The sequence below is a fragment of the Tripterygium wilfordii genome, chromosome 14, assembly GCF_013401445.1.
Source record: "Tripterygium wilfordii isolate XIE 37 chromosome 14, ASM1340144v1, whole genome shotgun sequence".
In the NCBI taxonomy this organism is placed as follows: domain Eukaryota; kingdom Viridiplantae; phylum Streptophyta; class Magnoliopsida; order Celastrales; family Celastraceae; genus Tripterygium; species Tripterygium wilfordii.
In genome coordinates, this window is record NC_052245.1 from 1,087,123 (window position 1) to 1,212,500 (window position 125,378).

The 125,378-nt window shown below is 38.1% G+C and overlaps 24 protein-coding genes and 2 non-coding genes across 42 annotated transcripts in view; 11 read left to right on the forward strand and 15 right to left on the reverse strand.

The window, feature by feature from the left end:
- Positions 1-487: 487 nt before the first annotated feature.
- Positions 488-2,170, forward strand: LOC120014410 (cold-regulated 413 plasma membrane protein 2-like). 2 transcript variants are annotated; one of them, XM_038866357.1, is made up of 5 exons: positions 488-676; positions 716-751; positions 1,461-1,568; positions 1,653-1,723; positions 1,839-2,170. In XM_038866357.1, exons 1-5 carry the CDS (start codon positions 648-650, stop codon positions 2,072-2,074), a joined length of 480 nt encoding a protein of 159 aa, XP_038722285.1. In that variant the 5' UTR covers positions 488-647; the 3' UTR covers positions 2,075-2,170. The 2 variants fall into 2 exon arrangements, with proteins under 2 accessions (XP_038722285.1, XP_038722284.1); XM_038866356.1 differs by having other exon boundaries at positions 492-751.
- Positions 2,171-2,282: 112 nt separating this feature from the next.
- LOC120014404 (lysM domain receptor-like kinase 4) lies at positions 2,283-5,232 on the forward strand. Of its 2 annotated transcripts, XM_038866351.1 has the most exons (3): positions 2,283-2,416; positions 2,538-2,579; positions 2,740-5,232. In XM_038866351.1, the coding sequence occupies exon 3, from the start codon at positions 2,947-2,949 to the stop codon at positions 4,864-4,866; it is 1,920 nt and encodes a 639-aa protein (XP_038722279.1). In that variant the 5' UTR covers positions 2,283-2,416; positions 2,538-2,579; positions 2,740-2,946; the 3' UTR covers positions 4,867-5,232. The 2 variants fall into 2 exon arrangements, with proteins under 2 accessions (XP_038722279.1, XP_038722278.1); XM_038866350.1 differs by having other exon boundaries at positions 2,325-2,574.
- Positions 5,233-5,903: 671 nt separating this feature from the next.
- On the forward strand, positions 5,904-8,122 carry LOC120015347 (lysM domain receptor-like kinase 4). Its single transcript, XM_038867731.1, has one exon. The coding sequence runs from the start codon at positions 6,077-6,079 to the stop codon at positions 8,003-8,005; it is 1,929 nt and encodes a 642-aa protein (XP_038723659.1). The 5' UTR covers positions 5,904-6,076; the 3' UTR covers positions 8,006-8,122.
- Positions 8,123-8,424: 302 nt separating this feature from the next.
- On the reverse strand, positions 8,425-11,134 carry LOC120015348 (serine/threonine receptor-like kinase NFP). 2 transcript variants are annotated; one of them, XM_038867732.1, is made up of 2 exons: positions 11,023-11,134; positions 8,425-10,506 (listed from the first exon to the last, which is right to left on the reverse strand). In XM_038867732.1, exon 2 carries the CDS (start codon positions 10,502-10,504, stop codon positions 8,645-8,647), a length of 1,860 nt encoding a protein of 619 aa, XP_038723660.1. In that variant the 5' UTR covers positions 10,505-10,506; positions 11,023-11,134; the 3' UTR covers positions 8,425-8,644. The 2 variants fall into 2 exon arrangements, with proteins under 2 accessions (XP_038723660.1, XP_038723661.1); XM_038867733.1 differs by having other exon boundaries at positions 8,425-10,497; positions 11,023-11,131.
- Positions 11,135-15,100: 3,966 nt separating this feature from the next.
- On the reverse strand, positions 15,101-19,866 carry LOC120014928 (pumilio homolog 12-like). The gene is made up of 5 exons (XM_038867058.1): positions 18,942-19,866; positions 18,654-18,819; positions 16,390-16,553; positions 16,041-16,299; positions 15,101-15,596 (listed from the first exon to the last, which is right to left on the reverse strand). Exons 1-5 carry the CDS (start codon positions 19,691-19,693, stop codon positions 15,426-15,428), a joined length of 1,512 nt encoding a protein of 503 aa, XP_038722986.1. The 5' UTR covers positions 19,694-19,866; the 3' UTR covers positions 15,101-15,425.
- A 1,587-nt stretch (positions 19,867-21,453) lies between these two features.
- Positions 21,454-25,951, reverse strand: LOC120014926 (metal transporter Nramp2-like). 5 transcript variants are annotated; one of them, XR_005471652.1, is made up of 5 exons: positions 25,180-25,951; positions 24,469-24,605; positions 23,692-24,344; positions 23,038-23,146; positions 22,549-22,904 (listed from the first exon to the last, which is right to left on the reverse strand). XR_005471652.1 is itself a non-coding variant. In XM_038867055.1 (4 exons), the coding sequence occupies exons 1-4, from the start codon at positions 25,773-25,775 to the stop codon at positions 21,957-21,959; spliced, it is 1,608 nt and encodes a 535-aa protein (XP_038722983.1). In that variant the 5' UTR covers positions 25,776-25,951; the 3' UTR covers positions 21,454-21,956. The 5 variants fall into 5 exon arrangements, 4 of the variants coding, with proteins under 4 accessions (XP_038722983.1, XP_038722982.1, XP_038722984.1 ...); XM_038867055.1 differs by lacking the exons at positions 22,549-22,904; positions 23,038-23,146 and adding an exon at positions 21,454-22,178; XM_038867054.1 differs by lacking the exons at positions 22,549-22,904; positions 23,038-23,146 and adding an exon at positions 21,454-22,181 and having other exon boundaries at positions 25,180-25,950.
- A 168-nt stretch (positions 25,952-26,119) lies between these two features.
- Positions 26,120-28,259, reverse strand: LOC120014929 (E3 ubiquitin-protein ligase APD2-like). 2 transcript variants are annotated; one of them, XM_038867059.1, is made up of 8 exons: positions 28,101-28,259; positions 27,784-28,010; positions 27,609-27,705; positions 27,450-27,527; positions 27,135-27,355; positions 26,971-27,040; positions 26,582-26,879; positions 26,120-26,491 (listed from the first exon to the last, which is right to left on the reverse strand). In XM_038867059.1, the coding sequence occupies exons 1-8, from the start codon at positions 28,186-28,188 to the stop codon at positions 26,413-26,415; spliced, it is 1,158 nt and encodes a 385-aa protein (XP_038722987.1). In that variant the 5' UTR covers positions 28,189-28,259; the 3' UTR covers positions 26,120-26,412. The 2 variants fall into 2 exon arrangements, with proteins under 2 accessions (XP_038722987.1, XP_038722988.1); XM_038867060.1 differs by having other exon boundaries at positions 28,097-28,238.
- A 6,036-nt stretch (positions 28,260-34,295) lies between these two features.
- On the forward strand, positions 34,296-35,105 carry LOC120014580 (MFP1 attachment factor 1-like). Its single transcript, XM_038866568.1, has one exon. The coding sequence runs from the start codon at positions 34,311-34,313 to the stop codon at positions 34,872-34,874; it is 564 nt and encodes a 187-aa protein (XP_038722496.1). The 5' UTR covers positions 34,296-34,310; the 3' UTR covers positions 34,875-35,105.
- A 3,336-nt stretch (positions 35,106-38,441) lies between these two features.
- LOC120014540 (F-box protein GID2-like) lies at positions 38,442-39,342 on the forward strand. The gene has a single exon (XM_038866517.1). It carries the CDS (start codon positions 38,549-38,551, stop codon positions 39,101-39,103), a length of 555 nt encoding a protein of 184 aa, XP_038722445.1. The 5' UTR covers positions 38,442-38,548; the 3' UTR covers positions 39,104-39,342.
- A 3,424-nt stretch (positions 39,343-42,766) lies between these two features.
- Positions 42,767-49,716, forward strand: LOC120015070 (protein MRG2-like). Of its 5 annotated transcripts, none has more exons than XR_005471667.1 (11): positions 42,767-43,165; positions 43,453-43,539; positions 43,691-43,704; positions 44,095-44,237; positions 44,905-44,945; positions 45,148-45,252; positions 45,884-45,963; positions 46,842-47,011; positions 47,847-47,931; positions 48,757-48,928; positions 49,339-49,716. XR_005471667.1 is itself a non-coding variant. In XM_038867283.1 (11 exons), exons 1-10 carry the CDS (start codon positions 42,983-42,985, stop codon positions 48,921-48,923), a joined length of 999 nt encoding a protein of 332 aa, XP_038723211.1. In that variant the 5' UTR covers positions 42,767-42,982; the 3' UTR covers positions 48,924-48,928; positions 49,342-49,716. The 5 variants fall into 5 exon arrangements, 3 of the variants coding, with proteins under 3 accessions (XP_038723211.1, XP_038723210.1, XP_038723212.1); XR_005471668.1 differs by having other exon boundaries at positions 49,342-49,716; XM_038867283.1 differs by having other exon boundaries at positions 48,833-48,928; positions 49,342-49,716.
- Positions 49,717-51,731: 2,015 nt separating this feature from the next.
- Positions 51,732-54,517, forward strand: LOC120014509 (putative receptor protein kinase ZmPK1). The gene has a single exon (XM_038866481.1). The coding sequence runs from the start codon at positions 51,889-51,891 to the stop codon at positions 54,370-54,372; it is 2,484 nt and encodes an 827-aa protein (XP_038722409.1). The 5' UTR covers positions 51,732-51,888; the 3' UTR covers positions 54,373-54,517.
- Positions 54,518-56,306: 1,789 nt separating this feature from the next.
- LOC120015488 (transcription factor MYB44-like) lies at positions 56,307-57,745 on the reverse strand. The gene has a single exon (XM_038867942.1). The coding sequence runs from the start codon at positions 57,586-57,588 to the stop codon at positions 56,659-56,661; it is 930 nt and encodes a 309-aa protein (XP_038723870.1). The 5' UTR covers positions 57,589-57,745; the 3' UTR covers positions 56,307-56,658.
- A 12,485-nt stretch (positions 57,746-70,230) lies between these two features.
- LOC120015586 (BEL1-like homeodomain protein 4) lies at positions 70,231-75,669 on the forward strand. Its single transcript, XM_038868073.1, has 5 exons — positions 70,231-70,497; positions 70,719-71,975; positions 72,810-73,204; positions 73,657-73,717; positions 74,836-75,669. Exons 2-5 carry the CDS (start codon positions 70,782-70,784, stop codon positions 75,379-75,381), a joined length of 2,196 nt encoding a protein of 731 aa, XP_038724001.1. The 5' UTR covers positions 70,231-70,497; positions 70,719-70,781; the 3' UTR covers positions 75,382-75,669.
- Positions 75,670-77,547: 1,878 nt separating this feature from the next.
- On the reverse strand, positions 77,548-81,157 carry LOC120014790 (BTB/POZ domain-containing protein At3g50780-like). 2 transcript variants are annotated; one of them, XM_038866846.1, is made up of 3 exons: positions 80,878-81,157; positions 79,816-80,117; positions 77,548-78,919 (listed from the first exon to the last, which is right to left on the reverse strand). In XM_038866846.1, exons 1-3 carry the CDS (start codon positions 80,903-80,905, stop codon positions 77,954-77,956), a joined length of 1,296 nt encoding a protein of 431 aa, XP_038722774.1. In that variant the 5' UTR covers positions 80,906-81,157; the 3' UTR covers positions 77,548-77,953. The 2 variants fall into 2 exon arrangements, with proteins under 2 accessions (XP_038722774.1, XP_038722775.1); XM_038866847.1 differs by having other exon boundaries at positions 79,816-80,453.
- Positions 81,158-87,023: 5,866 nt separating this feature from the next.
- On the forward strand, positions 87,024-92,120 carry LOC120015526. 2 transcript variants are annotated; one of them, XM_038867986.1, is made up of 12 exons: positions 87,024-87,383; positions 87,494-87,567; positions 88,229-88,292; positions 88,670-88,753; positions 88,887-89,003; positions 89,283-89,711; positions 89,912-90,312; positions 90,442-90,541; positions 90,646-90,705; positions 90,785-90,871; positions 91,118-91,246; positions 91,525-92,120. In XM_038867986.1, the coding sequence occupies exons 2-12, from the start codon at positions 87,494-87,496 to the stop codon at positions 91,825-91,827; spliced, it is 1,848 nt and encodes a 615-aa protein (XP_038723914.1). In that variant the 5' UTR covers positions 87,024-87,383; the 3' UTR covers positions 91,828-92,120. The 2 variants fall into 2 exon arrangements, with proteins under 2 accessions (XP_038723914.1, XP_038723915.1); XM_038867987.1 differs by having other exon boundaries at positions 88,682-88,753.
- A 67-nt stretch (positions 92,121-92,187) lies between these two features.
- LOC120015528 (STS14 protein-like) lies at positions 92,188-93,002 on the reverse strand. Its single transcript, XM_038867988.1, has one exon. The coding sequence runs from the start codon at positions 92,823-92,825 to the stop codon at positions 92,277-92,279; it is 549 nt and encodes a 182-aa protein (XP_038723916.1). The 5' UTR covers positions 92,826-93,002; the 3' UTR covers positions 92,188-92,276.
- A 4,055-nt stretch (positions 93,003-97,057) lies between these two features.
- On the reverse strand, positions 97,058-97,822 carry LOC120014585. Its single transcript, XM_038866575.1, has one exon. It carries the CDS (start codon positions 97,757-97,759, stop codon positions 97,280-97,282), a length of 480 nt encoding a protein of 159 aa, XP_038722503.1. The 5' UTR covers positions 97,760-97,822; the 3' UTR covers positions 97,058-97,279.
- A 5,030-nt stretch (positions 97,823-102,852) lies between these two features.
- LOC120014764 (CASP-like protein ARALYDRAFT_485429) lies at positions 102,853-105,055 on the reverse strand. Its single transcript, XM_038866817.1, has 3 exons — positions 104,661-105,055; positions 103,308-103,440; positions 102,853-103,224 (listed from the first exon to the last, which is right to left on the reverse strand). Exons 1-3 carry the CDS (start codon positions 104,789-104,791, stop codon positions 103,033-103,035), a joined length of 456 nt encoding a protein of 151 aa, XP_038722745.1. The 5' UTR covers positions 104,792-105,055; the 3' UTR covers positions 102,853-103,032.
- Positions 105,056-106,382: 1,327 nt separating this feature from the next.
- Positions 106,383-108,803, reverse strand: LOC120014951 (oxygen-evolving enhancer protein 1, chloroplastic). The gene is made up of 2 exons (XM_038867091.1): positions 107,796-108,803; positions 106,383-107,256 (listed from the first exon to the last, which is right to left on the reverse strand). The coding sequence occupies exons 1-2, from the start codon at positions 108,036-108,038 to the stop codon at positions 106,495-106,497; spliced, it is 1,005 nt and encodes a 334-aa protein (XP_038723019.1). The 5' UTR covers positions 108,039-108,803; the 3' UTR covers positions 106,383-106,494.
- A 226-nt stretch (positions 108,804-109,029) lies between these two features.
- LOC120015839 lies at positions 109,030-109,113 on the reverse strand. Its single transcript, XR_005471849.1, has one exon. It is a non-coding gene; the product is annotated as a small nucleolar RNA SNOR75 (small nucleolar RNA).
- A 76-nt stretch (positions 109,114-109,189) lies between these two features.
- LOC120015837 lies at positions 109,190-109,273 on the reverse strand. Its single transcript, XR_005471847.1, has one exon. It is a non-coding gene; the product is annotated as a small nucleolar RNA SNOR75 (small nucleolar RNA).
- Positions 109,274-109,622: 349 nt separating this feature from the next.
- Positions 109,623-112,590, reverse strand: LOC120014952 (cold-regulated 413 plasma membrane protein 2). The gene is made up of 5 exons (XM_038867092.1): positions 112,432-112,590; positions 112,150-112,362; positions 111,045-111,152; positions 110,869-110,939; positions 109,623-110,070 (listed from the first exon to the last, which is right to left on the reverse strand). The coding sequence occupies exons 2-5, from the start codon at positions 112,323-112,325 to the stop codon at positions 109,817-109,819; spliced, it is 609 nt and encodes a 202-aa protein (XP_038723020.1). The 5' UTR covers positions 112,326-112,362; positions 112,432-112,590; the 3' UTR covers positions 109,623-109,816.
- A 684-nt stretch (positions 112,591-113,274) lies between these two features.
- LOC120015320 (BTB/POZ domain-containing protein At5g66560-like) lies at positions 113,275-116,723 on the reverse strand. 2 transcript variants are annotated; one of them, XM_038867693.1, is made up of 4 exons: positions 116,588-116,723; positions 115,426-115,495; positions 114,039-115,343; positions 113,275-113,959 (listed from the first exon to the last, which is right to left on the reverse strand). In XM_038867693.1, exons 2-4 carry the CDS (start codon positions 115,444-115,446, stop codon positions 113,387-113,389), a joined length of 1,899 nt encoding a protein of 632 aa, XP_038723621.1. In that variant the 5' UTR covers positions 115,447-115,495; positions 116,588-116,723; the 3' UTR covers positions 113,275-113,386. The 2 variants fall into 2 exon arrangements, with proteins under 2 accessions (XP_038723621.1, XP_038723619.1); XM_038867691.1 differs by lacking the exon at positions 116,588-116,723 and adding an exon at positions 115,589-115,852.
- Positions 116,724-119,668: 2,945 nt separating this feature from the next.
- On the forward strand, positions 119,669-123,416 carry LOC120015321 (thioredoxin-like protein HCF164, chloroplastic). 2 transcript variants are annotated; one of them, XM_038867695.1, is made up of 6 exons: positions 119,669-120,181; positions 120,453-120,720; positions 120,795-120,989; positions 121,170-121,273; positions 121,854-122,194; positions 123,191-123,416. In XM_038867695.1, the coding sequence occupies exons 2-5, from the start codon at positions 120,529-120,531 to the stop codon at positions 122,134-122,136; spliced, it is 774 nt and encodes a 257-aa protein (XP_038723623.1). In that variant the 5' UTR covers positions 119,669-120,181; positions 120,453-120,528; the 3' UTR covers positions 122,137-122,194; positions 123,191-123,416. The 2 variants fall into 2 exon arrangements, with proteins under 2 accessions (XP_038723623.1, XP_038723622.1); XM_038867694.1 differs by lacking the exon at positions 119,669-120,181 and adding an exon at positions 120,199-120,342.
- LOC120015110 lies at positions 119,675-120,315 on the forward strand. Its single transcript, XM_038867335.1, has 2 exons — positions 119,675-119,776; positions 119,874-120,315. The coding sequence occupies exons 1-2, from the start codon at positions 119,675-119,677 to the stop codon at positions 120,168-120,170; spliced, it is 399 nt and encodes a 132-aa protein (XP_038723263.1). The 3' UTR covers positions 120,171-120,315.
- Positions 123,286-125,378, reverse strand: part of LOC120015319 (wall-associated receptor kinase-like 14) — a 3,268-nt gene continuing 1,175 nt past the window's right edge. The window contains exons 3-4 of the mRNA XM_038867690.1: positions 124,851-124,925; positions 123,286-124,766 (exon numbers count right to left, since the gene is read on the reverse strand). Of these exons, the coding sequence (XP_038723618.1) occupies positions 123,505-124,766; positions 124,851-124,925 (1,337 nt within the window). The 3' untranslated portion in view covers positions 123,286-123,504. The remainder of the gene's footprint in view (positions 124,767-124,850; positions 124,926-125,378) is intronic.

Genomic DNA, 125,378 nt, shown 5'->3' on the forward strand with positions numbered 1-125,378 from the left:
GCATTATTTACTTATTTAATTTGTAATTAAGGGCAGTAGTTTTAGAAAGCAAGTGCCTAAGTAGGGTTTTGTCAGGCCCATGGGTCAATCAAATTCAAGCGGGCTGATAATGAAACGAACGAGGCCCGTGAAGATTTTCCCAGAATTGTCTTCGATTGGGCCAGAATAGCCTTTGATTGGGCTTCATGGCCCAGCTTTGTATGACTGGAGTGGACAGAGCCCCCACAAAAGGCCCGTCATTTTGTTCAGAATGATGTGATCGTCACTGATCGATCAACTAGATCAGATGTTGCCTCCTGCAAGGCCCATCGTTGTAATGGGGCCGAATCAGCCTGGCCCATATATGCTTCCGCACTTTCCGCTCGATAGTCATTCATCTTTTCTTTTCCATTTTTGCTTTTGAACCGTTAGATTTATTTTTCAAGATCCAACGGACCACATTATGTACAGGACATTAGTCCGGTACACCCTGTACCGGACGTCCCCTCAATCAGTCAATCCTTGGGTGAAGACTAAGCAAGCGCAGGCCCAGTCCAGTCGCTCGCCATCCACTCACTCGCTCGTATACTGATCTGGAATTGGAAACTATCAAGGAAACATCTGATCAAGCAAACATTAGAGGAAGTGGTTCTGGGTGTAGCTCCAAAATGGTTTCTTCGGCTGCATATGATGCAGCAGTAGCAGCTATGGTTATGGGATCAAGCGAAGCTCCTCGAGTCAGCTTTCAATGGGGTGGAACCATCTCTGCTTTGTGAGTCATCCCAATTTATCAATTAATCGCTGCAATTTTAATGCTGCATTGAAATCGATTGTTTTTTATCTTTTCCATCGATGTCAATTGTTCAGTACAGATCATGGGTGGGTCGTACTTTTTGCGTATATGATTGCTGGTGGGTATTTATTATATTGTCGATGCTGATAGTGAATAGTGTAGCGTCAGTGCAGAAATCGGTCTCACTGTATTACAAATGCCTCACCGAGTGACTAATGAATCATGTAGTATGAAATCCAATGATCCATTGTGGGATTGTTCAGATGCTTCGCGTAATATAATGTTTGACTTGATTTTTGGAATAAATGAATTTTAAATGTATATTCTTTTATGTTGAATAATATGAGGTTCTCTATCCTGCTTATGCTGTTAAATTTGTAAAGATAAATTCCCTGGATATAAAAATAACTGGGATAGAAGAAGCTCATTACATTTGATTTGATCAAATTTGTGGTATTAGTTTTAAGCCCCTAAATGGGTTCTTGGCGTCCATCTGACAAGTGAAATCTAACATGTTCGTTTACCCCATACCTTTCATGTTTTTGAGAAGAAAAAATACCAACATTGTTAGAGCAGTTCTACTAACTGGATGAAGCTTATTATAGTTTTCATTAGTTTTTTACTTTGCAGATGTTATTGACAATCTTCTTATTTTCATATATCTATTCTATTGCTTCGTGCCCTACAGATTTTTGTTGATCATGAACCGATTTGGGCGACAATCATCCAAGCAAATGACCCTTCTAGCAGTGTATCTCTTTATAAGTTGTCCAGATGTGCTTTTCAATATTCTAAGGTCATTGCCGGTTATCTCAATTGCCTATTGGTTGATTTGGATGTCTATATCTTTGCCTAAAAAAGTACCAATCTGATGATGTAGAGGACAAGTTGGTTCTTGGATTGCCTTTCTTGTGGTTGCAGCAAACCTCTTCTTTCCTCAGACCTTTCCAGGTTTGTATTCGTTATGCTTTGTAATTAATCAGTTCATTGTTAATCCCTAGTGCTTGATAACATCGACACTAACAATTCGTAATCTGATTGTTGCGGTCGCTTCTTATGTGTGCAGCATCTCGTTTTATCCTATTTGTCATCACTCCTGATTGGGTCACTGATGGACTGCGTGATAGCCTTCCTGGTGGAATCCTTAGTATCATAATTGGAGTGTCGATAATCTTCACAGAGATTAGAGGAATTGGAGGATTTAGGAATTGTCAGTGTAACTTATTTTGCTTTTGCTATTATCTTGGTATAGCTAGCTTGTTCGTGTTTACAATATTGTATTTATCCCTGGAAACATGGTAGAAGCTGGATTTCAGCAGGTGCATGCCCAGGAAAACTTGTGAATTATCCCCATCTTGCTTGGAGCCGTAATAGAAAATGAATTTACTTCAGCCTGTCATTTCTCTTGCATGTGGAAACATTTTTTTTGCTTACTCAACTAGTAAACTCAAGTCGCAATAGAACTACTGAATATCCAAGAACTTTGATTCAAGCCTTTTTAGCAAATTAGGGTTGCTCTTCTGTTATTGGATTGTGCAGCCATTTCCAGAGGTGTTACCTTGAATTGTTTTCAGTTATGGGAGGTTGTGATGACCACAGCAATTGCCTATTCTGTTGGGGAATTCATCAACAGAGAAATTCAGGGTATTGGTTAGCTCTGCGCATTAGAACAATGTTTTGTGTTTTCAGTTGCTATACACTTGAGTCTTCAGATGCTACACTAATTTACGACTGTTTCATTTGGTCATTGACCCTGCTGTTGCAGTCTAGGCAAAGGATGGAGACCTGCTAAACAGAAATATGTAAGGTTGTCATGACAATGACTACATGTCCTTTTTTCTTCTTTTTTTTCTATTGCATATTTTGAATATAAGGGGTGTCTACACCACTTTCTTGATTCCTTTTCCTTATTATACGTTCTTTATGTTTACCAATAAACGTTCTGATTTGATATTTCTGCTAAACAGGAGTGATCTTTGCATTATATCTAAGAGCATCCATCTGATCCTGTAAAATTCGAAATTTAATACGCAAGACTTCTGTGGAGACGAAGATAAATACATAAAAGGATTCTTCCAGGAAGGCGCGTACCGACCCTCTTTTCCTGCCTTTAAAAATGTTCTATGCACCATTTTTATATGTATATTTTGTAGTCAGTGCTGGCTATTTTGAGGATGAGTTCTCTGAATCTCATCTCTGTTTCTAGCTTCTTCATACTCTGTCACTCTTTCTTAATTCATGCCCAACAGCCTTATTATGTGGGGAAGACCACAGCATCTTCTAAGAACCCAGATGCTTCAAATTCAACTTCCATCCTTGGCTACTCCTGCAATGGCCTTAAAAGGTCTTGCCAAACTTACCTCATCTTCAGATCCCAACCACCTTATACCTCTGTTGCCTCCATTGCTGCTCTCTTGAGTGCTGACCCATCTCAGCTCTCTCAAATAAACTCAGTTTCAGAAACTGAAACCTTTGAGACCAACAAACAGGTTATTGTTCCAGTTAACTGCTCATGTTCAGGTCCATACTATCAGGCCAATACATCTTTTGTTGTTCGGCATGGAGATACCCGCTTCTTGATTGCTCATGACACTTTTCAAGGTCTCTCAACCTGGCAAGCTCTTAAGAGTCAGAACAGTAATCTCACGAAGTATATATATAGTGGTACTAGACTCCATATTCCTCTGAGATGTGCTTGTCCCACAAAGAATCAGACTGATGTGGGGATCAAGTATCTTTTGAGCTACTTAATCACTTGGGGTGATTATGTTTCAACGGTTAGTGCAAGATTTGGTGTAGATACTGGGAGAACTCTTGAAGCTAATAAGCTCACTGAACAATATTCCACCATTTATCCTTTCACTACACTTCTGGTTCCTCTGCAAGATCCGCCGTCAAGTTCTCAAACCATGGTGCCACCATCGCCTGCTCCTCTGACCTCAGGTAACTCATCCAAAAAAAGCAAAAAGAAAACATGGTTTTACATTCTTGTTGGGACTCTTGCAGGAGGGGCTATTTTATTGTTCATCAGTACCATCATTTTCTTTGCCTGCTTCCACAAGGGTAAGAATGATGCTGTTACAAATTTTGTCTCAGAAACTTTTGAGGCAAATAAGAAACCAGTGATTAAAGAATCTCCAGAGTTTTCGGAGATTTTATCGAGCATTACTCAATCCCTCAAAGTGTATAGCTTTAAGGAGCTGCAAGAAGCAACAGATAATTTCAGCCCCGGCAGCTGCATTAAAGGATCCGTCTATCGCGGCACAATTAATGGTGATCTTGTTGCCATCAAGAAAATGAATGGAGAAGTTTCAAAGGAGATAGAATTGTTGAGCAAGATCAACGATATTTTTGTTATCCGCCTCTTGGGCGTCTGCTTTATTGATGGAGATTGGTATCTGGTTTTTGAGTATGCTGTCAATGGACCCCTGAGTGACTGGATCTATAATACTGACAATGCAGGAAAGGTTTTGAATTGGACTCAGAGAATGCAGATAGCACTGGATGCGGCCGTTGGGATTGACTATCTTCATTGCTTCACCAGGCCTCCTCTTATTCATCAGGATATAAGGAGTGGCAATGTTCTTCTTGACAGCGATTTCAGGGCTAAAATCGCGAACCTTGGGATGGCAAGGATAGCAGGAGGGGAGGAAGGCCAATTTGCCTTGACAAGGCACATTGTTGGGACCAGAGGTCACATGGCACCAGAGTATTTAGAAAATGGTTTGGTCTCTGCAAAGCTTGATGTCTATGCATTTGGGGTTCTCATGCTGGAAATGATCACCGGAAAACAGGTTGCCGCTCTATACACAGAGCCAGAGGTAAACATGAACTTGTCAGATGTCCTATGTGCCCGGTTCAGTGGAGAAAATGTGGAGGAGAGTTTGATTCAATTCATGGACTCTTCAATGGAAGGAAAGTATCCTTCTGAAATAGCCATGTCTTTGATAAGATTGATTCATAGATGCGTGGATAGAAATCCAGCAGGTCGCCCACGCATGGATGAAATTGTGGGGTTTCTAGCAAGAATCTACAATGATTCACTGAGGTGGGAATTGCCTAATGATAACTTGGGGAATGAGACCATATTTTGATTGTGATATACCCAGAAAAATTACTCGTACCAAATATTCTAATCTCTGTTACTTTGCCTCTCCATGTACTCCTACTCTCTTGTGATGAATAATATGTAGTAACCAAAGTTGTATTAGTCTCTTTTTCGTAATTGGAGTGCTGATAATCTTCACAGAGATTAGAGGAATTGGAGGATTTAGGAATTGTCATTGTAACTTATTTTGCTTTTGCTATTATCTTGGTATAGCTAGCTTGTTCGCGTTTACAATATTGTATTTATGCATGGAAACATGGTAGAAGCTGGATTTCAGCGGGTGCGTGCCCAGGAAAACTTGTGAATTATCCCCATCTTGCTTCGAGCTGTAATGGAAAATTAATTTACTTCAGTCTGTCATTCTCTTGCATGTGGCTGAACTCGCAGAATAGCATTCATGTGAAATACTGAATATCCCAGAACTTTGATTTAAGCCTTTTTAGCAAATTAGGGTTGTTCTTCTGTTATTGGATTCTGCAGCCATTTCCAGAGGTGTTACCTTGAATTATTTTCACTTATGGGAGGTTGTGATGACCACAACATAACTACCTACTCTTCTGTTGGGGAATTCATCAACAGAGAAATTCAGGGTATTGGTTAGCTCTGCACGTTAGAACAATGTTTGTGTTTCAGTTGCTATACACTTAAGTCTTCAGATGCTTAGACTAATTTACTAAAGTCTCATTTGGCCATTGACCCCGCTGTTGCAGTCTAGGCAAAGGATGGAGAATTGGAGACCCACTGAACAGAAATATGTAATCAGACCCGGCTGTTTGCGAAAGCACAAAGTCAAGATCTACAGGTTGCTTTATGTGCCAACACTACTGACAATAAGAAAAGACTCAAGTTATCATGTCATGTCAACGATTACATGTCCTTTTTTTCATTTTTTTTTCTCTCTTTTTCATATTAGAATACAAGCGTGTCTGAACCACTTCCTTGATTCCTTGTCCTTATTATACATTTATACGTTCTTTCTGACTACCAATAAACGTTCTGATTTGATATTTCCATTATATCCAAGACTAAGAGCATCAGTCTGATCCTGTAAAATTCCAGGAAATTTAACACGGAAGAATTCTATGGAAATTGGAGACGCGGTAGCATACACCTGCCCCTTTTCCTGCCTTGAAAAAATGTTTTAAGCACAACCATTTTTATATGTATATTTTGTAGTGAGTGCAGTCCATTTCAGGATGAGTTCTCTGAATCTCATCTCTGTTTCTAGCTTCTTCATACTCTGTTCCTCTTTCTTAATTCATGCCCAACAGCCTTACGTGGGGAAGGCCACAACATCTTCTAACAAACCAGATACTTCAAATTCAAATTCCATCCTTGGCTACTCCTGCAATGGCCTCAAAAGGTCTTGCCAAGCTTACCTTATTTTCAGATCCCAACCACCTTATACTTCTGTTTCTTCCATTGCTGCTCTCTTGAGTGCTGACCCATCTCAGCTCTCTCAAATAAACTCAGTTTCAGAAACTGAAACCTTTGAGACCAACAAACAGGTGATTGTTCCAGTTAACTGCTCATGTTCAGGTCCATACTATCAGGCCAATACATCTTTTGTTGTTCAGCACGGAGATACTTACTTCTTGATTGCTAATAATACTTTTCAAGGTCTCTCAACAAAGCAAGCTCTTAAGAGTCAGAACAGTAATCTGACGAGGAATATATATACTGGTACGAGACTCCATATTCCTCTGAGATGTGCTTGTCCCACGAAGAATCAGACTGATGTGGGGATCAAGTATCTTTTGAGCTACTTAATTACTTGGGGTGATTATGTTTCAACAGTTAGTGCAAGATTTGGTGTAGATACTGGGAGAACTCTTGAAGCTAATAAGCTCACTGAGCAAGATTCCACCATTTATCCTTTCACTACACTTGTGGTTCCTCTGCAAGATCCGCCGTCAAGTTCTCAAACCATGGTGCCACCACCTGCGCCACCATCGCCTGCTCCTCCGACCTCGGGTAACTCATCCAAAAAAAGCAAAAAGAAAACATGGCTTTATATTCTTGTTGGGACTCTTGCAGGAGGGGCTATTTTATTGTTCATCAGTACCATCATTTTCTTTGCCTGCTTCCACAAGGGTAAGAATAATGCTGTTACAAATTTTGTCTCAGAAACTTCTGAGGCAAATAAGAAACCAGTGGTTAAAGATTCTCCGGAGTTTTCAGAGATTTTATCGAGCATTACTCAATCCCTCAAAGTGTATAGTTTTAAGGAGCTGCAAGAAGCAACAGATAATTTCAGCCCCGGCAGCTGCATTAAAGGATCTGTCTATCGCGGCACGATTAAGGGTGATCTTGCAGCCATTAAGAAAATGAATGGAGATGTTACAAAGGAGATAGAATTGTTGAGCAAGATCAACAATATTTTTGTTATCCGCCTCATGGGCGTCTGCTTTAACGATGGAGATTGGTATCTGGTTTATGAGTATGCTGTCAATGGACCCCTGAGTGACTGGATCTATAATACTGACAATGCAGGAAAGGTTTTGAATTGGACTCAGAGAATGCAGATAGCACTGGATGCGGCCGTTGGGATCAACTATCTTCATTGCTTCACCATGCCGCCTCTTATTCATCAGGATATAAGGAGTGGCAATGTTCTTCTTGACAGCGATTTCAGGGCTAAAATCGCCAACCTTGGGATGGCAAGGATAGCAAGAGGGGAGGAAGGCCAATTTGCCTTGACAAGGCACATTGTTGGGACCAGAGGTCACATGGCACCAGAGTATTTAGAAAATGGTCTGGTCTCTGCAAAGCTTGATGTCTATGCTTTTGGGGTTCTCATGCTGGAAATGATCACCGGAAAACAGGTTGCCGCTTTATACACAGAGCCAGAGGTAAACATGAACTTGTCAGATGTCCTATGTGCCCGGTTCAGTGGAGAAAACGTGGAGGATAGTTTGATTCAATTCATGGACTCTTCAATGGAAGGAAAGTATCCTTCTGAAATAGCCATGTCTTTGATAAGATTGATTCATAGATGCGTAGATAGAAATCCAGCAGGTCGCCCACGCATGGATGAAATTGTGGGGTTTCTAGCAAGAATCTACAATGATTCACTGAGGTGGGAATTGCCTAATGATAACTTGGGGAATGAGACCATATTTTGATTGTGATATACCCAGAAAAATTACTTGTACCAAATATTCTAATCTCTGTTACTTTGCCTCTCCATGTACTCCTACTCTCTTGTGATGAATAATATGTAGCAACCAAAGTTGTATTAATCTCTTTTTTTAATAACCGAGAATTTTTCAGCCCAACAGACAGCTGAGCTGCCCACCAAGCCCGCTCTACACTGGCGACAAAACAGACCTGGCCGAAGCCTATGCGAGAAATAACAACGCCAAACTAGGCGTGGGGAGTTGAATTTGCAACCTCCTGCATTTGCAAGGACATCCCAACCAAAGCTTCAATCTTCTCGTCCGTGGTGAAGACTACTTCTAAATTGGTACTAATATATATTTTGAGCTCATTTGTCATATAATCTCTCTACAAGCAAAGCACCAAATGGAAACTGAAACACAAATTGTGAAACTACGCCTATCCTGTTTGGCAGAAGAACCAGAAAGCAGATTCACAAACACTGTATAAAAAGATCATATTGTGATGCATGAATATAAAAGATCTGCTTTAGGTAAGTTTGCTCGTCTTATTTTTAGTTCAAAAACACCATAATTTGTACAGACATAAAGCAAGATATGCAAAAGTAAGCAACGCCAAACTTAACCATTACCATTTTTCTGAAATCATCGAGCTTTGACTGGGCTTATGATCCGAGCAAGTTCTTCTGCTTCTAGAGAAGTCCAAGACCTTTCTAATGTCACCGAAGACGACTGAGCAAGAACTGTGAGATTAAAGACGATTTCTTCCATGCCTGGTCGTGCTGAAGACCTCTCCATTGTGCACACTCTTGCCAAGTTCGCCAAGCTCATAGCACCATCAATAGGATAAATGCTCTCCAAGCATGGATCCATCCACATTCTTAACCTCTCCTGTCTCTTCTCCTCAACTTCCCAGATTTCCCTTATATCCTTCCACAACAAAATGATCTCACCATTTTCTTTGGTTCCCATGCCTTTCTTTCCTGAAAGCAACTCTAACAACACAACCCCGAAAGCAAATACATCAGCTTTTAGCATTGCAGGTTTTGAGGCAGACATGGCCATGGAGAAATTTGCAATCTTGGCCTTGAACCTGGAGTCTAGAAGAATATTGCTGGTCCTGATATCCCTGTGAACTATGCTTGGTTGAGTGTGCTCGTGCATGTATTGCAGGCCGTGAGCCACATCTAATGCTACATGTAACCTCTGACTCCAGGTGAGGAATGCTACTGAGCCTGAAGAAGAAGCAGGACTAGTGTGCAACCATTTGTCCAGTGAACCATTTTCAGCGTACTCATAAACCAAGAAGCAATTCCCATCAGAACCAGATGAGATGCCCATTAACTTCACCAGATTGGCATGATTTACTTTCTGTAGAATCTTCAGTTCCTCTCCAGCATCTTCTTTAGTTTTCCTTACTGCTAATACCTGTCCATTAATTGTGGCCCTGTATACGGATCCTCCAATCCTATAGTGTTCATGGAAGTCCATCGTTGCATCCATAATTACTCCAACATCGTAGATAATTGGTTTTCCTAGATAGCCAGAAACCCCCGGAAGTAGCTTGTCCTGTATAATCCTGTGCTCGAAGCTTTCGCTCGACTTAAGTTCCTTCCCCTGAATGAGATCAGTAGTCTCCAAACAGGAATCATTCCGACTCAAAAACTTCTTCTTATATGAATGGCAAGAATACACCAGCAGAGACACTAAAATGAAGATCAACAGAGCAGTTGATGTGCTTATTGCAACGATTAGGAGCCAGTGACTCTCAGATTTCTTTCTTCCAAGTGGAGGAGGATTCGGTTGAGAGAGAACTGGCAATTGAGGCACAGGAATAAGCACCGGAGAATTTGCAGCCTCACTAAAGTCCCGGTAGTTATTTACAGATAATATGTCGGCTGCTGAGGCATTCAGTTTAGCGCTCACAAGGGGGATATCATCTCTGGGCTGCCATACATAGGTGATTAGATAGTTAATTCCACTGTCTGACTGATTCTTGGAAGGGCACTTACAGAACAGAGGAAAGACCACTTTGACACCAATTTTTAGGAGGTTGGGTTGCAGGGTAGGATTCATGTCCTGCACCGCTTTCCAGTTAGTGAGATTCTCAAAAGAAGTGGTTGAAACCAAGTAATAGCTATCACCTTTCTTTATCTGATAAGTGATGTTGGCAAAATAGTTACCCTTAGTGCAACCACAGGATATAGGTACCAGTAAGAGTTGGTTGGGAACTAGTGGTGTAGTTTCAGAAACTAAGTTACTGGAACCAGCAATTAATAGACGACTGACCTCAAACAGATCAGATATGTTTCCGAGGTCCAAGTACTCCGGTGGCTGGGTGAGGTAAGCGACATACGTTTGGCATAGAGGTGAATCTGCAGAGCACGAAAAATTTGTGCCCGTGGAGGTTGGTTTTTGAGCTGCAACAAGGGAGGTCGAGAATAGAAGAAACAGCAGCATGCCAAAACCTTGGAAGGATGGGAGCGAAAGAAGAGAAACTGCCATTGCTGTTAGCTTGAGGCTTAGACTATGAAGAAGCTATTTAATATGTGCTAAACAAAACAGTTGTTTATGAAGTCTTACTCAGTAGATGGAAAGACTTCAAAAAAACTATTAGCATAGAGCTTTCAACGAAATAAAATAGGTATTAAAGAATATCTAAAGGACACTTTCTTTAGTTTTGACATCAATTAATACAAAATCAATCATTATAAGACTTTCTATCACTTCCATTTCTATAAGATTGCAATTCCCATCCAGTTAGGAATCTTGATAAAGCATATTCTAACACAAGTTGGGACGGCAAGATGATGTCCGTTGTGCGAGACATGTATGCAAAGTCAATGAGCCAAATGTTTTAAAACAACATAAAAAAATGTTTTTAAATAAGCTATTTGATAGCCACATCCAGATTGCATAATAAGCTAGAGAATTTTATGATGGTTCCCTGCACTGGAGCATCAGATCTCAAACAGATGATTACTAGAAAAAAGTATATGCAATGTAATAGTCCAGATTCTTACCAATGAATTTGAGCTCCCTCCAAAATGGCACAGTTGTCTTGATGGAAGCATCCAAATTAGTTGGCTAATCCTTCCGCAAGATAAATCGGAGAGGATGACTAGTCCAAAAAAGACTTTGTCATGTCTGATGACTGCAACTGCAACTGCAACCACAACCAAATTTTACGATTGCAGTAGTATTCACACCCTCTTTAAACGTCCAAGGGATGGAGACGAAAATAGGATCCATCCATCAGGATTTAAAGTTATTGCAGATAAATACAAGGGAGGAAAAATTGAATTTAAAATGAATCACGATTTTATTGGTATAATGATCATTTAATTGTAACCTCGCAACTATTCATGAAAATATAGAACAAGATATACCTCAGTATAATGGCGGAAATAAATCGTTAATCTTGTTTCCAGTAGATAGAATCAGTAACTGACCCTCTGAAATCGCCGTATCCTCGTCCAAGGGTGGTAATATCTCCTAGTGACATACTGAAATGATTCCACAATGGCTACAGGATTATTTGGAGGCGCTTCAGAAAACATGAGTTATTGTGTGCCCTTTCTGGGAGGTCTGTTCCAAGGCTTGCAAGCACCAAAGCAAAGCCCTAAAGTTTACTTTTAGTCTTTAACTGTTTCAAAGGAATAGACCAACAACTCCAGTGCAGCAATTTCAGCTTTGAAGATCATGACTAAATTTTCCATCTAAATTATTGTGCAGCTCACTTGATGTAAGACTATTGGAATAAATGTTGTAAACTCTACCAAGATCTGCAGAGCACAATGTCCATACATGTCCCTGCACTGTGAGTGGTAGGACCTTCTTTAGATCCTCATAAATTCTTCCAGAGCAGTAGCCTCTTTCCGCTTGCCTTCAACCAGCATTCAGTTAAGCAAAATTTTAACTTCATCAAACCTTTCAGCACCAACGAACCCTTCAACCAAAACCAAATACATCTTTGAAGTCCGCTTAATCCTCATCAAAGGAACTTCCAGTGCAGCATCTAGTTTTCCTAGTTTACAAGATGCTCAACCATGACAAAATACGCTCTGAAATTAGGGATCGCCCCTTCATCAATGATTTCAGAGGGAACTGGGACAGTCTCCGCCGCGTCTCTTCCCGTCTGCACATAAGAGTCGGATGACAACATTGTAGAACTCCGTGCACACACCCTTCTCATTACGTCTATATTCACTCCAGACGTTTAGAACCTCATTAACGTCTCCGGCAGTGGCGTGCCACGTCATTAGGTTCATGGAACTCATGCGAATGTTCCCTAACCTTCCAGTTTGAATCTCCCCAATCAAGGCCTTGAATTCAGCGCTCCGGCAGTGCTTGGCGAGTACCGTGGCGAGGAGAAAATATTCAGTGGGAAGCGCACACCACGTCATTCCGCTGACATGGTGTGCATGCTCCACTGAATAATCAACATCTGGCGTCTCTAGTCTTAGTCAGCAAAATTTCTCACTGAATCACCCTTTTGATCTCACGCGCTTAAAAATTAAAACACCGTTGTATCTCACTTCTCTGTTCTCAAATCTCAACGAATCTCCTCTCTCTCATCTTCTCGGTTCCCACACCATCGACGTCACCTACACGAACTCCTCCTCCAACCGCGACCACCATCAACACTCCTAAACTTCCGCTGGAATGCATCGCTGCCGCCATATTCGGTCTCCATCTCTTGACCGTGAGACTAGAGTCAAATCCCTCTTTGATTCTTCTGCCTTGTTCACCTATTGAATCAGATACCCATAATGCAACACCCACTTAAATAATCATGAAAATTGAAGAATGAAATGCAACAAAGAAAAGGGTTTAGGAAGTGGACGAGCAGAGGGATCTGATTTGTGATTTCAACTAGCGTGCCTATGCATTTGACATGGTTTTTGACTTGCTACCTTTACTTCACTAGTGTGGAAGAAGTGATTTGTTCCCAATTTCTTTTGAAGTCATTGTTGCTCATGAATGTTGGTCTGTGAGCGAAATACATGGGCTTTGATAGTTCCGATCTAGAACCCGACAGAGAAGGAGAACGACGACATAGGGTTCAGACGAGATATTTTGTCTCTATGTGTTTTCAAGAAAAAAGAAAATTGGGAGCTAAAATTAATAAAAAACAATATCATAAAAAATAAACTCAAAACTGAATTTTTGTGGGGACCAACTCGACACGTGTCACTCATTCAATGGGACATGCACACCACATCAGCGGAATGACGTGGTGTGTGCTTCCCACTAAATATTTTCTCCGTGGCGAGAGCGTCGAGGCTACCTTATCTGTGCGCCAAATGGGGAACTGTTTCTTTGAGGGACTCGATGAGGGAGAGTGCGGATTCCGCAGAGGGAGCGGAATGAATAGGTCGAGCGACAACAAAGAAGTCAAGAAGACGGGCATTACTTAGAAGAGAAGAGAACAAGGTGGCGAGCAAGAACGGAAAGAGAGACGGATTGAGTCGATGAGGTAGTGGGTGACTCTGTTGGGGAATGGGGGATGGACAAAGGTGCGAACTTGCTGGATTGACAGTGAAGTTGATTTGGGTTGCTTTACTGCCTTGAGAAACGGGTGTTTGAAGATGGCAAACTGCGAACTCCAAACAATACTGTAAGCAAACCTATTCGGCTATTCTAAGAGGGAAGACAGGATACCTTACCTGGGCAGGCCTTTAAAAAATGTAGTCTTAGGAGCTTAGCAGGCCCCCAAGTGTTTCGGCCCATTCCATGCTATGTCTGCCTCCGTGAAATTAAGCCCATTTCAGTAAAGCTCGGGCCTCAATTACGAGGCCTGCCACTGGCCCAATTTTTGTTGTCCATTATTGCTTATCAGGCTTCATGGCTAGGATTGGAAATCCAATTCCCTGAAGGAAAAGGGTTAGTCAACTCACTAACGGATATATAAATGCATGCACGCCTAAGTGCCAAACAGACAAAACCACTGTATAAGCTTATATTAGGAGTTGAAGAGATGGTGAAGTCGAGGTGCTGCGTTGAGAGTTGCTTAGATGCCCAAAACCCATTGAAACTGAATGATCAATGGGCAGAGTCTGATGCGAGGTTGTTGATGCCAAGGGTAAGCCAGCAGACGGAAAACGAGAAGAGAGATGATGATAATCATAATGATACCTTCATCTCCTTCGCTAATTCTTTCGGGCCGATGGAGAGAGGTTGGTCGTCGTCTTTTGTACATCGAAGGCAAAACTACTTGAGAAGCTACACATTCTGCAAGGAGAATAAGGAGAGTGTTGTGCAGAAAGCGAAGAAGAAGTACTGGGTCAATGGAAACAAGAAGAGCCACACTAAATCCAAACAAGATAAGAACCAGAAGAATAAGCACTCATGCTCTTTTCTTCAGTCTCCTTTCAGCCACTTGTTAAGGTGCGTGGCTAGTGTTGATGTTCATGAATGATTATCAGCATACACTATAGCTTTCTTTTATCACCATGATGATCAAAACTGGTTTAAGAAACAGAATTCTCTATGAATGTACAGGTTTAAACATTTATATCATCTCCCCTTAAAATCCAATGCTAAATTGTACATTCCCTCGCTCTTGGGATTTATGTATTACCTGTCACATTCCGTCCTAATCGCTACAACCTTGCTCTGCATTTTGTTCTCTCAGATTTAGCACCAATCCATATTAGTTTGAGCCAAGAAAAACGCTTGTTAATACTTTGAAAGTTGCATAACTTTTATATTGTACGTATATGATGATATTGGACTTCATTTTTCTTGTTGAAACATATTTTCGAATAAGTGATCGGATTATATACAAATTTATTATTTGTGATTTGTACTGCAAATTCCCCTATGTATTGTACGTATATGATGATATTGGACTTCATTTTTCTTGTTGAAAAATCCTTATTATTTGTGATTTGTACTGCAAATTCCCCTATGTATTGTACGTATATGATGATATTGGACTTCATTTTTCTTGTTGAAACATATTTTCGAATAAGTGATCGGATTATATACAAATTTATCATATTTTATGGCTATTATATTAAAATGAGATATCCAAGTTCCCTGCAAAAACTTTGAGATTTTTTGGAATGAAAAAAAGCATGGTAATAGGCATCAGGCATGCTAGCTAGGGTTTAAACAAAACCTAACCAGCCATAATAAAATTTTCATTAAGAAACAGAATTCTCTATGAATGTACAGGTTTAAACATTTATATCATCTCCCCTTAAAATCCAATGCTAAATTGTACATTCCCTCACTCTTGGGATTTATGTATTACCTGTCACATTCCGTCCTAATCGCTACAACCTTGCTCTGCATTTTTAAAGAGCTAGAATCAAAAGGGTTTACAGAGTACAAACAGACAATACCAAAATCTTACAGGGAACAACAGTTACAATCGTCAACCTGCCAACACCTAACTTAACATATTCCTGCGGACAACCTAAGAATGTAAGATGTTTTCGGTTACCTCCTCCCGAGTACTCATACATGCTACCATCTGTTGCGTCCTCTTTTTGTCTAAGGATTCAAGCACCTTTTTGCCATAGATATTACAGCGCATCATTGGAGAGTTTATACGGACAAGATTAAACAAAGCACTGCGAACAAGCCCCTGGAAAATCCAGAAATATCATGGCCAGTAGATAAGGTTCTCAACAGTTGCATAAATAGGAAAGTTAATGAAGGCATACAAGATGCATAATGAGCAAACCTACTGATTATATATATTATCAGGAAATTGCAACTCTAGGGTGGATTAAAGAAGTAGATTTGTGAGTAGGACAACAATTGAAGACAAAACAAATTTAAGCAATATGGATACATAGACAAAACAATGCATGAATTTATGTTGGACAGCAATTGATGGTCCGTCATTATCGTCATGAAAACAGTTAGTATGGTTCACCATAATCATTAGAAAGGTATATGAGCAAGTACAAACAATCAAACCCAGACAGCAGAGCAATTTATGACTGGATTCTCGCTATGCATCAAATCCTGTTTATCGGTGCACCTAACAATGTAAATATAAGAACAAAACAAAAAAAGATCTAACCTTAGCTACCCTTAATGCTGTTTGGATGACATAGTTCCCATAAGGATCAAGAAGAAGCATAGAAACATTTGGATTGGAAAGCAATTCCACAATAATCATTGTGCATTGTTCCTCCCTTGATTCTGAAAAGCACTTCTCCACCACATTGCTGCCATACTTGTTACATGAAAGAGCTGCATAACTACCTTTGAGCTGTCTCAGAAGATTTGCAGTGATTTGTGGTATCCGCAATTCCAACAAATGCTGCACCACATAATTTCTATAGAAAGGGGGAAAATAAAAACATATTAAGTTCCGGTTAATCCAGAGAGGAATCAGACCACAAATAAAGTTCGAGAAAAGCACACACCCATAACGGTCTTCAGCTAAAGGGAGTGCATGGGAAATAATCTGGGCCACCAAAAAATCTCTAGTTTCACCGCTAGAGGAGTCCACACATTGCTGCAGTATACAACACCCACTTTTATTTGTTGCAAGTCCAAAGCAGTCACGTGCCAATTCATGCAGGAGATACTGACAAACACAAAGCAGCAAATTCATGAAACCACAATTAGATTTTCTTTTGCAATAATTATTTTAGGAAACCATATCCTACAACTAGTTTAGGAAAAACAAAAGTGGGAAAGCAAATTGGTAGTTATTAGTAGAGGTTTAACAACACCAGAACACAGAAGTTCAACTATTGTAAAGCCTGTTGATTTTGACCTCATATAAGTTATGATAACTACATCATATGCAGAAATTAACTCTTTAAAAGTTCTGCTTCTAATAATTCTACCACAAGATTACGTTTCAGACAATATTATCAGTGGCAATCATGCCTTGTTGAAAAATAAGGGACAGAGGAAAGGAGACAGAAAACGAGAATAGGAAAAATTCCAAGCAATTGATGCTAAAATTAAAAAATACTGATGGCGTAATTGAAAAGTAACCAGTCTCTTTTCTTCTAAATCGGTTTTGTAGCCCAGGTTGTTTGCTTGTAAAGCAATTTTCAATGAATAAATGATATTGCATCTTGTTGCCAAAAGAAGTTTTTGAAGTCTAGTTCTGAATCCTGTTTTCCTACTAGAAAAGTATTTGTTCCATCAGCATGTCAGCACGTCAGCTCATATAAACAGAAAATCTATGGGAACACGAGATCACAAAAAAAAAACAATTTTGGTCTGTAAAACATCAACCAATATACAGAAATTTTAGCCCCCAAAAAAAAGCCAAAAGAAGTTTCCAGAACTAGAACCGAATTTTTTTTTCATGATCCAAACAGAAAAAATTCAAAATTCCTTATCCCTCGGTACCCAAGACCTCTAAAACCAAATACCAAGATCCTTCTATACTTCTAAACCCCATCCCCAAGGCCGAAACAAAATCCAGGCAGAGTAATTCTGTAATTCTATACTCATGACAGCTCCTAAACTCATGTATATTTGAACTAATGCAGCAACATTGACCCGACACCCAAAATATACTGCTAAGAATATTCGAATTTCAAGCAGCATGCTACTCTAGTGAACTATCTACAAGGCGACTCTCACTGAGATGATTATATGATAAGTCATATTCCATTTTTCATTCTTCATGAAAAGATATTTATGTCACTGTGGCATCAAGCATGCTAATTTTTCAATCCCCTAAAGCCCAGATAAGTCACATCAAGCTAGGTAACAACAATAAGTATTACGAAGAACTTTGTTACCTTTCATCTCAAGCACTAGATCATCCAAACACAGAATTTTCGATTGCAGCCTTAACAAGTGAAAAGGCAAACAAAGCAGAAGCCACGGAGAGATGTGATAAACTGATTACCAATTCTTGTCAAATGACTAAGGCAACTCAGTGGTTTGAAGAATGACAAAATATAGCAGCCTAGAACTCTCACCAAGAAACAATAATAAATTTGTTTATTATAAGTATTCACATGCATCTCTAACCACGCCAACATAAATAGTTTAGTATACATTTCAGTAAAATCTGCTAACAAAAAATAAAATGATCACCACATCCATATCTAAAGGGAAAACACTATCTAGTCGACAGAGAAAAGAGAGAGAAAAGGGGGGGGGGGGAGAGATTAGAATGTGCTAATCAGTACATGTATTAGAATGTGTTAATCAGTACATGTAGACTAGATATATAACTATTTTTGTGGACTCGAGCTGAGATACTTAGTTTGCTCTGATTTTGAGGGGACTAATGAACCTTCAGCACTCGTATGAAATTTCTCTTCACAAATATTAAATAAAATTGTTAATATGGCCCACATGATGCATGGGTTTCTAAAGCATTTTAGGGGCAGGGGAGAAGAACTTTTTCTTCTTTATGGTGTAACTATCATGCATATGATTTCAATGGCGTGGAACACATAATTAAGAATATTAGTATTATCTTTATAAATATTATTATTATTGTAACTATTCCAAAAGTAAATGAAACTATTCATAAGTTATTCTTTTAATTGCCTACCAAAGACAAGTATCCACCTTATTGCCAACATACATGAACAAAGGATTATGAAAAGTTTTATAAACAGTATCATGCAGAAGACAAAATCCATAACTTCGCAAGACCAAAATAATTGTTTTACCAACAAAAATGGAAGAACAAATTGAGCATTACCCTATTGTCTTCATCTGTGAAATATTTCAAGCAATGCTGGATAACATGATGGCCATTCATGTCCTTAGTCAATGCAACAGTATGACGGCTTATAGCAGACATGATCATAGCCACTTCTTGCCCAGTGGTTTCAAGATGCCTCAACAGTCTCTGTACAGTACGAGTTCTACCACAACGCACAAAAAAACAGAGGGACAAAATTAATAAAATAAAAACCCCAAAACAAAACCTTTATTCAATTCAATGTATATTAAAAACACACACAGTGGGAGATCCAAGCACACATACCCATGAGTGTCAAGGCATATGTTGACTAGTTGATGCTCAGTCTCAGTGATCTTGGACACAATCCTGTTCAATTGGTTCTTATTGCACACCTCCACAAGGTTTTGAACAACGTAATTCCCAAACTGGTGCACCATCAACTCACCTAAATGTTCAATAATCTCCTCTAACGCCATATCAATTTCATTTTCATCTCTTGCACCCTCTATAACCTTCCGCAATATTTTACACCCATTTTGATCCTTCGCCAAGGACAAAATTGTACCCCTCAAATTCTTTACAGACAAAAGATCCATATCCACAGGCTCCAACCACGTCTGCGGCCGCCTATTGTACAACCCACCAGTCAGACTATTCGGGTTATTTAAAACCAATCCGTCAGGAATCAAATAAGGAACCGACCCTCCTCCTCCCCTGATATCAAACCCATTCCCATTCCCATTCCGATTCCGATTCCGGTTCCGGTTCAAATACTGTTCAACCAATAAGTTGTCCAAGCCATTAACGACATCGTAACCAGGAGCCATCGCGGGACCAACAATGGTAGTATAATAGTTATCTCGTAAAAACGCATCGTCGAGAGACGGAATCGACGGCGCACGCATCCCGAGATCGTTGAACAAGTAATCGGAGTGGGGGTTAAGATTGAGACGAGCCATAGATGATGCTAGGGTTTCATCGAGATCAAAGAATGGGTAGGCGTAGGTGGGTGAGTTAGCGGTAGGAGTAGATCGGTCACTGAGTCTCCTCTCCATAACAAGAAAGAAAGCAGATGGGTTTTGGGGGTTCTTGCTGGTGTGGGGGTTGTTCAAGAGGGTTTTATCTCTAGAGAGAAATAGATTGAGGGATTGGAGGAGAGAAAATCGGGGACATTAATGGGTGATAAATTTTGGGAAAGAAATTCGCGAGTGAGAGAGAAAGAGACAGAGTGAATGACTACTACCACTACTACTATACTATATCTGTATGACCGGAATATGCAACGCTGCTCGCTTTGCTTGGTTCACTGACTCTGCTTTGCATGCAATTTATAGCAAAGTTTGCTTTACATGCGAGAGAGAGAGGGAGAGAGACGCGTGTATGGGCGGGGTATGTCTGTCTCTGTCTCACGCCAAAACCATTTTTCGCGCTGACCAATAGAAAGCGAGAGACTTTGGTCTTCTCCTTTTGTTTTTACTTTGTAGTTTCTTTGCTTCCTTAACAAGTAGAGCTGTTAAAAAAACCGTCAAAATCGATTAAACCGAACTGATTGATCGATTTTTTTTTCTTAACATCTCTCCATGAAAACCTAAACCGAACCGAAAAAGTGATAAAAATGAGAAAAAAAATATCGTTTGATCGATTTAATTTATGTTAAAAAACTCAAAGAAATCGATTGCAACCACTCCTATTAACGAGTTTAATATCTAAATAATATTATTATCTAATCTTAAAAATTGGCAAATGTATTTTCCATTTATTTCTTAATTGATGTTTGCCATATAGTATAATAATGCAAGTAGCTAAAATAGAGATTCAAAACATCAGAGTTTGTGGAATAAATCATAATCCATTATGGATGTGAAAAATAAGAGATTTTGTCAATAGAATCTCTATTGTAATTTTCAAATATCAAATATATTTTAATATTAGAATATATTTTCTCCTCTTTTCTCTCCAAAAAGTTTCGTGGGTAATTGATTTTAAGAATTATTAATGTAAATAAGTAATATTTTAATGTTATAGAGATTTATGATCGAGAGTTGCTATTGAACGGTAAGAAATGCGGTGAAATTTCAAAAAGTAATATGTAAATAATGGATAATCTTTTAAGAAAAAATACCAATCCAAACGCATGAGACCATTAAATACAATATAATTAATGTTATACTAGCCATAAATTTAATACCCAATTATAACTATATATATGTCAAAAATTAATATTCTTCTATAAATACAGATATATACTCAGTGTTATAGGGAAAATCAAATGCTAAATACAACTATTATCAAATCTTTGCAATGTACCACTTCGATTTTATTATATTGAAGAGAATCGACGATCCAAATATCTAGAATTTACATGCATCTTTGATTTTCTAGTCCCAAAAAAAAAAAAAATTTAGGTTTCTGTATCAATTGCTTGTTCATGGAAGCACGTCAAAAGCTATTAGATGATGGAGACTAGACGTGGCTGCTGAGTGGACTCTTGACATTACTCAAAAAGAAGAAGCACAAAAGTAATGCTGTGTAGAGATTAAATTAAAGAGTTTACTTCAAATGGAAATGGAGGGACTTGGCTGCTGCTAGGTCCAAACAAGGGAATTGGCTTAACAAATTTGCCATTCAGAGTTCAAAACATCCTTATCAGCAAAGAAAGAGGATGTTTCCTTTACCAACCAGAATAGATTCAGAATGGATACTTGGCTCCCAAGACCAATTTCCTTCAAGTCCTGGGAGCCCAATTTCCTTCAAAGTGCACAAATTATGAATGTCATCTGCTAAATGCTAACCAACAGTTATGGAATTCAGAAAGGGAAAAAGAATATGAATTTCCATTCTCCACATCAATAGTTCAAAAAAATTCTGCAACATAATATCGTAATGTATGTCGATTATTCTGTTCTGTAACCAAAATTGCTAATCCAACTATTGTTCTTGACGAGATTTTACAAAGAAATACAGAGCAGTCCATTCAAAATTCACATAAAAATTCAGCGAACTAACATATATTATAATGGTATTCATCTCATGCACAATAGATGCTCCCTCCATGGCTCCATTGTCCGAAACAGAAAGGAAGGAAGATCCTCATGTCAGCTGTCACTGATATGCAAAAATGTCCAGGTAAAACCCAAAAAATGCTTGAATTTGTGTATGCCCTTTTAATTTATGCACAGAAGAGAAAGAAAACTCTCGTTGTGAGAATGCATCTAATCATAGACTCAATAAGGCCGTGCCATCTGACAGGCTTTGAAGGAGGGTAACGACACTCTAGTATTTGTCTAAGTTTCTTGACAACCACACGAAGTTGTCGATTTAGTTTTCAGTATAAGCAAACCGTCTTGAGAGTTCTAAGCTGATCCAAGTGGAATCAAGTGATCCACTACGTGAAATAAGATAAATAATAAATGCGGCATAAGCTGATGTGCCAGTAAACACGACAAAGCCAAAAAACAGTCCCTTAACTTCAGATATAAAGAAGTCAAGTAAGAGATACCCATTAATCACCATAACCAGGGCAGCCACAGTCCACGCCAGCTTCTACAACATAAAACTATAGTATTAGGAAACAGAAGAACAGATTCACATTATAAATCTTATCGCTTCGAGATGATTATCAAAGATGTAGGAAGCAATCTCTCAATATTCACTAATGTCTGTTAATTAAAACTCAGAATAATATATGTACTACTGAGTAGAACAACAAAATGGAAGTATATAAAGGCATTATCTGCTTTTTAAGTTGTGCAACCAAATAAACAATTAGGCGAACCTTTTTTTAAACTTAAAATTGCAAAAAAGAAGTTCAGTGCAAGCTACCAAGAAGGGGAAGCCAAAAGAAAGTTATGGAGCTTAGAAATCAGGTAAGAGCTAGCCAAATTGTGTTTAAGAAATTGAATATTCAAAGTAAAAGAAAATTGGCAAGATTCCACTTAGATTTTCAAAGTTTCAACATTAACAACAGAGCCAATTACTTGTACAATTTATTGTCAAAATATACAAATAGCAACGAACCATGTGGAGACGATCTATGGTCTAAGCCATTAAATAAAATGAACTAGCTTTAAATCAAGTGTCTAAGGTCTTGCACTGCATTCCACAGAACAGTGGACAAAAAATTACAAATTTGTTGCTTAATTTCAAAGTTTGTTACTGAGACATATTCTAAGGACCAAGATATCTCCCTCCTTGCTATACCAGAGCAGGCAGCAACAAAGAACTCCTAATCCTCCTTCTTTGCCCAAAATGCCCTCCAATTGTTGCCTTTTATAAACAACAAAGAGATTTCAAATCATAACCCTGTGGCTATAAACAACAAAGAGATTTCAAAAGAGACTAGACCTATCTCCCTCATATTTTGAAAAACATTGCCTACAGTACTAAGAATGTTCTCAACCTACTACTTCCCCAAGGAGCGATTTCCCAAGACTAACGAACACAGCATGACTTTTTTCCCCATGACTTGAACAAACTCACACGCCTACAGACATGATGGTTTCAAGATCCTGTAACACGCCAGATAGACATTGTGGGGATTATATGAAAATGGTACTGCTCCATTCCCATTAGATTATATGAAAACAGTACTGCTCCATTCCCATTCTCAACTGGGACTTAGAGAGCAATCGTCAAATACAAGACAAGAACAAAGGATCAATGTACCATGAACAGGTGATGAGAACTTACTAAGCAGTTAGCATCTTCGAATGAAAACCAATCACAACAACTCCTAAATGAAATAGACAAAAATCTTAAAAAATGAAGAGTATTACCATAACAATAGTTTCCCATTCAAAAAAAAAAAAAAACAATGCAAAGTTTCAATTAACAGCCAACAATCATGTTGACGGAAAAAGTGATATATGTGCTTGTTGAGTATTTCTCTACAATACCAAATTAGTCACCCTATATTATTAGCCAGGACGAAACTCACCAATGTAAGCAAATAGTTAATTTTATGATAAAGAAGCTACCAATGGCTCAGCCTACAAAATGAAGATATAGTATGCCGATAAGGGTAGAAGTTAGAACAGTGAAGGAAATAACGTACCTCAGTAACAGGTCCAATTCGAAAGTCCCCCATGACCTGCTCCTTGGACACTAGGGTAAGAAGAGGAATCAGAGCAAATGGAATCTGCATTGACAGAAGCACATTAAGCCACTCATTCAAAACATCCAATGAAGCTTCTGACGTGTTGAATACAAGAGCAACAATCATAGTTGGGACAATAGCAAAACTGCGTGTGATCAGTGCTCTCAGCCATTTCTTCAAACGGAGATTTAGAAAACCTCCCATGATAAACTGACCAGCATATGTGCCAGTTATGGTACTACTTTGCCCAGCTGCTAACAACCCAATACCCCATATATAAAGAATTGGAAGGAGTCCTCCTCCATACTTTTCCTGAAGATACTGCCCTGCATTGACAAGTCCTATACTGTTTGCTTGCTGAGTACCATAAAATCCTTTTGCAAACACAGTCGTTACAAACAAGTTGATCATAAAGGTAACTGAAAGGGCAATAGATGATTCGATTGTGTAGTAATTAAGTGCTTCTTGAACCCGGCCTTTCTTCTGAGGATCGGTTTTCCTTGACTGTACCAAAGCAGAATGCAAGAATACATTGTGAGGCATTATGACACAACCCACAACTCCCACAGCTTGTCGGATTGTTTTTGAGCTAAGCCTTGGAATCAAAATACCTACAAGGTATATTGAAAAATGAATTATATGTCTAAGAGACATGAATGACGATATCTGATAGATGTAATTGTCAACATTTTGAGTAAAAACTTTGTTTTATACAACTAAATCAGAAAAGCTCACCCATTAACAACTCTTTTCCACTTGGCTTTGTGTCACCAAACATCCAGGCAAATGATAGAGCCATGGTTGCAATGAGAACTGCAAATGCCGCTTCTAGTTTCCTCACTCCATAATTCTCGAGAAACAAAAATATGAAACTGTTCACAGAAAGGAGGGCAGAAAAAACTAGTTACTATAAGCAATATATTTGATTTCCAAAGGGCAATAGCTGCATAGAATTTTACTTTCGTCTTTGGGCACCAAAAGCCAATTAACAGTTCTGATGCAGGACGCTATTAATTTTGTTTTTCTTTTTTAATACTTTTTTTAAGAATCAAGGAATCCTTTGTGGAGAAGGATTCTTGAATTGGGGCTGATTTGGGGGTTAGAGTTTCTGGTTTTGTTCAATCCTAATTAAAATCAACATCAGTGGTATCAGAGAGAGGTTATGAGCAGCCTACGACTTCTCTAACATGTTTTTATAAACAAGGAGCGACTTACTTAAGGTTTTGAGATTGGGACGATGACCAAACCCAATTCAGAAGTTACATTGTAGTCCATCAGGACAAAACTTAAAGAAATCTGGACGACACAAATTAAGGATCATGAGATCAATTTGTGCACATCTAATAGTTAAGAAATCCTTCGAGGAGAAGGAATCCTAATGTTTCCTTAAACCCGTAAATCCAACAAAACAATCCAAAATTATGGCAAATTACACATTCTACTTACCAATCTGACGCCGTAATCACGACTCCTGCCCAAAGCGGTAAAACTCCATTACTCAAAATCTGGATAGCAATAGCGCTGCCAATTACCTCCTGTATATCGGCACCAATCAAGGCTAGCTCCGCCATGAACCACAGCACCAACCTGGCCCAATTCGGATACTCCTCTCTGCAGAGCTCCGCCAAGTGTCTGCCCGTGGCAACTCCTACCCGCGCTGAGAGGAGCTGGATCAGCAAGCCCATAACGGTGGCCAACAACAGAAGCCACAGCAGCGAATAGCCGGCAATCGCCCCTGCCTGAAGATCGCCCTCAAGATTTCCCGGATCGAGGAAGGCTATGCTCATCAAGAACCCAGGCCCCGTGAACAACCACAATTTCTTCCACGAGAATGGCGGCACTGAATCGATCGAATCAAATGAATCCGGCGAGTCGACGTCCACTATCAAGATTTTCTCTCGGGCTTCAAATTCGGCTTCTTCGGAATCAGAATCTGAGGATGAATAGGTGGAAGGGGTTGATTGGGAGGCAAGCAGACGGTTCGCTTCCTCGTTCTTATCGTCTTCTTTTGAATCCTCTTCTGGTGAGCTCGAGCTCATCATCGTTACTGTCGCGTTTCTGTCTGTATCGCCGCTTCAATTGCCGGAATACTCTGCGTCGTCCAGAAAATTATCTGTCTCTCGGAAGGCCCCGGACGAGTGAATTGTCCGCTACTGTGCTATCCAGCTTTATTCCACTTTAGACCAAGATCGGATCACTGGTTTACTGATTCAACCAGTGAATGATCGGTCGGGTTGACATTCAATTAAAAAATAAAAAATATATTATGATTAAATTTAATGTAGGATAATTATCAACAGGTCCATAATTAAAAAGATTTATTTTAAAATACAGTTAAAAAAAAATTTTAATTATAAGAATACAGTTGATTAAATGACATAAATGCTCTTTCCCTTTTGTAATCCCACATAACTCAAAAATCTCTCACAATTACTTTAATCTCTGGAACTGCTTGATCCTAGTACAACATTCTTGGCAAAAAGGAATTGGCAAAATATGCAGGGATGAAGTTCTCGTCTTCATTCATATCATACATCGCTCAACATACCAATGTAATGATGAAATTTGGATTACATAATCTCATGACAAAGATCTCTGAACTAGCTATTACTCCCCTACCCCTGGAAGAAAAAGTTGCAACTGCCAACACTAACCAAACTCTAATCTTTCTCTAACATTCTAAGGGCTAAACAATCGCCTTGCTTTGTGGATTACCCTTCGACATATAGGACACATTCTGCTCTCCCCCTCCATAATCCTACAAAATCGCGATTTCGCAAATTTATCAATGGATTTACAGTTTGAGTAGTAGGTGATAGTGATACTCAGTTTGACACAAATACATTACCTTTGAGCACAGTCATAGCAGGTGGCGCAGTGGCCGCATGGAACGAAGAAGCAGTTGCGCTGTTCGTCATAACAAATTGCGCATAATTTTGCATCATATAGATCCTCTGAAGAACTATTAGATGAACTTGACTCTTCACCTTCTTCATTTGTTCCGTATCTGAAGGGAAAAGGCTTCTCAGCCGGCATTATGGGATCAGTCTCGGATATTGCACTTACTGGTGCGTCCATCGCAGTAGTCTCTCCATCACAGGCTCCTAGGTATTTCAATATCACGAAAATAGCAACAATGATAAATCCTGAAAAAAAAATGAAGAATGAAATTAATCCGATTTCTGGTTTGGTGAGAAATCGAAGAATCTAGCGATGATTATATGTCTCGTTTTGTACCTAGAATAGCAATGTACGTTACCAGACGAGCAATAAAAGCTAGCTCAATGTGCCAGCCTCCCAAATCACCCTGCAATTGATTCATTGACAAGTTCAATTTCGCGACGAAAGCAGATTGGCAGATGAACAAAATCATTAAAGAAACAAGGAGGCCAGCAGCTTACATTGTTTGGAGTTGTTAGTACAACATATTGAGTCTTTGGAAAGAGCAGTTTCAGCTGGCATGATCCATTCAATGTTGAACATACATGGCTTGCCCTTGTTATATCATATGTCTTTGAGGTCGCATTCACACTCATCCTCATCATTATGCTTCTGGGATTTGTGTTAATCATGCCAATGTAGTACTTATCGTCCTCCTCTGCCACGAATTCTGCTTCCTTGCCTGAGCAAATTGTTCATTTGGTTTATTCAGAATTCACAAGCAATCAACCAAAATAACCTAACCCAATAGAATTTCCATTGAAAACAAGAGTTACCGGTTAATGGTTCGTCAAGGCGAACAGCAACGGGGGAGCTTGCAGATTTGGGAATTACAGTTTCGTATTTTCGGTCGCCTGCAGAAGCAGGTAGGTTTACATGTTATTGTGCAGATTCTAAGCTCAACCAGCCTAAAAATTTGAAGGACTAAAAGGTACCTTTAATAATAACCATTTGCAGTTGACTTAAACTGCTTGCCTGAGCTTCCCATCTCATTCGAATCCTTGAACCCTTATTCAACCATAAATAAAAACCCTAACCAAGAAACAAAAAAAAAAAAAAATAGTTCTAGAGATTGTGTTTCATAGTAATTGAAAGACACAATCATAGTACCTTACGACTATACGATGTAACAATCAAGAAGCTTGATGCACTCCAATTAGTTTCACTGCTAAGCTGAGGTTTCTGAGAGAACCCATATAGAACAGCCCCTTTGTTTTCTTCCTCTCTCATTTGAACCTGCTCTACAAACAGAGAGCTTGCTTCCATTAACCTCGATGAGCTCGGTCCGAGCACCATTCGACAATCCCCATAATACCCATATCGGAGACTCGCAGCAACTGCAAATTAACCACAACTTTTGTTCAGGGTGAATGGTCAATTGAGCAAAAAAAAAAAATTGCAACAGAATATGTGGGAGAGTTACATGCCACATATCCATAGTGTGAATGGAGCTAACAATCGCGGACAAATGTGAGAAAAATCTCTTGGAGGAGGAGCTGAGAATGGCCTGTACATGGCGGATTTGGGCAGGAAAGGTCAGTGGGGTTTGTGGAGGGTGATTAATTTGTTTGTCTGTGTTGCATTTTTTGTTCTGTTGGATCTCAACTAACCGTTTTTAGGGTGATTGGCGGGTAATTGAATGGCAAGTGCTTTAAGAATGTTAGGTGGTCGTTGTGGTCTACCTACACATAGAAAGTATCGTTTCTTAAAACATTAAGTCAGTCAATTTCAATTTCAATTTCATCAGAGCTAAAAAGAGGGAGAAAACAAAAATAAAAAAAGGTGTTGGTAGATAGGAGCTAAATCAACATGAAAACTATCTACCGATCAGTCTTTCCTAAATCCCAGACTCCCAACCCACTCAATGACCCAAACCAAAAATATTGTCCGTTTTAAATTTTTCAGTTCCCACGGATACACTGAACCCGCACGACTTTGTTCTTCTTTAAGAAGTCTCACTTAATGATATTTAGGCTCAAGAAAAATACATTGTTAATTATAAGGGGTGGGTTTTACCTATATATACAAGATGTGAGATAATGGTTTTAATCCTCTTTCGCACTTGTGGGTTAGTTATGTCAGATTCAGCAAGTGAAGTAGAGGCTACGTCCAATAAAACCAAATCGCTCCAATACCATATTAAAAATCTACACTCTCGCAGTCCCTCTCTCATTACAAATCCTGAATATGTCCTTATGTCGAGCCAATCATTTTCAGGCCCACTGTCTCATCGACTAGATGGTCAGAACTGTTTTGCTCAGCACCACACCGTTGCCAAGAGTTTCCCGTTCATCATCTACTCTTCATTTTGCAAGATTTGACTTTTTTTCGATTGTGAAAACGAGCACCCACTACTATCGTTATGATATATCCCTGAATTCTTTTTTCCTCGTCTCTTATTACCAAGCACCAATGACCAAACACATGATAACTTTAATCCACCCTAATATTATCTTACCCGGTACGTTTCAATCCAATTCATTCTAGTCCAATCCGACATACCAAACAAAGCTGAAGTGATTGTAGCCGGTGATAGATTAAAATCGAGATATTTTTCCATGATTAATGAATGGAGGACAGCTGCAAAATGTGACTTCAATGGAGCTTGAAAGAATTAATGGTGTATGTACTCAAAACTGAATACGATTTCGACAGGGAACGAAATGATATTTAAATATTCAATCAGAATTTGACATCTATCTTCCTTCATTGAATGTCTAAATTGATTGTGAGGAACAAGCGATGGAGTGGCCCTCAGAACGCCCTACTGAGTTAAGATTGAGGCCCCATTTGGTAATGGCCATGGCCGATGAGTGATCGATCTTCTCTCTCGTTTGGACTAATTTGATTGGTTTTTTTTGAACTAATTTAGGCTTCTTGATATTAATTCATGATCAATCTTTGTGTAAGAATTTTGACAGCAAACACAGATCTCATAGTTGATTTTTCAATCGCAGAAAAAAAAAATAGCTATGATTAGCCAATATCACTCACCCTTTATCCATCATAAAAGACAAGTTGTAGTCATCGATTTAATTTTTTGTTTCCAAGAGAATCCACACGAACTTATTAAAAACGACAAGGACATGCAAAGGAAGTTGAAAAGGTCTACCAGAGATAGGTCACAAGTCTCTCGTTAAAGGTTTGGGGTGTGGTGTGATCAGTGGCAAAGACACATACAAGTGAAGTGTTCATTTGACCCTCTCAATTTTTTTTAAAAAAGACACACATCTGTATTAAATAACAAAAAAGACCCCTTTGAATTTTCAATTTTGACCCCTTTGTTATAAAAAATTATGCTCATGGTTGAAATAATAAGATATGTGACAATTATTACTTATCCTATTTTATAAATAGTTTATTTTTAATGTTATTTTTTGGATTTTTGAAAATATAATTAATAGATAATTCAAAAAAATTCCGAAACCATTACCCCAAGACCCCATTTAACCTTGTCCACAATGACATAAAAACATTTGTCCGCCCCTACGACTCCTCATATTTTATCCTGACTTCGCCCTGGGTGTGATAATACTATACCTACAAAAACAATGAGTCAAAAATAAGTTGATCAAAGTTGAGGCGTGGTTAAAAACATTAGAGTGCAAACAAAACTCACTATTTCTTTTTGATAAGTCTATCTGTCTATGGGCTTGGGCCTAAGACTGGTCCAACATTTCTGAAATTTGAAACAAATAAAATATTGTAATATTCTTGATTATTTCAAAAGGGAGAAAAATCTAATAATTTTGGGCAATAAATATAGGCATAAAAAGATGATATCAGATGACAACAATGTCTCTGGTCAGACGAACATGGAAGGCATCAATGATCAATGTACTCCTCCTCCTCCGCAAATGGTGTCTGAAATTGAAGAGAGGATAGATAGTTTTTTTTTTTAGAAAGAGAAAGTTGTAGAGAGAGAAAGCAAAAGGACGAAACACCCTGCACAATTTTTATCATCAAATGATGGAATATCATGCAAAAGAGAGAATCTATCAGACACGGAGAGAAAACTGGAAATCAAAATTCAAAGGTCATTGGGAAGGACCAGTACTCCACTTTTTCTTGGTCGCGCATGATGGTCTGACTACTCAAATATGATGTTCTAAGCCATATTATTGTGAGTTTTTGACCAACATAGTACCCGCTATAGATTGTATAACCCTGCATTTCAACTTTTTACAAATTTAGCACTTCACGTCAACAATGACATGATTAGTATTGCGTTTTTCAAACACATCACTATCAATGCGTGATTAATTTTTGCACAATCACATAATTGATAGTGGTGTGATTAGAAAATTTACACTAATCAAGCCACTTACAGTCTGTTCATTGAACCACTAGTGGATCTATAATATCGTCAAAAACAGTGGCGTGATTAGTCTACATTTCCTAATCACACCGATGACAAGGGCGTGATAGTTATTTTCCACTAATCGCACCGCTGACAGTGACGTGATAATTATTTTTTTCACTATCATGTCACCGTCGGTAGTGTGATTAGTGTAAAATTTCAAATCATACTATTGAAAGTAACGTGATTGTTAATTTCCCATCAATTACGCCTCTCCCAATAATGTAATTGAAAAAACACAACATTAATCATATCATTGGAAATTTGGAATGTCATTCCAAGTGGCTTGAAGTTTGAGATAGATATTGCACCCGGTGCTATGTTGGTTAAAAACTCTATTATTGTAACGACGAAACGCAGATACTTCATATCCCCTCGTATAGATATGTATACAGGTTTCTCTGACACTAAACGATGCAACTATAAAGAGAAACTAAAATTTGACTACTTTCCAAATCCGACAAAGAAAGGCAGAAAAAGAAAAGCACAAGAGCCAAGATTTGAATACTATATGCGCCTTTAAATTGGACTTCTTGCGTTTGTTTTCATTTCAGGGACTGAATGATGAGAGAACATAAAAGCAAATTAGCTTGAAAAGTTCTCGTGAAAGACAAAAGAGATAAAGAATATGTAAACAAAGGACAAAGGCAAAAAAAAGTTGCATTGTGAGTCGTGTCCCTTGTTTGCAGGGTATACTCGATAACACTTCACCAGCTTTTTTTCCTCTCAATCAAACAAAGCCAAATGGCTTTTTTTTTAAGCTGGACCCATCATTTGCATATTTTAGTTTCATTCCTTCCTTCTTAGAAGAAGCAAAGAAAGTTAAAAGTTCCCTCTCTCTCTCTAGCTTTTTCTTGCACAAACACAAGAGAGAAGAATCAAGAATGCACTCTCAAGGGTCTTTGCCAGTGAGATTGCTTGTGATTGTTCTGATTCTTGCCTCATCTTTGGTCTCAGGAGAGAAGCAGACCGTAATGGGTACTGTTGGCTCGCACAACCAGCTGCAGTCATCGAGTAATCATGAGAAGCAGAAACCGCAACAGTTGAGGCAATATTTTGATTTGTTTTCAAACAAGAGAAGAGTCCCAAATGCCTCAGATCCTCTCCACAATCGCTGAAACTTTTTGAAAGCTTTGAACTTGGAAACAGGGTTTTATGATAACTACAGAAGCTCCAATATTGTTATCAAATTTGTTACTGGTGTGCTGCGGATTGTGGTGTGGTCCTTGTACCATCTGGACTATGAATCCATGCTTTGAATTTTTTCTCTTTCGGATATTTGTAGTACACATGTAATATATGTTGTATACGCAATTTATAATATATATATATATATGTATATGTATATCCAAGTTCTAAATATATGGAATTATATATCCTTACATGCCTTCTATATATGGAATGGTAACTGAATTGATGGGTATAAGCTAACTCAGAATCTGACTTTGGACCTGTTAATTAAATCAGTTTTAGCCTCACTAACACATGTGCTTACCCAATAAGAGTGTTTATAATTCTTATATTAGCCTGACGGTTGCACTCGTCCCTCTCTAGTCATAGATGCGAAATATATATTGTCCGTTTTAACCTTTAGGTCAGCTCATGCTAACTCACATGGATTTGTCCTCCTAGACCCTTTTGTCCCAGAAAACGAGTCTCTTAGGTTTTAAAATTTTGTCTACTATATTTTACCCTTCACATCTTCTAGACGGTGTGGGATATATCACAAAATCATTTTTCGTCACTCGGTAACTCGTGTTGCACCACCAAACTTGACACTACATAAATTTTTGAGATGAACCCTACACTTGTTCTCCAAATGGGCCCATTAGCTTAAGACGAAGTATGTTATTCACTTATTCCTAAAGGGAACGACTTCATTTCAGTGGATGTTCATGCTAATGTTTCTGCCATGGCCCCAACTTTGCATATTGACCTCGTCAAACTTGGGTTCGATTTACGAGATGGAGACTTAAATAGGGTGATAGTGGACCGGGCTCTATATGATAGTAAAAAGGCAGAGGCCCGGTGCAGTGAATCAAGCTGGGTGTAAAGGCCCTGGCTCAGTATTATGACCCTTTGGATGATGTGAATGGTTGAGATTAAAAACATTTCAAGAATTCCAGCTTAAATTATTTCAGTCCCCATCCCAAAAGCTTGAGCCAAGCTGTTGGGGGTCTTTTGCTCGGGATGAGGGCTGAAATTTTCTTTGGTGAAATTGTGTGAAATGTTTTAAATTTTGACCATCCATTGTATCTAATGGATGAGATTTAATCACAATTCAACAAATTAACAAAAATTTAAGGCTCTCTTTGGTCTCTTATCCGTCTTTTATCTCTTCCTTCCCTTTCGTCTCACTCTGCTTCCCTTCCCTATTCCATTTTATAATATGATGTAACCTAAAACAGAACTAATAAAAAATTTTAAAAACTTCCACAACAAATAAATTGTCGTCACAATAACCTGGCATATCAAAAACCCATAAATAACCAATAAATTTGTTGTGATTCAACCAGTGGCCAATAAGTTTATTGATCGAATCAAAAGGACATGAGAGTGGGTCGTCTTCCATGAGGAGTGGTTGTCATCACCTTCGCCGGTGATTTTAGTCCTCGCTTTGTGTTGTGTACATCTGTTAGTTGAGAAGTGAAAAATCTCCTCTAGTAAACAAGAGGTTGATTTAGTTTATTAAATCTCAGCCATCAGATAAAATTGATAGTTGAGATTTAAAACATTTAACACAATCTCACCAAAGACAATTCCAATCCTCGTCCATAATTGCTCACGAAGTCGAAGTAGTATTCTCTAAACTTCCATTTTCAATAAACTTCCGTCCATCATATGTGATGAAAACTCTCTCACCTAATTTTTTTTACTTAAAATACTTATCTTTTTCAATTCCAATATACATCTTTCTTTATCATCTAGTGTTCTAAACGGACTCATTATAATTTTCCTTAAAAAAAAATTTCAACAAATGTCCATAAACAATGCATATATTATCTTTTGTGGGTCCACAAAACTTGGCTTGCACATCTAGACTCCGATATTCTAATCCCTCATCGACCATTCAAAAACAAACACATGTATATCAACGGTCATAAACAAGTATTCGACTTAAAGTAACTTACGATAAGGTGAACCGTCCCTTTAATTCACCCGTAACCGACCCAACAGTCCAACACCCGATTCGCTTTCTTTAATTCCCCATTTATTTATTTACCACCTCTCCCTCCTAATTCCCAAGTCCAACTAAACCAAAAGAACTCTCCCTAAAATGGCAGATCCAGAAACTTCGATTCCACCGGCACCGGCACAGGCACAGGCACAGGCACAAGACCAAGACTCCACCATACCACCAGCACCGACTACGGAGCCGGAGGAGGTACAGCCTAAAGATCCGCTATCAGAGAAACATGAGCCGAGGAAGTCGAGGGGCATCTCAATAAGCATTTGGCCACCATCGCAGCGCACTCGTGACGCCGTGATCGCTCGCCTAATTGACACTCTCTCCTCGCAATCCGTTCTCTCTAAGCGTTATGGAACTATTCCCAAAAGTGAGGCGGAGGAGGCCGCTCACCGGATCGAGGAAGAGGCATTTTCTGTGGCTGGTGGCTCCGGCTCAGGCTCCGGCTCCGGCTCCGCCGATGATGATGGATTTGACATCCTACAAGTTTACTCCAAGGAGATCAGCAAGCGCATGCTTGAGACGGTCAAGGCGAGGGCGGGTTCTGGCACTGGTTCCGTGGATGGCATTGCGTCGCAGACGCAGAGTCCCAGTGATGCTTCTACGACCACGACAGCTAGTGTTGAGAAATCATCCGCCGAGACTGAGTCTTGAGTTATTTTTAGGGTTTACGATATGGTATGTGATAATGTGAGGGCTTTTGTTGATACTATGTTGAGATCTATTTGTACTATTTATGCATTTCTATCATGATTTTAACAATTTTGTAGTATGATTTTAGCTATCTCTGATCTTGTGTTGCATCTCGTTATGTTGTTGATTTATTTGATCAACGGTGTATCTCCTTGATTTAGGACTGTATCACGCAGCTTTTCCTTTATAGTTCTTGTCTGCGTTACGATATGTTTATTTGCTTTGAAAACTCTTTTATCGTTTATCTTAAAAAGTTATAAACTAGCTATGTAATTTTACCTTTTTAGGTAGTTGAACGTTTTGGTTTGATCTTGGTTGGACAATTTGTATTTGGCATTTTTTTCTTTCCTCTTGAGAATGGGGATCCACCCCAAGATCTGCATTGACCACTATTCTCTGGATTTTGTGAAAGAAGTTGGTCTGGATGGTTACTTGATAGGGAGCTCCTACAGATGTTTACTTGTAAGGGCATATGGAAATAGAAATTTAATTACATTCCAGAAGTCGTTAAAAAATAGTAGATGGGGACAGAGGGATGAAGGGAACCTGGGCTGGGAGGAATTTTGATATCTTTATTGAACCCTTGAGTTAGTTGCATCGATGATTTTTCAGAACCGGAAAATTTTGTATAGTGTTTTTTAATGGAGAAAAATTGAGTATATAAATGGTGATGGATGCCAGTGGGACTCTTTTATGTGATCGACGTGCCTTTTTTGTGTGTAGAAAGTAGCCGCTTTTAAGTTTTAATATACATGGAACAGAATGTTAGACTTTAGTTCTTTATTAGTTATTATAAAGACCAATTTTTTGTAACTGTGGTGGTTTATGGAAACTTATGCATCTCGTCTTTGGATGGTGGATGAAGATCTTTATCAAGATCGTAAACCCCTAGTTCTAGGTATAGTATTGCATTTAATGAAACGTTCTCTGGTGCAGTTGGTGTTGCTCTTAAATATTTCTGCATGCTTTGTTTGTGTATAATTCTTGAAGAGGTTTGTTTATATGTCCATTTCTATTTGATGTCCGACCCTGCGTGTTATCATTCTTGTTGCTTGCTATGCCCTTTTTGTAGTCCAGAGAGAAGGTTTTTTTTGTTACATTTGTTATGATTGTCAGTTAGAAAATCCTGTGGAGTTAAGTGGAAGCAGCTACTTTGAATGTCTTGAATAATTCTGGAATCTGTATTTCTGGTGACTTGGTGCACCATTTATGATATGAATAGCCTCTTTTCTTCTTGGATGGACTTTCTCTTCTCTGGTTGATACTTAATGCTGGTATTGCATCTTTCTTCCTGGCCCTGCATGTGTTAATCAAACTATGGTCCTTACAGACTGACTGCTTCTTGCTCATTGGTTTTTTTATAATTACCTTCATACACTTGGGTGGCATTTATTAAGAATTTTCTACTATCCTTTGAATGATCTGATTAAGAAGTAGAGTTTATATCATGATCTGTTTTGTTTAGGACATTGTAATGAGCTACTGGTTGGACATGCATTATGTTGCGTCAGTGCTCCATTATCTGCACTCTCGTGCTAGGTACATGTGATTCAGCGTTTTGAAATTTGTGCATGTTTTAGTGAATTTGTTATAAGGTATATGCCACTGGTTTGGTAGTCTAATTTACTTAAGAGTTGCATTGATTGTTAAGATTGCGTGGTTCTTCATTAGCCTTGTGTTCTGGATCACATTAATCCCAAGTTGCTCTTCTTAACCAAATAGCTTGGATGTGTGCGTCACTGTTTGTTTAGAATTTAGATAGGGGTTGCAACTCATTTGTTGTGGCCAAACCTTATTGGTCATCATTCTTTTTGAATGTCTCTTCTCTAGCCTTCTAGGTGTCAAGTTCAATCATCTGAAATCCAGCAGTGTTGTAGTTGAAGGAAAACACAAGGATTCATGGCTTCATGCTCAACCTCTTTTATTACAGTTTGTAACAAGCTTTCTTGCCTTTTTCTTTTTTCCTTAAGTTTTATTTTCCTGTTTTCTTCTCTAGATTATAGGCTCGCCGGAAGCTAATCTCTGCTGATGCCATCCTCTTTTGGTTCCAACCTAGGCACTGACTCGGCAAAATCGTTGCCGAGTCCGAATCCCCTGCGCACTGAGTTTGCCCGCGCGTGTGACTCGCGAAAATGCGGCTCAAACGCGCGATGACCGCGTCTCCACAGTTGGACCAGCATCGACGCTCCTTCGACGCGGGGGAGACGCGCGACTGACTCGTTTGTTACCTTTAATTCAGAGTTTCAGACGAAAGAAGCCCTAACCTAAAAGTCGAACTCGAACCTCAGAATCGACTCGTCGCCTTCGTCTTCTCTGGTTTGCCCTCATCGTGTCTTCTCTGTTGTGCCTTCTCTGCTTTGACTTCGAATCCTTGTCTGCTACGACTGCTGCGACTTCGAGTCCTCTGGTTTGCCTTCTCTGCTTCGACTTGGATTTCTCTGGTTTGCCTTCTCTGCTTGCTCCTTCGACTTCTCTGGAAAGGAGCTTATCTGGGTCGACTACTCTAGATCGACAACTTCCTTTGTTCAAGGAAGAAGCCTTCGTGCTTTCTTCTCTTCTAGAGACTTCTCTGGCCCTAATGTGAGCTTGGGTCTTCTTCTTGAAGGATTGGGCTTTATTCTTTTATGTTATTGGACTTATATCTTGTAAATATCTGTTTGTTTCATTAAGCCCATTCTTTTATTGGTTAATCCACAACTACTACATGTCTAAAAATATATATATAAATATTTTTTATTTTCCGAGTCCCCCGCACTCAAATACAGGATTTTTTGAGGTTTTACGAATTCCCGCGTCCGCGCACCCGCTTCCTGTGTCCCCGCATCCGAGTCGGTGCTTCCTAGACTTCCAACACTCCTACTGTAATAGAACTGTAGGGATATTTTTTTGTGCGAGTACTTTATTTGTTGGGTGGTTTAGCCCTTTATAGCTAATCCTTTCTTTGTCTTCTCTCTGCTTGTTTCAGCTGCAGAAACCTTGATTTGCTGAAGTCACATCATAAGGACTTCTTTGCCTAATACTAAAACCAAGTGTATTACTGGGAAGGTTGGTCTGGAAAACATTTTAAAAGGCTACAAGCCTGCTACTGGGTTTTTATTTTCTTTAGGGAGTAGAATCATTTTGACCCTTAGAATTTGGATGAATAAGTCGATTGAGCTCCTAACTTCATTTGGAACTAAATACTCCCTGAGCTTAGATAAATACCCTTACCCTTCATGAGTCCTTTGGGCCCATGGAGGTGCTTTTACAAAATCCAATATTTTGAGGCCCATTGTTTCAACTTCAAGATCCATTATGGCCCAATTTTGCTGGATACGAATTTACCTTGGGTTTCAATAGAGCCTCCAGCCTAGCCCATATGTCTTTGAAAGTTTCACTAAAGCCCAGCCCAGCGACAGTAGAGATTAGAATCTAGAGTCTAGAAGTTCGTGTCCGCCCGTATAAACGAAAAAGAATAAGAAGAGGGGGTAAATTAGTAAATACGAGAAAGCATCGACACCGCATTCATGTCTCATTTTGTCCTCTTCGTAAACACCCAAAACCAGGCCTCCATTTCTTCCAACCCCTCACCCAACCCACTCTAGTAAACAAATCCACACAATCCGGTCATCTCAGTCTCGCTCTCTCCTTTCGTCATGAAACGTGGTCTCACCGACGGAGAATTTCCGGTGAATGGAGATGACGATACTAATAAGATGAAAAGGATAAAGCAAGAAGATGATGGTGATGATGAAGAAGAAGAGGGGGTCAATAAGGAGACCGGATTTGTGCATTTAGACGAGAACTTGTTGTTTGAGGTGTTGAAGCACGTTGACGCCAGGACGCTGGGTCGTGCAGCGTGTGTGAACAGCCAGTGGCATCGGACGGCCCTGGACGAGCGCCTCTGGGAGCTGATCTGTACTAGGCATTCGCCTAATATCGGCTGCGGCAACCAACAGCTTAGATCCGTGGTCCTAGCTCTCGGCGGCTTCCGCCGCCTACATTCCTCCTACCTCTGGCCCCTCTCTAAGCCCCAATCTTCGTCGATACCGGTGTCTGCTCCTTCAACGTCGTCGAGCTGGGCTCCTCTGGCCCCTATGATCGGTGCCAAACCGTCAGCTCGGTGGGGCAGAGACGAAGTCCATCTCTCTTTGTCCCTGCTTTCGATTCGATACTACGAGAAGATGAATTTCGGTGATAGAAACAGATGAACAAATAGTTCATCATCAATTTTATGAACTCCGTAGTAGTACGCACTGTATCCTATTAACCTAATTTGGCTTTCGTTTTTGATTGTTTGTCGAAATTCGGGTTTCCATCTCCTTTTTCCACTCTTGTATTTGATCTGGATTGTTGTTGTTGATCAGATCTGTATCATATATCATTGCGAGTTATTTGTTCTTTGGTTTGCCATAGATGGGCTTGATTATAGTATTGCGTTGGAACCTCATATTTCTAGAAAATATATATATATATATATTGGAAGGGGATGGTAAATATGCTTTTGTAGAGGATAAGCACACGCAGGAAGAAGAAGGGGGTGCAAGTTGTAATAAATGTTTCTGCAACTGAACTAATGGAGACACACTCTTTCTGTGGTCCTTTTACATGGCTTGATTGTAATGGACAGCGGAATAAGTTTGTTTGAGTTTTTAGATCTGTATAAGCCATTGGCCCCCATAGAGTAGCAGTTTGTCTTTTAGCAGAGAGTTCAATGTTCTGGCAGATGTGGACTGGCATTTGTTAAATAGGTGTGGCTAGACTTTTTAATCTCCAGCAAGCTCCAAATGTGAATATAGTTATTGTTAGTAAAGATTCAACGTTGTTGCCTTCCCTGATGAGGGGATAATCTATGCATGTATTGGTGAAATATGTATTTTCACCGATACTACTTGTACCTTAGTAGAGTTAGCACACCATGGCAACTTCCCTGATTAGTGATATAAAAACCGCTGTTGAGAGTATTGATACCTTGTAGAGTTCGCATGTCAACCACTCGGCGATAGTCTAACTTGTTATCTCTTAGTATTTGGGAGTTCAAATCTAAATTGGCATCACTATTTCAAAGTGGTTTGTTCTAAAATTTAAGATAAAGAATCTCGCTCGAGATTGACAGTTCGATTCTAAATTGATTATTTCAAAATGGTTTGCATGGAATCTGGGCTCAACTAACTTGCCATGTAAGTTTGTGTTTGCCTACCTCATAAGGAATTTGGGTTTAGGCCCTTTTCCCGGGGAGGGATAGCTTGGGCTGGGCCATCAGAGGCCCCATCTGACTCAACGCAGAAGACATGGGCCCAATCACCTGCCCGTGCAACTTTCATGACTTGATTCGGCCCGCGCGTCTTTAGAAGTTCTCTTTATTTGTAGGCCAAGAGTTAAATTATCTGACATGAAAAGAATCTGAAGAAATCTTTACAAGTTTTGTTTACTGGGTCTTCTTAAATTTTTTTTTATGACAAGTCACTATGGTAGGTAGAAACATTAAATTCAGATTATTTGGTGCACAAGAAACCAAATTTAGATAGAATAGGAATACCAAACCTTGAATTCAATTGGTTTGTCAAATATTCTCACTTATGTAAATGGGGAGCAATGAATCTAGACAAACAAAATGTTGTCAATCTGGTAGTTAGGGCACTTTTTTTCCATATTCACGAGTGCTGACCAGAAAGAAATTCACTAAAAGACATAATGCAAGATGAAGAATTACTGCTACAAGAACCTCTATTGTTGTTTAAGATTTGAAGAGAAGGAAATATATATACATATACATATACATACACATACATTGGTAAGTAAGTGGCGTTTTGGATATTACACATATTATTCTATGGACTATGATCACCATTCCATCTGCACCGACTCTCTCGTGTTCTTGGAACCATCCATGCATACTTCGTTTATGCTGAGATCATCTCACAGCTTTCGTTAATGGTATTATTGGCCCCCACCACTTCAATTCTTTGAAAATTCTTTCTTATTCTTATTATACGTAGCAGGTGGCGGCAATATTCATTCCAAGAAAGTCAAGAACCATAAAGGAATTAAAACTAAGTAGCAGACTATATTTTCTTTTCCTCACCTAAGTATGCACACACACATATATATATATTTGCAGCATCCTCTCCATTTCCGGTTCTCTTTGTGTTTTATGTTTATGCAAGGACTGACGTCTTTAGTCATTTGAAATTGAGACCAGATACCACCACGTGTTCAAATGGGGCAATTTTATGCCACTTTGTCCTCTATTGGGTCAAAGTATTTGCCCCCAGTCAAAGCACAAGTCTTACATATCTACCAAACATATTACTCCTATAAATATATAGATAAACAACAAGACGCCATACAACAAATAACACAAAGCACATCCATCATTCACTGATATATCATCTTCATCCTCCCCAGCTGATCCATTAATGGCCACAATTAGTCACGGGTCTCTCAGGTACTTCTTTCTCATCCTCCTTCTCCTGCTCGGCTCCTCCATTTTTGCTTCCGAAGCTCGCCCCCTCGGTCGTCATAACTCACTTGGCAATATAAACCGAGGGATCGAGATTATGTTCGACGAGTTGTACATTGAAGGGATTAAAACTGGAGGTCCCAGCCATGGAGGAGAGGGTCATGCATTCACCGATGCTGTCCGACGGACCGACAACTCTGGTCCAAGCGCTGGTGGTGAGGGACACTGAAATTCAAAGATCTTTCTTCCCATACACACACACACACACACACACATATATATCCCTATGCGTTATTCTTTCATTTTATTCTTAGTTTAAGAGTCGATCGATCGTCACGAAAGATTATTTGTGATAAGTCTGATCGATAATGCATTTGTTTGATTCTATGAATGTATTGAGGCTAATTTCGACTTGTATCTATCAGAACAATTATCAATGATTTGATCATTTGGAGCAAATGCCATGACCCTGCCAACTATATACTCTTTAACTATTCATGCAAAATTATAATCCGAGGAACCAAACCTCTTAATTGGCAGCTGTTAACCAATAATAATGTAAGATTCAATCAAATCTTCAAGGCTGTCCATGACTGGCTTCAAATTGTCGTGGTCGATAACTACTCCAGGTTTAGTATATTAGTTCATTTCATTATCTATCATACTGACTGCCTGACTTGGACTGTCTATGACTGCTTCAAACTTGGACTTGTTCTGATTATCTAGCATATATACTGACTTGGGTACTCACTTTACCATGAGACAAAGGTCTTGTAATTGCTTGATGTTTATGGGATGGAGAATTTTACTGTGTAGAGTGGGGAGGATTGAGGTACGCTGCTCCTATAAAAAAGGAGAGCATTCCCTCCTCTGATTTACCCTTTTGATATCAATAATTTTTAGGAGATAATTATCAATAAGGACACAATTGAAAACAAATGTTCCAAGGAAGACAATAAAAAAATAATAATAATAATAAGGATATTTCTCATGACATCATCAGTTTTGATTTTTTTTTGTTATTTAAATGAAATTTTAAAATATTCAAAATATATGTTGAATTTTGAAAAATTATATATTATAAATCAACGTTTTTTAAACAATGTCACTCATTGATATATCATGACATGAAAAAATCTAGTATGTAAATGTAGTGCAGATAAACTTATATGTAGTGCATATAATTTATCTGCACTAAACATTATCTATTTGCAGTACATAAGTTTTTTGGTGTCGATAATGAGTTATGGTATAATGGGCCGTATGGTTAGAAAACAATTATTTTTATTAAATTTCGGTCAGGTCAATTCCATTAATGTAATTTTTATTTTTAAAACGGAACCAAAAAAATAAATGTCGGACTGTGTCCACGAATTCACGTAGCTAATTCAAGTTGAAGATAAGATTAGGTTCGTTACCAAACAAGGTGTTTGAAAATTTACCGAAACTTGTCGCCTTACTGCACATCCCGCCACCTGATGATTTTCTGAACCCTAATTCCCCGAGAAAACGCAATTACAGTCATCTCCAGTCACCGGGATTTGCGGATCCGGAGCTAATAGCAATGAACTGCCGCCCATAACTCCGCCCCCTAGATTCTCGGACATTTTTCTTTTGTATAAGAACCATGGGAACCTCAACCACAGACGGTTCTGCTAACGAAACCGACAGTGTCCCCAACAACAATAATACCGAAATCGACTGTAAAAGTGAGCCTGACGACGACTGTCTCACTCCGCCTCGCTCTGACTCGTTTTCAGTAGGTGAGAAGGTTCTCGCTTTTCACAGTAATCAGCTCTATGAAGCCAAGGTACTCTCTTTCCTTGCTCTGCTTTTCGTTTCGTTTTCATGACCTAACTGTTCAGAAACCAAGGGAAGAGAATGATGGACGAATAGGTCAAGCATATGAAGCAATTATTTATTTGGTTTCGCATGATCGTTATCTCCACTAGCAAGAAATCGAAATCATGCTGCGTCTGTCATGCAAATTAGTCTATGTATTTCTACTAGAAGGCGTATAGAAGGGGCATGCTTGCTTCCAGTAACCTTGATGGATTGTCTGTGCTGTATCTGCAAATTTTACAAGTTTTTATTCAGCGAATCTTGCTTACCATGTGTTTTACTTTAAAGGTGAGAAAAATTGAATATCAGATGGAGGAATGGAAGTGTTTCGTTCATTATCTTGTAAGTATCAACATCACATATTTATATCCTCTACTCAATGACGCTTTTTAGATTTATTTCCTATACCTGAATGGTTACATTACTTCAGTTCTGCGGCAACATAGTTGAGGGGAAATGGAATGTAATTGTTATAATTTCTTCTCTTTTGCAGGGCTGGAAGAAAAGGTAGCACATTTTCTAATTTCCATGATGTGGTCAAGTTATTTAATCCTTATTTGTTACTAGGCTGGTGGTTGTTGAAAATATTAATCCTTTTTTATGTGAGCTTCAAATATAGCTTGTATGCATTTTACAAATTTTTAGTCCTTTTTTCAAAATTTAAATTTATAGTCTTTCTTTCTTTTTTTTTAAAAACCCTTTTGAACATGAATGGGTAATGACAGATGAAATCTAGAGCATCTGAATACTCTTTATTTTAATTATTTGGGAAGGATGTTCAAATGTTTAATTGGGAGGAAGAGTGTACATAAGCTTCATCCAAATTCTTTAGTGCTTCCTGTGCTAGTATTAATTCTTAAACTGTTATAATGTTTGAGCATTCAATTTTTCCAACAGTTGGGATGAATGGGTAGGTAAGGAGCGTTTGATGAAATTTACTGAAGAGAATGTCAAGAAACAGCAAGTCCTGAAAAAACAGGATCCAGACAAGAATTCAAGGCCAGGGCGGGCATCACAGACCAAACCAAAAAGTTCATGTGGTTGGGTTTACTCTCTTGCTGACTTATTGCATACTCTATGAATAGTTTATCACTTATGGATTTCCTTTTATTTGCCCTTTTGCTATATCTTGTCAATTCTAACATTGAGCAAAAGGTTACACCTATGGGTTCTCTATTGCAAGTCAACCCTCCTCCACTAGTACCATAGAAGTGCGCTTTTTTGGAACTGCCATTCACAAATTTTGAGGTTACTCATTGCTAGAATTGGATGTGAAAGACATTTTTTGGTTAAAAACCAATTGTTCTTATCATATATTCTAGAATATAATATTCTACTTAGAGTCCCCCATAATATGTAATTGTTGGAAATTGAAATAATAGTGTACGGATGGTATTTTTAGCTATTATCAATTTGGCGTGTATAATGGGGAAAGCATTGGACTAAACCTTGATTTAGTTGTGTTCCCTGATTTTAGTGAACTAAACGTTTGGGAATTGCTTATTTTAAGTAGTTTTTTTTTTATCTTCATTTTATACCTTCTTCAAAAGGACTATGAGTTCTTGACAATGTCCTTATCACTACATGTCTAGGAAACTTCTCCTCCTTTGAATCTCATTTTGCTGGTAATATTTTTGGGTTAGTTTTTACAGAAAGATATTTTGTTCAATCAACCGTTTTTTGCTATTTTTGTGAAAACTTGTGCAGTTACTCGTGGGAGGAAGCGGAAGAATGATTCTCCTGATAAGGTATGCCATCCTCATCTCCTCATGATGGACTTCCAATGAGCCTACGAATGCATCCCTGTCTTTTATTTTCTGGTAATTTTCTACGTCAGGACTCAGAAATATATCTAATGGAGGTGCATCAGGATTATCTGTCGTGTGAATGAGTTATGAATTTATGTATTGATGGTTGGCATTGTATTTATATGTTTCTGTCAACTGTTAGGAAAAGGGCACCACATCCTTGGAAAAAGTCGTGAATCTCCAGATTCCACTTGCACTAAAGAAGCAACTAGTTGATGACTGGGAATTCATCACGCATATGGGGAAGGTAATTATCTTTACAATAGACCTGCATGACTTTTGAAATTTGAATGACGCCTGAAATCATTCGTGTGGCAGCTGTATTTCTTAGTATTCTGTTGCTAATGCATGACTGGAATTATAAGTTCGCATTATTTTCAATTCATGGCTTAAGTTTTTGTCTTATAGATAAGATACATTAAAATTGACTGGTGCGGTTTTCTGCACAGGACCGTGATCCTCTGGACACCTTATAGTTTATCTCCTTTATGAACAAAGTATTGAAATGAGAAAGCCAACCCTGAAAGGGCCAGTTAAGTTTGTTTGGTTATAATGATGTAGATATTTAAGAAATTATTGCAAGTTATAAAGTTGAGCAGCACAACTGAATAGCTCTTAGATTACCTTTTCGACGCTGGTTGATTACTTGGTTACACTTAAGAAATGTGGCGAACATTTGAGTGAAGTTGCGAGTGTAACATATGCATGGTATGCTTGTTTTTTTAGTTGTACATGATATTTCGAGTTTTACAACCTCTATCCCTCTTTTAAATGACTAGAAAGCTGTGGGAACCTTAGTTGCGGTGTTACTTTATATTTTATTATATTGGAGAACTGCTTTCTAATTCTAAGGATTTGTTTTTTGTTCTATCTTGTAGCTTGTAAAGCTTCCGCGTACTCCGAATGTGGATGACATTTTGAAAAAGTATCTTGATTATAGATTAAAGAAGGATGGCTCGTAAGTTCATCATGCCTTACAGAATCACACTGCTAAAACCATTTCCACATTGAGTAGATTACTGAGTTGTATGTGATCGGACCAATATACTATAGGTTGCTGTGGATTCCAATGCTCCACCATTAGTAGTTGCCCCAGCATAATCTCATCAATTCTGAGGAAAGCATGTTCATACTAATTCCGAGATCAGCCTGATTCTATTTTATGGTCTTTTCCTTGTGATAGCTTTCGCATGGGATAAATTAAGGATAAAAGTTGGCCTGCCTCTATTTGGAAATGCTTTGATCCCCTGACCATTTGAATGTCTGCTGGTACCACAACTTGGAAGACCATTTTTAAAATTTTATTTTAAGCACCATATCCTTTTTCTTTTGTTCATAGGCAAAACCTTTTAATTTGGGAAGCAACTTTGTCACTGAAGTTTTGATATATGTTAACATGTGAATGTGATTGACTGGTCCCGATAATTTCTTAGTGGTGTTTTCAATGAAAGCTTGGCATTTCCATGTTATTCTATAATGTTGCTGTTTTTTTTTTTTTTGTCGTTGGGGTGGGGGGTTGGATGAGGTGAAGGGGAGAGATGGATTCCCATAGTACTTAAAACTGTAAGAAAAAGGGTGCTCTGGACTGCCTTTAATTTACACTATATTTTTTTTGTTTATTACCATTTACCACATCTAGATATTTATATATCTGGAGATTTCTGGTTTTTGACCTTTTTGTATGCATGCAACATTTTGTTGAGCGATGTTACTGCTGGCTCCTTTTGTAATTATCTGAAATACATTAATTTCTTGATGATCATTATTTCTTTAACTATTTGTTATTTGGTTCTATAATGTTCTCAAGCTTAGTTTTAACTTAATTTGCAAATGTAGGATAAGTGATTCAATCAGAGAAATTCAAAAAGGATTATGTTGTTACTTTGATAAAGCATTGCCTATGATACTCCTGTACAAAAGCGAGCATCAACAATATAAAGATTCTATTACTCTTGGTGTCTCACCCTCAACTGTATATGGTGCTGAGCATTTCTTACGCCTCTTTGGTAAGCTCATTCACGAATCACAAGTGAAGTTTATTATGTCCATGGACAAAAATATATGTTACTTGCTGCTTCTACATTTGAAAGTCTTTAAGCGCAATATTTCTACATGTTGAATTGGTAAAGGGCTGTTGCTTTTAGTTTTTTGTATTATCGATTCCATGAGTACACCTTCAATCTTTCAGTTTCGTTATACACATAAATGGACTCAGCTTCTAAAGATTTTTTAGGAATTTTGTATGTGGAGTTGCCTTTCGTTTCAACTATTTCCTTAATGTCAGTGGACAATATTCATGCCACTTTGCAGTACAAGAAACAGTGATGCGTGGTTTGTTTGTTGATTTTTTCCCATTAATATCGAAGAAATTGTTGCAATGACAAGGAACTCAAAAAAAAATGTGCTGATACTTGCAATCCTGCATGAATACATGATTATATATTTGAATTTTAAAATGGCATAAGGCTTTCTTGCACTTTGTTGTGGACCTTGTATTTGCTCACAGATGGCACGAACTAATTAAGGACTTCCATGAGTTGTATTTGTGTTAATATCACAAATCTTACAAGTTCAATGTTTGATTTTAAAGTTTGATGAAACAAGCTTATTGAAAGTGAAGATGGACCAGCTTCTAAACATTTAATTCACTATTAAACCAAAATTTTATGCATGGTTCAAAAGACCTGACAGTGCTGCTGCTGGGGTTAGGAATGAAGCTGATGGCTGTGGATTACTAATTTTTGCACGTCATTTTGCCAATAATTGCTGTCGTTTAATATGTCAATGATTTGTGATTAGCAAAGCGTTTGTACTGCTGATGCACTTCTCCCTCTTTGGCAGTTAAATTACCGGGGTTGCTTTTTTATGCGAACATTGAGATTGAGACACTGAAGGAGCTACAGCAAGTATTCGTTGACTTCCTGAAGTATGATTTCTTATCATTTTTCTGATTTTGTCACTTTCTTCAGGAATGTCTTTTAATTGCTTTTCACTTCAATATAAAATTTATATTTTGCGGCTAGTAATAATTTCGGTTGGTAGTAGTTCTGTAATCTTCGATTTGTGTGTTCTTTGGTACCAAGGAGCTTAATAACTATTGTAGTATATGTTATTCCTTGTTTGGCTACAACTTGGTTGCCTCCAAGAATGTTTCTTATTATTGTATAGACACACACACATTTCTATTTAGATTTAGTAGTAATCTACTTTGCCATGTAGAGTTTCATCATTCTGTCAGAGAATAAGCTAAAGTCCCCACAGAATTTTTCTTTATGGCTGCCACTACACATTTTCCAACTAGAATTATAATTTTTTTTCCATGTACTGCAGCACCACCTTTATATTGTACATGCCCATATAATCTCACATGATCTCTCTCGTCTCATCTTCAATTAGAAATACATTTGACTTAATTGAATCATTTGGTTTTTATCATGTCTTTCCCTGTCACCGCACCTCTAGTGTCACATTTGCAGCTATACTACATTTAGTTTTGAGCATGTTGTGTCTTAACAGCCCAAAGATTTGGGGTCATGGGAGGTATAGCATGCCTATTAAGACTACCCTTTATTTTCGAAGGTATCTTTTTTGTCAGACAAAGCACCAAATCCATTTTTCACTTCATCTATCATTTTTGAAGGATATCAAAAGGCTGCATCCATAGCATCCTTGGTCTATACATCATAGCCCAGATATTTTATAGTTCCACTTTTTGATCTCCTTTTCTCAGTCACCTTATTTTGATTGACAAGTAAATTACATCATGCAGAAGTCGTGGTATGGCATGGTCACATTCAGGCTTAATCTTGTGATACCTTTCCATGCAGGTTCCTCCAGAAGAATCAGAGCATATTTTTCCTTTCTACTTACCATGTTGCAGAAGAAATGGAAACATGCTCCAACGAACAAGATGGTTAATTCTGGTGCGTAGTCGTAACAGTTTGCATAGTAGCATAATTAGAATAGTCTGTATGCAGGTGCCTCAATTTTTCAGTCTTGATTTCTATGCTGTGCGCTTCTTGACTCACCAACCAATGAATTATGGTGCGCTATGATTTTGTTTTGTATCTGTATTTTTCATGTTTCATGAAAATATAGGGGAGAGATTTATATCTTCATTAAGAAAATGGTAGAGGAGAGTAATTGGGTATATATTAGAAGCATGTTTTGCAGAGGAAGTAGAAGAGTTTTGCTGGGCATTTGATTTAGGGTTTCTGTGTCTAAGGTTGCCCAGCTATGTATGCAACCAAGGCATTTGTGTATTCTTTTATTTCTTGGTTTTTTATTTTTATTTTTGGTTTCTCAACGACAATTGTTTATTTTCTTCTCTCAGAAGATGGCAGGCAGGAATGCAGAATGAAAGGAAGCATGCATCATGGTAGCCATGTAAGCTTCCAGCCGTTGTAGACTATATAGTCAAATCGTACATCAACATCTCTGCTCAGTCTGCTGTTTTCACATATACATATACATATATATATATATATATTCCTTTTTTGTTGGGGTGAAGAAACTATTGTCCTTAAGAATTTTATGAAGGTTAACAACTGTGGAATGTGGCGTGCGGTCTTGACGTTTTAATATTCTCTGGATGGGCTTTTTGTTGGATTTCACCAACGGCGTTGGTGAGATCTATACAAAACTTCCCTTCTCAACTCGTGTGAAGACCCGAAAAGGGGAGAAATGCATCCATGTAACAATTCCCTACAAATGAACTCTCATAATGTTAAGAAAACAATTTTCAGAAGAAAAACACATCTGGAAACTTAAGAGCACAAATCCATGTATGAGCACGGTAAACAAACTCCAATCGTATTGATTTCATAGCCCTACAAAGAAGAAGAAAGGCTGTCGCCGTTTTGGGTTTGTAGCATATTAAAACCAACTGCTGAGATTTCAGTCCATATTTTAAGTTTTGCACGAGAGAAATTCTGTCTGTCAGCATTTTTAAAAAACTTATAAAATGGGCTGAACGGTAAGTGAGGAGAAGAAAGGAAGACTGAACCTTGGAAAAGGAGAGCGGTCTTAGCTTAGGCCGCCTGTTCTTACGTCCGTGAGTTGGATTTTCCTCTCAGACTAAAAGCAAGTCTAAATATTCTAAAAATTAATATATATGTAGACTACAAATTGTTTTGCAAACCCAGTCAAACAATTACTGTCAAAACTATTGTGAAATGTTGATATTACTTTAATAGAAATTTTGAATATGTATGGGTGTTGTGAAACAGGTTCTTTACAAACATTAACATATTATAGAACAATATAGGGAAGCAATCAAAATAGAGAGGAGAAGAAACCCAAAAATATAATTATACCCCATACCAAAAAAAAAAAACTATCTCTCGCACAATTTCCTCTTTCCTCAACGGTTTTAGGTACTAAATAACACTTCTAATATAAGCCATTATTTAACCATGGGATCTACGTTATTCAAATTTTATAATTTGATTAATAAAACAAAAGTGGAAGAAAAATGTTCCCATATGACTTCTTCATTACGTATTACCTTTGTCAAACCTAATCCCACTAGGGTCATTCCAAATCGTAACTAATGACATTGTTCCGTGGTTGGAATAGATGAATATTTGGATAGCGTAAATAAAGGTTGGAAGAAAAATGACAATGCTACGTGCTTGTTTGGTAGGGCGGCTCCACTTTGCGGCTCCGCCATGTCAAACGGGTGAAAAGCGTCAACGGATCTACCGGTGTAAAAGAAGCTCCCACGCCAAAAAGCTGTTGCTTTTTTAAAAAAACATCATATGTGGGTCCCATACTTTTTAGATAAAAGTATTAATATTTTATTAATGGGACCCACTTAACTGTGTTTAAAGGTTTAAATATAACTATTTTTTAATAAATTAATTATATCTATGCATTTATAATTATTATAACAATAAATTTAATATTAAAATAAAATAAATTTAATTTAAGAAATACAAATAAAATATTTATATTTAAGACTTTTAATTTTATAGATGTTTAATTTTAATACATAATGATAAATTAAAAAATACAATAAATGTAAGAAAATTAATTGATTACTTAAATATAAATTAAAAAATACAATAAATGAAAGAAAATTAAGTTGATTAATTAAAAATTACTTCAAATTAATTTTAAATATAAATTATATTTGATTAATTAAATTAATACTTAAAATTAATTTGAATAAGAATTATATTTATTAGATTAATTTTAATATAAATATAAAAAACTAATATTATAATACTTTATTTCAACAGTTTTTCCGCTAGCGTTAGTTTTTATTTCACCAAACACCTCACAACATATTTCACAGCTTTAAGCTCAGCATATTTTTCACAGCATTTCCGCTAGCATTGAAAATCAATTTTTCCGCTGTGCCAAACGGAGCCGTACATCTTTCATTTTGTGACTCCAAAAGACCAGCAAATCTATAGGGCATTAAAATCGGGAAAATTAGATATCCCTAACAAATTCCGTCATAATCAGCATAACATAATTAGACAATGTAATAACAAAATTCAATGTAATTAAATAACGTAATACTGTTATGGCCGGTTATGAAAGAAATTGTTAGGGATATATAAAGTTTTCGCATTAAAATAGACATTGATTAAAAAAATATATGTATGACCCACTTCACATCTAATACTCTACGTTAAATTGAATTGAGAGTCACTTTTTTGGGTTCCCAAACATTATTCGAATAAAAATGTTCCCAAATAATTTCTCCATTACGTATTACCCTTGCTTCAATGACCAGTTTTTCCTTCCATCTAGTTGAAAATAACCCCATGAAGTGGTAGTGTTTGTCCGTTGGCTCAAATGGTGAACAGAAGTTTTTTGAGGGTCTTCTTCCCAGTCTTTCAAGTCTATCAGGCAATAAATAAAGTAATCGTGCATGCCAGGCCTCCAAACTAGTTCTGTGTTTCAAGTTTTCATGAAAACTGACATGGGTGCCTCTGCTTTCATGCTTTCTCCTTCTCTTCTAATATTATTACTCCCACTTTCATCTTCAACTTTGAACAAAGGTTCACATCTCTCAGTGGAGAATCCAGGGGACGTTTTGGTTTCCCCTCATAACGTTTTCACTGCTGGATTTTATGCCGTTGGCGACAACGCCTATTGTTTTGCAGTCTGGTTCAGCGATCCTTTCTGTAGTAGCAATAATTGCACCATAGTTTGGATGGCAAACCGGGATGAACCAGTTAATGGGAAACGATCAAGGCTGTCTTTACTTGACGGTGGTAATGTTGTCCTAGCTGATGCTGATCACTCCACTGTGTGGACTACGAACACTGCCTCGATTTCCTCGACCCAGTTAGACCTCTATGATAGTGGCAATCTTGTGCTTCACAATTTTAATGGTACAATTCTTTGGCAAAGCTTTGATTCACCAACAGATACTCTTCTTCCAGAACAGCCACTTACCAGAAAGGTTCAGCTCGTCTCTGCTAGGAGTCAAAGCAACTTCTCTTCTGGCTTTTTTAAGCTTTATTTCGATAACGACAATGTTCTTCGTCTTCTATTTGATGGCCCGGAGGTTTCGGACATTTACTGGCCGGATCCAGAGCTCATGACCTGGGAAAATGGGAGGTCCACCTACAACAATAGCAGAATTGCTGTACTTGATTCCAAGGGTAACTTTAGTTCCACAGATGATTTCACCTTCTTGTCAGCTGATTTTGGATTAAGCCGCCAGAGAAGATTGAAGATCGACTTCGATGGCAATTTGCGGCTGTACAGTCGTGTTGGGATCGGAGGGAAATGGGTTGTTACATGGCAGGCCATGTCTCAACCGTGCAGAATTCATGGAACTTGTGGACCTAACAGTATTTGTAGTTATGTTCCTAGTAGTGGAAGGAAGTGTTCTTGCATTCCAGGATATAAGGTGACCAATCCAGCAGACTGGTCTTCTGGTTGTGAGCCAGAATTCAATATTCCCTGCACTGCTGGTGAGGTAGGTTTCCTGCAACTTACTAATGTCGAATTTTTTGGCTATGATTTTGGATTTTATCCTAATTGCACCTTGGAGTGCTGCAAGCGTTTATGCTTGGAGACGTGTAATTGCAAAGGGTTTCAATTCAAATTCATCAAGCACGACCACCCCAGTGGCATCCCTTATTGTTACCCCAAGACTCTATTGCTAAATGGACACCATTCCCCTAATTTCCAAGGAGATCTCTACCTTAAAGTACCCAAAACTGGTCTTTTCAGACAAAACGATTCTGAAAAGAAAGCAAGCTTAGATTGTCCTGGGGAAAGTCTCAAGCAGCTGAATAGAACATATGCAAGGCAGAATAAAAACAGGACACTGGAGGCTTTGCTTTTGATAGCCATCATAGTAGGAGCAGTTGAGTTTATCATATTCTTGGTTCCAAACTTCTTGATCAGAACTCACAAGAACAGAAGGGCACAATTACAAGGTTATTTTCTAGCTGCAACTGGTTTGAAGAGATTCACATATACGGAGCTTAAAAAGGCAACAAAGGGTTTTAGCAAGGAGATTGGAAGAGGTGCAGGAGGAATTGTATACATGGGCATATTATCTGATAATCGAGTTGCAGCAATCAAGCGACTCTATGATGCTAATCAAGGAGAAGCCGAATTCCTAGCGGAGATGAACACCATTGGGAAGCTCAACCACATAAACTTGATAGAGATGTGGGGATATTGTGCAGAAGGGAAGCACAGAATTCTGGTTTACGAGTACATGGAGCATGGATCCTTGGCAGAAAATCTTAATTCTAAATCACTTGATTGGAAAAAGAGGTTCGACATTGCGGTGGGCACTGCCAAATGCCTGTCTTATCTGCATGAAGAATGCTTAGAGTGGGTTCTCCATTGTGATGTAAAGCCTCAAAATATACTCCTCGACTCCAATTACCAGCCAAAGGTGTCAGATTTCGGGCTGTCTCGGCTGCAGAATAGAAGTGGATTAAACAACGCAAGTTTTTCAAGGATTAGAGGGACCAGAGGTTACATGGCTCCTGAGTGGATTCTTAGCCTGCCCATAACCTCCAAAGTGGACGTCTATAGCTATGGAATTGTTGTAATGGAGCTGGTGACTGGAAAGAGTCCAGCAACAGGACTCAATTCAACGGACAACGGAGAGGAGACACAGCACAAAGGGATGGCTACATGGGTGAGAGAGAAAATGAACGACGTTGCCATTTCCGGGTCATCGTCAATTGAAGATATCATAGACCCTAAGCTGGAGGGAGAATATGACAAGAAAAATATGGAAATTCTGGTTGCTGTGGCTCTGAAATGTGTGGTGGAAGACAGAAATGCAAGACCCACAATGAGCCAAGTTGTTGAGATGCTTACAAGCCATGAAAATGATAAGCACCTACGAAAGGATGACGATCACCATATGGAGTGAGCATGGATGTATCATGTATGTAGACTATACTGTAGTAGTGAACAATGCTGTGTTGCAGCTATGTTTCTTAGCACTGTTGTTGTTTCAGTTAAACCCTCTTCACATGGTTGTTAATAAATAACTTAGTCTGTTGTTTTTCCTGATATTCATGAGATTCTCTTGTCGAAGGATACAAGTCCAGTTGGTCCAAAACCAACATTCAGTCCTTTATCTGATTTTTCCTCGCTTGAGCATGATAAAGACACTAATGAGATTCCTGAGGCATGTATTGTAATCCATCCTTGTTAGTCCACACGACCACGACTTTCATTGAAAAGGAGTCAACCATCACATGAATTCACTTGAAGCTGATAATAAGTAAACCAAAACAAATAACATCAGAAAACCCCCACTCCACTCTTACGTCTTACCTTCAAAGACGGGCAAACACTACCTCTCAAGACGGGCAAAGACTTGAATTCAATATAAACAGCCATTGATATCATCCTCCAACAAACGAACAAAATTCATATTTTTATTTCTTTCCTTTTACGTATTCACATGGCAACCTCTTCTTTCTTGGTTGCTCTTTTGTTGACGCTAAGGATCTGCCTGGTTAGATGGGTTTCATGTGTTGCATGGTTACCTTGCTGCTATGCCGTTATGTTACTGAAGTTGCTGTCTTTACATGTTATTTGTTTTATTGTGTTAAACTGGGTCAAGATTACTGTCATATGGATTTGTTTATGTTTGTGGCTACTGTTAGTCCTTGAGAGAGTGGTCTTATAGGCTTGTAAGCCCTAATGTCGATGGGAATGAAATTAGAGAGCTGTTAGCTCATTGTGAATTCTATTCTCTTGTTCATCTTGCTCTTTGTTCTCATCTGTGTATTGTCTAAGTGTTCTAAGCACATCTCCAAGTCAAGGTTATAAAATGGGATTGTAAAACTCAATTTTACAATAGTGAGGTGGTATAATTTGTTGGTTCCTGCTAAATGGAGGGCTACATTTTTTTTTGGGCCAAACCCATATAGTTAACTCATCAATTTTTGTCCCACTAAATTAAGCCCATCTATATTTTGTCAACTTTAATTAAAAATGGTGAAACTCGCTCTCGTAAAAACTTCGAATTTATTGAACACTTGTGGGAAGCATAGGACAATGAGTGGTTTATATAGAATACTGGTAAAAATACCAAATTAAGCATTATGTTCACCATTCTTTGCTCAGTTTGTCCAATTTGATTTAGTCTTTCAACCTAGCTTAAATATCTAGTAAATTTACCATAATGTTTATTGATTTCGCTCCAACGGCTTTTTACATAAGTTGCAGAAGGACCTCCCAATATTCCTCCATTATCCTCCATATATTTGCAAACCCAACCCCAAAAAGCACTAGATTGTTGAGTATTTCCTTTGATTGCATCTTTGGATGTGTTGAGATATGCAGAACAAAGGAGAATGGGCTGAACATAAGCCATAAGCCATAACCCAACCCATAAACAAAACTGTGGATCGGCAATGTGGAGCGTAGAGGAAAATGGGCTGGGAGATCGGCAGAGGAAGATCAGCTGTGTGGAGCGGCAGTTATGAGTTCTATAACCCGACATACCACCTGGGTTGGAAATGCTCTAATAGAAGCACCTGGAGTCAACATCTTTGTCTAATCATATATCACCTTTATTTTCGTCTTCAACTCTGCGCAGAGGTTCACACCTGTCTGTGGCTTGAACTACAGAGTTCAATCTCAAGTTTTACATGCCTTCGATCCTCAAGGTTATCGCCCATTGATCTCAAGAACAATAGTAGGCCAGCCAAACTACCTAACAAAACCAAACCAAACCAAACCAGAGGTCTGCTTCATTCTCAAACACCACCAGGACAGAAACAAACAAAAACGGTTGTCATGCCCTCTCCCAGATTAATACTATAATCCCAATCAGTTAATTTTCAGGAACCTAACATGATTATCATTCACTTCAACTGCTTGGTATCATTGTCCATGCCAAAAATCAGTCCATACAACAAAGTTTCTTCTTTTATTTTTTTTTTATTTTTTCATGTTTCACAACAAAAATTTGTTTACATCTCTCGAACAAAAACCCTCTTCTTCATTCCCCAGTTCATTCCTCTGTACACCCATTAAAATTATTACTCTATAACAAACGATTAACGAAATTTAAAAAATTACGAGAAAAAACAGAGCAAATTTTATCTTTTACTTCTCCTCCAGTCCTCCTCCTCCTCCTCCTCCTCCGATCCCATTTAAGTCCGACCCAGTTGCATTAACAAGATTCACTATTGACTACCTAATCGATCTTGCTAATTCCAATCCTCTTGAACACCTCATTCCCGATACTAATAGCATCATTTGGCATACAAAGACCGTTCTGATCAACCCCAGAAAAGAAGTTCCTTACTTCCTTCCTTATCATCTCTTGCATAACTGCCAAGAACTCATCATTGAAGAACTGCTTCTCGAACCCTGACTCATTGTTTTGCTTACTCTGTGCTTGTGCAGCACCCACCTCTTTATACGATGGTACAGGCGCTCCCGCTACGCTCGCACCATGAATGGATCCTGACCCGAGTGTGTGGTTGGTAACCTCGGTTACAAACGAATCAGATCCCGGTAGCGAGAGGCTCAGCGAGGTAGGCGGATCAGTTATAGAGGACGACGATTCCATGGGAACGAACGAGCCGGTTCTTGCCAGAGGTCTGTACACGGGTGACGATGAGATACCAGGCAAACTGGAATCACTCAACTCGGATCCGGATGGGCTACCCGGGTTCAAGTTCAGAGCCGATATTATTGTGCCCGCACCCACACTGGCGGATCTCTTGAGAGGTGGCTGGTTTGGATGCGAGTCGTCAGTTAGGTCCTCAGAGAGAGAGGAGCATTTGCGCTTCAAGGTGGAGTTCCAGTGGTTCTTGATAGCGTTATCTGTGCGGCCATTGAGGAGGCGGGCGATTGTAGCCCATTTGTTGCCGAAACGAGCATGGGCTCTGATGATGGTCTCGTCCTCTTCCGGAGTGAAAGGCCGGTGCTCTACCTCAGGCGAGAGCTGGTTGCACCACCGCAGCCGACATGACTTACCGGATCGACCAGGAATCGATTTGCTTATCAGTGACCAGCTTCTTGGTCCGTAGTTCTGAACCAGTCTCCGTAACAACTCGTCCTCTTCAGGACTCCATGGTCCCTTGATCCGATCGATCTCCTTCTTCGATGCAGAAGCCATCAATTGATTGACCCAGAATCCTAACACTAATCTTACAATTACAGAAGACCCTAAAAACGAAAAGCAAAAACAAAATTTGTACAAAGAACTTGAGGTGGTGGAGGCAGATGGCCGCCTCACCTTTTTTGATTTGAGAAGCAAGAGTGAATCAGCATGAACGGGTGTATATATATATATATATATATATATATATATGTAAAAGATAAGGATGACTGGCTAAGCCAGTTGGAGTGACCGGTCATTAGCCGTTGAGAGTGGGGATTCTTCCAGGTAAATCAGTTACTACTTACTAGCATACAGCTGTCTATTTGACACGCGTCGCCTTAACCGCCCTCCAACTTACACGTACTATAATCAGCTCCATTTTTTTTTTTAATTACGTGTACAAACAAAACAAACTCGTCCAGTTCACACCAGTGAAGGGATGAATAGCTATCAACTAAAGGTGGTTTGGTTCGATTAGTAATTGATTGATATGGTGAATATTTCTCGCTCTGGTCATTTGTGTATCGGTTAATTCAGTCCCTCAAGAGATAGGTCAGTCAAAAAACACATTAACCTCATAAATTTATTTTAAGAAAATATCATGCCTCCTCCCAATCAAATCCATGACCTCTTGATGATAAGAGAGTTTGTACCCAACTTACCATTGTGGTTGGTTGTCTTCATTACAGAGAGACACCCATAGAATCGATCGATTTTACTTGGCCGCTTGGGAGTCTCAGACGAAGGACTCGTTCCACAACCGCTTTAGTGCGCCTAGGACTAGATATGGTAAATTTGGTACTCACTCTCCTATCACCAAGAGGTCATCAATTCGAGTACGAGGAGGAGAGATATTTTTTTGAAATAAATCTGTGAGATTGATGTGTTTGTTGGCTAGCCTTACACATAGGGGACTGGACTAATCGGTGCATAGATGCTCATAGCGGATAATTCCTTAATAGGTGGAAAATATCCATTATAGTTGAATTAGGTATATTTGTGTCTAATATTTGATTTTAATGTGAAACGTATTACGCAACAGTATTTCAAAAAAAAACGGAAGAAGAGCTTTCCTATTACACAATAATTAAATAAATAAATAACGTTAGTAATAATTAGTATTATTCTTTTGAATTTTCCTAGACCGTTTATGGAAGTTATAAAAGCTTAAAATCGAAACGGACATGGTTTTAATATAGAGAGAGAGAGAAAGGAGATGACTTTGACCAAAGCCAGGCTGGAGAGCATTTGCTTTGAAAAACATATTTTCTTTTCATATCATAAATGAGGGCAGAAATGGACGATTCGGAAAGCTGAGCTGGCACAGAAACGACAAAGTTAGAGTAGCAGGATCAGGAAACGAACGGTATTTACTAATCTGTCTATCCAGGCTGTCAATGTCCAGCACCCATCTTTAACGGCCTACCTTCCCAACCAATCCCACGTGTCTGTCATATACGCTCCCATCACTCATATCTAAACCGCCAAAACCGACTCCACCGCCTTTACCTGCATTATTTCAAATTAAATAAACCAAACTAACATATATGTGCACATCAACGTAGAAATTGCTTTCGTTCAATGATTGACTTCACAAAAAATTTAATAAATGAAAATTGTGATTTAGGTCATGTTGTATTAAAAAATCTGTTTACATAGTGTGATAACGCTGTAGACTTATCCTATCATCAGGAGAAAATTTTATTTACACCCGAGTTTAGATACATATACGATGTTAACGTATGAAGACTAAATTCATTTATTGTATTTTTCAGTTATCAGAAAAAGAGTTGCCAATACCCCAATAGTGTCAAGAGTTAAAAATAATGAGTTATTTTTCTTGCAAGAAAATTAGGAAGGCGGTTTACCCCCCAATAGTGTTAAAGAGTTAAAAATAATGGGTTAATTTTATTGCAAGAAAATTAAGAAGGGGGTTTACGGATGCTAGTTGTCACCAATTTTACGCTGGAGACAACTGTCGATAACGACCCACTGTCATATACATCCCACCTACTCTACACGTGCCACGCGCACCCCTCAAAAGTCCAAACCTAACTGTCTTTTACAGCGTATTGTCATGTTAGTACGGAACCATCACGTGACTTAGCCCTCCGCACGAGTTCTTCTCACGTGACACCCCCACAAAAGAATATTGTATATAACCAACCGCATGCAAATGCAGTGCAGCGCAGCTACCTTCCAAATTAGTTAATGCGAATTGTTTATCATAATCAGTTATTTAATAATATTAATCAATTGGGGGCATTTCAGAACAAGCAGCTAAGTTTGAGGATAAGGTAAATTATGGTATACAGTACAGCATTTACCAAAAAGATTGGCATGCTTGTGGCCCGACTTTTCGCAACATCATTCTCTCCATTCCTACAATTATATATGCACTATTCGCAGTATCTGTCTTGCAAATTATATATATATACACATGAGTTAGGGTTTTGTTAGAAGGAGCTTGGTTGTTTCCTTACACTAAACCCTAAGTAATGCTAGCTAGCTCGCTTAATATAATAAGAAGGATTTGCTTTGCATGTAAACAAATTAAGAAATTGTATATACGCATATCATCCAACTGCCCAGTGACCATAAGCAGCGAATCCAAGGAGACAGAAATATAAACAAGTGCGTGTGAGTTGTATGCTTTCGTTGTCTCTGTCCACAGGATCATTGTATATATACGTACATATAATGCATCCGAATATAACAGGATAACTATACATGTTGTTTTTAATTGCATTTGGTAATTGAACCTACAAGCACCTATGGTGTAGTGACCATAAATCAGTGCTATATAAGCTACGCATTTATCATTTATCAGAGTTACCGAAGATATATGGTTGTGAAATGTACACATAGCTTCGTTTAAGGAAACTGACAACTAACTTTTTCTAGTGATTGAAAAAAAAAAACGCATGCACGCGCAATTAATGGGTCCAAGTGTTGATACATGCACATTGCAAATCCTTCTACTTAGGCTTTTGCAAGGTACTATATAATTGTGAGACATCATTCTACTACCACTTCTACTCCAATTACTTTATTCATTCTTTGACCGTAACTTAAATAAATACATCATTATGATTCCAAAAATTTATGATCGGACAATACGAGTTCATGAAAAAATTTCTATTCATTTCATACTACTTCAAATCATGTATTCATAGATCATATTATTGGCTTCCCTACTCTTTCTTATAGAAATTATCTCAATTATCCTCATCTCGCCACACTGCTGCTACACGTCAACGCAAGGATGAAGCCTAAACGACCGACCAGTTGTATCATGAATTACCAAAGTGGAGTTAAGTGGGCCTGCCAGTCCATTAATTTGTCCGTTATGGTTATGGAATGACGTGACAAAGATAACCGCAGGATTTGTTTGTTTTTAAATTTTTTGAAAAGAGAAAATTGTCATGCCAGCTATAACCCACTTTACTTGCACTGAGTTCCAAGAGCATTATGCTTTCGGGATTCGTAGAGTCTTCGAGTTGGTGGGTCCCCTTTCTTTTAAAAATGACTGTATTATATTTTTCCTCTTCTGCATGCATCGATCCATCCATCAATCAGTAGTCCCACTTTGACGTTTTGATTGATTCTTCCTTCCTTTTCCTGTTTTTAAAACTGTTGGAGTTTCCTTGGTGTATATTCATTGATCGGATGGGGTTCCACGTGGCTGTTCTTCATTGACCTAGTGACCCTTAATAGCCAATAGGGTAATAAGAAAATTTTATTTTTTTTCAAATGACCAAATATGCATATGGGTAGGTGAACAATAAAAAAACGAAACTCCAGTAAGGTAAAGTTGTAGTGAGGTGAAGGCTATTTGATGTACAGTTTTGAAGACAGACATGATGATTCAAGATGGATAATCAATATTGGGTTACAAACTGGCGTCCTTTTGGCATGCTGCGCTTTTATAGACCTACTTTTTTTATTTGGAAAAATGATTAAGATCTCCAATTTATGATCATTTAACCCCCTATTATACGTGGAGTGTTAGACGTTAGATGGGTATTACATGTGTATTTTTATTTGTGAGCTTGATTTGTTTGCCGACATCTAGGTTAAAGCTGCCCATGATTTATCCACGGACATCTGTCTGGGCTCGTTGATGCTTTCCTATGTGGGCCGTAATCCTGATGTCTCAATAACCTGGGTCCTGGATTGTTGCCAAGCAAAGCCTGATGCCTAGTCTTGGATTTATGGTTCTTTATTATGGTAGTGACTAGTAAGGTTTGAAAAGCAAGAAGTGGCAAGGTGAGAATCAAACTTTGGAATTTGGAGAACATCTCAGCCACGGATTCAACCAGGAGTAGCCACCGCATAGGCTACGTGTGATGCCTTGCTGCCTATTTGACAAACGATGGAGTAGTTTAATATATATATGGTTTGTTATCTTGTGTGTGTGTGTGTATATATATATATGTCTTTATACTTTTTGGTTGCTTCTTCCTTCCAAGTATCAAAATTAACAAAGCGACATGGAATCAAAGGTATGGATTGTCACTCCATTTTATTGTATGCTCCTTATTTCCAATTCCATGTCACTGTGTTATTTCATATGTAATTTGGCATGCAGGGCACTGAAAGGATCAATGAACAAGGTGCAGTAGAAACCAAGGTGGAGACGGTGGATTATCAATCACCGGCAGGGGAGGACAAAGATCCGAGGCTAGAGAAGGTGGGGGTGGTTCATCTCCGACGCGACGATGGAAGATCTGGTAACAAAGGTGGGGTCTTGGCTGGTGCTGCTGCTGCGGTAGCAAATACCTTTAAATCTGCCAAGAATGCCATCGTGGGGAGCGGCAAGGACGACGCCGCTAAATAAACATCCATGGCTGTTGTGCCATACCCATAAGAGTTATTATCAGTTTTCCATTAGAAAAAAAGTCTTATTCTGTAAGAAGTTAATGAAGGAATAGAATTATGAGGCTACTTTCTGATATATTTGTGGTCACTTCTTGTACCAAGACAGAGTATGTGAATAGTTTAATTTAGTTCCAAATCTTAGATATGAAATCAAGAACACACACGAACAGAACAACTCCTGATCATGCACAGCAGAGATGATGGATTCAATAGTGTCTTTCTTCTAGGGTTTCATGACAACAATATCTACTACCGAGGATATCCATGCACCTCGAGACACGAACTCTCTTACCTAACCAGCAATATCAGAATTTTAAATTTTTGTGACGGAAAAGCAAAAGGTCTAAAATTTCACAACGTGGAAATTTGTTTGATTTTCGTTGTAATTTGAGACGAATAAATTGTCAAAAATTCACACCCCCAACATGCCAAAAATATTATTCACTTTGGGTTGTTTGGTTCTTGAGGATACAGGCAGGACCCACACGATATATATATTTATGTGTGTGTAATGCAAAGTTCCCCTATATATATGTCATATTGCACTTAATTTTCTTCTTGAATCATATGTTTTTTTCCTCTCTTAAATTACAATTTTACTATTCAACGTGAAAGGAGATTTACGCGATGATATTGTATAGGCTCAACAAACCAAATAATTTGGGCTCCGCCACTGCGTGTGACGCAAGAAGTCCATTCAGTGAGGGTTCAGTTAGCCCGGCCCATTCCTTGGTATAAAGCCCAACCAGATTAAGTCTTTAGACATTTGGGCACAAGATAGTCTGCAATCTACAGTATAGTTGTTAAGGCCCAAGAAACTAAAAAAAGGCCCCCAATTATTACTCAGAACCTGCACTTGCTTGTGGACAAGTGACTTAGTGAGTCTGACCATATAGAGTGTGTCTGGAGTGGAGGATTTGGAAGGAATGGAAGAGAAGAGAAATGAAGTTTCCTTCCAATTATCTTGTTTGGATAGTTTATAAAAAAAAATTAAGGGGAGGGATTTGAAGGGAATTGAAAGAAATATTTCATTAAATTTTTATCAAAATTTTTCCTCCCAAAATGAAGTCATTTGGATGGAAGGGGTGACTAATTAAGTTATTTATATGTTAAAAACATATTTTACTCTTGTAACATAACACTTTAACATAAAAATAATGATAAATAAGTAAATTAAACTAATTTTCTTTTTTTCCTCTTTTTATCTATCCAAACATGGGGAGGGAAAAATATTATTCCTTCCAATCTCTTCCCTTCTCTCCCCTTCTCTTCTCTTCTCTTCCTTTCCCTTCCTTTCAAATCCTTCAATCTAAACACACTTTTAAGGTTTCATTTTTTTTAAGGCACATAGACGAACTCACACATATGTAAGTATGCAACAATACACACTCACAAATATGTTCTTCGTAGGATTCGAACCGACACCGTAAGTAGAAATGCAACAATACATACTCACAAATACATACTCACACATATGTAAGTATGCAACAATACACACTCACAAATATGTTCTTCGTAGGATTCAAACCGACACCGTAAGTAGAAATGCATTAATGATTAGCCACATGAGTTGAGTACGGGATAAAATTTAGCACTATGAGTTAGTAGTGGAGCCATTCCAAATAGCACTATCCTTAGTCCCACCTCACAAAGCCTGCACTTCCTCATCACTTCACTCACTCTTCCTCTTCTTCTTCTTCTTCTTCTCATAACGTACTCTTATCGCTGGGTCTTACCCATGATTCTTGCCTTCACAGCCTGTCGCCTATCTCTTACAAACACGTGTCATAATTCATCACCTAGTGATCCCCCATCTGGACCACATCTCCCACGTGGCCATGGGCACCCCTTGCCGGCTGTGCCACGTGGACCCTCCAATCATCTAGAGGACCACCTTTGATCATCAGGTAGCACAGCACTCTCCCCCCATTTTTGTTCATCACTAATGCAAGTGCTATGCCCATATGCCTCCAATTATTTCACGTCCCCTTCTAAGTGGGCCCAATTCCAAAGCCCAATACTCTCATCACACACCTGTGCTGTAATGTTAAATGCGACCCCCTTCCCTTCTCTCTTCTTCTTTTTTTTTACTGTATCGAGGTGAAAATAATAAAATAAAAAACATAATTATAAAAGTGTTAAAATTTAAGTGTGGAGGTGGAGCCATACCATGAGAATGTTGGTCCCTTTGTTAATGTTAAGGCCTGGAAAAAGTGAACTACTTTGAGAAGGACATGCATGCATGCTTTAGATGCTTTTGCCTCTCAACTCCCAAGAACACAACAACAACAAAACAACCCAACCCAGTCAAGATTCTCCCAATTGATTTATGCTCTCATTTATGGTTTTAATCTTAATTCTTGATTTACTATTGCCCTCTCAGATATCATTGTCTACAGCTATAGATACATACTTTTGGAACTTTCTGGGTGTTTTTTATTAGTGATGACGTTGATAATATAGAGAGAGGTATATTTAGGAATAAACTACTTCGGATAGTCTAATTAGTTATCTCTGCTAAATTTTACCGAAAAAATGCATATTTAGGAGTAGTAATTGGTTACTTCTATATTGAACCATTGATCAAACTTTTCTTCTCTGGATTCTAGTGACCAAGAAAGCTGAAAAAAAAGAGGGCCTCTAAACTTTGAAGGTGTCCTTATCGTCAGTGTTTTAATTATGGAACTATTTTTTTTTATTAAATCCGCATTTGAATAATTTAATCTATAATTTATATATTAGCCATAATCCAAATTGATATTATTCCGGAATTTTGGGTCCCATACAACGTTGATTACTTGTTTCTCCAAAATTTTAGTACTTTGTCTTCTTTCTGTAAAATAAACATATATAGTATGGTATTGTCCTGTGTGAGTCGCGTGTGACATGATTGGCACCTTTGGAAATAGACAGCATTTAATATTCATATTATAAGTAATGATATTCTCATAATTATATAAATGTCTCTTCGTCATGAGTAGATTTTCAACTTTTTAGACCAATGGGAAGAAGAAACTGAATCATTAAAAAAGCTAGGGTTTGGTGGAGCAAGAGGCTCACGAGGATTAATCTTTAAGCAAAAATTATATCAGGTGCTTTGGTTGCTTAACATCATATATATATATATATAGTATATAGAGATTATAATTACCTCTATATAATTTGAATTTTGGTTGGTGGCAATTTAGCATCATTAGGTGAGGGTCACCCTTTGTTAATAATTAATAATTGTGGTTGATTTCATATATGTATACAATCAATTAATTAAGATATGGTTGTAGGGTGATTAATTATTCATTAATATGGATAAGAACTTCATAAACATCAATTGCATTGAAATGTAACATTTATATGCTTGGTTCGTCCGTCTCCCTTAACCAAGATGGGCAAGGTAATTAAGGATCAGGCTCCGTGGCATTTAACATCATTGACATGATTCAGAGACCAAAGGAATTTATCATTGACCTTCGCAAAAATGATAAGTATCAGGCTATCAGCATTTGCTGCTCAATTCATAATTTTTATGGATAAAAAAGAAATAAAAAAAATAGAGAACTTGACTGCCTAGAAATCAGTTTTATAAGCACAGACTATTGACTTTTGTTTTTGATAAGCAACAACATATTCAAACAATGAAAACAGAAGCACAGACTATTAACTTATCAAAAAAAAAAAAGAAGATGGATATTCGTGTACGCGTTAGGATTTGGCTCAACTCATCATGTCGTCAGTTGAAAAAATTTTGTACGCACCGTCCTGGTGGCTCGAGCTTAGACCTATATCTGATGTCTAAAATTAAGACAAACTTGCAAGGTATCATCCTCGATTACCAACAAAAAAAAAATGAGCTCCAAAAGAACTTTCCTGAGTTTAAGCATAATATTTTAAAATTTAGATGTTGTATTTGTTTATCAAAATTAGAAGTGTATAATCTTTGGTTTTTTCAGAATAAACAAGTCAAATTAAAAATTACATAACTACTAAGTCATTGCTAAGCTGGACCGGCAGCCGAATAATCAAATCAATTAAGTATTTTCCTCGGAAATCAACAAAATGGAGTCATAGTTGACCAAATTATATGAACCAAAAACAAAGGGGGCCGAGGATCATCTAGATAAGGAAGAAGGGAATATAACATTGATTGATTTGGAAGAAGCAAAGCTAAAGCTATAAAGGGATGACTCCCATTTTCAATTCATAGTCTTTAATCTACTCTCATCTCTTACTATATCTAGCTTTCTCATCGTTTACTGCGTATATATATATATCTAATAAATCTAACACAAAACTGACAATTATGTAGTGAGTGCCCACATAGTTGACACTAGCTTCTGAATTGTTTGTCCTAATCTTTAAGGCTTTTTTGCTTTCCATCAATGTCTTGTTAGTGCAAAAAAGACACACTTACAATTTTCTTTACTAGTTACCATTAAAGTGTCGTGAAAAAAGGACCATTAAAGAAACGTAGGCCTTTCTCTCATTATTAAATTGTGATATGAATTAATTGCAGACATGCTTAATTCTTCGGATTTACACACTTTCCAGATATGGCAGTGAAGCTAAGTGGTGTACTGGGGATCGACACACAAACAATTCTTATAAAAATCTACACTTACATGAATGAAACCAAATCTCTGGGACGACTACGTTTTCATACACAACATGGACTCGCATAATATACATATTCCCACAATGTGTGGAGCCAACAAGAATTGAATGAAAGTTGACTTCTTCTTGTAAGCATGTTATCTCCATATATACACTGTTAACATCAATTAACATCACATATATATATATATATATATATACACACACATACTACACTTACATTATTCGTACATGCCACTGCCACCACGCATTTCTTGTAAAGAATAAGGTTATCCGCATTTAACATGCGATGAAAAGAAAAAACTTGGTCTCTTTCTTGAAAATTGATGTATGGAATTCATATATATTCGTTCTGACTTGGATTCTCCTTCACAAAGCTCAGCGATAATATTTTGGCTCTTTCATTAGCATCACAATCAGCTTAACTAAGCACAACTCACATCACACATCAAGTGTGGTCCCAATCCATGCATCAAGTTTTAAGTACCCGACCCGAGTTTGAGTTTAGTGGACTATTCAAAGAACATACATGCTGAGTTGTTCGCGATAAATCTAAGTCTAGTATTTAATCAGATACCTTAACCTTAGCTTGTTAAAATGCTATGATTCTATGAACAGGAAAAGAAGAGGACATGGTAGCGCCAACACACACGAATATAGCCAAAAAAAAAATACTAATAATTATATTATATGATTAGCTGGCAATAATAATAAATATGAAAAAGATAATACACGTGCGAAAAGTGGGAGTTTGGCACGTGGGAGGCAGATGAGATGAGATGAGATGAGATCAATGATGAGAGTAGTGGCGTGTGAGAATCACGTGACCATCACCCGAAAGACGACACAAATGGAAGGAGGAGAAGGTTGGGCTGTCAACCATCAATTCGGTTTGTAGTTGAAAAGGTTTTCCCATTGAGTGTTTTAGTATCTAAATTTTTTAATTATTCTTGCGTAGGAAGAAAAACTAATTCAATTTAATTAATGTCATTAAGTAGCCTATCTTATTCTAATACAGTAACAAACATATATTAGTGATGGTGACGAAACTTACAGTGTATAGGTAATTACCCTGCTTACAAGAAATTAAACATGTTACATATATATTTTCCACCAAAGTCAATAATTATTAAAAAATTTATCTTGCTTGTTTTGACTTCCAAAATTTGAGAACGTCATAAAATCCTGGTTAAGATTACTAGATTATTCACATTTTAATCCAATTATATGGTTTATTTCAATCGTGCTTGAAATCTTTCTACGTGCATTGATTTAAAATTTTGAACGATGGAATAATTCAGGAAAATTGTATATTATATATATATATATGTATGTATGTATGTATGGTGGCGGATTCAGTGTTATAGTCCCCAGTGAAATTATGTACAGTTCTCAATGTATTAGGCCCTCAATCTCAATATATCAGACAATGTGTGCCCCTAATGATTAGAATTTCTAAATCCGCCACTGTGTATGTAATCTTCACACACCATAAAAGTGTATCCTAAGCAAACAAATGTCGGCCAGGTCGAGTATTTCACATTAAATAGTCTTAAAACATCTAGCAGGACATGCAATTAAAGAAGAGACCATACATTTTTTCACACAAAAATCACAGAACGAATTTTTTTTTATCAAAAAAAACATAGCAACTGAGTGAAGAAAAAATAAAAGCAAAGGACTAGCAATTCGCAATCAAGAGCATTTGCAGAATTCAATAGCTCATCGAATCTCATCTACTAAAATAACACTGCTCCATGAGTGAGTGCACATAATTTATATCTACGCAATCAACTTAATGGCCTCGAAAGGAAAATGAAATGCAGGATTTACAGCAAGGTTAGAAAAATGAAGTAATAATACATCCCAGATTGATCAACAATGATTAATTACCAACCCTAAAGCTTTAAAAGAGAGATATATATAGATTGTATGTGTTAATCCAATCTTAATTATATAACCAATGATTATTACAAGTGATGTCTCGTCATGCATGTAATACAAACATTACTTTTTTTTTCTTATCGACAAAATCTCCACCTAATCGAGGTTTTAAATTTCCAACCTTATCAATTCCAAATGTTGTAATGGACTAAAATGGTCCCTTGGCTATTTTTTTGTCCAGAAAAAGAAAAGGTGACAATGGAGAAAAGTCACAAAACAGAGGAAAAAGAAAGCACGAGGAGAAATCAAGAGGGGAAAATGAAAAGGGTAATCAAACATGCCAATCTTGACATATCCAAACCGTAAAGCCGTTATATGTTGCTTTTCACACCAACCTAACCCCCGCTTGATCCTTACAGTGGTGCACATGAGTTTTCGGGGGTCTTGAGTGAATTCTAAAAATGAGTCCTCTTAAAAAAATAAATGTCGAATATTACTTAAATGGGTTTTGAGTTACTATTATACTAGTGTTTTTTAAAAAAAACATGGGGCCATGTGTATTTGAGGGCTCTGAGCGACTGCCCATGTCACCCACCCTAGGGACGCTCTTGACCCTTGTTATGATATGAGCCCAACCAGTAGCCCTTGCCACCCATTTTTAATCGTGTAGAATTTACCTTTATTAATTAATGATATATAGTATATATTTTTGGCCTTTTCGTGTATTTAATTGACGAAAACAGCCTTACCAACCAGAGTAGTTGGGCTAGCAAAATAATCATACGTTAGGGCATAATGGTCACTCGAAAAAAAATCCAAAGGATGGTGGTGGTTTGGATCGTTGAGATGACTTAGTACTGACCTTATCTTTATTTTTATTCCGTAGCTTGCGTTGGTATCCAAAGGATATTAGAAAATTACAATAATATCCAGCATCTCCAAATGGCAAGCCAGTAATTTCACATTAATAAAAGTTAGTGTTTTGTTTTTTTTTTAATTTATATTGCTTGGTTGGATACACTGATTTCTCAATTGTAAGGACCAAAATAACCTCATCGGGCGCGGCATCTAGAAGAGGTCGTTTGTGTAATTTAGCAATACGTTAAGTACTAAAATTAGTATAAAGACTTCCAAGTCTTTGTTTGTTTTTTGATTATTAATTTTCTTATTATATTTGATTATTTCCAACTATTTAGTATGTTGTCACATTGAATACTAAATGAAACAAATAAAATAACAAAATAATTTTTTTTTTATAAATAAAGTAAAAAAAGAAAGAGGAGGTGACGGAGAAGAAAGAAGAATAGCGACCTCTTCCTCTTTTCTTTTTCTCTCCTCTCTCTTTGATGCTTGCTGTTGGTTTCATGAGAGAGATATCAGTCGATCAGAGCCTCCATTTGCCCTCCTCTTTATTTTATTGTTAAAACACTTAGCAAGGTGGTCGCTGCTGCAAAGAAAAGGAGAGAAAGAGACGACAGAGAGAAGGGAATTCGAGAAACTACACAAAGAGAAAACGATGTCTGAGGGCTAGCTCCTGCAACTCTGCATAAGGTACTCTTATATAAATAATTTACATAGATTCACTTTGATCAACAAAGCTGAAAGTGATCAAAAGCTATATATGCTATATATATATATATATTTTTTTTTTTATATTAAAAACAAATCAACAACAACAATAAGGACCCATTTGACAGCTAGCTAGTGTTCTTTCTTGTTTTTTGTTCTAATTCTTTCAAGTCTTTTATTTGTTGTGTAATGGATCCGTAAAGAATTGAAGATTAGTGGGTACAAGAGGTGGTTCAGAAGCAAATTATGAACATGAAGAGAAAGATATGGGAATAGCAACTCCACCACCAATTCTCTCTCACTCCAACTGCAAGAGTAGCAATTTCACCAATTCTATGTCCCAAGATTACCACCAAACCATCTTCAGTTTCTCGAATGGGTTCGAGAGATCCACGGCCTCCGCCGCCAATACTCAGATCCGAAGAGATAAATTGAGAGTTCAAGGATTCGAGCCGCATCCACAGACACTAGTAGGGGTGGTGGAAGAGGAAGAATCCGGTGGACTCCCTGTGTACGAAACAGCCGGTATGTTGTCAGAAATGTTCAATTTCCCACCCGGTGGTGGTGCCACCGCGGATGCAGTCCAATTATTAGAGTCCAATTACCGAACCGCGAGGCCTCCACCACTGGCTAATGAGTGGTACGGTCACAGAAATAACAGTAATTGCGACAACATAGGCCAACATCATCATCAGATATCGGGGATTAATGCGGATTCAGCCGCGGCTATGCATCTATTCCTCATGAACCCACAACCTCGATCACCTTCTCCTCCTCCTCCACAACCTTCAACATCTTCTACACTTCACATGTTGTTACCAAACCCATCTGCATATGTCTCCGGAGGGGCTTTTGGTAATAACTCACAATTCACTTGGCTTCCTGAAAACAACAATACTGGTAGAGTGGTGGAAGGCCAAGGCCAAGGCCTGTCTTTATCACTTTCATCTTCATTGCAACACTTGGAGGCGGCGAAAGCCGAGGAATTGAGAATGGGAGATGGTGGTGAGTTCTTGTATTACAATAACAGCCAAGCTGCAGGTGGAGGGGCATCTTCTTCTGGTCCTAATTACAATCAATACAAGACTAGTTTGGGAGCAAGTCAACACCACCACCATCAGTCAATGAACCACCAGGTTCATGTCGGGTTCGGGTCGAATTCTCTAGGAGTTGTGAATGTGTTGAGGAATTCAAAGTATGCTAAGGCAGCTCAGGAGTTGTTGGAAGAATTTTGTAGTGTTGGGAGAGGTGAGTTTAAGAAGAACAAGTTTGGTAATAAGCACAACAGTACTACTACTCCTACAAACCCTAATTCCAATAATCCTGGTGGAAATAATACTAGTGGAGGTGGTGGCGGCGGCGGTTCTTCTTCAACAAAAGATCTCACTACTCCTTTATCTGCCGCTGACCGGATTGAACATCAGAGAAGGAAAGTCAAACTACTCTCACTGCTTGACGAGGCATGTAATCTCTTCCCTCTCTCTTTCTCTCTCTCAAGACCCAAAACGGAAAATATTTTCCGGCAAATATTTTTTTATAAAAAAAAAACGAAAGCCGGCGGGTGGAATAGGGATCCACACACAGGATCCAGTTGGTACAGTACTCTTGATTACGTCTTCTAATTTTTTATTTTTTATTGTTGATTAAAATAAAATATATATAGTTTTCAGCATTGATTGGTAATTTGGTATAGAGAGGCTTCAGCTACTACTAATAGGAGGTGATGAGTCGAGTCAGAAACAACGTTTCTCCTGATTGGGAAGATGACTAATAAACAACAAGTACTGATCATGATATATATACATACATATACATACATATACATACATACATATATATATATATTACGTAGAGAAGTTATTATGAGTTTGCTGCTGCGTCTGGATGTCATACCCATCGTAGCAAGTTTAAACTTAATATTTTTGTTTTTTCTTTGGACTTTTTCTTTCTGTTTATACATAGATACACACAAACACATGCAACTCTGTCAATTGTTGGCTGTATTAGGGGAAGAGGGAAGGGAAAGAAAATTTTCTAACACACAAAGGATGGATATTCCTTGTTCACTTTGACAATCATTTCATTGTGTCCTCATGCTTAACTGATTTTCTCCTAGACTTTCAAGGTTTCCTTTAAGAGCAAGAAAGTTTAATTTTCAAACTTATTTTTCATGTGTCATCTAATTAATTCTCAAAGAGGTACATTGTCACGAGGGTCAAATCGTAATCATTCAAATAGATTAGGGGTACATTTTAGTCTTATTAAACCATAGTAATCATTGAAAGTATTGGCAGGTGGATCGAAGATACCAACACTACTGCGAACAAATGCAAATGGTGGTGAACTCATTCGATCTAGTGATGGGTTTCGGGGCAGCAGTGCCATACACAGCACTTGCACAAAAGGCAATGTCAAGACACTTTAGGTGTCTAAAGGATGCAATCGCAGCACAATTGAAGCACAGTTGTGAGTTGCTAGGTGAAAAAGATGGTGCAGCTGGAAGCACATCTGGTGGGATCACAAAAGGTGAGACTCCGAGGCTTAAACTACTTGAACAAAGCCTTAGACAACAAAGAGCATTCCATCAAATGGGGATGATGGAACAAGAAGCTTGGAGACCTCAACGTGGCCTTCCTGAACGATCTGTCAACATTTTGCGTGCCTGGCTTTTCGAGCATTTCCTCAACCCGTAAGTGAATCTTTAATAATTAGGAATGCACCAAAAGGTTTGACTATTCAAAGCCTGCTTCATTAATTATTAAACCTTTTTTACTAGGTTAGATAAAATGGTTTTTATTTTTTTCTTTCGCCTTTATAAACAGTGTTTGAAGGGACAGTGATACAGTGTTTTTGCACATTGTCTGAAAAATAAAAAAAGCTGTGAAAAGTGGTTTCATTTGCAAACTTCTCTTATTGCTGCAGATACCAGAAATTAGTTATTATTATTATTAAGAAAAGTACGTACTTTTATTAAAGCATAATTTACTGACTCACTCTCTCTATAAAACTTTCTTTCTCACTTAGATTCTCACGCCCATAATCATAATAAAGCTGTAGGTGGTATAGTGTAGTCTTTATACTTGGGTTTTGTTTAAGGGCATGGAAGGAGAGTGTGATGTCTTTTTCTGGTCTCTTTCTCAGGTATCCAAGCGATGCAGATAAGCATCTGTTGGCTCGACAGACTGGTCTATCCAGAAATCAGGTTTTGGTCTTCTGTCTCTCTCTCTCTCTCTCTCTATCACACGTACATTTCCTCTTTCACATTCACACCACCTGTTACAACAATGCAGTAAATACTGTTAAAAAAAACAGGGATATGTTGTATGCTAGAGTGTTTTATTTTTTCATCTTTTTAGGGTGTTTGAGAAAAACAAGCATATAAAGAGGCCATTTGCATGTTCAGTCTGTATTTGCATGGTTTTGGGTTTTTTCTTTCTATGCTAGAGATCCATGACCTCTACGTTGTTAATTGTTTAGACATTAGACATAGATTCTATAGTATAGACTATAGAGTCATAGTGTAATAGATAGTGATATAGTGAAAGTCAGGAAACTTAATTAGACATTTTGTATGTAAGTGTGTACGTACATAGTAAAAGTCCTGTGACATGAGAGATTTTTTGCAGCTTTGATTCAAATTGACACCGCCCATCCAACAACACGAGAAGAACCATTAATACATTACATAAAATCTGCATACTTGTTATAGTAAACTAGTCCTATGTCTTTATTTCTTTTTTAATAATAATAGACTTAAAGACCCCCATGATACGGTCATCCATGCAGCTATCTACATACCTACTAAAATATAGTCGTTAATTAGGTAATTTATTACTTATTTTTTTTACATGGATCCAAATTTGTCCTTTTTTGTTACAAAGTTCGGCATACGGGCCCATGTATAAATGTTTTATACACATTATTTAAAATTACATTTGCATTTATAATTAGGAGGATAGGCTAGTTAATTGTCTCTTAGGATTTGGGCGTAAATAATCTCGTACAAGGTCATGAGTTCCATTATAAGCTGGCTTTATTATTTTTTGCCTCGGCCCTACTAATCTGTCAGACTGGTTTGTGCGTGCCTTGCCTGGTCCTATTTTAAGTTAGTGGGCTATTCAAAGGGCATGTCAACCACAATTTTCAAGTGATTTGCATTAAGTCTCGACCCAATTAATCTGTCAGACTTGTTTGTGCTTGCCTAACCTCATCCTATTTTAGACTTAGTGAACTGTCTAAAAGATATTCTTGCTGAGTTGTTTTCGATTATCAACGAAATCAATTAACGTTGTTGTTGTTGTAACATGCACGAAATTTCAGGTGTCAAATTGGTTCATAAATGCGCGAGTAAGGTTGTGGAAACCAATGGTGGAAGATATGTACCAACAAGAAGCCAAAGAAGAGGAGGATGGAGGAGGAAGAGAGATTGGTGGTGGCCTAAATGCACAAACTCCAACGCCTCCTACTACAACAACAACGACTGCATCATCATCATCAGCACCAACAATCACAACTACTACGCCAGCCAATGAAAACGACACTTCACTCATCGCAATCAATGCACAGTGTTTCTCGGCAAACCAAGGAAACAACCCACCACCGCCACCGCCACTACCACCGTCACAACAAACCCACAACCACCAGCTGCCTTTTCCGGACTCATATGATGACACGTGTCGCCTTGGTGGCATTGTTGATCAGTATCATGGGACCCCCACTAGTACATCTGGCAATGCTGGGTTTATTAGGTTTGGGGCCACTCCTGGTGACGTGTCACTGACATTAGGGCTACGTCATGCCGGTAACATGCCTTCAGACAAGACTACTTCTTCTTCTTTCTCTGCTAGAGACTTTGGTGGCTGTTGATTATCCAAAAAAAAGAAAGATCAGATAAAATTTTACCAGCTTTTATGAATATTACATAATATTCTCTACAGATTTTATTTCATTCTATTAAGAAACAAATGATATGATAGATTTGTACGTAGCCCTAAGTTAGCTAGATAGATATGTTGGGGTGCGTGTCTATTGTAATTGTATAGAAGCTTGTTTTGAATATTTTTGCTTCACTGTGTATCAAGATTTTGTACCTTATAATTTATATTGTCTACTAGAATAATACTTCGAGGGAGATAAATCGCTAGTTGATCATTATATTCATGTGTTTTCTCTTATTCTTCTTCTTCTTCTTCTTCTTTATTTTATTATATATATATATATATGACTCGTCTCTTACCTAGTTGTGTCACTATTGTTAGGTATGTGATTAATTAACGTTTTCGTGACGGTTCTTGTATGTTTCCCCTTATGTCTTGTGAAACTCTATCTTTCAAGGTGTTCAACGAAGCTTAATCGGGAAAAAAAATCATTTTTTTTAAAATAAATTGGTTGGTGGTGAAGTTTTCCATATATAGCACGGTACAAGAATCAGATGGTATATCAATAAGTGAGAATATTCAATTGCAATTTATGGATAATATATATAGAGATGCTATACATAATTCGCCAATACAATTAGATCCATTTGATTAATAAGGCTTAAATAATTAAAAACTATGGTTTAGTGTTAGTAGTTAGTTTCTTCAAATTTTCCTCTAATTGGTATATCATATCTTAAAACCCACGAAATTTGATGGTGTTCAACCAAAGCTACCTAAAAACAAATTACAAGTACAAAAGACGTATAAAACTTTAATTTTGCACATACAAATTAAATTAAAACCCCTTTCCCCTTTCAAACAACTTTAATAATTGAGCACTCATCAGATAATAATTAATCTTACTCATGCAAAGTAATTAATTAATTAATTAATTAAAATCCCACCATACACGATGATTTTACACGCAATAATCATGTAATTAAGTATATTAAGTCTGTCTGTTATATAATTACAAGAAGACTTTCTACACGATTTTGATATGTGCGTGTGTATATAACCAATTAACCAACCCCGGGACAGTAACTTAAAATCCACAACAATTAATTTGCAAAGCAACAACTACATTTTACCTAAGACGTTGCCCTCTCTTTCGGGAAACACACCTTAACAACCCGAAAATAACATTGTTGGCTCTCATGTCCCTTTTGGACGTAATTTTCTAGTACAAGAAAAAAAAAATTGGTTGCAGAGATAAGTCCAAGAAGTTTGGGTAAAATATCAGATGGTAATGACATGATGTAGCATCTATCTATCTATCATGTCTATTTTGATGAACAAGAAATACAAACCAAACCCTAAAGAAAGAAACTCAATCCCTAGCTAGCTATAGCTTCACTTTCATTCATATATGTAAAAATCAAGCAAATTCATTGTCACTTTCAATGTCGCATTCTTTGAAGGTGTTGCTGCAATTACATGTAAATTTCAAGACAAACCATGTCTTGTTCCACATTCTCCCTGTTAATTTTTTAAAATTTTTTTTGAAATATCGAATGTAATCCAAAAACATATGTAAATGTTGAAAGGGAAGGACTATAATTGTGTATTTGTCTTGTTTGGATACAGAATTTAAATCCCGACTTTAATGTGGAGAAGAAAGAGACGAAAAAATAATACTATGGCCTAGGAATTGGACTGAAGAGACAATCGAGGGGGCCCACAAAGAGGGCCATTGTAAGAAGAGGACAATAACTAGAGTGGGCCACCAATCCAGATGGGGACCATCTTTTTCTGGGCCTGGACCCATTTGACACATAAATGGATCTCATTGGCAGGGCTTAGATTAGGCAGATAAGCCTAAGTCAATCTAGCCCATGTGGCCTGGTAGGGCTACAGTTAAGGCATGATTTGCAATTTTAGCTTTTAGTGCACTGTCTCGACTCTGAAGTGATAAGAGGTCAAGAATGAGGACAAATTCAGAGTTATAAATGTTTATTTTTAGTTGAAAAAAAAAATGTTTATGCATAAATAATTATAATTATGGTGTTAGCTGGAGAAAATAAAAGCAATGATTAAGCAGTCCGTCCCATTCCAAAAAGTAAAATAATGATAAGGTGGGCCACGAGGGCCCACCCACTTATATATGGGCCGGCAACAAGAAGGGGTGTATTAACTAAACGCACATTCATCTTTAAATTGGACCACTGTTGTTGTTGTCCCCACTACAAGGCCCATCATCTGCTTGACTCTGACTCCTTTACTACAACGAAATGACAAAACCAAACTTTAACATTAAATAAAAATTTAGAAAATAATCCAAACCATCCATCCATCCATCCATCCAAGCAGTGGCAGAGAAGCAACTATGGCAGAGCAATTGGGGCTTGTCATTATGAAACCATTTTGTATGGGCCTCTTTGGAACAATAGATGGGCCTAACTATGACATTTGAAGCCCATTATGGGTCTTGTGTTTTCTGTAACTCAGGCTGATATCTGGGTGAATAGAAGAATGATAAATTCTTGCTCTCCCCTTCAATCTTTATCTCTTCACATCTATTACTTTGATGTCATTGAGCTATCTGACTGGAATTGACTCCCTTGTGTTTCAACATGTGGTCTGATGAAGGTCCTTCGCCACCAAACCTCAAATGCTCTCTGCGGATTCGGGCAATTATGGCCGGCTTTCAGAAAGCTGCTCAACCAACCCAACAGAATACTCTGCTGATCCTCAAGGGGAAGAGTGAGAATTGTTCTTCCAATCCCCTCCTCTACAACCTTCCTGTCTAATGACCGGCATCCGTGTTGCAACCAGCCGTAGTCATTGATCAATGGCTGTAACCAGGTCTGTAACAGCAAGTGACGGGTGTCCTTGGATGGGAGCATCTCTCCTCTTCCAATCCCGACAAACAGCCTTGCAGTAATGAAGCTAACATGGTAGCGAGACACTATATGTAGCTTTTCATGTAAGTTTGCCATTTCTTGCTGGCTAGCCCACATTTGAGCAAACTCGTCCGCTGCTTGGCTGTCAGCTAAAATGTCAAGCAACCATGAGAGATTGTCAGCCTCCAGAGCTATCCTCTTCACCACAGTTTCCTTATTGTCAATGGGTATGTCAGCAGACCCTGGATCAGTGACTTGCTTGAATAGAGACAGCAGTGAATTCAGGCAACTTCGACATGAACTATAAATGGTTACATAACAAATGTCAGTAGAACCTGCGCAATTCGAGAGATTGTTATTCTCCTTGAGGAGCTTAAGGACTATGGATTTCATTTCACGCCGTCCTCTCTCCTCATTGCTTTTAAGAACAAGTTCCATTATCTGAAAAAGTGCATCTTTAGGGGCCTTAGTAACATCCGAAGAGACTCTCTTCAGAATGGGGGTGACCCCAATACCCTCACTCTGAAGTCGTAAAACTGAAGAGACCACCTTCTCTTCTTCTTCCTCCCCCACCCACGGAACGGCTTCCAAATATTCCAAGCATGATTGAATGCATTTGTTGAAGCCAAGAAGTTCAGCAAGCTGCAAAACAGTTCCATTCCAGGATCATCATACCATTCATGAACAGATGCATTGATAAAGGAATTATGTGCCTGATATAGAAAGAAAAAGGGAAAGGCATCCTAGAAAGGCATGATAATAAATTTGACAACTCTTGTCAACATTTTCTGCAAACCACAACTCATCATCACTTTGCAGAATGTCGTTCTCTTCTTGGTGCCTTGAGAATCCATTGTGAAAAATAGACACTATCTTGCCAATGTTAAAGGAGTAGTGTAAAGTAAAAACAAGGAGTTGCATCAGTTTAAGGTTTTACGGTATGTAGTTGAACAAGAGACAATTGAGAAAACATAATATTGGCAAAATATTACCGCCAGCCTAAAAACATAGTCAGATACTGAAAATAATGCAAAACTGAAGCCATAAAACTAGGGCAAGGTTCCATCAATGTAAGCGAATGAAGTCATTCATTATGCTAATACAAGGAAACCACTATTTGGGAGATCATCACTTAGAAACATCACTCTTTTTCCCTACACACAACAACAAATGTCATCGAATTGTAATGCAATTGTCAGGAGGATCTTATTTCAAATAAGTTCAAAAAAAAAAAACAGCCACATAGATATGGTAAATCTCAGGAGGAGAGGAGAGTAGATAAACTCTTTCTCAGAATATCAATACATTATCTTTTCTTTTCTGCGTTTAAACAAAACATATGCTCATGTCCAGTTACAACAGGAAAAATAAGTTTCTCTCTGGAAAAATAAAACACCAGTCAAATATTACAACTTGTTCGAAAAGGCTACTAATACAAGAAAAACATATAGATAACTAATTGCAGAGAAATCATTCTTAAAATATAGAGGAGGTAAAAAAAAAAAGGGGATCCATTGCTTTTTTTCCCCGCAAATTACCTTGAGAATGCGAACCACACGAGAAACACTTTGCTTGATCAACCACTGCTTCATGTCTTTGCAATACATCAGTCCCACAGTCTCAACATATATCTCAACATCCTCGCAATCAGAAATTTCAAGACAAGGTATACCAGACTCCTGTTCTGAGAATTTGTCAGCAAAATAGTTGCTATTTTCAACCAAGATGTTTCTGTGGACACTCAACTTCACACAAAATCCCTGCTTTCCCAGTAAAACAAACTTCATGTCGCCGGTTCCAGGTTCACCAAACTCAATTGCAACCTTCCTTGGCATACCTTCTACCTTAGGCCTTGGCACTCTCTCGGTAACAACTGGTGTACTGATACCAGATGCATCAGGACCAACATTTTGATGATCATCAAAAGCAATTGCAGCTCTTAATGGAGTGGCTGAGGGTTTTCTCTCTGTCCGTGGGTTCTGGTTCTTCTGGACACTATTATTGTCCGGTGGGGAGAGATTTTTGGGTTTGTTGAGAGGGCTCTGAGATTTGAGGGTCTTTTGAAATACAGAAGGTGATGGACAACATCAAAATCCTTCTGGAGTAATAGCAATTGGCACATTTCTAATATTGGTTTGGCCTTGTTCTATCCTTTTAAGTCCAATTTCAGACATGCCTAACAAAAATTTACAGCATTACTTATTCAAAATATGGCACCTGTTAAGTTATTGAAAGCAACTGCACGCTCTATATCGAAACCTACTGTTTCCTTCAAAAGATTGTGAAGATGTATTTTTGAACAGATTCGCAGAAACCCAACTTCAAAAAATTACTTCCTTTACTGCAAGATTCAAAGAAAACAACGTCAACCTAAGAATTTTATCAGTGCCCAAATGTACTACAATCTAAACCTTGCTGCTACAGCCAGTACTAAATTTCGTCCAAAAACTGTCTTTGCACAGCTGCAATCTCCTCCAGTCTGGATTATAAATCAAGTCTTCCTAAAAGTTCATAAAAGAACAACTAGAAACATGCACGCAATCGGGTTTTCTCTATGTCCCAACAAAAGAGAATCTTAAACCCCAAAACAAAAAACTCACCAGAACTAGGCATTCTGAATACGTCCATGAAATCCCATCTCTTATCTCTTACTTTCAAGCAACACGAGCGCCTAACATGATTGAAAGGGAACGTCGGTGTCAAGCATCAAGGGAACCGGTGAAGAGATATTTGCAGACACGAATAATGAAAGTACTCTCCTTTATCCTTTGAATTGGCAAAAGAAAAACACAAATAAAGTAGAATTAAAGCAGGGATGGTTAATGGGCTTTGTTCCCTACTTTAACAAAATGTCTGTATGGATGCGTGCATCAATACATGCTTTTGTAGGACTCTCTGGTTTTGCATCTTTGCACTCACACACACTCTGTAAATACTCCTCTCTCTTTCTTAAAGACTCTCTCAGTGACGAAACACGGCCCGTCTCTCAGACTCTCACAGTCTCACTCATAATTTTCTTTTCTTTTTCAAATTTTAGAACATACGTTTGGATTCTCTACATTTTGATTCCTTGTCTGGATTTTCTAGTGCAGACTGTCGACTGAGAGTGTGAGACTATCATTTTCAAGAGGGGCGTGACGTTTCTCACGGACTAAAATATATCCCAAATTAGGCTTGAAAAGCAGAGACATGGGATGGGCATTCTGAGGAATAAAGTGATTGAACTGGACGGTTAAGCAAGTATTATTAGCAGTCTTTGATAAGGGTTTTGGCTCCTGAAAATGATGGATGGTCAATTCCCAACTACATGCGGGCACTATTTTCTTTTTTTGAACTAGTGGACGATGATGGCTTCCCCAATCGTTGTTTTGTTATTGAAGATAACAACATAGATTGTCACATTTTATGTTCGGTTGCTATTGCCGATTAGATATGAAACATCAACATCAATGTAGGTTGTTTAGTTAAAAGAAGGGTTTGAATTAATTACATCAAATCTGCACGATGTTGTTACTCTTAAGTTACTACAACCACTCAACTTGACCCAACCCACTACACTCAAACCTTGTTGCATGTAAGGGATGGACGATTGATCTAGTTCCCAGAAGAAAATGTCAATACCCACAAAAGCCTTCACTTTCTGTTCTCTGCTAATGGCTTCACTCTTTGCTTACTCTGCATCTGTCCAGTTCAATGACCCAGTGATTTGCTAACTTTCTTAAATTTTCCGTTCTTCTAACCCCTGTGATTTGCAATCCCATTTATCTCCAACAGAGGTTGCAATGTTGCATTGTTAATTTTGTTATTTTACAAACTTGTACTAGTTTTTGGGCTTGGGCTGACCGTCCGTAGATCCAAGTAATATCGTCCTAATTGATGATGGACTGGATCAAATAATTATGGGCTGACCGTGACTAAAAGTGATGGGCTTTTAAACTTTTTTGTGATCTGTGTGCTCTGCAGAGCAGGGCATCACTATTACCAAATCCATCCGATCCGATCAGACTGAGATGTGGGGAGATTCAAGCATGGACCATCCTATTCCTACCCAGAGAGGGATCATAATCTAATAAAATACATGGGTTTTTGTGTGGGAAAGACAACATAGAGAGATGCCTTTTGCTTGTTATGACTTGCTTGTCCAAGCGTTTTTGGAAAGTCGGCTTTTTCTGTCCCAATTCTGGGATTCTGCCACTTTTTTTATTTCTTCCAACCTAAAAATACCTTGTAATTTGCCCCCATAACACAAAACCCTAATTCTGGAAAGGGTAGGAGTGCCCGTAACAATACCTTAGATGTAAAAATCGTATACACATATATACATACATATATATATATACGTTTATACATTATCTATGTATGTATAGATTGTTTTTACATCTAATTAATACGGTTCAAATGAACAAAAACAAGCACACGAGCCACGAGATATCTATCAGTTTTGGAATCTGACAAGGTTCCTTAGAAACTCATGCATAGTACATATAAATTAAAATCGATTTGAAATTTTTTTGTCTTTCTTTAACCAATTCAGTTTGAATATTGTGCTTGATTCCTTGAGGACTGTAATTACAGAAAACTAAGATGGAATCCTGATCCAAATTACGAGTTTTCGACTCCTCTGAACTACCCAACTCAACAAATTCATTTTTTTTTTGGGATTTCAAATCATATACACATATAGTTTTATCATATAAGGTTTCTTGTGATTTCGAATCATGAGCACATGTAACCAAACCTAATCTCGTGCTTGGAAAAATTGACAACTTTCCAAGAAAAAATCTCAGTAGCATGGAACTCTGTGTATGTTAGATCACTGTAATAGATATATATAGGGATGTTGTTGTTTTTTTAATCTCCACAAGATAAAGAATATAATTAATGCAGCTTGATTATCTCATGAACCCCATAAGCATGTCTGTCAGTTTCCTTTGAAAATTTGCTCAAGAAATCTAATCTAATATATTACTGCATAGTGTTCTTGATTCTACCACAATTTTGACATCTTTCTGGGTTGGGCAAAATCAATTTTGATAATAAGATAAAATAGAAGTTTCATTTGTTTATTCATTGGGACCAAAATTTCAACTGTATTTGGTGGAGAAACTTTAAAATATCTCATGTGTCCAAAATAAACCATTCTACCTCCTTCAACTCTATTGAACCCAGATAAAGATTTATCATCTGATAACAATAATTAATGGTAATTAATGAAAGTTTATATGATTGAGATGGAAATGTGAATGGATGCTTGAGAAGCAAATGAAGACCTAATTGTGTAAACTCCATGATTAGCGATGGAGATATTGTTGACTCAAAGATGTTAACTCCACTCTACTTTTAAGTTTTCTGCAATTTTCAACATAAAAGGCCTCAACTCAATTACCTATTAACAATTATTGAACAAAAAGTTTGCAATATTTCAACGCCTCTCTCTCTCTGCATCTCTGTGGGACTCTAACTTTGTGTGAGTGTGCAATGAAAAAAGAAACTCTTTTTTTTTCTGAGTCAAGGAAGTGTAACGACAAAAAGGGGGACCTGGCCATCTTAACCATACCCCCCACAGTCTCTCTCTTAAACCTTTTCTTTTGTTTCGATATTGGAAAAGGTGAAGCCCAACGGGTCATATATTAAAGGTAGATTCTGTGACAAGCGTTAGTCTCTTGGATACTCAATGACAATTTGAGTATCTGGATATAGCTAAGCTAAGCTAAGCTATTTTCACCCAGAAAAGGGAAAAGATTAGAGACAAAGAGAAATCCCACAAAACTTCATTGCCTTTCAAGCATCCAATGTTCCTTTTAAGGCCTTTAACCTTCACCTTTCATACCTTTTGAGGTGACCGGCCTTGCTTTACTTCCTATCTCTAAATTCCTTTAGCTGCTCCCATTTGGACTTAACCCATCTTTGATTAATGGTCGCTATCCGTTATATTTGGACACACCCACTTGGAATGTGGCTATTAATTTGGTTGATTCACTGTTTCAAGCAACACCCAATTTAGAGATTGAAGCCTAGATAGTTTCCTGTTTTTATCAATCATCCAATCATCAATTACTTACTGTATTAGAATTTAAAGCATTGCATAACAGAAGTTCTAGATTAAGAAAAGATTTTGCTTTCAGATTTTGGATACATAAAAGAAAGGAGAAAAGATGAAGCAAATTTGAAGGGCAAGTATAATTGAAGGGATACTAATATTAACAATAGTACATATCACATGAGAAGACACTAAGAACAGTGGCAAGGGACAAGGGTGAGAGACGGTCACCAACTCCCACTTGCTTCCCAACAAAGGGAAGAGAATGTGGAAATCGGGGTAGTTAACAAAGACAGACGGATGTGAAATATAATATTATTTTTGTATGATATTTTTGACTCTAATAGTCATCGCCACTATTTATCTTCCGTTCATATGTCCCTTTTGGATCTCTCTCTAATGGTTGAAACTTTGTCCACTTTTTGGAACATTTTGACTTTTGAGGGGTCTATATTCTACTCTCAGTAGAATATGAGACTGGGAAGAGGTTTCCCAAGAGAGACTACTTTCTTGGGAAATTTCTCCAAATGACCTCATCCACTAACCAAACTGTAGAAATGACCTAGTTTGTTAAAAACAGCAAAAATGACCTCTTTTTAATTTTTAAAGTCAAATATACCCTTACCCTTATAAAACAAATACAGATCTGAATATCATTTTCTCTTCCTTCTCTCCCGAAACACAAAATAACAATTTTTCTACCCTACGACGCAGCTGCTCCACCTCAATCTGCACTTGAAAACACTAAAACCTTGATCGAAAAGCACAGATCTGAAATACCCATTGTATCGACAACATTCGTTGTTATTTCGCACAGCTCTCATTGCAAGTAAGTACATATATATACAATGGTCGTCTTCATTTTCATTACCTTGTCCTGCTATAGTCGAGCAAATTGCTCGAGCATTTTATATAGTCGATCAATCTATTTTTAGTCGAGTATTCGGTCGAGCAACAGTGAATTACCTGGTCGAGCAAAAGTAAACTATATGGTCGAGCATTATTTTGTTTGGTCGAGTATAGTGAACTTATTTGGTCGAGCAACGGTGAATTATCTGATCGAGCATTATTTTGTTTAGTCGAGTATAGTGAACTTATTTGGTCAAGCAATATCTTTGGTCGAGCATCAGTGAATTATCTAGTCGAGCAATATCTTTGGTCGAGCAATATCTTTTATATGCTCTAGCATTATATTTATACTTGTTTGTGTATTTTTGTTGGTCGAGAAAATGTTTTTAGTGGTTGATCGATCAACCTTTTTTGTCTGGTCGTGAATTATTTATCATGTACCTTTTTTTTTTTTTGCAGGGATGACATCAATTGATTTCGTGGTCTTATATGGTGGCCAATGAGAAATTTTTTGCAGTATGTACAAGTTCAAAGGTGGAAGAAGTCAAGGTGTCATTGTTAATGATATCATTACGTATTCGGAATTGGTGGATATGATCTATGAGTTGTTTGGAGTTGATAATAATACACATGTTTTGGAATTGAAGTTTGCATATAATACACACTTTGACATGGAACCAATGATCTTAAGTAATGACCATGACCTCAAATTCTTCTTAATACGAAGATACATGCCAAAGCATAATCTACTAAAGGTCTCCAATTGATCCTTATTTAACTTATCTCTGATATTACAAATGACTGCATCTGGTTGGGAAAAGTTTGACACTTTTGCAGGGAAATGATGACCCTCTGGGATAATGTAAGCCATAGTAACCCTAAGATAAAAAAATAAGTGAAATAAATATAAGTTAACAATACTCGACCAGTCAATATGAATGCTCGACCATTAAATATGAATGCACGACCACATAATAGATATGCTCGACCCCCATGATAAACCTAAGATAAAAAAATAAGTGAAATAAATATAAGTTCACAATGCTCGACTAGTCAATATGAATGCTTGACCAGTAAATTCAAATGCTCGACCAGTTAATATGAATGTTTGACCAGTAAATTCAAATGCTCGACCAAATCAATATGAATGCTTGACAATTAAATATGAATGCTCGAGCACATAATAGATATGCTCGACCCCCATAATCTTGCTCGAGCACATAATAGATATGCTCGACCATTAAATATGAATTTCGACTAGTAAATATGAATGCTCGACCATTAAATATGAATGCTCGACCACATAATAGATATGCTCGACCCCCATAACAAATAAATCTCGACCAGAAAAACCCTAAACTCGACCACCGACCCTCAAAATGCCCGACGAAATGCTCAAACACTCGACTACGTCGAAAACTTCGTTTTAAACTGTGCAAAATTGTTTTAAGCAAAGTCATGTAGTAATATGGAACCCAGAAAAATGGGTGAAACCTCACGAAACCCGTAATGGCAAGTAAACGTAAACAAATTAACCATAATCATTTTTGAATAAATGGTAAACTTACCTTGGAGTATTCGGAATAGTTGATGGAATGCAAACCGTTGTAGTTGATAGAACACAAATCGTTGTAGTTGTAGTAGTTGAGAATGAGAATGAGACTGTGTTTGAAGGAGAAACTAAAAGTGAAAGGGATTTCAAGAAACAGAAACGAAGAAGCGATGTAATGAAAGAAAAGTTAGGGTTATTTTGGTCTTTATCAGTATAAATTAGGTCATTTTACCTCTTTTTTACAAACCAAGTCATTTCTGCAGTTTTGTTAGTGGATGAGGTCATTTTTGCCAATTTCCCTACTTTCTTCAGTTAAAGCACACGAGCTCGTTTACATCTTTTAATGCAAGAAGCCCCTCCATTTGTGAAAGCTAACAGATTTATAGCCTTCAAGGACAAGGATCTCTCGTCAAAACCCAAAAAAGTTTGATATTTTCTTTACCCGTACTCTTGGGTTTTCTGAACTCCGCGTTTGGACTTTGGAGTAGGTTTGCGGTAGCAATGCGTGCACTTTCTGGGTACTTCCTGGAAGCTCTGTTTTTGCTCAAATGAATGAAGACAAGTAAAGTTCTTGGAGCCTAATCACGGTCTCTGGTTATTCGTTTGGTCTTTTTTGGACTTGTGGGTGTGCTGGCTTTCACTTGTTTTCTTCTTGGGGTTTCGTGGTAATATACCTTATATTCTTGTTTGCATCATGTTTTTTTCTTAAAAAACGAAATTGTCTACCTTTTATTGAAATTACTGATGGTTGGGGACTTGAGATGCATGTACGCAGATGGTGCTTGAAGGAAGTGGAGACGGTAATATGTGGGGACTGAGAGTGATATCCAGACATAAACGCTCTAAGAGGTAGCCATTTAACATTTGTTTGTATTTTGTAATTATTCTTGTTTTTGGGTATCCTTACTTGGGTTTCTTCAACTAGAATGACCTTCTGAGGTGTTTTAATGGCAAATTGGAAACATTGCTATTCACAGCGATGGAGGAGTGTGTTTTACAAGCATTAACGATGTCAACAAATGCTTTTGGCCCTGTTTTATTTGTCTTTATGTTTCCCACTTTCGATGTGTTACTCTCACATAAAGAGAAATGCGTGAAGGTTTGTGGTCCATATGAAATCGAGAGCTTAAATGAAAGAGTAATCATGGGGATTCATTAATTCATCAAACTCTGACATTGGGGCTTCCAGAGTGAGGCTTAGAACCATTTGCTGAAGCTAGCAGTTTTTCTTTTCAATTTCATTTCTTTTGATTGATGAAGTTTGTGGTCAAGCAATTGCCTACCAGTTTGAGATGGGTTTTGGGAATTTCATAGCTAAATGGACATGGAATAGAAGGTGAATGAAGGCACCCTGCTTCCCTTCTTCTTCTTGGTACAAATAAAAAAGAGATTCTGTAGCTTGACTTGTTTAAGTTGTACTAAGTAGCGTAGAATTGTGGTTGCTGACTTTAAATCTTTGCTTCAGCAATCTTAAATAATTGCTTTGAAGTGTGTATTTTTTGTTTCACAGCTTTCCTGGTAAGAGAAGAGTCGAGGGAGATGGCCTGGATGATGCATCGCGCCATGTAAAGAGGGTAAGATGACTTCTTTCTTGATTTTCTGCTTAAAAAATATGAATTTCTGAAGTAAGTTAGGGAACTTAGAGGTTAATCAGCTGAGTATCTTATTATTTTTTTGACCAACTTTTACTCCTTCACGTTTTTTCCTATTTGGCATGTCATACAAAGATTTTCATACAACACCAGCCAGAATATCCTCAATGGCCTCTTCATCCTTTTCCCTTTTCCCTTTTTCCGGATCTTTGTTTTTTTCTACAATCTATGCAAAGAATTTAGCATGTCTCTTATCTGGTCACTGATTATTTGGGGGTTGTTTACTTACTGCTGAGCATTCATTTACATACAATTCTAAAATGTTAAAACTTCTTAATTCTGATTATGATCTGTTCTAGGACATGGGACAGTTGAAGGACAGCATGATATCCAAAAAGAACCAATCGGACAAGGCCAAGGTCCAAAATTCTTTGAAGGAGGAGGTGTGAAACTAAAACTTGTTGCATTCTGGGCAGTATTCTGAATATCGAAATTCTTAAATATTGCTTGGCATGGCTCAGAGTCAGAAGTCAATCCTCTGATATATTCGACTAATTTTTTAAGTCGTTTATGCAGATTCTACAGCTTGAGAACAGATTGCAGGATCAATTCAAGGTCCGCCATGCATTAGAGAAAGTACTAGGTTGTAGGACTGCTTCCAATGATAATACAAATGAAGCGCCAATGCCCAAGGTAGCTGCTCCCTATAATCACTGTTTTCAGTTGCTTTTTTTTGTTGGCCTTGTTGAAGTAAATCCGCAAATCTCTCTGTTGCTGACTGGTTGTAAGCTATATCACTGCTATTATTTCATAATTCATAGTTGCTTTTTACAAACACTTATGTTACGTTTCCAGTTAACCATGACCTCATATGATGCTGGTGGTTTAGAGGGAAATGTGTGGTTTTTGCTTCTTCTGCTGAGTAGTTAGTTACATTTTTATTCTTCTTCGTTTTTTTTTTATGATGTACAGCCTGCCACAGAATTAATCAAGGATATTGCTGTGTTAGAGTTGGAAGTTGTATACTTGGAACAATATCTTCTCTCCTTGTACAGAAAAGCATTTGACCAACAAATATCCTTTGTATCACCCTCTAGCAATGGTGAAAGACTGAAATCACCTGTAACCACCCCGGGAGGAAAATTATTGGGCATATCCAGACCTAGTAACAGAGTAAGAAGGGAAACTTCAGCTATTCAGTCTGGTTGTCACTCACTTGAGAATCCTTCGAAGGATGCCAATGATACTGGAAGAGAAGAGAAGCTATTAGATTCTAACGTTAATCGTTGTCACTCCTCGCTATCACAACATTCAGCATTTTCAGTTAGAACATCTCCTCCAGAAGATTCCTTAGCTAAAGCCGTACGGGCATGCCACTCCCAGCCATTGTCCATGACGAAGGTAAATTAAATTTTATGGTATAAAGTTCATCAAGCGATATTATTGTTTGTCTGCGTATCACACTCACCACATCAAATATGATGTTGGGTTGTTTTTCCATGAAGCAAAGGACATTTCACTTCTCAGTTTATATAGCAGAATGAAAATAAGTGTCTAGTATTTTCTTCATTTTATGTTTTTTTTTGGTGGGTTTTCTGCAGTATGCTCAGAATGCATCAAACATAATCAGCTTGGCTGAGCATCTCGGCACTCGTATTTCTGATCATGTTCCAGATACACCCAACAAGCTTTCTGAGGACATGATAAGATGCATGTCAGCCATATACTGCAAGCTTGCAGACCCAACTTTGACGAATAATGACCTTTCATCTCCCAATTCCTCCGTTTCACCAATGAGTACATTTTCCCCACGAGGTCAATGTGAGACATGGAGTCCACGATTTGGGAACAATTCATCTTTTGATGTACGGTTGGATAATCCTTTCCATGTGGAAGGACTTAAAGAGTTTAGCGGACCATACAGCACAATGGTTGAAGTACCATGTATATATCGAGATAGTCGGAAAATTGATGATGTCGAAATCTTGCTACAGAATTTCAGGTTAGTCTCCATGACGTGTACCTTCGACAGGAAAAACTAGTCGTTGATGTATGTGAGGGCACATATTTCTTCCTAGTCATATGTTCTGTTTTGAACTCTGCTTGTTCTTATTAAGTTATTCTGCCGTAGGTTACTTGTCTGTAGATTGGAAGAAGCTGATCCTAGGAAGTTGAAACATGAGGAAAAGCTTGCCTTCTGGATCAACATACACAATGCATTAGTGATGCATGTAATGGTCTTACCAATTATTTACTAACTCATTCTGTTATTCCTTTTGAGATGGTTCTATATCTGATGCAGCTCAATTATGATTTGCTTTTTCGTTTCCAATAGGCAATCTTGGCTTATGGGGCTACACAGAACAATGTGAAGAGACTCTATCTGCTATTAAAGGTAAGCAAAAGCTTATTGGTCGCTCTAGGAGAAAAATATTAAGTGCATTGTAGGTTTCTTACAGCCTTCAATTGCCCAGGCTGCATACAACATTGGGGGTCACACAGTGAGCGCAAACACGATACAGAGTACTATCCTGGGATGCCGGATGTCTCGTCCTAGCCAGGTTAATTAGCCTAGGATTGCCATTAACAAGATTTAATTAACAATCATTGAGATTATCGCGACTGTTTTGTTTATGGGTATAGCTTCCAAGGTCACAGTGTTTTATCTGCTTTTAGAAAATCCAGCAAGCAATTATAAAATATATAGCAAGCATCTTCTTGTATGCATAATTGGAACTTTCTGATATATAGCAAGCTGCTTCTGAATCCACATTTAGTTTGCCTGATAAACCTGCTTCTTCTTGTAGTGGATTCGCTTATTACTCTCTTCGAAGACAAAATTCAAGACAGGAGATGAACGACAAGCATATGCAATTGAGCATCCAGAACCCTTGTTGCACTTTGCTCTATGTTCAGGAAACCATTCTGATCCGGCGGTATGTAATTATCTCGACGTTTTTTACTTGTTTCTTATTTGATTTGAATGTCATCCCTTTTATAAATAATGGTTGGGAGATGCTAAATGGATTTGTTAACTTGCTTCAAAATTTCCTTTTGATTAGGCACCATACAATTGTATGGATGAAACCAAAGTAAATATGTTTTTCAACTTGAACTGATGCATTATATGTGTCCTTCGATTGATCTGAACCGGGGATTGCTATTATGAAAGCTCTGATTTTAGCTTGGTTTTCATGCATCTTTATCTTTTCAGGTCCGTATGTACACTCCCCAGAGAGTATTTCAAGAGCTTGAAATTGCAAAAGACGATTATATCCAGGCATCATTCGGCATACGAAAAAACCAGAAAATTGTTCTAGCAAAGGTTGTAGAGTCATTTGCAAAGGATTCGGGTTTGTGTCAGGCGGGCATTATGGAAATGATACAACAATCTCTGCCTGAATCTCTGAGGAAGAGTATTAAGAAATGTCAACTGGGAAAATCCCGCAAAAGCATAGAATGGATTCCTCACAATTTTACGTTCCGATATTTGATATCTAAAGAGCTGGTGAGGTAAATGCTTGCTTACTCTTGAATGCTTTCATTACTAGCAATGATTGGCATGGTTATTAAGGGTGGTTTCTTTTTGAAAATGCTATGCATTTCCTTGTACAAAGTGGAAAGTGAAGCTGGAAATCATAGGGGATAGAATGAGTAACATAGGGGCTTTTGTCTTTGTATAATCTCGTCTTCCATATTATGAGATGGGCGTAACTCCAATGCCCTAGATGGTGAAAGAATCAAAAGCTTGCATCTGTCAATGTATATATAACCTAGTTCAGTGTTCATTTTTGTTTTTACCATTTCTGCGTACCCATTGTGTTCCCTTTATAGCTATAAATGAGACTTCTATTCATGGTTGATAGTTTCTGGTCTCTGTTCGCTTGTTAAAGAACAGAGCTTTGAACACCATTATTCCTTATTTAGTACTGTTCAAGACTCGCAAACAACCTTTAAACCAAAAGGCTAGTATGGTCTCTCCCCATTATAATTGCCAGGAGGATTATAGAAACAAATGCTTAAACTGGACTTGTCACAAACAGCTTGTGCGCATCCCAACTCCAAGGACTTCCTCCACACCACTTGAGTATACTCGCCGCAATCGTGATTTGGTGCACAGGAATTGCTTACGTAATCGTAGAACTCCTTGTCTTGCGCCCAATAGTTCACGACAGCGCTTGGCTCACGTGCTCCGCTCGCCCATAGTTGGTTTCCTCCGAACTTGTTACCGCCCAACTTTGCAAATTGACAGTTCTTTTTGTTTCTTTGGTACCTGACGAGTCTGCTGGTGGCATTGGCCAGCATTTCGCTCCACTTAAGAGGCCCAACCCCCACCGCTGCTCTTGCTTGATTGTGTGATAGTAGGTACTCTCTCGCCGCCGTGCTTCGCGGTGCTGTCACTGATTGTGCTGGATAGGGATTTAGGCCAGCCACTGGTGCAGCTTCATGAACTAGACCATGAAACAGTGGTATAACCACAAGTGTCAACAAGGCATCGGCCGTTTTCATATTCATTTCTTACTTCATGTGTGCCCGTGATCAGGATCCAAGTTGTTTTATTTATAGACGGGTGTTTGTTTGGTGGGTGCCTGAGGATATTACTAATTTACATTATGCTCTAGCTTTTTTTGGAGGAAATTTGCGTGCATGCGGGTTTTGACCGCTCGAGTTTAGACTCATATCAACACGGTCTGTCCGAATTTAGGTAGAAATACACGAATGGAAATCAGCAAAGCTGGCACCCGGCGTGTGTTTAGAACCTAATCTGATAGTATATTAATAGTAACACTGGGCTGACAAATCAAAACGTTGATTTTACCAAATATCAGAATCAGAGCACGTGAGCTGCTTGACTTTGATCTGGAATTTGGTGCGGCCATGTGATGTGTTAATGGTAGTGCGTGCAGGTGCAGCCTAACGAATCGACAGACTGTACAAGGCTTCAATGGGCCGCGAACAAGAGTTTCCTTTTGGGCCCGAGCTTGGGAGACTAGGTTGGGTTGGCACTTGGCAATGTGATGATGCTTGCTGGATACTTCAAGTTGGGCCCGATAATGGATTCTAACTGAGTAACTGGGTTGATTTACTGTAAATATTGACAGTGTCTTTACCAAGGAGACAAGAGTAGTAGATCACATTATTGTTTTTCACTCTCTGTGTAGACCCCAAGTGCCAGCCTGTTTTCAATGGAAGCCCGGGACATGTTGTAATTTTATTACAGTAGGTCTCACTGTAATATCATTTTTTGTCATTAAAAATTTTTATTTTTATTTTTAAAAATCATAAATATATAGTGTTCATCGCAACGAACACAACGATATATTTTTTGTTAGAAAAAAAAATCAAATTCAACATGAAAAAGACACGACAATTCTACACCATCGGATATAAACTCAAAATATTCGATATTTTGATCACGATGAATTTAATTTTTGTTTCAAACAAAAAATATACCGTTGGATTCGTTATGAAAAATACTATATATTTATGATTTTTAAAAATAAAAAAAAAATTTACTACCCATCAAACGCATTACAACGAGACCTGCTATAATTTTATTACAATAGGTCACGGGCACTCGTTTTCAATGGAGTAATAAGAAGCAACCTTAATTTATGTCACTGGCTGCCGTCATAACCTAGGATCTAATAAACGCGTTTTTCTGGGCAGTGATAATTAGAGAGTATATATATATAAATGAGATAATTGACTGTTGGACCACTCATTTTAAGTTTCCAATTATATGGATAAGGCTCTCTATACTCTATGTTCTTTACCAAACGAAAATGACATGTAACCCATCAATTTGATAATCTATGAGAGTTTGACAGATTTATTTCATTGATTTAATTAATCGAATAGTTTTATTTCCATTATTTTATCTTAGAATTCATTGTTTAAAATTTATTATTTGAATATAGATTTTATTATTTTTTAAAGCACAGTATATAATTCATTGTTTTAGGTATGAATTCATTTGTTTTTGAAATTCCATTGAAAAAAAATGGAATTAAGATTTACCTGATAAAACTCATCTATAATGGATTTTGTTCAGAAAGAATTTTATGTGTTGATTCTAAATATGTAATTTTTTTAAAAATCTAATATGTATTTTGAGAGTCAAAATATTTTAAAATTTTGTTTAAGAGATTTGAGTTTTCATAAGCTATGAATTATCATTATATGAGTTACCTAGCACGATTGTTTGCCAAATGGGGTTTATCTTATGTTAATTATTGGCTTGTTTTAAAGCGTGGACTATGGAGTTGGATGCATTACAATTAGGAAAAGCCTAGAATTGCAGAAATTAGATGAATTTCAGCCGCAAATTCACATCTGACGGCTGTAAATGAGCTAAAATAATTAGCATTAAAAGTGAATTGAGCAGTACATTCTACTACTTGAAGTGATTGACCTCAATCAAAATCCATTTTAAGCTTGCCTTAGTTGTAACTTGTAAGTTTTAACAAATACTTTTTTTTATATCCAATAACAACTTATTAGGTGTGCTCTTTGGATAATTCACAAAACTCAAATTTGGATTGATTAGGCACTCACAAACCTATCCGACATCTTAATTGCACCTAAATTCTATGCAAATCATTTAAAAATAGATACGTTAACTTAGAATCGAACTCTTCATATTTCATGCCCTAAAATTTTAGCAAACACATATTTTACACATTGTCACTATTTACTGTCATCATTAGCAATATAATAATAGTGGTGGTGCATTTGGAGGCAAGTGAAGGTTCCAAGCGAGTCTCTCGATAAACCCAAACCCCCAATAATTGATTAATCCAAGCCAAAAGGAAAGGGAAACCATAGAGTTATTTCGGTCAAGCGTCAAAGGCAAAATAGTAGAAAGAAAGTGGGATGCTCACATGTCACAGATAAAAAAATAAAAAAAAATAACAAGTGTGGCTCAGACTTCTATGCATATGCCGTCATGAGTCATGCCGATCCCCTCCAAACCCACATCTAATAAACCCACCCACCACGAACCACATTTGAAGATGGAATCCAGCAAATCAATACTGAAATAGATTGAAAAATTGATGACCCTTAATTGGGCTGGAAAATCAACGCTACGCTTGATTACAATTAATTTTTAACTGCATGTTGCACAAAGAAATATTATTTAATTTAGGCATGCATGAAGCATATCTACGACCACATATATATATATATACACTTACACACTCACTCAATAAGATAATTGGATAAACATATATACTATAAATGGCTGTAATTAACCCCTTGAGATTGAAGAACAACTCAAGAGACCGGAAGGACAGCCAAGTTGTGTTTTTGCAGTTTCACCATGTCTCTCACTTCACTTGTTCAAAGTTCAAACATTGGATTCTCCATCCTGCCTGTCTTTTTGTCATTATATTCTCATTCAAATTGCACAAGGTTTGCACACCTCGCTGACAGGAATAATTCATTGACTTGGTCAATAAGAACACGATTAGCTGCGCACATAATGAACCATTTCATGCAAAATTCATTATATTACATAGGAATGTTCACGATCGGTTTTTAGGATAGCTCTAATATTATATGAAGTTGGACTCTTTTATTCAACGAATACAGATTTGGAGACTCCACAATTCGTTTAAAATTATAGAATCTATAAATTGAATACAATAATTTATTAGGTGTGTCACATCATATAATTTTTTTGTTTTTTCATTTTGAAAATATATGATTTTTTCTCTACCATATAAATGGTAGACTTTAAAGAATTACGACCCCGAATCTGACAAATACTACTTGACTACATGGTCCTCCAAATACACCACATATAATTCACAATAATAAGCCCAAAAGAGCAGCTAGTGATAGATGGAAACGAATGTAAGGACCCATCACGTATCATTTCGTCACATCATCATCATTAGCAATCTGACATTGTGTATCTTTCACGTTTAATTATTCATCAATTTGCATGTACTGATTGACCATTCTCTGCCCTACTGTTCATCCCAAAATCACAAAACCCTTGCTGTTAATTTAATTGTATTATGAATGCGTGGCCAATTGACCATCATGATTCATGACTGATGCTACCTCCTTTGTTTTTCTCACTAACGTTTTCATGGATTGCCGTAACGTCTTTGCTTGGCAACTTCGCTACAGCTGTAATTAATCAATTCTCTGTCCATCAACAGGAACCCACAGAGAGAGAGAGTCGATAGTGTCCAAAAGCTTAATCCATACAATGCCGTTTTGGCCTGCCTGCCTGCTTGATTCAATCCTCCCATTTTCGCTTTTTTTTTGTCATTTACTTCCCTTTCCGCGTAATGACTGCTCTATTTGTACTAACAATGTGTTTTGTTCTATTTATTAATTACGGGATTGAGATAATCCCAATTATGCCATAAAATGGCTTCTGAACTTTACAAGGTCAGAATGTTTTGACCCGATTCACTTGAGGTATTGTCCACGCTCTAAACTAAGATCCGCGTAGCTTAATTTGTCTTTCAAAATGCATCTTCAAATGTTTTGAGATTTGACCCACACTTATAAATCACAATCGTTAATTTACACCAAACTTAATTAAAATCAACCGCATTTACTTTTTCACTGATTACAAATTCTACTAATGGTAATTATTTCTTGAATGCGAAACTTTTCAAGGTAGACGATAGCGCACGCAGTGGGAGAGTTGAGTTCTTGATTTATTGATTGATTTGTTTTTACTAATGCTAATTAATCTGTTTTGATTTGTAAAATATAGAATGAATATGGACACACAATCATCGGTATCTAATGCAGATCGAGATCGGACCATACAGGGGCAAAATTGTAACAGTCTTACATGGTTGACATTCAAAAGAACTAGATTCCCCAAATTGGGTGGAAACCCGCTAATTACCTCCCAAAACCACCGTCAGTTCCACCAAGATTGAACAAATTCTTTCTATATTTACACATTTACGACGGGTACATTTCCCAAACTGCCCCTACTCCGGAATTGCACTCAACAGTGCCTTAAATTCCTTTCTCCTCCCACCGCCGTCACCCCTCCTCCCTCTCCCACCTGTGGCAGACGCCCTGTTAGAAGCCTTCATATCATTATCGCCGGGAAACACGAGTGGTGAAACCGATTTCCGACGACACCCACATTTATCGCCACTCTTCATTAAGGCGGAGCTTGCTTTCACAGCCAATGCGGCCATCTCTTCCGCCTGTAGTGGCTGCTTCAATCTATTCAACGGTAAGGCGAAATAAAGCTGACCCGGTTGGAGCAATTCGTCGTCGTCTAATTCTGTAACGACGTCGTCGAACTCCATCTCGTCCGAGTTGCAAATAAACGAAGACGGATTCCTCTGTAATACGTATGAGACCTTGACAGGGTAAGGGTATTCCTGTAATCTCCCGTCTTGTAGAACCAGTTTTGCAGTGGCTAAGTGAGTTGACTCGCAAGAACTGCAAATACCCATTTTGTTATATTTCCCGGCGATAAAACTCGTCGAGATGGGTGAGAGTCGGTTGGGATCGAAGGAGAGAGAGCACGGTGGTTTCTATAAATAGGGGGGGTGGCTTGTGAAATTGCCTTTGTTGGGACCCACATTGCCACGTCGGATTTGTCATTTAGTTGATAGTGGGGAGTGGGGGCTCTTTTACGGATCAGTTGGCAGGGTTGCCAGGCTGTGAGTTGTTGGTGACAGCTTGTATTAGTGTACTAGTGCTTCTCAATTAGTGACCCTAGTTTTCAATTGATATTACATAGAGGGACTATGAAACTATGGGACTACAGTTTTAATTTACTTGGGTCGGACCGGGTTAAACGCACTGCAGTAAAAATCATTATAGTTTTCTTACAATATCCATCATAGATGTTCAATCTGTTTATTAATGTGGGATTCATAAAATTTTTTGAATTCCATAAACAAACGACATGTGTGATGACAATTACAATGACTTCTACTGCGAGATTATCATCCACTTACATGGTTAGTTGTAATGTGATGGAGGGTACCTAATAGGCTAACACCCACTCTTCCTTGAATGATGAAACTTCTATTAATGGCAAGAGAATATATTGCTTTGCAAAAGTGAGGAGGTAGAGAGGGCTATGAATGTAGACCATCCAGGCTTTGAAAAGGTCGGTAGTGAAAAGATTAGGAGTGGGTGAAGACTGAAGATTAGTTGTTATGCACACTTTGTGCCTTTTTCCTCATCAACTTGTGTATTTTCTCATCAAACAAAAGGGCTCTTTTTGTTAAAAACTGATTAGTAGCACAAAGCTGGCATCAATCATTATTATTACCTCAGAGAACAAATGTGTGGATTGATGAGACTAAACTGTTGCACCGTCAACCCAAATACAATGCATGTATTCACTATACACAAGTCTTAATACATAATAGTGTCTTTGAATTATTTTCTTGTACTACACATACCAATCACTTAATGTGCTTAAAAATAGTTTAACGTAGATAAGCTTCTTATCCCTACAACAGTCGTACAAGTCCTAGGATCCTTTAAAACGTCACAGGCCCCCAAAATAGCAATCACAGAGATATATGCTAGCTAGAATGGCATAGATAGATATGTCAGGATTTGGTTCTCAGAGAAATAGAGCAGGTGAAAAATGCAGAGGCATTTAATTTTAACCCCCACAACCATTTGACAAAAGCAATATTAGATGAGACGGTATTTGTGTGGAAAATAAAGGGCAATTTTAGAGAGTGTGAAGGAGGAGAGAAAACGTGGCAAGATGGCATCGCTGCAATGGCAGGAAGGAAAACACGTGGAATTTGCTAAGCAAAACTAATTTAAAAACAATCCGACAATCGATGGCGTAAGCTGATCTGGTTCTGCTGGGTCCGGATGCCCCATATAACCTGCAATGCTCCTTGTGTTCCGGCGTCGTTTGTTTTATTTTTTTTTTTGTTTGTTGTGTATAACTCAAGCTTCATTAGTAATGAAAATATGTGCATGCTTAGGGTATTGGACTAGCATAACATGTGCTTTGTACTTTCTAGACCACGAATCTGCATTGATTTGTTCTTTATGGATCGTTATTATTGACTCTTAGATTCAGAAAATACATCATTCAGTCATTGTGTGAAACATGTAAGGTCATTACTTATACACCATTCAATTGGATTATACCTTATGATGTGGGATATTAATCTTGACACTCTCCACACTTTTGAGTTGGATTATTTCATATCCAACAATTAGAGAAGTCTTTTACTCGGATACATGTTTATGATAATACATATTGAAATTGTAATGTTTTTGAAGCAACTTAATGAGCAAGGAAGAATCTTTAGTGCATCAAGTAAGGCAAGTACATGCATGCATTGTACTTGAGTTTATTTCCTTTTGGTTTGCAATATAGTTTAATGGGTTTTGGTCTGCCTGATTTGATACTCGTAACCCATGCTTTATTAGAAAGATATGCCTTTGCTGCTTTGAAATTTTTTTATTAAAAATTAATTGGGCTAATAATTGAGGGGAAATAATGAGGACATCCCCACCATCAAACCTTTTTTCTAATCTTCCAAGAAGTTTCATGGTCCGAAGCAATCATTATTTTCCTCACAAAAAAAAAAAGGGTCATTATACATTGCTTTTTATTTATTTATTATTATATTTGAAAAGCTCGTCGTTCATAAAATAAAATAAAATAAATCTTACAATCTTTTATGTTGTGAAGCTTTTGTCCTATGCATTTACTTTTGAGCTTTTGTCTCCTACACACTCACGTGGTATATTATTAGTTCTCAACCAGCCTTCTATGGGCTCAGTATGGCAGTCTCTTGGGCTCAATAGGACGAAGACGCCTTATTTTGGGCCTTAACTGAAATATGTAACTGGCTTTTCCACGGCCCAGATGTGTGCAACATGCGAATGTGTAAGAGATTCTCTACCGATTTGACTAGGATAAGAAATCTGTCTCACATATGACTTGGAATCTCTCATTAATTTAAACAAGTATTTGCGGGAATTTTATTACAAAAATACTAGGCATCTCAGTATTTTTTGTCCCGACTATTCTAAATATTGAGATAAACGCACATAATTTATGTGAACTCGAGAGTCACACGGTCCACACATACCACATATGTCCCACTTGATCGTATGAAATTATTTTGTATCTATCTCAGCATTTAAGAGAGATAGGAGAAAAATATTGGGATCCGTAAGACAGTAAGACAGGCTGATTTCATTATTATTAAGACAATGACTTGGTCTGTGGACATAGTTCATGTATTCGTGATTGATGCGATTCTGAAGGCAAAACATAGTCGGCAATGAAAGACAGTATCAAAGCCACCAACCGGCAGAGACACACTGGACGGACAATTATGTTGTGTGTGTGGTGTAGCAATACTAGCATCTACAGACTTGACAAAACAGAACCCAACAAAATTTCACTAGTTTTTTTTTGATGAGATTTAAGTGGGTCATTCCCGACAAAAACATATCTTTGATCCATTCAAATTAAGATTATTCATAACAAAGTTGTTCATTGTCATTGCCATGAAACTTCCTCTCTCTCTCTCTCTCTCTCTCTCTCTCTCTTCTGTTTGATTAAATAACCATTTGTTGATACAATTACTTGTCATTTACCATCACCAGATAAGCTCTTTAGATTTCCATGGTCAAACCAAACCATAATTGATTCTATCCCACCTATAGATATATATATACACAACAGACAAACAATGTTGTAATCCACATCTATGAACATATATTTGTCAACATGCACAGACAAATCAACAACTCTGTTTTACAATGTAGTCAACATATATAAAATAAAACTGTTTAAACCATAAAAGAATGAGTTTTGATCAGGTTGGCAAGTCCAACCGTATATTTCTTGTCACAAACAAAATTCAAATTCATCACAAAAGAGACAATTTTTCGGGTTTATATTCAAGTATCCAAATTTTAGATGTCTTTTTCATATTCAATTTGATTTTTTTTTTCGGGACAACAAAAATATAATTGGATATATATATATATACACCCGAAAATCTACAATATTCGAAGTAAAGTCGATCGAGACCTTCGACAAACTTGCAAAGATCACACTGAAGGTATGTCGTGAAGTTTGGCACCAATGTGATATCGACCAAAGAGCTGACAAGCATTGGGCCTTGATCAGAACGTGGGCCTATGAGGGAGGTTCTTGGTGATATGGGCTTTGAGCCCTTGTTGAGTAGACAGCCCAGGCCGTGTGCCTGTTGGGCTTGACAGAGGCTCTTTGGGCCTTTTTGAGTAGAACACCCACGCTATGGACTTGTTGGGCTCGAGTGAGGTTCTCGTGGGCTTGTTGGGTTCAACCGAGGCTCTCATGGGCCTTGTTGAATAGCCAACCTAGGATGTGAGCCTGTTGGGCTTGACCGAGACTCTCGTAAACCTTTGTTGAGGAGAGTTTAGGTGGAGATGCGGATTTTGTCCCGATTAAAATATACATGTGTAATGGCGCCAATCCCCATTCCTTGGTATGAATGTTTAAGTTGGTCATAATATAATCGCATTCTATATTGAGAACAAACCACTGCTTGTAGAAACATTGTTTGGCAAAACAAGAAAAAAAAACTATTAGCTGATACTCCTTCCTACCAATTGTTCCTACAAGAATAAGAAGCTTAAGTTGTCTAGTGAGCTATTTCTATGCATTGAAAGATCTAGAAGAAAGGGCAGACCAAAACAGAGAGAGTAGTTTCCAAGAAAAAAAGACTTACCTGAATACTCCGGTGGTTTCGATAACGCGTTGAATGCTTATGCTTGCAAGATTCGCAGAAAGTTGAACCATTACAGCCGAAGCAGATGTAGGTACGACTTTTTTCCTCATGAAACTCATAGGGCTCGTAAAACAAAGCTTCAACAAAAAACAACAACGACTGATTCCCTAGTTCTCTCTGAATTTCTTCTTCCATATTGCGACAAAAACTCCTAATTGATTACTTCAGGGTCTATACCCAGATATCAGTTTGTATTTATATGGGTTAGCCAGACGTCTGCTTCAATGGAGAACCAACGAGCTCTTCGATTTCTTCTTGCATTCGGATTTCAATTTCTTTAGTATTAGGATTTAAATTTAGGAATACAGTGGTAGTAGAGTTGGCTTAAGTAAGAAACGAAACCCAACGGTCAAGAAGTATAGGGGAAAACGTTTTTGAGGGCGTTAAGAGTTCTTACTTCTTAGGGACTTAGGATTTAGGGCTTTAGTCACAACTTGACTAGATTTGACTAATGACGTGGCAAGTTGTCATTGGATGAATGGCCTTGCTCACTAGTTATTCTTGGTCGCCAAGCAACAGAAAAGTGTAATCCAGTACAAACTATTAAACCCTGCATTCTTTTCAGTTTTCATGGAGAACCCTTCCAAGTTGTTAGTTGTCCAACATCTTCTATGGTTATCAACAATTGACATTCCTTCTCAACTTCTCTCTGATGAATACTTGTTACTCTGTACTCTGTAGAAGCACAAATGCCTATGAATGGTATTGAAACCCTGCATTCTTTTCTTACTTTCAATACAGACAGGAATGGGGGAGACTGAACATAAGAAGGGAAAAAAGATAAATCATGATTAACCTAGTTTGAAGAATTGTAAAATGTGCTGTGTTTCAATATTATCATCCAAACGTATGTAATCCTGTAACTGTACAAGTTCTGTTTCTGAGCAAACGAGTATTCATCAGGTTTGCCCTTCTATATTGTGAAAATGAAGTGATAAAAACTGAATTTACAAGGAAGGAAGAAGCCAAAGGTTGAAGAGTGATGAAGCTAATGACAGAGACCAAGATAAAAATGCCATAGCCGCAGATAACTGATATCTACTACATAACTTTGCAGGGCAGTACCTAGCAGCATGGATAAGAAGATCTGTCACACTAGCTGTTGAGCAAGCTGCAGCTAATGTGAGGAATGATAAAACCTGCCATAGGTTATAAAGGATTTGTTCAGTGATTAAAAAAAGGGAGTATGCAGACAATGCAACTTAAACAAAACTGGACGTACCAGGTCTCCTATAACGACGATCAACAGTATCTTTTGTTCTCGAGGTAAAGATTTAACACAGACAGAATATGCATCCACCAGCACCAATGTCATACTCCATGGAATTACCAAACCCATGATTGTCACCAGATAGCTGCAGGTATTACAAGACTGATAAGAAATGAAAACAAAATTTCCCCACAGCAGATATTAAAGTTGAACGTAACTACAAAATCAGTCACTCTTTTCCTTGCACTAATAGCTGAAACAATAAAACTTAAATTTCAATCCTATCAGTTATTTTTATAACTTGGCAGCACTTGGTACATCAAAAAAGGGCCAAAATATGAAGTGTGTGAATTTCAGGAAAATGCAGTTAGAACTCCCATATTGCTTCCCCGAGCCACACACAAATCACGAAGCCAGAGGATAAAAAAAATGTGGAATAAGTTGACAGAACTCTAGCTATAAAATCAAGATTCTCATGTCAATGATTCTTTCCATAAGAAACAAAGTAGACTACTGTAATGATTGTCCATTAGATAACATTAGTGATTAGCCATGAACCAAGCCTTCTTCACTTTTTGTTTGCCTCAAGGACAACCCACTTCTAAATGGAGCACACCGGAAACTCATTAACTATAATTCTTTTATGATGAGAATACTCCATAGAGAAGTTGATTTCACACTCCAGCTAAACCTACATCATCAACTTCTCTGAAATTATACCAAACCATAGATCTTAGCTAAACTGCTAAAGGGCACTGGGAACGGCAAGCACAATACAAAAATTCTAAACTTAGCCACCTTTTCCATCATCACACAAAGGATGCAAAAACCAAAATAATTTCCCATAGTAGACTTATCATATCCATTGCAAAGATCTTCAGCTAATTTCCAATTACAAGCTGCTCAACAGACTAGAAAATAATACTCTTTGAAGCCTCCCATCTAACCTCTTTGCGTATGAGGTGCTTATGTGTTTGGTTGGATTGGATTATTGGAATCAATACCTTAAGCACACAACTAGCCACTATTCGCACCAAGTGCCAAAATTTTACTACACTGCATGGAACTAATGCCTCAAGACCATTGGGGAATTTAGTTCATTACCAACATGAGAACCCTATCGAGACTGTTAGTTCATCACCAACATGAGAACCCATATTGAGGCTCCCCCCCCCCCCCCCTTCTGTTCTAAATTATGAAGGCAAATTCAAGCAGTAATTGCAGTAGAGAGGTTAGAAAACAACATACAAAGAGATGGGTAAAACCAACAAAAGACAGACTTATATGAATCAGAAAAACAAAGAACTCAATTGTATATCAGTAACAAAACAAGGAGAATTGAAAATAAATTAATCAAAAGATTACCAGAACGAAGTGTAGCTGTAGAACTGAACATCCAAACACATGAAAAGAAGTGAAGCGGAAGAGAAAATCGTCTGACCCAATCGCAGAGCCAAGCTAGCGCTTGTCCCCAACGATCCAGGCACCTCTTCCATCAATCCTACACTTGGGAAAATGAAAATACCTTCCCACGTCAATCAGTCCCGCAATTCATTCATCAAAACAAAACAAACCCATTTCATATTTGTTTCGTGTTGACAGGTAAGGATAGGGGAAGGGCACGTAATGGCGTTTTGATGGAGGATTCTGCAAGCGATAGCTCTGTTCATGTGTCGGTCAGATTTGGTGTACGCGAGTGAATTGGAGACTTGTTAGCCCGTCCCCTTAAAATTACATGGTTGTCACGACTCACGACCTCTTCGTGCTTTTGATTTTGACTCCTCAATATACAACGTAGTTGTCCATCGCAATTCCTAATTATTTAGTATATGGTTTTATTTTATTTATATATTGGTCGGCATGATGTGCGCAATCTTTTTGTTTGTTTGTTTGTTCACGAAAAAACATTATATTTTTTTTCAAGAAAAAAGTAAAAAATTGATATTAAAACGAATCATCAACCTTAAAAAGGGAAATAAATCGGAAGCATTACACATTCATAAAATAAATATTTATAAATTTACATAAACATGTAGCATATCTATGTGGCTTCTTTAATAAAATTTGTTTATTTTTTTGGAAGTACTATATGTCCATAATTGTCCATAATTTAGGTGGCATGAGGAGAAGTGTGGGGAACCATTAATTGTCCATAATTTAGGTGGCATGAGGAGAAGTGTGGGGAACCATTTAATACAAAATGGTTCCTCCACACTTCTCCTCATGCCACCTAAATTATGAACATCAAAATTGTGGACACATATCATATTGGTTTTTTTTTAATCTATGTGGCATGCCTATTTGATTTGCCACTTAGATTATGTAAGTTTATGGATGAGAAAATTACGAACATATATCATTTTGATAAATAAATACGAGAGAATTTAAAGCATGCAGTTGGTGATGACTTGTAATAATCTCACGTGCCATCTCTCCTGTACCGCACAATCTTACTCACTCAAAAAAATCGAATGTTTAAATGAATGATCCATATGAAATTGTATGCGTCCATTTCAACATTTGAAATAACTGAGATAAAAAAAAATACTAAGATCGTAAAACTGTTGAAAAAACGAAGACATCCTCTTTTTTTTTTTCTTTTCTTCCCTTGATTGATGCTTAATTAGTCAGCCTAGGCTCATAAATGGCCAAATGGGTATGTAAATAATGATTTCATTTACAAAATTGGGAATATCCACGTCAGGAAATTAAGAATGAAATAAATATTGATATGAGATTGACAATGATATCAGGAAATAGAAAAAAATAAATAATTTATGGGTTTGGGAGTTATAATAGGTCATGAACATACATTCATTTGTTATCTACCATGAAAAAGAAAGACATTTTTTAAGATTATATTCAATTTGACTTCTTATCTACGTTGGTGCCATGATTGGAACAACCTAACTAAATATATATTCTTGGTTAAGTTGATGATTACAGAATAATCATCAGATATATTTTATTTTCTTGGACCCAATTCATGAATCTTTGGGCCTAAGTTTGGGCTGGATGCAGTGTAGGATTTCCGCTCTAGTGTGATGGGCCTTATGGCGTCTGGATGCGACAAGAAGAACACCCACGAGCCACAACCAACAAACGAAACTTTTTAAGAGGTTGAAAACATTATTGTAAGAAGCCATAATAATATAAACAGAAGATAACAAGCTTACTGGACATTAATCAGAAGACACTCTTACTGCTTGTCAAGCTGGGCATACCAGATACCCTGGATCTTTACATCCTTTGGAACCTTGGCCCCCAAATCAGTGTCTGATGGCTGCAGGCTCTCAAACACTCCAATCACCTCTCCAGTCTCAGGCTTGCTCTTAGTCACACTAAGAGTGATTTTCCCTGTTGAAGAAGAAGTGTTCTTGATGTTTTCCTTGCTTAGCTCCTCCTCATCTCCTCTGCCTCCAGCAGGCAATGCTACTGCATTGTCATATCCGGTCGAACCACCACGTCCCTTTGGGTCCAAGAAGGAAGAACCACGGTAGGATGGCACAAGAAACTCTCCTCCAAAGCTATCTGGCTTGCCAGATGCCACCAACTGCTTGACTGTGAAGAGGAACGGGACACGCTCACCACCGGGTAGCTGTACAGTCACAGCAGCATAGTCAATGCCATCTTTCTCCTCAAACTTGATAGTTCCATCGGAAGAAACCTCGAAAGGACCCTCGATTTCATCAAGGGTGTAGGTTAGGCGGGTCATGAGCTTGGTCTTTTGGAAGTCTGGTGGGGAATTCTTGTTCACTCCCTCGGCCTTTACAGTGAATGATGTGGGTTCTAGGCAGAGCTTCTTGGCCTCGTATTTGCCTGGCTTAAAGGCGAATGAGTCAACTCCACTTTCAATTGTCGGGCACTGGTTGGCAGTTCCAGTTCCCTTAACTTCCATGTATGTCTTGCTCTGGATTTCATCATAAGTTAGCCTCTTTGGCACCCCTTCAGCATTTGCTCCCTGCAACGCAAACCACCTCTAATTAGTTCACAGATTGAGCCAGATTCCCCCCACAATTCGACCAAGAATTCGATGTGTCGAGTAGGGTATTCTTCAGTGACTTCAATTGCCTGTTTCCTCTCTTACCCAAACTCTAAGACCTATAGAGGTATTTGCTAATTGCTATACCTGCTACCATTACAGCACTGAAACTGTAATGATAGAAAGGTGCCTTGATGACAGACTGACATTCAGTAGAATTTGCAAAAACATAATAAAATTGTAAGTAGTAAGTTGATCTCTACTAACCCTACATCATCTACATAAATAAATTTGCATGTGATACTGATTTATGTAACTAGATTCAAAGAATAAAAGCCACAAGCAAATGTATGCAAGGAACAGTCAGTAGGAGTGTAGGACCCTGATCATTGACACAATTCCTTTACTTAATGAAGAGGCATATAGTATACTTTCATTCTTACTAATTTACTATTGCTCTGCTTATCTCATAAATAGTCAGAAGTAGTAAATGGAATGACAAGTAGAGAAGAGAATACCGAGGCGACGAGAGCAGAGGTGGCAAGAGCGAATCCAGCAATCTTGGTAGCATCAACACACTTGAGAGCCAATTCCTTGAAGTCAGTTTGGAGAGAGCAAGTAAACCTACCCCCAGATGATTCCACACCAAAATCCTTAGACAAGCTCTGAGAGGACCTGATCAGTTGGACGCTGCTTCTTGATGGCACCCCCAGCTTGGTGGGTTGCATGAGTGTAGCTGCTGCTTGTAGTGAGGCTGCCATTGTTAAACCTCCCTCTCTATCTCCCTTAGATGTCACAAAGCTGAGAGATCAAGTTTTAAGAAAGAAACACCACACAAGTGTTATTTTTGGTGGCTTTGGTGCTTGCTAATAGGATAAGGGATAGGATAAGGTTTTTCTCCCATTGGTTGAATGAAGTATGATTATGAAGATGGTGTCAATGGTTTTGTCATTCGTGGGTTGCCACGTGGCAAGTTCCTATTGCGACACAGATACCCCATACAATCAGAATGGATGATGTGGGGCACCACAGTTTGAAGTCTCTGCGGTTCATGTCCCGGAGCTATAATAAATATGGATATATTTTGATCTGATTTACGATTATATTTTTTTTCCCCAAACAAAAATGAAACTGAACCTGAAAAAGTCAGAAGAAGATTTAGAATATAATCAATCAAGCAAAAAACACAGGCAATCCCATTTCAATATCACATCCACAAACAGATTGTTACTATAGCTAGGGATTGCAGCTCAAAGAGTGCCGAACAAAGAAGAAAATCATCTATATTCCTCAGATTCAAAAAGATTTCATCACTGCATGACCAAACCAATTTGGCTAAATCAATCCATTGAATAACACATTATCAGAGAAGAATTACACGGCACTCACTTCAGTACATCACTCATGCTAATGTATGTTTTTAACCACAAGGATTCCATGCCAGTAATGGATCAATCATGAACATTTACTCATGAGACCAACCAGGCACTCAGAAAATAACAAAAAGAAAAACACAAAACTCCTACTACTTCAAAAGCAGGCATTCAGAATGAATAGGAGGTATTCAATTCATCAACTGATAGATAAAAGAGTTGAATATTTCTTTCATCTTCATAACGCCACTTTAAAATGGGTGAATTTGAATAAAATGTTATGAAAATATACACAACAAAAATACCATCTTTAGTTAGAAAAAAAAACAGCACTCCGTCTAAAAACAAAACAGAAGAAAAAATAGCATCAGGGAGTTCTCTCTCTCAGACAAATGCCTCGATTTGTCGTCACATTGAAAGAATGGATTTCAGACTCGTCATCTTTGTTTGCTCATCACAGAGAAAACCTCCACACTATTAGGATACTACTTTATTCTTTAGAAAGATAAATCCAGAGAAAATATATTGAGGAGATAGAGTTCTCTCAGACAAATGCCTCGATTGTCGTCACGATTGAAAGAATGGATAATCGGACTCGTCATCGTTTCTGTTCATCACAGAGAAACTACTTCCCCACAATTTCAATATACACAATCAATACATCCTAATTACAAATCAAAACAACAGAACATAACCAAAGACAGCAAAAACAGAGCGAAACAATACAGCAATCATCATCGAAGAAAATTAAAGATGAAAATCAAACGCGATCCCAGAAGCATGTCGGTTCCGAAAGCCAAGGGGCAAGTGCTGTAAACCGAATACGGGCGCCGCGCTTTATAGGAGAAGAAGCAACTAGGGCTGTCTTAGGGTTTTTGTTTTCCCCTAACAATATTGGACGATGGGCTGGACCAAAATTCGTTATTCAAACATTTTGGGCCTTCCTTTACTTTTTCCGTACGTTAAATCTTATGGGCTTTAAAAAAAAAGTCTTATTTAAGGGCCAGCCCATTATAACATCTAAGTTAACAATGTCTCAAAACATATAAAAATAATAATAATAAGGGAATTATTTCTAGTCTTGCACAAATGTAACTATTGAGAAATTGGTAGGATTTGCAGAGCAGACACATTTCACTGCCACATTTGGCCAACTATGGTAGTAATTAGAAGAAGTGAAGCACCAGTGCCCAAACAGGATAGACTAGCAGAAGGATAATGCCAAGAGTGTTCGATATTCCATGGCTTTCTGTGAAGGAATTTCTGAATCCACCAGATGCCCTGATATGCTCTTGCAACAAGTAACAACCAATGAGGAGACATATCAACACACCAACCCAGCTATCCTTCAAGGTGTGGGCAAAGAAATTGGGGGCTACAACCAGGAGGAGGATCAAAGACCCTGGCATCTCCAGCCAATCTGCGTAAAGTCTCATCCGCAAAAATCATTAAGATCTGATGAATATTTATAGCAAGAACTATCACAGAAATTCCACATTTAGAACAACTTTTTTTACAGATTTCATGTGCACACATGCATGTTGCGTTGGCCAAACCAAAGGGCTTTTCAGATTTAAGCCAACAAATACAGGGAGGAAATTAGCAGGAGTAATTCAAACAAATTAACGCAACATTTACCAGAATATGATTGATATATGTTTAAGGAACGAGATGATGTTTGCTGAACCACATAATAAAGGAAGTCAAGAGCTCACTTCCACAATTTGCAGAAAAATGATAGTTTCATACCAAGCGAAATTAATGTCTTCGTGTAACGAAAGAATGGTGAGGGTATAAAGAAAAGAAATAACAATAAAATTGGAAAGCCAGCTCATTAAGGTCCCGACCCCAAGTTAATGGGGTGAGGCTCGAGCATGCTACAATAATCTGGTAGAATTTTACATCACAATGGCACAAAAACTAGATACAATACACACATTGAGTTCAGATCAAATGGAGAGAAGCTTTAACTTATTGATGATCTCTGATATCAGTTCTAAAATTTTTAACACAGCTTCTGAAATTGCAGGTGTTTGTATTAAAATTCAGAATAGGATTTGTATTAATGCATTTATCACATGCAATGTGCAGTTGCAATGTAAAAACCTCCCAGCCTTGTTTGTACAAAAACTAACAAATCAAAACCGCTAGGATCCAAAGCAAAATAAGCATTGATTTTATATTATTAAAAGATGCAATGAGTGCAGCAAATGGTTACCTGGGAAATGTCGGGGAAAAAAGAGTCTCAGTACAACTGCAATAAAAGCAATCCATTTTCCGAACTCCCCTCTGAATTTTGCAAAATTATATAAAAAAGAAACAGAATTTTGTTAAACATAACAAAATAGGTGAGAGGTAAAATTTGAAAATTATGCCTGGACTGAAAAAGGTTACCTTAAGAATCCGAACAGGACTGAAGGAAGACTAAAGAAAATGTATGGGACTAGAAGTGATGTCAGCATGTTTGTTCTCCAGTTTGTTCGATCCAATATCAACAAATAACTGCAGATAGCATTCAAGAAAGGATGGAAGGAGGTCATCAATTAAAGAGTTTGGAGTTCTGTTTTTTCTTTTATTCTTTTCAATCTGAAAACAACATTAACAACTACCAAACCAAGGATCTCTACCTCAACCCCCACGCTACCTTCCTCTTGCGCCACAGCCAAGGTGGCTGTGCTTCCCTTTAAGAATAAAGGGATTTACAGAACAAACAACCCAAATGGAATCAACACACTCAGACTCAATTATCGTCTAGATTGGCCATGACCGAACATTAATATCCTATTTCTTTGGCCTGTGAACGCAAAATTAGGAATTGGGCAGGTCTCATATCTCCAGCGAATATAAAAAATAACACAAGAAAATTGCCATTAGTAGTCAAAAAGCATGGGGAGGAGAATTTCAACCAAAAAGAGAGAGTTTTCCATGAATCACGGCCATGATGGGAGGACTGGTCCTTCGATCCATCACTGACAATGGATTATATACACAGAAACTAAATTATTGATTAAGGCGAAGAAAATTATTGATTAAGAGGTTAATGTGCTTTCTCAGGTTTTTTGGTAGGTCATTTAGCTGCTTCTGTCCAAAACTACATTGTACACGCCTAAATAGTTATTTTTATATAGTTGTATGGAATCTATGGACCATATAATTGCAGAGCACATGTTCTTTTAGCCAATAGAGAGTCAACTTAAATCGCCTTATACAATAAGTTACAACACAAAATAACTTTGATGATGATTGAAGCTATCTCCAGAGGGTAAAGAAGAAATAAAAAAACATTAGATCAACAAGTAGAAGTCTCCATCTCATGAAAAACAGAGACTAAATCCAGAGCACAATGATTCCTCTCACCCCTATAACATACTCAAGCAACCGTATTGACAGCATTGAACATCAAATCAATTGAACTAAAAGGAAAACAACACCACGCACAATAGCATCATATCAATTAAATTAAATTACTAAAGATGACTATGGATTCAAGAACACTGACATTGCCGAGAAGGATGCGACCCATTTGAGGAAAGAAGTCCCAAATCCAAGGCCTCCAAGCCTTGTGGCATCATTAACGAGCTTCTTAGCAGCAATCTTGAGCTCATTGAAGTCGGAGCTGATCAAATCGTCCACAACCGGATCAGTCTTCATCGCCAAATAATCCGTTCTCCCCATTTTCTTTTCCAAATCTGAACCTCTGAATCCAAGAACTCTGTGGAACCAAATCAGGATAACTCAGCAACGAAGTGACGGGGATTGGATAGCGAAAGGACAGCATTACCTTTTTAAGCTTCTGCTTGGATCTATGTACCGGATGAGGATGGGCACTATAGGCGATTTTCAGTGATGGTGACCCCGCGTCGTCAGGGAATTAATGTTAGTGAGAAACTTCGGATCCCAACTGTCTTCGCGTTGTTTTTGGTGCGGAGGGGTCGTGCAAAGTTTGACACGTGGTGGGATAAAGACTGCTTCCCTTGTAACTTTTTGGTAATTTGGTGGGCTAAGTCCAAAGTAAAGCCCATTTATTATCTGATTGGGCTTTTGAAATAACCCCATTGTAGTTGGACCAAGAAAGATGGGCAATCTAACCTAGCTGTCCATGATGGCAAATCCAAGGAACTTTTTAATCAACTAATGTATTATTTAGCCCAATCAGAAATTTCTCTCAGCTTCTATCATTAACTGTGTTCAACTTTTTGCTCAAAAGGGTTTCTAAATTAGATCTAATTAAAAGCAATTAGCAAGATTGGTTTCATCACATGATTCACATTGCATCCAGTAAGGTCTGTCATGTAGGAGATATGACTCCATGTCATCTCTATGCATATACAACATTATTTCTAAAGTTCGCTGAATGATAACACCCTGTCTCCCACAGTATCATTTGTCTCATCCTTTGTCTGATTTCGAGTTACAGGGCAGTAATTATTACCTGATGCTTCCAAGTTCAAGCTCTATAAAGCTTACCTATGTCATTATCAATTTGAGAAGACTCCATAATCTGGGACCACTACACTCTCTTTGGAAACCATTTTCCTTCAGAGAAGAGCTGTGAATCCCACTAATGGCTGTCTGTCTTGATGTCTTCTCATTTTCTTAGTCCACTGTATCAAAAGACGCGATAAATGAAAATTCCTTAGTGGCCTGAGAAAAAAATAAAAAATACTCCAGTCTGCAATGTTTATTCCAGGCTATCGAGATAAGTGCCGCGTGGCATTTACTTAAATACAATAATACTAGTCTTGGTGACGACGGGGTCGGCCTTTCCTTGCATCTACAACCGTTGATTCTTGAGAATCACAGACCTGGGTCTTGAACTTGCATCCAAACCTCTTCGATAAGGACCCTCTCCATCCAGGTGGGCCCCCTTTATCAATTTTCTCAATTACCCTCTTCATGTTGGAGCATTCTCTCTCTAATTGATGCACCCGCGTCTGCATGCTATCCATGTCTAGTCGTAGCACCTGATTCTCCCTCACTGCTGCCCTCCACGTGTTACTGGTGCCATCCTGGGCCGGCAATGCCACTGCCGATATTCCGGTCTCCTCTTCCTCTTCCTCTAACTCCTCCAACTCCCGCAGCATGGATGACGGCCTTCCGGGATCAGGCGGTGCGGCTTCCACGGCCATCAGAGTTCCTGCTATGGCCTGCCGGAGCTGTAGCTGCTCGAAGAACAGAACTTGAACCACCGCCCGCAATGGAAGTCGCTCATTCTGCGCCGCGTGTGTACACGCCTCCAGTGTCAGCTTCTGGCAGTCCATCACGCCACAGATCTTCTCCCTCTCCGATTCCGAAATCCATGGATGTGCCTAAAACAGAGACATTATATTACAACAGACCAGGATTAAAAAAATGTACGAATTTACACGGGGAGACAACGATGGAAACCTTTAGATACACATCGACGGCTCTGTAGAGGCCGTCGTCGAAGAGTCTTGCTTGGTCAGGAAGTGAAATTGCTAAGTTATAGAATCTATCAGGCTTTAAATTAGCATCCGAAGCAATCTCAGCTAGATAACCGTCGATTAGTTTCCCAACGAGCATCAAAGCCGGCGATCTGACGGAGGTACTACCATGTTCGCCTTCAATTCCGGTTGCGTCTCTCTCTTGCAAGTTATCCAAGAAGTAGCTTAGTATCCTCTCGACGCAGTCCACATCGTACAGAGTCTCATTTAGATAAGAATAGCTTGGGATCAGTAAATCGTCGAGCGTAGCTTGCTCCAACTGTGACCCAATCTTCTTCTGCAACGCAGTGCGGCACGATTCTGATGCATTTAAAATGTTTGCAGTTCTTAGGAGTCCGAAGAGGAACCTTGTATTTGTGGCAGATCCGGAGCTCTTCTCTAATGGAAGATTAGAAATTATGCTCTCTAACAACTCTCTCTGCTCGCTCTCAGAAGCCATGGACGACGATGATGGCTTTCTACTGGACCTTGATATACCTGGGATGTACTTCTTGGCATAGTAGATAAGACAGCTCTCTATAATCTCTGGATTCAGATCTTTTTCCTTCATTGCTAGAATCAAACGCTTAAACAATGGCAAACTCAACTGTATCAAATCTTCAAACCACGAATCTGTATTCGTGCCTCTACCTACACCCTTCCGTCGCACGGCACTCTCGATTCCATTCCAAAGGGCCTGATTTGAAGTCCCGCGAGTCTCGGCTCCGTCGTTCACCGGCCAGCCAAACAGAGCCGGATCAGCAGAGGATGCTCTGGAAGAAATCGAATCGATACACCGCTGCGTCATACCCAAACTCTCGGCGAGTGGCATTACGCGCTCGCAGGATTTCAAGGCCCTTATTGACTCTCTGAGACTCTTGAGCACCGATTGCGTGAGAAACCTCTCTGTCTTGGAGATGAGGTTGTCCTCAGAGTACTCTTCTGTCATTTCTAGAAATTCGCCGGCGCAACGGAGGGGGGCGACGGTTGAAGCGGACAACTCGATCTTGACTCTGTAGCAGAACTTGGCGACCATCTCGAAAGTATCAGATCCTCCTGGAAAGTCCGGGAGCGATAACTGACAATGAACTTCCTGGATTTCATCATCCTCTGGCGGCGTCTCCTGTTCGAACTCAAGGCCCGCTGCTGCCGAGGCAGATGTTGATGTCGTTTGGACTTTAGCGCTAGGGTTTGTCTCTTGCTCCGTAATCAGCTCGTGAAGGATTCGACTTTTCGACATCAGAGGAAACTGAACTAACACAAACAGAGTAAATGCACAGAGAATGTTGACAAAAGAAGAAAAGCACAATAATTTTGGAATCTCAGCTGACCTTGTGTAGATGGAAGGTCATGTCGTCTACTTCAATCGCAATGTCGCTTGGCAAGCCAGTGGCGCAAAACCTGCAACCAAAATGTCAACAAAATCATCATCCATTTTTCTTCAATCTCTCGACTACTAAAAGATAATAGAGAGCAGTTCCATCGATCTCTCACCATGCTTGCCCTTTCGAGCTAGACTTCTCAGAAGCCATGTGTACACTCCAAGCTCAAAGATTTTCAGTAATTTCTTGGAAGAACATATGCAGATTGAATAGTACTCCGTATTAAAAAGAGAAGTAGAGATTGGAATCCAGAAACGCAAAACGGACAAACAGAGCTTTAACAGAAATCGAAATGATGATTTCTTTTTTTCTTTGTTTGAATCCTATCAGAATCTCAACCACTCTCTCTGTCTCCTCCCCCTCTCTCTCTACTCTCTCTCTCTATAACGTCAAAGAAAAGAATATATGGGGGGACCTTCTTTAAAAAGGAGCATTTCCTGTTAAGAAAAAGACCATAAAAGACAATCATCGGTCCATTACCATTAACCCTGCTTTATATTTTTAAAATTATTTCACTTTTGCGTAAATAAAGGAGTATTTTATTTCATTTTATGTATTTTATTTGTTAGAGTCTCTCATAGCCCACATTTGTATGCTTCAAAGTTGTTAGGTAGTATTTATGTCTATCAACTTTGATCTCCCTGTTCAAACTAATCTTTTCTGCCAACAAAAAACTTTTTGTTAGAATCGTAGAGTTGACTGTGATAATCTAGTTATTTGGCAGAGATGCTGGGCTGAAAAATTTTAATTGTAAAAAAAAAAAAAAAAAAAACCTCTCAGGCTATGTAAGAGATAATAAAAATGGTTTTTTTAGAAGAATAATACAAAAAAAAAATGGTTATTATTATTATTATTATTATTGCATATGAGTTTGTGGCTTCACTAACTTCTGTGGGCTGGATGTTTCATCAAGATAGTATCTTTGATCATAGTTGTTAGAAAGGAAACAGATCCAAAACTCCAAACAATGTGAGGACAAAGTTTTTAGGTATTCCATCACAAATGGGTTCAAGCATCAATCATTTCATTTTTGTGGGGGAGAACTTGGGCGCTTGGGATGAATGAATGATCTCATGGGATGAAATAAAGATTAACAATTGTTTGTACTAACCTTTCCTGCTTAAATTCTTCTAGGACTTTTGAGTATTTTGAAATTCAGGTCTGAAAACAGTAAGAAGTTGGCGCTGCCTTCCATTGCTTAGATTTCTGGCAAACATGTCCACCTACCCTCCTCCATTGCTCTGGTGTCCTTCATTGTTTACATTTAATGTCGTGACAAGAAAGATATGGGATTCAGATGGTGCATTTAATAAGGAATTAATAATGCTCACACAATTTAATTTCAATCTTCCTTTTTGTATGACAGACTGTTCTCTTGTAAAATAACCCAAAAAAAAAACCATAAAGATTGATTCAGCAGACAGAAAGAGATTTATTATTACAACTAGAGTTCATAATTAAAATGATAAACATCTCACTGGTTAGTATCCAATTATCTAAGTTAAACACACATAATATAAATGAATTCGTGAGGTTTCAACAGCAAAAATAATTCGATACCAACAACAGGCATTGCCATCATACTAAGTTGATAATTTGGCAATTATTAAACTAAAAGTATGACAATGAGATTAGAGTTGTCAGAAATGGAGGCCTAGGAAAACAAATTGACCCCACTTTTATTTGTAGGTTGAAATTTGAAAGATAAGGGAAATCATTGCAAGGGTGGACTGAGAGAGATTAGTAGATTACTGATTAGTTCTCAAATTTTCTGCATTCACGTGGGTTGGTGACTAATCATTAGACAAAATGCCCAAATAAAAAAGGTTGAATGGTTCGTATGGACTCCACCTGGATGTATCATGTCCAAAAGACATTAAAAACACCCAACAATAAAAAGCCAAAAATATTTTCAAGGACCCAATAATAGTTCAAGGGAAGAACACCTTAATCCATCATCCCAAGAACCCTAAATTTCAAACAATGATTATTATAAGTTCGGTGATGAGGAAAAAGAGAGCACAATCATCTCACCAATAACAGATAAGTATGCACAGAAACCAAAACCCAAGAAATAATGCGTGAAGGTTAAGCATTACAAAACAACTAAACATATTAAGCTAATCACACAGGTTGAAACTGTAGATCAAGTGCCATTAATAATTCTCGCTTCATCTCTAATTTAGACAGCAAATGTTCTAGAAAAGGTTCACTTCCTTGCTCCTAGCAAAATTTTCTTCCAGAAAGATATTTTGAAGCTTATCCCCAGAGCTTGTGGAAAATTTATCAGAGCTCAGGGGACACAAAGCATTGCAGATATAGCATGATGTCAAATAGTGGATGGTAAGACTCAGCAATTCCCCGAAAAAGGAAAGAAAAAAAAAACCGAGGAATTGCAGTACGGAAATGCATTTCAAAAGCATGGACCACTAAAAACATAATTTGAAACTTCATTACCTTTGTCCGACGAAGGGTATAGTGAGGGTTTCTTCATCTGCATGCGTGACCCCAGCTGCAACATTGGTGTGAATAGTGAAACAGTTGGAGAGTCAAAATATCCACTGACGTGAGCAGTACTCATCTGTGATTGTGAAGTGCTCATTATGGACAAAGACGTACCTTTTCCATCACCTTTTCCCTTGCTGGATGCCATCCCTAGGAATAGGATTTCAGCAAGAATAGACACTGGATCCTGAGCCAGCGGTTGAAGATCTTCAAGCTGCAGATTCAAGGACAAATCCATCAGCAAAAAGAAATGTATGAAACATTAATTGCTAGCAAAATTCACTATGCACTTGCCTTCTTTTCTAAATCTCCGAAAAGACCAGTGAGTGTTTCAATCTCTGCTTGTTCATCAACCCCATGTCTATTAGCATGTGCCTCATTGGTTGACTGCTCAACGCTCTCATTAAACCCGAAACAGCTGACGATATTGCACTGCAAAAACCTAAGCAAATTCTTCTATTTTTTTTTAAGAAGTAAAAGTAAGTTACGGAGAAGGTCACCAGAGGGATGGATATCAAACACATCCATCAAGAAATTGAACTAATTACATCCATAAGGATTAAGAAAATTATCCACAAACTTTAGGGGAGGGGGGATACAGTTTTAGGAAATGCCATACATATGCTTACATCAAAGAAAAACAAATATCATGTTTGTTCTTGCAGAAATAATTCAATTCTTGGAATTCTATGAAGGCTCTAAGCATTTTCTTGATGATCCTTTTACAAGCAAATCTGTAATTGGCTAAACTAATATATGTAATTGACTTAACTTTGAAGGAGCAAATGCTGCCTCTAATCTGTTCCCAAGTTCATTTTCCGACAACAATGTGATATAAAGGGGAAAGGGGTGGACATATGGTATATTGGTATCATTTACATGACTAATAGTTTAGCAACCTCTATAGCTTGTACCCTTCAAATTAATTCGTAACAAGTATACTGGCCACACATTCCCAAAGCTGGGAACCATTTAGCAGGGAAATGCGTATAGGCATTTAGTTATTGGGAACCCGAGTACTCTCTTTTGGATTCAGGAAACCGTTCTCAGAGATCTTTTATAAAACTTTAGGGAGTCCAAGAGCTTTATAAAACGTTCTCAAGGATGAGCAAACATATACTATCAAACAAGTAGATTGCAACTCACAAATTGAAACACAAACATTGTGATCAAGGTACTGACCGTCATCTGAAACTCCTTCCTGTGGATTCGAACCCACATCTTGAGCAACATTACTAGGAATGGAAGCAACAGAAGATTCTCCATTCAGAACATCCTTAATTGATATAAGCTCATGAAAATGTAATCAAAACAGTACACAGTTATTTCTCAAAACGACGAAGCCCGACAACCCTGCAGTTCCAAAACCCTAACCCCCACAAAAAAAAAACAGAGATAATAAAATTAATAAACACGATTTATATATTTCCGAAGCAATTACTCGAGAAAATTGACAGGAAAAACTATGTAAAAACTAGAAAACCTCAAACCTGATCTCTACTGCACAAAGGAGAGGGAGGTTTCGGCTTTGCGCGCATAAAAAGCGAAAAATTCAAAATTGAGCAAATATAAGCCAAAAAAACCCCAAAAGAAAAGTGAATAAAACCCGAATATCACAAGGCCGTCCAAAACCCAAATACCACTGCCTGACCCAATAAAGCCCAAATAATATGGCCCAACCCAATGTTAGTTAATGGTAAATAGGTTGGCTATCAGCTTCACTTCTGCGGAACTGGCAAGCCATGGCTTCACCCTCTCACAAGCTCCAATCCTAATTCTGTCATCTAACTGCCGCGTGCGCAATGTCCACCATAATTCTTGCAAGATTTGCACCCCTAAACCTGCGTCCCAGCCGATTTCCAGCACTCGAAGGCAGTTGCTTTTCCTACTAACGTCATCGACGGCGCTGGCAACAAGGGAGGCTCCGTCGATTGCTGAAGAATGCGGAGGAGGAGGCTGTGGAGATTGTGAAGGAAGGGTTCGAGGCCGCGGAGAAAGGACTAGAAACAGCAGAGAAAGGGGTTAAAAGTGTGGAAAGAGGGGTTGAAGCAGCGGAGAAGGAGGTTGAGGAGGCGGTGAGTTTTCCCGCGTTGGCGCAAGCTGGCGTGGTGGTCGGTGCGGAGGTTGTTGGTGTATTGGCGGGTACTTCTGTTGTGAACGGAATTTTGGAGACCAGCCAGGAAACTTGACAAGGATTTCAGTTCAGTTCTCGTGTTCATTATTATAAATTCTTTATGCTTCTTGTGTAAATTTCATGCTTTAATTCAATGTCTAGATATGGAAGAAATTTTAAGACCTGGACCTTTGGAACCCAAAAAGATACAAGTTTTTCCAGTGATTAGTCTTTCTCAAGTTGAAGAGGTGGTTTAATCTATGATTAATTAACTTAAAGAAGCTGTTTTGTTTGGTTTCTCAGAAAAAATTAACTACTAATTAACCTTATCCATGATTATTGTTGATAACTGATTCAGACGTGGAGGATCTATATCCGCACAAAAAGAAGCGACTTAGCCAACCCACTAGTTATTCAATTTGTAGTTTGCATTCATGGTATCCGCCATGGCTCGCGTGCTGGCCTCGAACGCCCTCGGAGTTCACAGATTAAGTCCATGTTCATATTTTCAAACATCCAGACTGCCTCCAGCTCCTTCGCTTGTCAAAACGTACGGCAACTTGCGCCGCGGATTTCAGGGCGTAGCTTGCCAAACAGAACCTCCGACTGAAACCTCCACAACGTCTGTACGTTTCTCAATTCTCGGTTTTTTCGCCTGACTCTCTTTTTCTTTTGTATATTAAGAACATCTTTGGTGCAGGAAAAGGATTCCGACCAAGATGCATCGACAAGTTCCTCTGTGGATTCTGGGCTCCCTGAATTTCCAAACAAAAGCCTCAATAAGCAAATCGCGGTCATTTCCACGCTTGCAGCCGTGGGGCTTTTTCTTTCCACTCGGCTTGATTTTGGAGTTTCGTTGAAGGACCTATCTGCTGCTGCATTGCCTTATGAAGAGGTTTGTCCGCTCCTATTTCTTAATATCTGCTGTTTTCAATGTTGTTAAATAAGTGAGGGCTCATGGGGCAATCGGCGTAGTACTGGGTAATCCATGTATGGCTTCCATATATTGGTGCATTGTCTGCTGTCAAGCTGATTACAATATTTGCTTACTCTCTTTTTGGCTTGCTTGGTGCAGGCCCTCTCAAATGGGAAACCCACTGTTGTGGAGTTCTATGCAGATTGGTGTGAGGTTTGCCGCGAATTAGCTCCAGATATCTACAGCGTTGAGCAACAGTACAAGTAATGATCCTGAGCTCTTGTACAAATTTGTGTAGTTTGATTAAAGCTTGAGGATATCTAATGTTCTCTTCCTTGGTGAATTGTGATTATTTGGTGTTACATGTATGATATGACAGCGATGAGGAAAGATTTGATCCTATTTTGTTAGGTTGTTCATTGCTTCACGAATTTTTAACTTCTCATTGCTATGTTCAGTCTGAGGCTGGTGATAGTAATCCAGGGATGATTGGTAATGAGAAGCTAAGTCCAAGTAGCATGGAGAGTTTGTACATATTGTAGTTATGGAATATTAGATAATTTTAGGGGATTGACCATTCCCTCACTCACATAACAAACTTTGTTGAGGTTGTCATCTTCTCCACTGGTTGTCTACGTCCCCTACCTATTCTTCTTGGTGCTTTTATACTGGCACCGACTTTTCTCATTCTTTCTTTTAGCGTCATCTTTGAATGTCTTAAAAAAAGAAGGTTGATACTTGATGCTTAATTTTCTTAAAATTTATGTCCCGAAGAATAGTTTCTTCTTCATTTAAAATATTCACTTTCACTATCTTGATGTTACTTGTGACCTTTTCTATTAGGGATCGTGTGAACTTCGTTATGCTAAATGTTGACAACACAAAGTGGGAACAGGAGCTTGATGAGTTTGGGGTCGAGGGTATTCCACACATTGCATTCCTGGACAAAGACGGTAATGAAGAAGGTAATGTAGTTGGAAAGCTTCCGAAGCAGTTCTTCCTTGAGAATGTGGATGCCCTTGCCCGTGGTGAAGAATCCATTCCCCATGCTCGCATTGTAGGACAGTATTCTCGTGCTGAATCAAGGAAGGTGCGCCCAGTTGTTGATCCCAGAAGCCATGGCTAGATGCTAGCTTCCTCTTTCAGAGTGGTCGATAACTGGCCCCTGGTGACATTTTTAAAAGGTATTTCATTCCCCAACTCACTGTTGTTAGTTTCTTGATCATAAAAATGTCATTTGGACTTTAAATTAGGCATTTTGATGTCCGTTCACTTATTTAGATTCGACGAATTTACATTAATTCGTGGTGTTGAAGCTCACCTTACCATTGAAGTGGGTGTATTTTTTTTTTTTTTTGGAAATTCCCTAACAAGCTCAAGATTTTATCATGTCCATGGTGAAATTGTTTGGAATTGAACCATCCTTAGCAAGAGGCAGACAGAGTATCAAATACCAAGTGAATGATATGTTTTGTCCTGACCAAAATTACATAAACAACCTAGACTGCCAGAAGCTAATAGTCTAGCTGTCTAGGCTACGGTGGATCTCAGTATTTGTGAGGTTCAAAAGATAAATGAATCTGCTGTATGAATGAATTCCAGTATCCAAATCCCCAAATACCAGTGACTTTTATTTGTCAACTGTGGATGATATCTAACCAGCAGGTTCAGTATTTGATAATAAAAAAAACTTGGTTGCTAGCCAAAAGACAGTCGCAATGATTTTCTGCAGACTCAGGTTGTTTTCTAGCTGGAATTTGTATTTGCCATGAGGTATTGCTCGTTTCATGCTGTGTTTCAATGCAATCTTTGTTGAGTAGGCCAAGAAAAATGGCAGACTGGCAGTGCATGTTAGGAACCGAATGCACATGCTTCACTAGTCGATTATTTCATCTGCTGCTGGACAAGTAAAATTAGCCGTGGTGTTCTTGTCCCTGAACTTCTTGCCTTGCTGAAGGAAGAAGCTGATTAATGGGACTGTCATTGGACCATAAAGTGATGGACTTTCTTGCTCTTGCCAGTTGCACTCATTTGATAACGCAATAGTGACTTCAAAGCAAAAACATCTAGGACAAAAATTGTCTGTTCTGTCTCATTGTCTATGATGACCATGGTTATGCTGTTTAATATTCAAAGTCTTTGTGCTCAAAACTTAAGCCTTCCATTTCATTTTCTTACAGGACCACATCCTTCAATTGCTTCCAAAGTATGGAATCTCACAAAAAGATCAATCACAAGATATGGCCAACCACAAATACTTTGCCAAATCATTTGATGAAAGTTCAAAGATTCTCATTTTATATACGTTAAATCTGTATCTGTAATTGTTACATCTTTAGCCTGAACATTATCAGGATCAAGAATGGATAGTTTAATAATACAGAATGTATGTAAGAGATTCTATAAGCAGTGAGACATGACATAAACCTTAATAGACCTCAACCATATTCAAGAAACCGTACCGGCTGAGCACCCAAGAGCAGCAGCTTTGAGATCATTGAACTGCATTATCCAACAAACTGTTTGCTGAAGGTGAACTCTGTTCACTTAACCAAGGATCATGCACTGAAACAGGAGAACCACCCTTCACCTCCTCGAGCGAAGGCAGACATTCTGTTGCTCTTTGCGGAAGAACCAGTCTCCTACTCCCTACCACTGCCTTCTTTACAGATATACCTCCCATTGATGCCTCACTTCCATGGTCAGAGAATGAGCCAGAGGATGCCAGCGGTGACGATGGAACCCATGAGCTAAGCCTTATATGTTCAAGTTCTTCTGCCACTTCCATCATAGTTGGCCTCATGTCGCTATGATGTGAAAGACATCTAAATGCCAGTTCGGCAACGTTATGAATAGACGAGAGAGTCCAAGCATCCCTATGTGGTTCAAGGTATGAATCTATGATTTCATCCACACAACCTCTCCCAATCCTATCAACAGCAAGTGCAGCCAAATTCACCTCACTGTGAGGACGAGAGAAATCAACCACTTTCAATGCAGTTATGATCTCTACAAGAACTACCCCGAAACTGTAGACATCACTTTTATCAGATAGATGGAAATATTGATGATATTCAGGATCAAGATAGCCTGGAGTCCCTTGTGGGGCTGTTGAGACGTGGGACAATTCAGTCATACCGAGTCTAGAAAGGCCGAAATCTGCTACCTTAGAGTTGTAATTGTAACCCAAGAGTATATTGCTGGATTTGATATCTCTGTGGTAAATTGGCGGGTTTACAGCAGAGTGGAGATAGGCAATAGCATTAGCAGTTTCAGCAGCAATGATAAGGCGTATCGTCCATGGAAGCCCTTTGCCCCTCTCTCTTTGTAGATGTTGAGAAAGAGTCCCATTAGGCATGAATTCATAGATAAGTATTGGCTCGCCTTCCTCTACGCAGCAACCTAAGAGGCGGACTAGATTTGGATGGCTCACAGAGGAGAGGAGCTTTATTTCATTCATGACTTGGTCAATGCTATCGGTATCTCTGTGTCTGATCATCTTGATAGCAACCCATTCGTCATTGAGTTTTCCTGCATAAACTGTACCGTATGCGCCAGTTCCCAGCCTTTGTTTTTCTGAGAAGAAATTGGTGGCTCTTTCAACTTCCTTGTATGGATAAAATGGAACACTAGAATTTCCAGCAGCTTCACATATAAGGCGTTTTGCACTTGGTCGATCTTTCAAAGTGGATCGGCGGCAGATAAAAAAACATGCAATGCCCAGAAGAGCCATTAACACAGCTACCGCTACAAGCCCTGAGAACAAAACAATTGTAAGATGGAAATGCCATATTACATCTGTTTTCATCTTCGAGAACTCAGTAACAATAAAAGATCTACCTCCAACAAAAGCACCAACTCTAGTAGTTCCTCCACATCGGCCGGCAATATACTTTGAAGGATTGCAATCTGCAACTGGTTGCCAAAATCAAAGGTAACAGAGATCAACAAAGACCTTCATTTTGAAACAACACATCTCTGTCCGTTCACATGAAAAATCATGCATTTCAAAACAAACTTCACTGTCATAATTCATTACATTATTATCCAGTAATTATACTTGTTTGATAACCATTCTAATTTTTCACTCAAATTTGAAAATTGATATATAAATTTGTCTATCTCTGTCCATTCGACCCATTCTCCATTAATATCTCTTGCAAACACATAAATTGGTGGATACAAATCTACCCAGCTAATCAGCTAGAAAATTTTCGACTGCATGTTTTTAGAAGCAAATGCAGGTTCTACATTGAACTTGTGGTGTGATAATGGCATCAATCAAATGCAGATGAAGTGCAAATAGTCAACAGTCAATTACTCCGGCCACCAAATACCCAAGCAGAATTAATTAATTGAACTATTAAA

What these genes read in the sequence shown, in the direction of transcription:
- LOC120014540 (XM_038866517.1), top strand. Translation starts at nt 38,549, where the DNA reads ATGAAACGTGGTCTCACCGACGGAGAATTTCCGGTGAATGGAGATGAC.
- LOC120014926 (XM_038867054.1), bottom strand. Translation starts at nt 25,775, where the DNA reads ATGATGAGCTCGAGCTCACCAGAAGAGGATTCAAAAGAAGACGATAAG. An exon ending in GTGATTACGGCGTCAGATTG is followed by an intron (nt 24,606 to 25,179) that starts GTAAGTAGAATG and finishes TTCTGTGAACAG; the next exon opens with TTTCATATTTTTGTTTCTCG. An exon ending in GAATTGGACCTGTTACTGAG is followed by an intron (nt 22,182 to 23,691) that starts GTACGTTATTTC and finishes TTTATGTTGTAG; the next exon opens with AAGCTGGCGTGGACTGTGGC.
- LOC120014928 (XM_038867058.1), bottom strand. Translation starts at nt 19,693, where the DNA reads ATGGAGAGGAGACTCAGTGACCGATCTACTCCTACCGCTAACTCACCC. An exon ending in ATATGCCTTGACACTCATGG is followed by an intron (nt 18,820 to 18,941) that starts GTATGTGTGCTT and finishes GCGTTGTGGTAG; the next exon opens with AACTCGTACTGTACAGAGAC. An exon ending in CAGCATTAAGGGTAGCTAAG is followed by an intron (nt 15,597 to 16,040) that starts GTTAGATCTTTT and finishes TGGATTTTCCAG; the next exon opens with GGGCTTGTTCGCAGTGCTTT.
- LOC120015488 (XM_038867942.1), bottom strand. Translation starts at nt 57,588, where the DNA reads ATGGCTTCTGCATCGAAGAAGGAGATCGATCGGATCAAGGGACCATGG.
- LOC120015526 (XM_038867986.1), top strand. Translation starts at nt 87,494, where the DNA reads ATGGTGCTTGAAGGAAGTGGAGACGGTAATATGTGGGGACTGAGAGTG. An exon ending in ACAATGCATTAGTGATGCAT is followed by an intron (nt 90,542 to 90,645) that starts GTAATGGTCTTA and finishes CGTTTCCAATAG; the next exon opens with GCAATCTTGGCTTATGGGGC. An exon ending in GACTCTATCTGCTATTAAAG is followed by an intron (nt 90,706 to 90,784) that starts GTAAGCAAAAGC and finishes TCAATTGCCCAG; the next exon opens with GCTGCATACAACATTGGGGG.
- LOC120015321 (XM_038867695.1), top strand. Translation starts at nt 120,529, where the DNA reads ATGGTATCCGCCATGGCTCGCGTGCTGGCCTCGAACGCCCTCGGAGTT. An exon ending in CTGAAACCTCCACAACGTCT is followed by an intron (nt 120,721 to 120,794) that starts GTACGTTTCTCA and finishes TCTTTGGTGCAG; the next exon opens with GAAAAGGATTCCGACCAAGA. An exon ending in AGCGTTGAGCAACAGTACAA is followed by an intron (nt 121,274 to 121,853) that starts GTAATGATCCTG and finishes CTTTTCTATTAG; the next exon opens with GGATCGTGTGAACTTCGTTA.
- LOC120014404 (XM_038866351.1), top strand. Translation starts at nt 2,947, where the DNA reads ATGAGTTCTCTGAATCTCATCTCTGTTTCTAGCTTCTTCATACTCTGT.
- LOC120014410 (XM_038866356.1), top strand. Translation starts at nt 648, where the DNA reads ATGGTTTCTTCGGCTGCATATGATGCAGCAGTAGCAGCTATGGTTATG. An exon ending in GGTGGAACCATCTCTGCTTT is followed by an intron (nt 752 to 1,460) that starts GTGAGTCATCCC and finishes CGTGCCCTACAG; the next exon opens with ATTTTTGTTGATCATGAACC. An exon ending in GTGCTTTTCAATATTCTAAG is followed by an intron (nt 1,569 to 1,652) that starts GTCATTGCCGGT and finishes CTGATGATGTAG; the next exon opens with AGGACAAGTTGGTTCTTGGA.
- LOC120014929 (XM_038867059.1), bottom strand. Translation starts at nt 28,188, where the DNA reads ATGTACAGGCCATTCTCAGCTCCTCCTCCAAGAGATTTTTCTCACATT. An exon ending in CCTTGACGAACCATTAACCG is followed by an intron (nt 27,356 to 27,449) that starts GTAACTCTTGTT and finishes CAATTTGCTCAG; the next exon opens with GCAAGGAAGCAGAATTCGTG. An exon ending in TACTAACAACTCCAAACAAT is followed by an intron (nt 27,041 to 27,134) that starts GTAAGCTGCTGG and finishes AATCAATTGCAG; the next exon opens with GGTGATTTGGGAGGCTGGCA.
- LOC120015320 (XM_038867691.1), bottom strand. Translation starts at nt 115,626, where the DNA reads ATGGCTTCTGAGAAGTCTAGCTCGAAAGGGCAAGCATG. An exon ending in TGACCTTCCATCTACACAAG is followed by an intron (nt 115,344 to 115,425) that starts GTCAGCTGAGAT and finishes GTGTTAGTTCAG; the next exon opens with TTTCCTCTGATGTCGAAAAG. An exon ending in CCGTCGATGTGTATCTAAAG is followed by an intron (nt 113,960 to 114,038) that starts GTTTCCATCGTT and finishes TCTCTGTTTTAG; the next exon opens with GCACATCCATGGATTTCGGA.
- LOC120014580 (XM_038866568.1), top strand. Translation starts at nt 34,311, where the DNA reads ATGGCAGATCCAGAAACTTCGATTCCACCGGCACCGGCACAGGCACAG.
- LOC120015347 (XM_038867731.1), top strand. Translation starts at nt 6,077, where the DNA reads ATGAGTTCTCTGAATCTCATCTCTGTTTCTAGCTTCTTCATACTCTGT.
- LOC120014585 (XM_038866575.1), bottom strand. Translation starts at nt 97,759, where the DNA reads ATGGGTATTTGCAGTTCTTGCGAGTCAACTCACTTAGCCACTGCAAAA.
- LOC120015348 (XM_038867732.1), bottom strand. Translation starts at nt 10,504, where the DNA reads ATGGCAGTTTCTCTTCTTTCGCTCCCATCCTTCCAAGGTTTTGGCATG.
- LOC120014952 (XM_038867092.1), bottom strand. Translation starts at nt 112,325, where the DNA reads ATGGGGAGAACGGATTATTTGGCGATGAAGACTGATCCGGTTGTGGAC. An exon ending in GTCGCATCCTTCTCGGCAAT is followed by an intron (nt 111,153 to 112,149) that starts GTCAGTGTTCTT and finishes TGCTATCTGCAG; the next exon opens with TTATTTGTTGATATTGGATC. An exon ending in TTTTCCCCGACATTTCCCAG is followed by an intron (nt 110,071 to 110,868) that starts GTAACCATTTGC and finishes GACTTTACGCAG; the next exon opens with ATTGGCTGGAGATGCCAGGG.
- LOC120015070 (XM_038867283.1), top strand. Translation starts at nt 42,983, where the DNA reads ATGGGAACCTCAACCACAGACGGTTCTGCTAACGAAACCGACAGTGTC. An exon ending in ATCAGCTCTATGAAGCCAAG is followed by an intron (nt 43,166 to 43,452) that starts GTACTCTCTTTC and finishes GTTTTTATTCAG; the next exon opens with CGAATCTTGCTTACCATGTG. An exon ending in CAAACCAAAAAGTTCATGTG is followed by an intron (nt 44,238 to 44,904) that starts GTTGGGTTTACT and finishes AAACTTGTGCAG; the next exon opens with TTACTCGTGGGAGGAAGCGG.
- LOC120014951 (XM_038867091.1), bottom strand. Translation starts at nt 108,038, where the DNA reads ATGGCAGCCTCACTACAAGCAGCAGCTACACTCATGCAACCCACCAAG. An exon ending in CCTCTGCTCTCGTCGCCTCG is followed by an intron (nt 107,257 to 107,795) that starts GTATTCTCTTCT and finishes TTTGCGTTGCAG; the next exon opens with GGAGCAAATGCTGAAGGGGT.
- LOC120014764 (XM_038866817.1), bottom strand. Translation starts at nt 104,791, where the DNA reads ATGGAAGAGGTGCCTGGATCGTTGGGGACAAGCGCTAGCTTGGCTCTG. An exon ending in TACAGCTACACTTCGTTCTG is followed by an intron (nt 103,441 to 104,660) that starts GTAATCTTTTGA and finishes TAATACCTGCAG; the next exon opens with CTATCTGGTGACAATCATGG. An exon ending in TCGTCGTTATAGGAGACCTG is followed by an intron (nt 103,225 to 103,307) that starts GTACGTCCAGTT and finishes AACCTATGGCAG; the next exon opens with GTTTTATCATTCCTCACATT.
- LOC120014790 (XM_038866846.1), bottom strand. Translation starts at nt 80,905, where the DNA reads ATGGACGTATTCAGAATGCCTAGTTCTG. An exon ending in ATTCAGAATGCCTAGTTCTG is followed by an intron (nt 80,118 to 80,877) that starts GTGAGTTTTTTG and finishes GGCCTAAGGTAG; the next exon opens with AAGGTATGCCAAGGAAGGTT. An exon ending in GTGTGGTTCGCATTCTCAAG is followed by an intron (nt 78,920 to 79,815) that starts GTAATTTGCGGG and finishes ACTGTTTTGCAG; the next exon opens with CTTGCTGAACTTCTTGGCTT.
- LOC120015110 (XM_038867335.1), top strand. Translation starts at nt 119,675, where the DNA reads ATGGTAAATAGGTTGGCTATCAGCTTCACTTCTGCGGAACTGGCAAGC. An exon ending in TTCTGTCATCTAACTGCCGC is followed by an intron (nt 119,777 to 119,873) that starts GTGCGCAATGTC and finishes TTTTCCTACTAA; the next exon opens with CGTCATCGACGGCGCTGGCA.
- LOC120015528 (XM_038867988.1), bottom strand. Translation starts at nt 92,825, where the DNA reads ATGAATATGAAAACGGCCGATGCCTTGTTGACACTTGTGGTTATACCA.
- LOC120015586 (XM_038868073.1), top strand. Translation starts at nt 70,782, where the DNA reads ATGGGAATAGCAACTCCACCACCAATTCTCTCTCACTCCAACTGCAAG. An exon ending in TTCGAGCATTTCCTCAACCC is followed by an intron (nt 73,205 to 73,656) that starts GTAAGTGAATCT and finishes TCTCTTTCTCAG; the next exon opens with GTATCCAAGCGATGCAGATA. An exon ending in CTGGTCTATCCAGAAATCAG is followed by an intron (nt 73,718 to 74,835) that starts GTTTTGGTCTTC and finishes ACGAAATTTCAG; the next exon opens with GTGTCAAATTGGTTCATAAA.
- LOC120014509 (XM_038866481.1), top strand. Translation starts at nt 51,889, where the DNA reads ATGCCAGGCCTCCAAACTAGTTCTGTGTTTCAAGTTTTCATGAAAACT.